Source organism: Mya arenaria, chromosome 16 (assembly GCF_026914265.1).
Source record: "Mya arenaria isolate MELC-2E11 chromosome 16, ASM2691426v1".
NCBI lineage: Eukaryota > Metazoa > Mollusca > Bivalvia > Myida > Myidae > Mya > Mya arenaria.
The window spans coordinates 11,132,538-11,274,782 of NC_069137.1; the positions used below are offsets into that span (position 1 = coordinate 11,132,538).

Genomic DNA, 142,245 nt, shown 5'->3' on the forward strand with positions numbered 1-142,245 from the left:
GCGTTCATTAAATTGAAAAAATCAATGCGTTCATCTAAGTATAATGGTAGGGCTTTATCTGTACATTGTAAAATATACAAATATTGAAAATATAGTTATTTTTTTCAATATTGGGATAAGTACCTACACAATGATATTTATTTGAGTTATGTCATAAATGGTTAAACCGTCAATAAAAATAATTCTTAAAAAGTCATCACTTTGAGCAACATTTTTCTATAAAACTTATTTAATGCTTAAAACTTATAATGCCAACCATTCATTAATCAATACTTATGTGAAAAACTACAGAAACAAGCTCAGTAGCCAAAAGTTTAAACATTAACCCCGTTTAATGGCACATGGTAATAAGTTTATAATTGTTAATGAAGAAATATTCTGAATGTTTTTCCCAAGCTTAAACCTTGCATCTGCAAAAAGGCTCTAATCGGGAAGCCAGGCTTTTGTTGACACTGATTTCATCCTATTTGGGATATATTTTTTCAAGAATTTGGGAAAAGTATGCATATTTTGCATAGGGCATAAGTCATAAATTTTGACCCGTGAGATTGAGAGAAAAGGGTCAGATGATGCTTAAATGCCTAAATGACAAGAATGCAATTTGAAAACCTTTCCAGCAAGACCTCACTGTCTATCAGGCTTTTGATTTGTTTGACGTTTGCATTTGTGTTAAATGTTTAAACGGCATTTAACAAAATTACGATTTATGCTTCAATTGATTCGACAAATCAATTGCTTGTGTTTTCATTATCCACTTTGCATTTATTTATTTACTGAGAAGATAGAAAATAAAAATGCCACACTTATAACACGATATAATCTAAACACTATAGATACCACACATATTTAACATATAATCTGAACACTATAGATACCACACATATTTAACCTATAATCTGAACACTATAGATACCACACATATTCAACATATAATCTGAACACTATAGATACCACATATATTCAACAATTAATCTGAACACTATAGATACCACACATATTTAACATATAATCTGAACACTATAGATACCACACAAATCTAACATATAATCTGAACACTATCAATACCACACATATTTAACATCTAATCTGAACACTATAGATACCACACATATTTAACATGTAATCTGAACACTATACATAACACACATAGTTAACATATAATCTGAACACTATACATATCACACATATTTAACACATAATCTGAACACTATAGATACCACAAATATTTAACATATAATTTGAACACTATAAATACCACACATATTCAACATATAATATGAACACTATATATACCACACATATTTAACATATAGTCTGAACACTATAGATACCACACATATTTAACCTATAATCTGAACACTAAAGATACCACACATATTCAACCTATAATCTGAATACTATAGATACCACACTTATTATAATATAATCTGAACACTATAGATGCCACATATATTCAACATATAATCTAAACACTTTGAATGCCATACCTATTAAAACTTTTATCTGAAGACTATTAATGCCACATATATTATACGATATAATATAAACATTATAAACACTATGTTCTGAACACTTGTTCAAACCTGAAGAATCAACATTTGCATTAGGACAGTTTCGTTGATGTCCTAATGTTGTTACTCTTAATATCAATTCGAATGTACCCAGTGTACATAAATATGTGTAAATGAAAGCACTTTCAATGTAATATTAAGTTTTTATCAAATGTTGAAAACATGTTTAAAAATCAAAATTGTTTCGGAAGAAATAAACAAAATATCAATTTTTTTTTTCCATAAGAATCGCCAATTGATATAAATACCATATATCATCAATTCAAGACTTTGCTTTTATCTAACATTTGTGTAAATGGTGCCGTGGCTAGAGTACAAGATCTAAATGTTAATGACATTAACGTGAATAATGTTAAATTACTTTTTAATAGTTCCATATCACAAGATACTTCACTAGGAAAAATATATTTTGAAACATTGGGTCCTTCATTAGTATCAAAGTTCTATCTTCTTCGAAGAAAAATGATTAAAAACTATAATAATTAACAGATTTGTGAATTTTGATACAACTTCTACTAATCAAGATTCTGTTATACAACTTATAAGAATTGAAAATTATGACAAGTATATAATGACATTATTATGTAATTGTATCATCATTTATATATGATAAAATTCTAGGAAGAAGGCCTGATCGTCAGCTGAATGCTCCTACAAGTGATAAATCGTCTGCACGCAGCATGTTGGTACTATCCGGCCCGATTTCCCGCCATCGTATGCCGAGAGCTTCACAACAACTGCAAAAGACTGTGAAAGGTGATGATCTGTACAACTAATGGGAAATATCGAATCATATGAAAAATCTGTGAGATTTTCAAAATGCTATGGGATTTGAAAACTCAAATACGTCCAATTAAGAACAAAAAGCAAACAGAAAAAGTACATCCAAATGCTATTACATTCGTTATTTAATGTGTTAGAAGTGTTGTTATAATACTCTTTATTTCGGTTGAAGTTCACAAATTTGATTCAAAATCGGCAACCGGAAAATAAGGATACCGGTTTTGTCCTAATCTTAAATATCGTTTGCGGTCACCTAATATAAAAGTATAGTATTTCCTAAAATGAACAGTGAATTGGATGGTGGCGGGTACAATGTTTATAGGGTTTAAATAAACATCAACTATGTTACTGGTATCATCTTTACCTATTAATTACGATCATTTCATTTGAATTTAAGGGACTTTTACAACTGATTCTGATTATCTTAAAAGTAACTTAGAATACTGACAACAATTATACTGTCATGAAGCTTGCATTTAAGAGATTTTATTTCGACAGTGACGCATTTTCTATAAAAGGCATGTTTTGAATATATCATTGCATTGGTTATAATTTATATGTTGTATTTTTGATTACATGAGCAAATATGACAAATTGCCCGGCTTTCCAGTCACTGGCCGTAGAATGCTAAGTCACAGTAACCTTGGATACGAAAAGATAGTCTGGATGAAAACTTGACAGTGCCTGCACATACGATCCTCAAATGTGACATGAAGGTTGTGGATTAGACCAGTAGATGACACCTATTGATATTGAAGTCATCAGGTCAAAAGTCAAGGTCAAAGTGCCCTTAAATGCGATAAGCTTAAAAGAGTGATAACCAGACAAATAATAGAAATACATTGCCCTCAAAGTTGACCTACATGTTGAATGTAACCAGTAGATGACCCCTACTAATTTTGTATTCATTTGGTTGAGAGGTCAATGTTTCAATGACCTTGAACGTGATGATATAGTCCGCTATTTTAACTCGACAAGGCCAACACCGACGGTCCTCCTACTAGATTTAGAGATTGGTAATGATCAGTAGATGGTCCCTCATCAGGTCAAATCAGCTGGTTTTGGATCCTTTTATTTTTAATTCAATTGATCAAAATTCCTGTCATCATGGCGTTAAGGGGAGCATACTGTTTGACTCTTGTTGGTAATTTGTATGTTATTAAATAGGTCCAAAGATGTATTTGCACTTGGCTTTAATTAGAGTCGTTAAGGCTCATAGACACTTGAAAGGGCTGCCTAAATCTGCAAGTTATTAAAATGTCGCTACCTATATCAAATATCAATTGATTTTTAGCAAAAACTCATAAGACTCTAATAAGAAATCAGTTATATTTTTAAAAAAACTTTCTTACACTACACTGACGTTTCAAGCTATTACAGTTATAATACCTATTTTAATCTCAACATGGAGCAGACATTATACTTTTGAATTTGCTTTGATACTACCTTTAGTACGGGTTTCGTCCCCTGGTGATATTTTATTCTGCTTTATTCTTCATATGTATTAACACAATTTGAGCATTTTATTTGAGAACTGTTTTTAAAGATAAGTCAAATCAAGGATCATAGAGACTGAATGGTCAAATTAGCTACAAATTGATACCTCAATAAGAGGCGCTGCTGAATGTGGGGAGCTTAGAAAATTGCATCATAATTCCAAACCAACATTATTTTTGGACCCAAGGCTATTGCTGTGCCCAAACACCACGTCGCTTACATTCACCAGGGAACTTGCATTTGTAACAGCCTCCCGTTGTCATTATTGTGCCCTAGCACCAGGGCACTTGCATTTATAATAGTTTTCCCTTTGCCATTGCTGTGCCCCAGCACCAAGGCATTTGCATTTATAATATCATCCCCTTAGCCATTGTTGTCCCCAGCACCATGGCACTTGCATCTATAAAAGCCTTCCCTTTGCCATTGTTGTCCCCAGCACCATGGCACTTGCATCTATAAAAGCCTTCCCTTGGCCATTGTTGTCCCCAGCACCATGGCACTTGCATCTATAATATCCTCCCCTTTGCTATTGTTGTCCCCAGCACCAGGGCACTTGCATCTATAAAAGCCTCCCCTTAGCCATTGTTGTCCCCAGCACCAGGGCACTTGCATCTATAATATCATCCCATTAGCCATTGTTGTCCCCAGCACCAAGGCACTTGCATCTATAATATCCTCCCCTTAGCCATTGTTGTCCCCAGCACAAGGGCACTTGCATCTATAATATCCTCCCCTTAGCCATTGTTGTCCCCAGCACCAGGGCACTTGCATCTATAATATCCTCCCCTTAGCCATTGTTGTCCCCAGCGCCAGGGTACTTGCATCTATAAAAGCCTTCCCTTTGCCATTGTTGTCCCAAGTACGATGGCACGTGCTTCTATAAAAACCTCCCCCTTGCCATTGTTGTCCCCGGCACCAGGGCACTTGCATCTATAATATCCTCCCCTTAGCCATTGTTGTCCCCAGCACCAGGGCACTTGCATCTATAATATCCTCCCCTTAGCCATTGTTGTCCCCAGCACCAGGGCACTTGCATCTATAATATCCTCCCCTTAGCCATTGTTGTCCCCAACACCAAGGCACTTGCATCTATAATATCCTCCCCTTAGCCATTGTTGTCCCCAGCACCAGGGCACTTGCATCTATTATATCCTCCCCTTAGCCATTGTTGTCCCCAGCACCAGGGCACTTGCATCTATAATATCCTCCCCTTAGCCATTGTTGTCCCCAGCACCAAGGCACTTGCATCTATAATATCCTCCCCTTAGCCATTGTTGTCCCCAGCACCAGGGCACTTGCATCTATAATATCCTCCCCTTTGCCATTGTTGTCCCAAGCAACAGGGCACTTGCATCTATAAAAGCCTCCCCTTGGCCATTGTTGTCCCCAGCACCAGGGCACTTGCATCTATAAAAGCCTTCCCTTTGCCATTGTTGTCCCCAGCACCAGGGCACTTGCATCTATAAAAGCCTTCCCTTGGCCATTGTTGTCCCCAGCACCAGGGCACTTGCATCTCTAATATCCTCCCCTTAGCCATTGTTGTCCACAGCGCCAGGGCAATTGCATCTATAATATCCTCCCCTTAGCCCTTGTTGTCCCCAGCACCAGGGCACTTGCATCTATAATATCCTCCCCTTAGCCACTGTTGTCCCCAGAACCAAGGCACTTGCATCTATAAAAGCCTTCCCTTAGCCATTGTTGTCCCCAGCGCCAGGGCACTTGCATCTATAATATCCTCCCCTTTGCCATTGTTGTCCCCAGCACCAAGTCACTTGCATCTATAATATCCTCCCCTTAGCCATTGTTGTCCCCAGCACCAAGGCACTTGCATCTATAAAAGCCTCTCCTTTGCCATTGTTGTCCCCAGCACCAAGGCACTTGCATCTATAAAAGCCTTCCCTTTGCCATTGTTGTCCCCAGCACCAAGTCACTTGCATCTATAATATCCTCCCCTTTGCCATTGTTGTCCCCAGCACCAGGGCACCTGCATCTATAATATCCTCCCCTTTGCCATTGTTGTCCCCAGCACCAAGGCACTTGCATCTATAAATGCCTTCCCTTTGCCATTGTTGTCCCCAGCACCAAGGCACTTGCATCTATAATATCCTCCCCTTAGCCATTGTTGTCCCCAGCACCATGGCACTTGCATCTATAACATCCTCCACTTTGCCATTGTTGTCCCCAGCAGCAGGGCAATTGCATCTATAAAAGTCTTCCCTTGGCCATTGTTGTCCCCAGCACCATGGCACTTGCATCTATAAAAGCCTTCCCTTTGCCATTGTTGTCCCCAGCACAAGGGCACTTGAATCTACAAAAGCCTTCCCTTGGCCATTGTTGTCCACAGCGCCAGGGCACTTGCATCTATAATATCCTCCCCTTAGCCATTGTTGTCCCCAGCACCAGGGCACTTGCATCTATAATATTCTCCCCTTTGCCATTGTTGTCCTTAGCACCAAGGCACTTGCATCTATAAATGCCTTCCCTTTGCCATTGTTGTCCCCAGCACCATGGCACCTGCATCTATAATATCCTCCCCTTTGCCATTGTTGTCCCCAGCACCAGGGCACTTGCATCTATAATGTCCTCCCCTTAGCCATTGTTGTCCCCAGCACCAGGGCACTTGCATCTATAAAAGCCTTCCCTTTGCCATTGTTGTCCCCAGCACCAAAGCACCTGCATCTATAATATCCTCCCCTTTGCCATTGTTGTCCCCAGCCCAGGGCACCTGCATCTATAATATCCTCCAATTTACCATTGTTGTCCCCAGCACCAAGGCACTTGCATCTATAAAAGCGTTCCCTTTGCCATTGTTGTCCCCAGCACCAAAGTACCTGCATCTATAATATCCTCCCCTTTGCCATTGTTGTCCCCAGCACCAGGGCACTTGCATCTATAATATCCTCCCCTTAGCCACTGTTGTCCCCAGCACCAAGGCACTTGCATCTATAATATCCTCCCCTTAGCCAGTGTTGTCCCCAGCACCAAGGCACTTGCATCTATAAAAGCCTCCCCTTAGCCATTGTTGTCCCCAGCACCATGGCACTTGCATCTATAATATCCTCCCCTTAGCCATTGTTGTCCCCAGCACCAGGGCACTTGCATCTATAAAAGCCTCTCCTTTGCCATTGTTGTCCCCAGCACCAGGGCACTTGCATCTACAAAAGCCTCCCCTTAGCCATTGTTGTCCCCAGCACCATGGCACTTGCATCTATAAAAACCTTCCCTTTGCCATTGTTGTCCCGAGCACCAAGGCCATTGCATCTATAATGACCACTGTTGAGCCCTAGCACCATGGCACTTGCATTTATAATGGCCACCCCAGGCTATTGTTGTTCCCAAATACCATGGCACTTGCATTTACAATAGCCTCCCCTTAACCATTGTTGTCCCCAGCACCATGGCACTTTCATCTATAAAAACCTTCCCCTTGCCATTGTTGTCCCCAGCACCAGGGCACTTGCATCTATAATATCCTCCCCTTAGCCATTGTTGTCCACAGCGCCAGGGCAATTGCATCTATAATATCCTCCCCTTATCCCTTGTTGTCCCCAGCACCAGGGCACTTGTATCTATAATATCCTCCCCTTAGCCACTGTTGTCCCCAGAACCAAGGCACTTGCATCTATAAAAGCCTTCCCTTTGCCATTGTTGTCCCTAGCACCAAGGCACTTGCATCTCTAATATCCTCCCCTTAGCCATTGTTGTCCCCAGCGCCAGGGCAATTGCATCTATAATATCCTCCCCTTATCCCTTGTTGTCCCCAGCACAAGGGCACTTGCATCTATAGTATCCTCCCCTTAGCCACTATTGTCCCAGAACCAAGGCACTTGCATCTATAAAAGCCTTCCCTTAGCCATTGTTGTCCCCAGCGCCAGGGCACTTGCATCTATAATATCCTCCCCTTTGCCATTGTTGTCCCCAGTACCAAGTCACTTGCATCTATAATATCCTCCCCTTAGCCATTGTTGTCCCCAGCACCAAGGCACTTGCATCTATAAAAGCCTTCCCTTTGCCATTGTTGTCCCCAGCACCAAGGCACCTGCATCTATAATATCCTCCCCTTTGCCATTGTTGTCCCCAGCACCAGGGCACTTGCATCTATAAAAGCCTCTCCTTTGCCATTGTTGTCCCCAGCACCAGGGCACTTGCATCTACAAAAGCCTTCCCTTAGCCATTGTTGTCCCCAGCACCATGGCACTTGCATCTATAAAAACCTTCCCTTTGCCATTGTTGTCCCGAGCACCAAGGCCATTGCATCTATAATGACCACTGTTGAGCCCTAGCACCATGGCACTTGCATTTATAATGGCCACCCCAGGCTATTGTTGTTCCCAAATACCATGGCACTTGCATTTACAATAGCCTCCCCTTAACCATTGTTGTCCCCAGCACCATGGCACTTGCATTTATGATAGCCCTCCATATGCCATTACTGTGCCCCAGCACCAAGGCACTTGCATCTATAAAACCTCCCCTTTGCCATTGTTGTACCCAGCACCATGGCACTTGCATCTATAAAAGCCTTCCCTATGCCATTGTTGTCCCCAGCACCATGGCACTTGCATCTATAAAAGCCTTCCCTTTGCCATTGTTGTCCCCAGCACCATGGCACTTGCATCTATAAAAGCCTTCCCTTTGCCATTGTTGTCCCCAGCACCAGGGCACTTGCATCTATAAAAGCCTCCCCTTTGCCATTGTTGCCCCCAGCACCAGGGCACTTGCATCTATAAAACCCTTCCCTTTGCCATTGTTGTCCCCAGCACCATGCCACTTGCATCTATAAAAGCCTCCCCTTTGCCATTGTTGTCCCCAGCACAAGGGCACTTTTATTCTGAAATCAGGGCCACCAATGTAACTGGGCGGTTTTATATATGTGTTTATGAAGTACATCTGATATAATAAACATGGTATTAAGTGTACTGCTGATGATTAAGAATAGATTAATGATAAATGATACCTCATAACGTAGGTTATTGTTTAACTAATTCTTGTAAATAAAAATTTCAGGACACGTGATGTGCTCGGTTGAAGTTAATAATAGCCCCGTAGAAATTTTAGTATCGTCCAACGCAAAGAGGGACATCTTGAATGTTTACTTTGGTGATATTTATGTGGGCAACTGCGATACAGTATTCAAGAAAACAGAGATCGAAGCTACAAAATATAAACAACAGTTTAATTTATCCATTACGAGAAACGGACAATGCGTCTTCACAATCTTTAAAATTGATGTAAAGCAGGCTATTGTCAGAATCTACTCCGAGGCTAAGGCTTTGACAACAGTGTTGGTTAACGGAAAAGTCCACCCAGGATGCAAGGATCCTTCGAAGCAGACAGGTTAGTTCAAGTATTCGAAAGGTTACTTTCATTTACAAGCGTACACTAGATTTTTTTTTTTTCAAAACATTGCTTATTATGAAAGTCTAATTTTAGAACAAAACAGAACTTGAAAACTGTCTGACCTAAAGCCATGAAACTCCACTTGTAACATTTATTGATTTCTTGTAATGTGTTATAGGGTATAACTTCTATAGTCAATTAATGCTTTTCAATTGAATTTTATGGTATTTTGTTTTGTTTCTCATATTCCCAATTATTACTCCACCCCCCCCCCCCCCCGTAAATTATCAGGTTTGGTAATTTATGCTTCACGCGTAGGTAGCGTAGTTTCTTATATATAGAATTAAAGTATTTGTTTACCTCAATCTGATACGTCAGTGTTGCATATTAACCAATCAACTTATATCGACTTTTACTAACAAGTCAACAAATTGCCCCGAACTACGCCATTTTCTAGTGTGCTATCATTCAATTCATGGAGATACTTGAATATATTACTGTAAATAATATAGAAATTATCAATACAGTAAACATCGTAAGCGATTAGAATAAATCTACGTATCTGTACTCGTTTGAGATCAGAGGTGGCCCGGCAAAAGCTGAAGTTTTATTACCAATATATATCGATAATGATTTAATGTACGATTAAAAGTCGTGGGTTGCATTTACTAGTAAATGACCCAAAAATTTCTTTGGCAAAATTGGACAAAAGAACATCAGTTAATTGTATATGTACTTCACATTCAGTACTTTATTGTTAGATGACCTAGATTCCTTTAAGTAAACTACGTTTCCCCCTATTTTTTAAAAATAATAAATCAGGAGTTCATATTTATTTCTTGATATAAGTTATAGAATAAACAATATTCTTATATTATTTAAGAGAAAGTTTTTGTTTAGTACATAAGGGCAGAGGATTCTGAGATTGAAGGAGAGTTTAGTTCTATAAAAGATTCACCAGTACTAGAAGATTTATGTGAGGATTAAAGCAACCTTTTGTGGAAGTCCAATGGAAGGAATGTTCGTAACGCGAGCCTTCTAAAACAGTGCCACACTTATTTGTTAAACCTCAGAAACCAGATTTGTGCACCATATTTGTTTGTATTTTTCTTACACAATTTCCTTAAATAAAATCATGAAAGGTTGTAGCGCAACCATCAAATCAATATTGATTGTTTAAAAGCTTCGTTTTTTTTTATTGTAAAGCTTTATCTTTTCCTATTATTAGGGTAATCTCAAGTTTGGAAAAGACGCATTTGATGAAAAAGACAATATGTGTTTATAAGAAATACATTTCAAAATAAAAAAGAACTTTTGTTCAAAACAAGCAGCTTTAGCAAAGTTCTTTAACGATAAGTAAACCGTTACAAAAAAAGAAAGCGTTTTCTCCCACCTCAGATACGTAGATCCATTAATTTAACCATGCTAGAAATTCTTATCTTGCCCTCGGGCGAAGATAAAATGCCCGTATGGAACTTCTTTTAATGGTCACAACATTGTAATTACCTCCCGTGTTGAAGACTGTCGTCTGTAGCGCATCATGGAAACCTTGTCTGGTGGCAATATTTAGAACGCGAGTTAATTATTTCTCGCTTCAAATGTCACCAGAAAACAGTTTTCACGCTCCTTTCAAGAAATAATGATTCACTCTTCTTAGAACTATTTAAAGACCGATCAGACCATTTACATACCCTGAATCACTGCGCGAATATCCATGACAACCACGAATTATCGCATATCCGTACGCAATTATTTTCACTAAGCACAAAAGAGTTCCGGCAAAAAAATACATTTTAATTAATTTTGTTTAACTGAGGTGGGAGAAAAAGCATCTACCATAGCCGCTCGTGTTAGTTAGGTTCATCCCGACCCTCAAGCAGGGTGTTTTGCGGAAACTCGGTAAACCTCGTTTCCGCAAAACACCCTACGCTCGGGTCGGAATGAACCTATCTTACACTCTCGGCCATGGAAGATACTTATAATCTGATTCTGACAAAGGGTAAAAAAACAGCTTCTGCATAGATTTCAGATATGTCGCAGGTTAAAAAGCATCCTAAAAGCTATTTTTTCAGAAAACTGTGTTTTAATATGTTGGCTATTTTGCTTGGCACTAAGCTTGCTATAATATATTGACCAGCTTATCACTCAAGTTCCACCTTTGTTATTCCCCTTTTACAGTAAAATGCATTTTTCTTCAAGTTTTTGCTCCTTTTATATTAAATTCGGCATTTCTTTGCTTTTATTTATAATGAATCGCGCCCAAAACAGAATACAATCTAATAGAATTTTTTCGACATGTTTCTAACAAAGAAACGCTCAGCGTTCAATATATTTGACAAATATGTTTTGTATTTTCAAGACACTGGAGTTTCAGCGGGTGTTATTGCTGGTATAGTGGTTGGTGCAGTCCTTATTTTTGTTGCTGCTGTTGTTGTAGTATTAAAGATCGTCAAAAACAGAGGTATCTAAAATACTATGGAGATGAACTGTGTACAGTGTGTATAAAAGTTCAATAAGAAAATAATGAAAAGGCAACTACTTACTGTTTATTTAACATTTATATTTTGTTAATCAATGCTTTTACAACATATTAAGACATCAATTTACTTCAAAGGTGTTGGTATTGCTTAGAAGAAGATCACTGTTTTAAATATTTTTATTATAAATATCGAGTTTCTATGTACATTTGATTATTCTTAATATTAAAAAAAATGTTACACCATCCATGACCGATATTGCCTCCTATGATTGTTGTTTACTGCAAAAGACTATTCGATCGAACGTTTGGTATTCGAATGTCAAAATCGGTATTCGAATATTCAATGTTTTTGTTGAATTAATAAATTAATAAACTTTTTGCCTACATATGTCGTCTTCGTCTGTTTTGTTTTTACAACGATTGGCCCCTAATGCCAGGTGTGAACTTGATGACACTATACACGCGTCATATCGGATATATCCTCGGGAACTATAAACAGTCCCCGTAATTTTGCATTTACTGGCTGTTAGACAAGTGACATTAAATACATTCCAATTATTTTGGGTACATTTAAATGACCATGCCAATTAAGGGTTTAAGAGATCGGCCTTTATACCAATGTGTTCTCTTCACTGCTAATAAAGCTTGGCGATATTGCTCAAATCGCTATAATCGCCTTGATGATACGAAGGACATGTTGTGTTATGTGCTTTAAACTGTTTTCCATGTTTCGATATTTGACGCTCTTGCGTTGAAAAGTAACTGTATGGTTTAACGTTTAAGGATATATGTCCTGAATTGTTGTATATTACATCAGTCAAAATCGACGTTTGGCCATGGTGTCGTTTTCCATAATATGAATATATTTCGTTAAACGAATGACCAACAAAGATAAGGGGGAAAGAGAGCTTTATTCAGACAAACTAACTAACAGCTCCACTACAAATATATATAAAGCGCGCATAATTAAAAGTAACATTAAACAAGTATTCAAAACATGTAAAAAGCGCGCACATACAAAACATGACATATTTAACACATAATGCAAAACGTGCAAATGACATTAGGATGAATATAAAAGGCATGCGCAATGTATAGCTAGCTGTACTATACTAATTATCTTAAGTCCACAAACAGGTACTTGAATAGCATATGAAAAGAAAGCATCTCAGACCCTAGATAGATAGATAGATAGATAGATTTATTTCGGCATAGGAAGCATATACATAGTTAACAACATAACATAGGATAAAATAATGAGCATTATTAAATACTATATCACATACGAGAAAACTATGACATACACACCAACACCAAGGATAACACAAAAAAGGGCAAGCCCTTATTTCCATTGTGGTCCTATTACCCTCTTACCGCTCTGAGGACAATAAGCCAATTAGACCTCCGCAGGGACGGGAGGGAGGGAAATTCAAGTTGCTCAGCTGCTTGGCGCGCGAAGAATGCCCACGCCGGACAAGAGCGCTGATAAGCCCGCCAGAATCGCGTGATCCCCAGCAAGGGGTACCAAGCAGGGAGCGCTATTGGCCATTCGTTTAAATACAATTAACTCTTAATTACACTTAAACGAATGACCAACAAAGATAAGGGGGAAAGAGAGCTTTATTCAGACTAACTAACTAACAGCTCCACTACAAATATATAAAGCGCGCATAATTAAAAGTAACATTAAACAAGTATTCAAAACATGTAAAATGCGCGCACATACAAAACATGACATATTTAACACATAATGCAAAACGTGCAAATGACATTAGGATGAATATAAAAGGCATGCGCAATGTATAGCTAGCTGTACTATACTAATTATCTTAAGTCTCAAATCCATAAGTAGGGGTAGGTAGAGTACCAGAATTAGTTGCCAAGAAGCAGTACCGAGTGACCTATGTTTGATGCTCGGCATTTTGGATTGCACGTTGCATACTTTGAATAATGGTATATCGCGTTGTGACATCATTAGAGATGTAGTTTTGATAACAATGGGATCGCCAGTCGCCTAGCAATTTAATAGCATCTGGAGAAAGTCCTATTTTAAAACAGAAAGTAGCACCACCACGTCTAAATGAGTGACTAGCAATATCTGAGGTATCAATCCCTGCGAGTCGTAAGCATTCTTTAACACGGTCAATAAATTGTTCGCTTGTGAGGGGTCTAATTTGTCCATTATGCCTGTATACAAAGGCGGGTCCATTGATGTCAGATGTGATGACGTGCTGTGCCGCATTGAAGAGGGCCTGTACGGGGCATAACGGGTGACCTTTCAGGCGCGGTAGAGGTATATCAAAAGTTCGTGACCCAAATTGTATCGTCTTACTCCAGCGAATGTGTAGCAGGGCACCGCATCGATGGTATATTATATCACAGCATCTAAGATGTTTATTGGGGTCGAACGCCACCCCCCTGGTAGTGAGCACATTGCTTTTACGTAATAATCCATAAAACATGCAGAGCACGGCGGCCCATACTGTCGAATCACGTGATTTTGATAAGTCGAGATGCGCTAGGATGTGATGTAACATGGCTGGAGTGATGGGCTTTTTACGGATCGTTGCATCGCCAAGATGTCTTCGGATACCTTGCAAGGTTCAATTAAGTATAAAATTGTTTGACAATGGATTGGGTAAATTCCATTCAGCGTGTAATATACGAACAATGTTCAGATATTGTTTTATAGAATTAAACTTCAACGATTTTGAGAGAAACGCAGCATAACGGCACAATGTTTGTGTGGATGCAGGTATAGCAGGGTATCCAAACTGGGTGCAAAAGTTTATGTAAGAGTTTTTGTGTGACGTATACGTTCTTTTCGTATTATCCGGATACGCGTTGCTGTAGAAGAACTGCGCAGCTTTATCAAGCTCACCTTCCGTGATAACGTTAGTAGTACCTGTAATGATAAAATCCGACTTTGGCCATGTTGTGATATAAACGTTGAACACCATTATGTTCATGCAAACGAGAAACATTGTCAGCCAAAATATTAAATCTCCCCGGATAGAACACAGCTTTTATTCGAAAGTTATAGTAAGCGCTCAACCAAAACACGCGCCGTAGAGAATCCATAACAGTGGGATGTTTAGAAGAGCCTTTATTAATTATTGCACATGCTGCCACGTTATCACAATGATTGTACACTAATCTGTTTTTCCATATATGAGACCATCTTCTGACCGCTATTTCTAAGGATAAAACTTCCAGGTAATTTATAGCTAACAAGGCAGTCTTTGGTGCCCATGGCATGTAAATAAAATCTCCCTGATAAAAGGATCCACTTGCTGTCTTACAAGCATCGATACTAATTGACAAGGCCGATCTATCAATAATCTTCATTGTTCCGTTGAACGCTTTCATAAACTCCAACCACCACAACATGTCTGATTTCATGTCCTGCGTAACTCGTCTTCGGTGCGAAGGATACTGAAGTTTATTTGCACTGTCTATAAGTCTCCGCATGTGAAATCTGCCACCATAAATACAAGATGATAACCAATTAAGTTTGCCGACCACTTGTTGAATACTGCGTTTAGTAACTTTCTTTGAACTTAACATAGTTTGTAACAACAGTTGTGTTTCATGAATTTTGGTTTCGGGTATGCGTATTGTCATGTTAACAGAGTCCAGCACAAGGCCAAGGAATGTGAGGTCCTGTGAAGGGACTTCGATCTTGTTGTAATTAATTTGAAAACCTAATTCGCGCACTAAACGCATTAGTGCATGAAGGGCTTGCTGACATTCTTTGAAGGTATTTCCGACGATGAGAAAATCATCTAGGTAGACAATTAATGTTTGATATCCCCTTTGTTGCATGATCACACGCACTGTCTGAGTTATTCTATGAAATGTCATAGGAGATTTCGATGCACCGAAAGGTAATCTTGTGTCTACCATGTATGTAAAGTTCTTATCAGTACTAAACTTCCATTTTAGTCCAGTTGCTTTATAATTAGTTGGGTGAATTTTTACACTTCTATAAGCATTTTGCAAATCAAGTTTGGCCATATAGCAGTTTGGCGTTATTAATTTAATTGCGTCTTTGATAGATTGATGTTTGAAATGTTCTGGGTGCGCGAAATCGTTAACGGCAAATCCTGGTGGCCGACTGCAATCATGAATTAATCTCACCTTTGATTGTTTCTTAGGAATTGTCCCTAATGCTGAAATGATGAACGGCTTTTCGTCGACAATTTTATAGTGCCCGTTTTCAAGTTCCGTCTTGATTTGGGTTTCCGTTTGCGCGCGCATTTTTATATTAGTGGCCGACGAATAATTTTCCATTTCAACACTATGCGACAATTCCTCCGTATTCACAATGTGAAATCCATGATTGATGCCCGACAGCAGAAATTCACGGTCAGGATAATCGGATGGCAGATTTCGTTTCCATGCGTCAAAAATTAATGACGTAGATCGGGTTGGTAGTTTTTTGTGCCGAAAAGTCCTTTCGCTCAACTTCCGGTGCGGTTGATTTGGTGTGTCTGTACCGGCATTTGGTGCCGAATGGACAAGTCCCTTTGACTTTATAGATCCTGCAGTCCTCTTTTTGGTTCGGAGGAGCGGTAGGGGTTGTCTTTGGGCGCCTTGGGATAAGGAGCTGCATTTCCATATGAGGGGAAAACGTACCCCATTTGAATTGGTGTTCCGCTTGCAGTTCGCGGTAGTGAAAGTCATAATTAAGAACACTGTTCCACTCGTAGTTTGCAGAGAATTCGAATATCCGTGTTGTTTATGCGAGGTAAAACTCAATGTCCCCTCGTTCGATTTCCTTGGTGACTAGCAAATGATTTAGTTGGCGCATGTTGGCTGCACCCCACTCTTCAATCAAGATCCTAAGGTAAGGATGTTCATCCTCGGTTTTCAACTCCAAGGTCTCCTCCGCATCGGACCGTAAAACGTACTCCTTGCGTCTGTTTTGGCGGCGTCGTTTTGATTTTTCTGATAGAAACTGTGTTATGTGAGCAGCTTTTCGCGACTGAGCCTTCAATGTTAGGATTGATCGCGGATCCATGAAAAGGATTTCCGCGTTCGTTTGGGGAGGGGCAGTCTCCAGTTGTGGAATGCCGGTAGCTAGTAAATTATCAAGTAACCTACCAGCGCTGTCTAGTGTGATCGCGTTGGACGTGCCTGCTGCTACCGTAGCTTCTGTCTGAAGTTCGGGTTGACTGTTTTCACTTCTCCACAACTTTACCTCCTGAAGAAGGACTTTGATTGAGCCAAGTGGTAATCCTATGGTTTTTAAATCCGATTCACTAACAAGTGTCAATGCTTCTTTAGTTACCAACTCCTCTTGGCGTAAGATTTGCATCACTTTTCTCGATAGTATAATGTCTGTGGCCCACGTATCAAAGTTAAACCCGCTTTGAGGAACGTTTTCTTCCTCCATTGTACACTTTATCTTCACTAACAATCACTTAAAATAGTCCAAAATAACCATAATCCATTACATACAAATTCAAGTTGCTCAGCTGCTTGGCGCGCGAAGAATGCCCACGCCGGACAAGAGCGCTGATAAGCCCGCCAGAATCGCGTGATCCCCAGCAAGGGGTACCAAGCAGGGAGCGCTATTGGCCATTCGTTTAAATACAATTAACTCTTAATTACACTAAACATCAATCCAAGAACGAGGCTGTAAGTCCCACGCTGGCATATATACGGTCATTTAACCGGGAAAATACGAAATTCCCCGATCTGATTTTGCATTGTTTACAAAAATGAACGCAGAGGAATTGATAGAGTTCGGTTTTTTTTTGGGTTTTTTTTTTAATATATCGCTTTTTTGGGGATATATTCTGAAAATGGGGAAATTCAGAGGCTAATTTGTGGAACAATAAGTGTCCGTCACGTGTACCGAATACGAAAAAGAAGGGTAACAGGGCCCCGGCTATTACGTTAATGAATAATAGTTTACTACAATTCTTAAAGGTTCATTTTGATATTCGAATATTTGATCGAAAGAATTACCGAATATGCGAATATCAATTTTGCTATTCGTTTGCATCCCAAGTTTATATATTACAATTATTGATTTAAGCAAAATATACATTTTAAATGTGGACAGATTATATTGAATTGATTCTTCCTCATTTTCACGGTGTTGCCGTTAGCCTGTGTACTTGAAAATTTATTGTTGTTCATACAATCCAAACAATTCGTATATGAATGTGTAAGTGGTGCTATTGAATTTTGTTGATATTGTTTTAATTGTTTCAGGAATAAGGAAAGGAATTATGACCTAGGAACAAATTGTCCGTCCAGCGTTTAACATCCAAAGCTATGCGAATCAACTATCTGAACTCAAAGGACATTCCCAAGTTATTCAAAATATAACAACATAATTTTTATTAATTGTTTTTTTTTTCATGGAAATAATCAAATTTGTAAAACCATATAGTTTTTCAACTTTTTATTAAACAATCTTTATATATTTACACAAACTTTAAGATCAATGTATGTGTTCTTTACTATTTGCATTTAGAATATTAAAATTACACAGTGTTCACAGATTTTATGTTGGCACATTTTTTGTTCAAATTTAGTAATTGTACATTCTTTTTTATGAAAATCTGAATTGAACTTATTATTTAAATTTTCGGCAAAATAGAGTTTTATCTGTCACCATTTTTAATAATTATTAACACTAGAGCCAATGAGAACTTTTTTTAGAATTATGTTTTATCAGTGTTCACATATCACATTAAATACCTGAAACCATTATTGTCTGACCCTATTAAACGTGAACAAGTTATGAATTTTGATTTCTATCAGAAGTAGTCCATCGCCATGTATCATGGAAATAATATGTAAAAATATATTGTGTATTTTCCTCCAACCATGTTTTGCATTTCAATTTGCTGACAAAATGTTCTCCAAGCACTTCTGTTGTGTGTTTTTCAAATGTGTGTTTATCCTTTATTCCTTTATTCAGCTAGAGGATGGATTCCATTCATCAACTGTAGTTAATACACCATGCAGGTCTTCAAATTGTTTAAAAGCAATTATTTATCAGAATATAATATCAAAGGGTTAAGACTGCAGATGATAACATTGCAACGAAAAAAGCAAATTGTCAGAATCTCACATAAAACTTGCATGGTTGTGTAGAGTGCATTGAATCTTACTCACTGACGTATAATATGTTCCATTTCATATTTCACTCGGTTTGTCTACAGTAACTTTAAGAAAAGCGTTCATATATTTATCTGTACAAATCATCTGCATGTTCGTGCTAAATATGCACATTATAAACCGAGGAACAATTACGTGTTATTTTCAAAAGAATAAACTCAGCTGTGGCAGTGATGAAAACTTTTTATCACGTAAAATGATGTAATATCAGTTTCGTACAAGTTGGTTTCGATTCGGCTAGGCTTGTGTTTGGGTTATACTGAATTTCTTGTTTTTGGACCATCAGGGGCTGTATTCAATATACATCTTATATCTGCCCTTACAATTTGATAAAATCCTTATTTCTTAATCTTACGGAAGGTTAGAGTCGATCTTATTTATTAGTTATATTCAAAACTAATCTTGTTCTAAATCTTCCGAAAGGTTAACCTCAAATCTAAGAAATCGTTGTCAAGCATAAGCAAGTGCGCGCCGGAATTTCTTTCTAATAATAGCTCCGGATGTGACGGAAGGTTTCCCCGGTATGTTTAAAATAGCACGCGCGAACCTTATCGAAGACTGCAGACGATCGAAATGGCCGCTCCGATCGCTCTTTCGGAGAAGAAGGATCGTAATCCTAATTTTTCGCCGGCCGATTGCATTCTGCTGTGCGAGGTTAGGGGTGCACGGTCAAGTGTTGATAAGAAACTAACCAACTACGCCGTGTATAAGGCTAAATATGTTCCTTGTAAGTATTTCTTTAGGTTTGAAACATTTTTTTACATTCTGTTTGACTTAAAACGGTACTCCACATTTTACATTTTTAACATTAGACATGTTGTGTTGTACTAAGGGATGTTTTATTGTGTATATTTGGTCAGTAAACATGGTTTGTTTGCATCCCCACATTGGGAATTTGGGGAGGAGGCACTCATCTGTTTTCGTATACAGTAGATGTATATTTTTATAAGTTATTATATTGAGAATGCTATTTTCTTGACAGTCCACAAGGGCACACGTGAAACTTTATGTGTATAAGTGATGAACAATTTATCAATAAATATAAACTATCCTAAAGCATACCTTTCTCTACCCACATGTCCTTTTATATTGTTTTGTAATATCAGGCGATTTGTATTTATTTAATGTCAATCATGTAACTATTTAAATGCATCATTAAAATTTGCAGGGATAACATCAACAGTGAAAAAAGAGCTTTGGAAAAACATAAAAGATGATTTTAATGCACAGTCGCATTACCCACGGTCAACTGCAGACAAGTCGAAAAAGTGGGATAACTTGGCCCAAACACACCGTGTCAAGTATAGTGACTACATAAGAGATGCCACCAAGACAGGTTATTACATAATGATAATATCATTGCGTACCATAAAATGAGTTTCATAAACATTTTCAAATTATGTCTTCGTTTCTGTCTTAAAATCTCAAAAACCAGCTTTCTTTCCTGTGTGTTCCATACCACTATTAAAGGTTTTGATCAATCTGAGCGTAGACATTAAATCATAATATTAAGTCAAAAATATATATCTCACAATATTATTTAATCAAGACAATGTGATATTGATGATTGTATTCATTAAGAACATAGTGTGGCGTTTTTGAACCTTTTACAAATAAAATGTCTTAAAAGGAGCAGCAGGTGGACGAAAGAACCCACTGAACCCTGTGACCGAGACCGTAATGGATGTTGTTGGTCGTCAGACCGTTAACATTCATGGCATATTGCCAGCTGCGACAGGGTTCGATACTACATGGATGCAGTGTACAAGGTTGTTATCATGTTATATATTATTAGTACATGCAATGATGTTTTATTAGTATAACAAAAACAAATTAGCTATTCTCTGTATTCCATGCTGTGTATGTAAAATTAAAGTTATTATAGTGATTTTATCAATGCTTATTTTCCATATTATATATCTGAATGAAAAAAATGGTATTAACTTAACAACATATATGTTAATGTGATATGCTTATAAATCAAAAAGTGCTGACTGAAAAAATGTACTAAAACACAATGTGTGGCACTGCAATTTACCAAACATTGTCAGAAAATTGAAACATTCTGCCAAGAAAGATTGAATAGTTAAAAGAAGTAATATCTTTATTATATGTGATTATATTTCAGTGTTGGGTCATCACCATCCAGTGTAAGCGTACTAACAAGTCAACCAACATCTGCTTTCCATAGAAATCCGTAAGAATTACAACAGAAAACATTTCATTTTTGTTATACGATTACTACCGAGAAGCTCAGCCCAAAAATCGTTATATAATCAATCCGTTCTCGACAGTTTCACCATTTCACAGAAATGACAGGAAACAACACACATTAAGTTTCATTTTTACCAAAACATGTGGTAAAAGAAGATCAAAATCATCTATAAAAAAACTTGAAACATTGTAATGAGTGGTGATATGTAAACAACGTTTTGAAACACTTGCATGCAATTTAATGAAGTACAAGTTTCAGGTAAAAATGCATATACATGCTACATTTCAGACTGCCTCAAATAACAGATGTGAGCGAATATGCAGTTATTTTTCATAGTTCTGAAGCACAGACGTTTCCAGAATTCCAGCCAGTCTTAAATATGGACACTATCTTTTCCTCAAATGACATTTCATGCTCCAATAAATGTTCACAATGTAAACTATGCTTGGAAGTGATTAACCTGAAAAAAATGAGTTAGAGGTGGCACTGATGGAAAAACAATAAAGACAAATTAAACTTTCTAGATATTGACATGCATTATTTGCGTACCAGTATTTTTTTGTTCAACTGTTTAAGCACAATATTTTACTGATATCTGCAGAAGTATTACCTTGTTAATGTGACATTTTCCAGTTGATAATTACCAGGCATATTTTGAAGTGTATTGTTTTACCATCATATTTGTTGTATTCAATTTCATTTTACATCTTTTATGTATATGAGTCATAACTATACTTACAAATTTTAAATGACATTCTACAGTAATCAAAACTGTCCAAATCAAACTCTTGCATGATACCCAATGTTTAAATTAATTATGGATAAGAAAGTCTTTCAAATGTAACTGTCTGTAGTGATGAAATGACTCATTCAGAGATTTTGGTTGCAAATAGTTGTTGTATTGTCATTGGTAAAACTTATTCATTTAACATCACTTTCATGAACAAATAACAAAATGAAGTTTGTGAAACATTTGAAGGTACTAGCACAGAAACAAAAGCCGTCGTAAGACAGCGCGCTCGACTACGCCGCTTTGACTTAGAAGTGAATACAATAACGGTGTAATATTACCAAGTTTGGTCTCTTTATATCAAACCTAACTAAAATTATTCGATACATAAGGTGACTTTGATGCTGCCCTTCAACTGCCCGCCCGAACAATGATGCAAGTCATTTAAATAACTTGATTTCACATAATGAAAATGTGGTTAAGAATATACAAATATGCCTTTCAAAAGAAATAAAAAAAAAAAATAAAAAATTCAAGGGCCATAATTTGTATTTAGTTAAAATGGAGTCATGTTTCTTGTTGTAAGATGGTCGTAAATAATTTGGAATTTTATAAAGTGCATTGAATGAACGGTATAGAAGTTTTTTTGTATTAAAATCTCAACTTGCCCTTAACTTTTACTTGCCTAAAACTTTAACCTAAGTCAATCAGGGGCCATTACTTGTATTAAGGATATGGAGTTATATAACCTCATTGGGTAACGGTCCTGAACAAATGTGTGAAGTATTAAGTCAATTGAATGAAGGGTATAGAAAAAATTAATAAATATCCCAACCTGCCCTAAAATTTTAACCTATTAGTTCCATAGTCAATCAGGGGCCATAATTTGCATAAAAAATAATATGGAGTTATCTAACCTCATCATGTGATGGCCCTGAACAACTGTGTGAAGTATTAATTCAATAGAATGAATGGTATTGGAGTTTTAAGTGAAAATCCCAACTTGCCCTAAAACTTTAACCTGCCCTAAAACTTTAACCTAAGTCAATCAGGGGTCATAACTTGTATTAAGTATAATATGGGGTTATGTAACCTCATTGTGTGATGGTCCTGAACAACTGTGTGAAGTTTTAAGTCAATTGAACAAAGGGTATAGAAGTTATTAATAAATATTCCAACATGCCCTAAAACTTTAACCTAAGTTCCATAGTCAATTATGGTCCCTAATTTGTGTAAAGAGTAATATGGAGTTATCTAACCTCATAATGTGATGGCCCTGAACAACTGTGTGAATTATTAAGTCAATTGAATGAAGGGTATTGGACTTATAAGTGAAAATCCCAACATGCCCTAAAACTTCACCGGACGCCGACGCCGGGGCGAGTTGTATAGCCCACCTATTCTTCGAATAGTCGAGCTAAAAATGTAAAAATCTCAATGTTATATTTGCTTCCGCTTTTTGGTGCCATTGAATATGTATAACTGTTTCAAATGCCTAATGGCAAACATAGACTTGAACACATGACAGTATTGGTTTAACAAAATATGCCCGAGTCCTTTTAACAACTTGAATGGGGTTTAACAACATACGGAAATATGTAGCAGCAAAATAATCCCTGTATCGCAAACCGGGCATTTGTGGCTTCTGCAAGGCATTTAAAAGTTTAATGGAACTTTGTTATGCTAATAAGGAATGTCAGTATTGAGTTATGAATAAATTATAGAAATTGTTAATATTAACTATCTACAAATCAATTTGATGACAAAACATGTTTTATCAATGTCTGAAATTCCCTTTCAAGATGAAAACAGTTTAATCATTTTATACCTTTCTACATTGACATTTTAAGCTTTCATTCTGTGATGATATGGGACTTATATTATAGTATAGTGATATTTAGAACCAGTGATTGTTACTAATTTTGAATATCACTTCATAGAACTGTGATTGTTTATATGTTGGTATTTAATTATACTGTGATCATATTATACAACTGTTTGCCATACTTATCTTTTAGCAAAATTAAAAAGTAAATGTTCATAGGTAAAATAAATACAATTAAGCAATTACTGCATACCTGTTGTAAGCTACTTGTGCTAAACCTTGGGGGTTCAGATATGGTGTAAGCAGCCATCGCTTACTAGGATAGCCGCTATCACCCAGTAGATGGAACTGTTCATGGCCTCCAAACCCATTATCCAAGAGCTGGGATAGGCCACTTTCTCGCAAATTTCTGGCATTATGAACAGATCCCGGCCAGCGGGCTACAATGTCGATGATTTTGTCATCGCCATCCACAACCTGCACGTTTATACTATGAAACTGTTTCCTGTTTACATACATAAAATTATATTCGTCTTCTGACGGTGCCCTAATTCTTATGTGGGTGCCATTTATGAGGCCCATCACTTTTGGGAAGTTGGCAATTCCCTCAAAAATTGTAGCGTTCCTCCTCAGATCTGCTACATCTGTGGGGAAGGAAATGAACTGTCGTACCAGCCTTGTATCTGACAAGACATTCAGCATTTCTACCAATACTCTTGAAACAGTCGGTTGACTGACACCATGAAAGTCGCAGTCATTCAGTTGGATTGGACCAGACGCGAGATACCTTAAGGTTAGAAGTAGTTTGTGCCTTGCAGAGATGGCATGGTTTCGATACGCTTTTGGCGTTATTTGTCTTGATAATATGTTTTCCACATAATCGATCCCGTCACGATCAAGACGGTATCGATCAACGATTTCACGGTTTGTCAAATCATCCAGATTAGGTCTTCTCTCCATCTGTCAATTCAAGGGAAGAAAGTGATAAATGATTTTAGAACATGACTCATTGTATTATAGTATTACAGTATTACCAAACTGTATCTCTTAGGATTATTAGTATAATATTTTAAATTTAGTAATACTACATTCAGTATGTCCATTCCAGTACATAATTTTATGAAAGTTCATGACGTATAGGTTACAGAAAGAATCATGTATGTGGTATAAAATGAAGATCAAATGAACTTGTAAATTTAAATGTCAAGAGAAGACCTGTAGACTTACTGGTATCGGCTAAACAATCACAATGACACGAGTCATTGCCTCCACAGACCATTTACCACTCACACCACATCTGTTTCCCACATATACACAAAAAAGACTTAACAGTCTATAAGAAGCTGCCTGTATGTCTCAATATATTTACATTTACATGAATCCTGTTCACAACAAACATTTTTCTTAGTTAACAGATATTTAACATTCATAAAATACAAGACACAGATGTCACAGACTGTCATTCTCACATCTCAGTTGAAAACAGTATCCACTTTGCCTTTCAACAAAATATACCAACTTATTGCTTAACAATGGGCAATAACTCTCTGAATGACAAGAACAGAGTTATGGGCCCTGCAAACTGTATTCCATCTCAATAACATTTTCTGCACTTCTCATCACTATTTGTATAATAACAATGAAGTCAATTTCCTGTTATGCTCCAGACAAGAATTGAGAACATTAATAAACAAACGGCTACAACTCCTAAAATAATGCAGCCAGAGTAGTGGATGTTTGCGGTCAATATTTCGAAGCCTTTTAGGTTATTCTAAAGACCTAAATTCGGTCAAAAATAAAAAGGGCAATTACTCCAATAAATACTACAGCCACATTTATGTTTTTTTGTCCATGGCACTTATGCCAATTGACATCTTTAAAGTTTGAAGTTAATAAACATATTTTTCCCTTTTGTCAGCGAAATCAAGGATATATGAACAATGATCCTTTCTAGTCTATCCCATATGGCATACTGATTTGGGTTTTGAACAAAATACATTGTCCTTTTAAAATAAACATTTATTTGTTTGCAAAGTTTGACCAATTGTCCATTGACTTGTACGTGAAATGCTGCCTTATTTTAGTTATATCTATATAGAATAGAAAAAAAACCTTGCTTCTTTGCAAATTATATTATGTTCTTTATTTCAGCAATTTTCAACAGTTAATAAGAATTAATAATATTATGTTCCGAAAAAAAATATGATGAAACATTAGTACAAGGAATAATAAGCAAGTCAACAGATATGAAAATATATGACTCAATGTTTCATCAAGGTCGTGTATTTTCTGTCATTGTTCAAAGTTAATTATAAGTAGTATTCCATTGACGAGCACAATTCAGCAGGTTAAACAGGACTGGCTGAGAGGTAGAGTTCTCTGCCTCATCTAGGCAGAACTGAGAAGGTATATGCTGGCACTTGGTAAAATCTATAAGGACGTTCCAGTGCAAGTCTTATACAATGACCATGTCCTTCTCTTTGCTTTTTTTAACTAATCAGTAGTGGTTCTAGCATAGAGTTGTATCTGAAATAACACACATAAATTTAAATACTGAAAGAAAAATAGTTGTGACCTTCATGCAATTGTTTCAATTAAAACTATGACATTCTTTGCACAATAAAAAGTAACAAAAAGGTTTAAAGCTGCACTCTCACAGATTGAATTTTTTGGCAATTTTTTTTTGTCTTGGAACAAACCAATTTTTGAGAAAATCCATGGAAATCTGTTAAAGACTGCTGACAAAATATTAGATCGCAGATTTATATATTTAAGTTAATCAAAATGATGTTTAATATGCATTTTTCTTAAATTGTTAGTAACAGTATCATTGATTTGCAGGTATTTACGCAAAAATTGCTCTTTCCAAGACAAGAAATAAAAATGGTAAATATGTGAGAGTACAGCTTTAATATATCCATACATGTATACATTACACTTTAGATATTTTCCATGTGCTATGTATATGGTGTGATTTTTTAAACTTATAATTGGATATGGTCGAAATTTGATGATATTAATCATTAAAGAATGTGGTTAACACTAAATTCCAAGAAATACATGTATATGCGAGTCATCTTACAATGGAAGTATTTCATTTTAGTTAGAATAAGTTCCAACTTTATATCTTAATGATATCAAAGAAAATAATAGAATACCTCTTGAAAGATCCAATGTATGTACATGTCAGATGAGACAATATTTAAATTTGTTATGTATTTTAAAGCTGCACTTTCACAGATTGAATGATTTGACAACTTTTTTGAAAATCCATAGAAACCAGTGATACAAAACTGCTTACAAAAAAATAGATCGCAGACTTTTATATTTAAGTTAAAAAATTGATGTTATATGCATTTTTCTTAAACCGTTAGTAACAGTTTCAGCCATAAAATATTAATTTCCGAACAGAAATATGAAAATCTACGATCTGATTTTTTGTTAACAACCTCGTTATCGTTAGTTTGCAGATATTTACGCAAAAAAATTGCCCTTTCCATGACAAAAAAAAATTAAAAAAAGTTATAAAAATGGTATATCTGTGAGAGTGCAGCTTTAAAGTGTGTTTTTTTAATTCATAAACAAATATCTGGTTTTGCCAATGATCAAATGCTGGATAATAATGAAATTCTCGATGTGATTCCTGCTTGTCTAAACAAATTGCTTTATGTAACTAGAGTCACTCATATAGTGTTTTTCCAAGTCTCGCAAACACCTTGAAACTGTCCACAGGGTAAGTGCCTGCAACCTGTAATTTAAACCAGCATCATTTAAGATATTCAATTTGATATCAATTAGTATCAACATGAATATGCACATGAAAACCTATACCTTAAATTAAGGAATATTAACATTCAAGTACAACTTTAATGACATCTTTATCATTTGATAATAAATGTGGAAATTTATGTGACAAGCACAAAATGGTGTACGTGAAAGGCAGCAGCTTCCAGGAAAGGGTACCACCTTGCTATCTATGCAAACACCAATATTATAACTCATAACGCACCAGTCAATTCCAACAACGCTCCCCCACCCAAAGTTCAGAGGGTATACCGGGCATGGTCAGAGAAATGGGCCATGTTTTTACATGAATGTGATGGTTTTGTCTTTGCGCCAAAGTAGCAAAATGGGCCTCATCTAGGGTTCCTGGGGTGTGGTGGCATTTGGCTGAGACTTTACCAGCAGTTGGCTTAACTGACAGTCAAAGTATCAACAATCCCCCTGCTGGTGGGGGGGGGGGTAAAACTGACTGTTGCATAAGTGACAAGAGTACTTAGAAGATGGTCACTTTTTAATCTTGTTAACTAACAATAACACAATAATTATATAAATCTGCCTGTCTGATTACTTGTCCAAATAGTAACTGCCTTCTCAGAGTTGCTTGACTATTTTTGTTTGTGCTGGAACAATGTAAAACTGTTCAAAAAGTTGTCTTTACACGCACTATTGACTTTTTATTGAGAGTAGTTCAAGACTTTGAAATATCAAATAATCATGTAATTGGTATTGAAAATCACCATTTTAAAAATTGTCATTTACTTAAGTTACAGTCAGTGATTTATGTTGTTGAATTCGTGGCAAATACTTTATCTACAAACTATTCTTCCATGTAGGTCGTATATGTCAAAATATTAAGCTTCATCTACTTCACGAACTGTCAAATTGCACACATCAACTCGATTTCACTGGTTTGTATGTTGATTTGGATATAAACAATGAGATAGTTCTTCAGATAACACGTTGTTCCATCATATCTTTAACACAGCAAACATATCATAGTCCCTGTTAAAATGCCATTTCAATAAAGGTTACAAAAGTCCTCGCGTGTTCCTTTCTAGACGCCATTTTGTTTTGGTAGTGCAAATCACCGAATGTGAAAAATTAATAAACGAGAGCGGTAAACGGAAAAACTGAATTAAGAAGAAATTCAATGAAATTCGGATACTTACTTCATAAAGACTTCAAAACAAGAGTATTCAGCGTCACTTTTCGTATGTGTTTTATCTGTTTTCATCGCAATCTAAATTTTAAGACTTAGAGTAAGCCTACCAAGGTGCTTCCTTATATTTTAAGAGTGATCTTAAAAGAAATCTTACTATAATATCAATATTGAACACTATTCTACGATCTAAGAACAATCTAATTAGAAAAATCAAGTTTTTTAAGGAAAAAAAATAGATTTAAGTTTGATTTTAATTTTAAGATGTATATTGAATACGGCCCCTGGACTCATGAAGAGGGGGGTATTGTTAAACCAGAAGCAATGACCTTTCAGCAGTGTTTACTGTTTATCAAAATATAAATGATCATTGCAATAAATTTAGTATTGTCTGCTATAAATTGAACGACATTTAAATCACACTTATTTTTGAAAATAATTTTTACTTTTCTGCGGGGAAAAGGCAACGGAAAGAGTGATTCAGCAATATATTATGCCAAGTGTGGAAACAAGTTCCAAATTATCCCTTTTGCTTATTACGAAAATGTCAAAGTCCCACTTTAACGCCTGGTTTCAAAACATTTCGCCTGGTTTGAATTTTGATGTGTACGTATCAAGATATTTTACGCCTGGTTCTGGGTTCAATTTACGTGAACATACACAAAATCAGCTGGTTTCCGACTGGTTCCCATGTCCCATCCAGCTAGTTTATACCTGAATGTTTTGTATGGGTAAGGCCAAATCTTGTAAAGAGGGATTAAACCTATTTAGTAGCACTTATGAGGTCAAATGCATACATCTGATCACGCACCAAATGAGTGACAGAATTAATTTACCAGGTATATTTTCAACAAATGCATTCGATGTCATTGTTCAGTAAACTGGAGCTCCAATCTTTCAGTCTGTATTGTTTGTAAATGTGTTGCTCATATTAATAAAATATTATATTATTAAAATATTAAAACAGTTAGATTCTCTGTTTTATAAAATTTAATTTTTATCCCAATACTTTAAGGGTGGAAATAGAGATCATCAAGCAATGGTTTTTATTATTTCTTTCCATATATAGTGGACTTAGAATATTTCCTCTCTTTCCTGTCAAGAGTTCAAGCTGGGAATTTTACTGATTACCTTAAATACAAATTGTGGGCGTTTATTGACTTTTGAATATTTACGAACTTCAAGGGAAGGGAAGATAAGTAACCATGAAAACATGTTATATTCTGTACACACAGGTCAAATTACTAATGGCTATTCGTACAACATTGCCATTAAGGGGACATTTGTAACGTTTCTATGTTTCTTCATGTTTCTATGATCTCTTATTTCTTTAAGTCATAGCATCTGTTTGCCAATATTTGTTTGTCTAAATTTAAATTATTGAAGATTACCTTTCAATTTGATTACTTCATTTATTTCACAGGATTTTTGTTACAACGCAGAATGTTTGGTTATTTGTGGAACTAATTTGTCTTAGTTTGTATTTATTTTGAGGCATGATATTCTAGCAATACCTTTAACTATCATTTGGGTTAGGGTGAGTATTTATTCCTTAATTCAGTTAGTTGTCACATTCTTTTGGAGATAAAAGTTTTCATTATAAAATAGTTTATTATTAATTTGAGCTGAAATTAGTATTTGGCTGTTTCATAGTCATTCTCTAGTATAACGAAAGAAAAATGGCATGGAATGGTTCTGTTCAGATTGATACTTTATGTGTAATTGATCTTTATAGTGATTTCCCATATTCTATGATAAAAATAATAATTTGGTCTTATTAAATAATTTCATTCATTGTTTTTAAGCTGCCATTTGATTCGTTTAAGACTGTCAAAAGATTATCTGTGACATCATAATCACCTGCCACAAGCTGCATTATCATTTGGCATGTCTGTATCCATAATATATATAGTACAAGTTTGATTGTGAAATAAATCATTCAATATCTGAGTTAAATCCATTTTACAGCTATATACAGCTGGATTACATGTACATATTGTAAAAGCTTATGATAATCAGACAAAGTTCACATAGTCTTTCAAATGATGCTCGTTTTACACTGAAATTGGTATTACAATTGGTTTGACTTTCAATATATAATGATTATCACTCCAAAACGGTGACTTATTCAATTCTGTGAAATGTTTACTTATCCATATGTTTCTGACATAGAAGCGCATATGTGGCATACTATTTTACAAACGTCTTTTGTATTTTAAAGAAAAAGAATTGACAGCGGGCTTTGAACGGGCGCTTTCGTTGGCATTGGGATTTGTGCACTGATTGTTGTTGCTACTCTAGTTGTTGCATGGAGAAAGAGAGGTAGCTAAAATACTATGGAAATTAGTACATTTTTCAAGAAGATAAGTATTTCAATCTTGGCCGGAGAATAAGTTGAAAATACTTTGAGGCATTCATTATAAACTCAATATACTTGAGAAGGGGAGTGTCCAGAAACCATAAAACTGCCTGCAGTATGTTTTTCATGAATTGTTTTTTTTTTTGTATTTACATCAGATATCTTTTTTTCCGATGCATTCCATGAACTACTTTGGTTTATTGACTTTAAATTCCGTATACAAATAAACCTGATAGAGGAAAAGTGCAGTGCGCAGAAAGCATTACACGGGCTGCAGTATGTTTAAGTTATTGCCATTTGTTTATTTTCATACATTTTTACGAAGCATCCCTGAGAAATATTTGAAGCCTTAACTTATCTTATTTTACGATACATAATTTTTATCCGAAACATAACTTGAAAAGTCTTCGATGTATTAAACTTCACAGACAGATATATCTCATTGAGAAAAAGTGCAGTGCACGGGATCTCTGACTCTGACTGCAGTATTTTATGTTAATGTCCTTTGTAATGTTCATGCTACTCTGGAAATAATTATGTCCATGAAACCCTGTCATTGCTTCCTCATCAGAAACTAAAGTCTACTTGAAAATCAGTATTTAAAATAGTTTTGGAAAGATAAATTAATCAGTTGCCATTGTGGATTTGCTTAAAACAGATTTAACAATAACTCACTGTTAAATTCATACTACATTTTATTGCAGGTGCCATCAGAAGAATGGTCTTTGGTGACGCAAAAAAGAGCATAAAAACTGACTTATTTTCCTAGTTCCTATCATTTTCACTTGTTTTTTAATATAGTTTTAATTTTGTGTACTTTTCATGAATAAATCATAATAACACATTGCATTCAATTTCTAAAAGAGATATTTGTAAAACAGTCAGTTACAACCGTTTTGCACAAAAAATTGAGGAATTTTCTAAATTTATTTTTGCGCGAAAGGGTTGTAACAGTCAGTTACAACTGTTTTCCCTGAAAAATTGAAGATAGTTCTAAATACATTTTGCGCAAAAGGGTTGTAACTGAATCTTTTTTATTAAAATTTCTTTGATAGCTTTAAGATATTTGACTTTAAAGCACCATTTATTACTTGCAATGTAAATTATACTTAAATACATTAACTGAGGATAATAGCTACGATATTTTCCACTTTTATTTGAAAATTTAGTTGTGTACAGAACATCTTATATTCTATGAATATTTTTGTTAATATACTTAGCACAAATAGGGGTTTGGGTAAAATTTTAGTTTAATATCACATTTATTATATATGAAAAACAATTAATTTATTATATATGAAAGACAATTAAATAATTTATTTATTTAAATAACAACAATATATACTGCAGTTATCTTCAACATCATATTTTAAGTTAATTATCAGCTTAATTCAAACAGTTAATGATGGTTAATACAATTTTGAATAGAATAGCAATTTCATTAACTAATTAAGATATGCATGTATATTTCCTATTTCTAGTTTTTAAGTTAAAATGATATCAAGAAACATTTTTACAAGTCATCATAGCATACTAATGACATATCAGCTCTAATAATGACCATCAATGTGTACAAAATATAAAGAACTTGAAATTTAAAATAAGCATTTAGCAAAATCATAGATAATAAATGAAAGCTATTTTAAAATTGACAATGACCAAATCCGGTACCAAAACATCATATCCCGATGAAATCATTTAAGGGGTAAGATATTTCCAAAGCTCATAAATATCAGACTTCCATCTTCGAGTACTGCTTTACTCAGCACAAATTCCATCTCCTTCCCCCATGAATATCAGAAACTTTCCATCTACTCTTAACAAATCCTAAGCTAATTTTCCCCTGAAATTTGAATGATCATTGGTTTGAATTCTAATATTTATTGTACCAAACAGGTGTCACATTAGATTCCTTGGAAATGTAGCTTACGTTCATTACAATGGAGAGATTAGGGAGCATAATATTTGACAAACATGTTTTGTATTTTCCAGCAAAAGGATCGGAAGTGCAAAATAACGGATTGCCAGTGTGGGTTAATGCTGTCATAGGGATTGGTGCTATTGGGATTGGTGCAATCCTGATTTTCATTGTGTGCAAGTTTGCCAAAAAAGGTATCTTAAATGCTAGGGAAATAAGTAAACTTTACATTGTTATTCAAGATGAGAATGATGTTAACACAATTACTGCTTTGTTTAAATAAGTCGAGAGACCTTTTTAGCTCAACTAATCGCCACAGCCACAGCGGCGTCGGCATCGGCATCTGTGTCTTGTTAAAGCTTTAGGGCAGTTTGGCATTTTTACTTATAACTCCAGTACTGAATTTATGTATAATACTTAACACAGTTGTTCAGGACAATCACACAATAAAGTCACATAACGCATTAGTATACTTAATATAAACTATTGCCCCTGATTGACTAAGTAACTAAGGTTAATGTTTTAGGGCAGGTTAAAGTTATAGTGCTAGTGCGCACATTTATTGACGACTATCTTGCAATTAGGTTACATAACTCAATTTTAACCCTCTTTCAATAGAAATTATTGCCCTTGATTGACTTTTTTTATTTCCTTTTTTTAATTCGTTTGAAAGCGACATTTTTATAAGTAGTGAATAACTTAAGGTATAAGTGATACATTGCGATCGAACTTGGTATATATAAAGAGTTTATAAAGACCTTTCATGGGATTGTGTTTTGGGTCCCCAGTCATGATCAGGGTCAAGGTCATTGTTGTTAAAATACGAAAAATGGTTAGTACTGATAAACGTATGTTCGGGTTGACATATTGTGACCAAACTTGGAATATAGAAAGAGTTCAATGATATCTTTCCATGGACTGTGTTATGGGCCACTACTACTTATGATACTTAACAGTTTGTTACTGAATAACTGAAGTCAGGGTTGACATTATGTGACCAAACACATGTAGGAAGAGTTTATTGAGGACTTCCAAGAAATTGTGTTTTAGCCTCCTAGTGGCAAGGTAAATGTCACTGTTACCAAAAATAAAAACAAACAGTTGAAACTGAATCTCAAAAGAAAGGCTTATGTTATGTCAATTACAACCCGGTTACATGGCGGTGTATTTATACTTTTATTTATACTTTTTAATGCTTTAGACGAGCACATATTACATCAATATTCTTTTACATTCTAAGACCAAGAGTCGAAGTCAGGAGCGCTGTCTCTTGATTTATTTATAACCGCTTGTTTTCCGCGGTTGAAATGTAAACACAGATATATACTTATTTTGATTCAGTACTCGTTCATTGTGTTCATTGGCATATTCTGCTTTTTATATTGCGTTTTGTAACTCGTTGATGTTAAAATAATTCCGTAGTTACGCATGAACACAGGTTATTTTGCATTATAATAATTTATTTACCGCATAATATATTATAAATACTCGTTACAGCGCTACTTTTAGGAAGCTACTTAATATGCAGAATGCAGCTGTGTAGAACAGATATTAGAACAGGTATGTAAATCAAATTAGGTCGTTGACCACCGCAGTTCTAAATGCGCTGGGGTTGATACGCTCGTGCGCTTTACCTCGTCAACTGATAGAAATGTTGATATGCCCATAATAGATTCCGAGTTACGGTTATAATAGAAAAAATATATAAAATAGCAACATATTTGTACTGGTAATTTTAGAGCCAGTATATATTGTGCTGCCTACTTATGGTTTGGCAAGTCACACATTTGTATCAGATCAATGACTTTTGAATGACTTGTCATCAACTTGGTATACATATTGACCATGATCAGTAGATGAACCCTTTTCATTTTGTAGTGAGTAAGTCAAGGGTAAAAATTCGATTTGCGGAATTCAAGTTAAAATGGGTTTTGTTATAGTGGCAATTCTATGTTATGATATATTTCACTCGCTTGTGCAGACAGCCACGTTATTTCTAAAATGTTAGATTTATTCATTTAACTGAATCTCATCAACAAACACCTAGCAGTAAATGGCAGCTCTATACTCGTTTGAGGACATTTTGTAAATCAAATCCTAAAATAATGAAACTTCCAATAGTGTTTTGACAACATAGAGCATTTTCTGTAACTTTTAAATCATTATCAACTATTGTTAGTGTGAGGTATTTCCAGATTCCGATCAAAATGGTGCAATGAAAGGGAATCAAGAAGCTGGCGTCAAGAGACTGGCAAACAACAAAAAATAAATTATGCTGTAATGAATCATTAAAACGTTATTGACAAGTGTGATATTGTTCCAGCTTATCGTCGTGCACAAAGCGTTGATCCAGAAGCAAGCGTTCCTCTGACTACTTTAAATGTGACAGGTACAGAAACCAACGGTAAATTAAAATAATCATTTCCACATTGAAAAATTACTTTGAAAGCTTCAGAAACTTGTGCCAAAGTAACCTTAAAATTAGCAAATCTGGTGATGAAAAAGACTACAAATATGGAAAAATCATTTTTAAAAAAATAATAAAAACTAACAATAACTAGCAATGCTGATTTAGCATACAATTATTAACATGTTCAGTTGAATCCAATGGTAACGCTCACAATGCAGGTGTTTTTGTATCCAATTGTAACGATCACAACGCAGGTGCTTTTGTATCCAATGGTAACGCTTACAACGCAGGTGCTTTTGTATCCAATGGTAACGCTTCAAACGATGGTGCTTATGTATCCAATGGTAACGCTCAAAACGCAGATGCTTTTGTATCCAATGGTAACGCTCACAACGCAGATGCTTTTGTATCGAATGGTAACGCTCCCAACGCAGATGCTTATGTATCCAATGGTAACGCTCACAACGCAGATGCTTTTGTATCGAATGGTTACGCTCTCAACGCAAGTTCTTTTGTATCCAATGGTAATGCTCACAACGCAGTTGAAGTTGTATCCAATGGTAACACCCACAACGCAGATGAAGATTTTCCAAATGGTGACGCAAACAACGCAAGTAAAGTTATATCACATAATGATAATGTCCTTCACATCACGCTGTTGGACATTGGTTTAACTACTTCATAATGATTTATCAATTCTATACTAACAGAATGAAGATATACTATATTTTACAGATACCAAACAAAGATGTCGATGGAAAAATACGTTTTCCGCAAAATACTTGACACCTACATTTTTCAAAACTTAAAGCAAAACTCTCTTTACCATGCAAAGATTTTTACCTGAATCGGTATTTTCATTATAAATCCGTCATTGGTTTTCCATATGTTTGCATGAAACGAAATACGATCCCCTACCCCATTGTTTCCTGCTTCAGTTCCTGATGAATACACATTGAATCATATTTATTGATACATACTTAACTTCAATAAAATCAGAAAATGGTGACAGAGTAAGTTAAAGCAAATTGTTTCAATTAAACAGAATGCAAAAATAGGGGGTAAGTATTTTTACAAACTTGTATACTTGATGAGTGTTGAAATGTGCATGTTGCGCTTTCCATTTTTTCTTTCATTTTGTAGAAAATCAGAGGGTACCTGTGAAACATCTTGAAAATCAAATTGAGGAAAAATAATTCATGAAGAAGGCCCGGAGGGTGGATCCAGCGTGAAGCATTCCAGCTGTACCAATCATTTGGTGTCAAAACCAATTTATCGAAAAAAAGAAGAAACGTACATGTAACAAGCGTAGTTTATGAAGTTTGTAAAACAAAAAGATTATTTATGTTGGCAACTAGTTTTAAGCTCAACTCTTCTCTGTACCCTAGCGTCAGCATTTCACTTTGATTTTGCATGTTAGAACGTTAAAGTCTTTTTATTAACAAATACATTATGTAAGGAATTATTCATTTAGACATGTCTTCTCAACTATATACTTAATAAATCAAGCCAGATACCTCTTTTGCAAATAATGTAAATAGTGGCCATTTATATGTTGTGTTCTTGTTTTCACTTGTCTAATAACAATGAAATAATTTGCAACTAATGGCCGCTAACTTAATTTGTTTGGCATACGAACAATTATTTTTACCGTAAGAATTATGAAAGCGCTAGTTATTCTTGACACCTGGCCTCAATGTTTTGAAAATTCGTAAGTCCTTTATAACAGGATTAAGATAAGCTCACTTTTTTGTTTTTCTAAAGTATGCGTTCTATTTTCTTTTTGATGAGCTTTTAGATTTCATATAGGAATTATCTGTATGATAATCACACTAAACCATTTTTCATTTATCTAAATTGATTTTAAGTATTATTTTGGCTTATTGAAAAAAGCTACTTAAACCTGTTAGGCTTAAGAAGTTTTGAGAAATTAGGACCAGGTTTCGATACTTTTAACTTGCAAAGACTCATTTTTGGAGTTTTATTTCAGTAATATATTTCCAATGAAGTTTCTTTAACGGAAACGCTGCTGAATAGGTAGTTTGTCATAATTGCCTTGTTTTAAAGTATCTGTGTGTTGTACGTTAATTGACATCAGTAAATTTATGATAATAATTTAATTCAAATGTACATGTAACTATGGTATCTAAACACACATCTTTCCAAAATTACTTGTCATTTTTAAAATGTATTTTTCGTATTGGTGTTTTTTTATAGCTTTAGAGAAGTAGTTTTGGTCAAGATCTTTCTATGCAACATTCAAGTACTTGCAAATAATGTAGATGTACACATTATTTGTTTAGCAAATGCATAATATATACCTATATATGTAAGTATACACATTCAATATCAGCAACATGTAAGATCTTAATGAGTAGCCATTAAATTTAATGAAATGTACATAAATTTACTGTACATATTGTTTTGATTGTCCATGTTATGCACTTATTGCCGAAATAACTATATTTATCTATCTAAATACAAACAGTTATAAAATGAATTATGATCAAGTTATAAAAGCGAGCATTTGGTTTTATATATAGAATGGGCAACTAATTGTACATTATAAAAAACAGTAGTCTAAATGTTTTACTTATGAAATAAAATTTGATGCATATTCAATGCTCTATCAAAAGCATTTTGCATGAATGCATGCGTGTTTACATCAATAAATGTGTAGTTTACTTTTCAATGTTCATTGTTTACTTTTGACTCTTTGCTGTGCCATTGTAGTCTGTGTTAGTAAATATTTAGTTTTATCCTAATATGCATGTGTATTACTGCAATTCCTAGGTTTGTTCAAAGTTAGCTTTCATATTTGTTTAATGGCAATATTTATCCTAAAATGGCTATAAACTAATCCAAATTATTAAGATGTGCAAACTAGCGAAAATATAACATGGAGATTGCTTATAAGTGTTGAGTAAAATTGGTTACTGATGTATACTGTGGTATTCCTTTATTTACAGAATGTAAACATATCTATAGTATTTGCATTATTATACATCATTTGTAATTATGACAAAGCTTAAACGTTTACTTCTTATCAATGTCCATTGTGTCTTTGGAATTCGAAAGATTAAAAAGCATTTTTGTTCCATTAATGTTCAGTTATAAGTAAGTCATGCATAATGTAGCATAAATTGAGATACTGTATATATGTTTGTAATGGTCGGTGGTCATTGAGGTATTTAGAACAGGGTATTAAACTATACGTAACGTCATTTGAGCTGAACGAATTTTCATTTTAGAGCATGAAGCAAATATTCACTGTTTTATTTAAGGAATTGTATGCGAATAAAATGCCTGTCATTAGTTTAGTAGTTTTCTTTCTCCTGTTAATTGTAGAGCATGGAACAAATCTTCACACATTTATCAAAGGTATTATGGGTGAATGAATGCGTTTGTACATAAAAAAGGCTGACAATATTTAAGCAGTTTCCTTTTTCATGTTCATTATTTTCTTGTTGTCTTTTTGCTGTGTCATTTACTATATGTTGGTAAAGGTTTAGTTTTATCCTGTACATGCTTATGTAAACCTGCAATCAATGTTTAACATTGGTTAATTCCTAGGTTTGTTCAAAGTTAGCTGCGATGTATGTGCAATGGGCAATATTTATCCCAAATTGGATATTAGCCAATCAATATTGTTTGGACATGCAAACTAGCGAAAAGATAACATGTGAATGGCCTATCAGTGTATCATACAATTGGTTGCCGATGTATACTGTGGCATAAGTTTATTTACAGAATGTTAAGATATCTTTATAGCATTATCAAACAACCTTTGTAGTTATAACACAGCTTTAACATGTTCGTCTGTTTAATGTCCATTGTTGTTGTTTTTGTGGAATTGGAAGTTTAAAAGGCATTCTTTTTCCTTTAAAATTCAGTTATAAATGTTTTATGTATAATGTGGCGTCCCCAAATTACTCAAACTGAATAGATATATATATTAATGGCATTGTCATAAAATGTTCACTTGACAACGTTTTAACCTTGACATATTTTTTTTATAACTGAAATGTATAGAAATTGTGCGTGTAATACTTAATTCAGTAAGAATTGCTATGAATGTTATAATCTGGAAACCATGTGTCTAAATGAGAATGCACATTGTCATTACTTGTCCAAATCATCTTTGAATATCTGAAATAAACTTATTTTGCCAGCGATGCTGGCCTTGCTGTTATTATTTCAATAGGTATAAGATATAAACGAAAATCTGCAAGTTTAGCAATCCCATGAAACGTTTCCAAAAACTCTTCATATGTACCAAGTTTTTGACACTTTATGTCAAACCTAGCTAAATCATTCGATATCATATTTAAGTTAAGAAAAAAGGGTCAATCAAGGGCCATAATTTGTATTTAAGGTTAAGATTGAGTTATGTAACCTAAGTGTAAGATGGTTGTCAATATGTGTGAGAATAACTGAGTCAATTGAATGAAAGGTATAGAAGTTATTAATACAAATCCCTACTTGCCCTAAAACTTTAACCTAAGTCACTAAGTCAATCAGGGGCAATGATTTGTATTAAGGATAATATAAAGTTATGTGAATTTATTGTGGGATGTTCTTGAACAACTGTCTGAAGTATTAACTGAATTGAATGATTGGTATTGGAGTTATAGGTGAAAATGTCAACCTTCCCAAAATACCTTAACTAGACGCTGACACTGACGCTGAGGCGAGTAGTAAGTCGTCCTTATTCTTTGAATAGTCGAGCTTAAAACCACTCAAAAACGCACACAGAACTAGAGGCTATTTGGAACTCGTCATGTACGTGTACCTATCCGTGTACCTGTATACGGATTTCCGTTTACACAAGGACTTTTAGACACATCGATACTCGAATGACGTTATTTCCTTGTATTTTCGTACATGTTATCCTAACTTGTACATTGTACACACTCATGGATGACGTAGTGCACATGTAACTTTAAAAAGTCATATTGCACAAACTCTAGCGATGAAAGGGTTTATGCGCAAAAAGCGTGATTTTACTTTTTTATAATTCTGTTCACGGGCAAAAACATCCCAACTCCAAAACATCATTTGAGTGTGCTAAAACTGATTAGTGCCTGTAATTTCCTAAGAATAGGTGGTTTAAATTGAGGATTTTTTATAGAAATAGATAGTTTCAAAGCACTTACGGATGGACCAACACGTTCTAGAATATATTAGCATTACTTTCACCTCGAAAGTTTATTGCTAGAGTAAAGTTAATTCAAATGAAACCCGATTATTTGTATTAGGTAACATTAGGCAGAGTCATTTAGCCAACATATTACAATTAACTGCGTTATTATATTTAATTATCTGTTCCCCTCGACTTTTCACAAGATTTATTGACGATTCTTCGACTTGATTTCTGTTTTGCATTAACATTGCATCATATACATGTGTTTAAATACAGTAGTGTTTTTCACCAGTTAAAACCCCAAAGCACCATACGTCCAACTTTGAGTAACCCAGGCGGATTATCTTTTCAACATGTCAGGTCAAAAAGTAGATGTGAGGATCCCTGATTCTATTTCCGTAAAGTAAGTCCTTAATCCTGTGTTTTACAGCCTCACAATGTATCCCTCACAATGAATGGCCTACGGTCTTCATTGACAGTCCAATTATATCTTTTGTTGAGTTAAAGGTACAAGCGCAGGTCGATTATTCATACAAGAGCAGTCTAATTTTGTATTAAATGTTTGAACGGGCGTTGAATCACATTTTCGGGAACACCTGGTGATTTCTCATACAGAGGTAGAGAACTGGTGATCATTAAACTCATTGACACTAATAGGAGAACACTCGCTGCTAAAGTACCGCTATTCCAACTCGACTTGAAGTTAAGAAAGTATGGCCATAAAATATGTAATCTACAGCTCTTCTTCATGAAGACAACTTGACCTTTTTCCAGCCTGGAAGAAGATAGTTAACTCGCAAATAACTACCTTCTACAAAAAACAATTTTATTATCGCATAACTGGTGATTCCGAAATTTTGCGCATTAAACACATCCATCCGTCTATCACCATCTACCTTCAGTGCGTTCAGTAAAGATGTATGCGGTGAACGTTTGCTGTTTGGTTCCCCGCTTGCAGTTTATGCGTTGCGTTGCAACAGGGATACAAAACAAAAAGTTTGCAAGCGTTTTAGAAACGCTCGCCTAACTGAACGCACTGCTTATATGAGCATCAGCTATTACCATGACATATATTCGGTGTGCTGCAACAGTGATCGTTTACATCACAGATACCCGTTCGATTAACGACGCCACGTGCAAATTCAATTGCATTTCTTCAAAATCATAGTTTGTTTTATACTGGCAAACGTCATTCTAACTTTGGTATTCAAAGTTCAGATATTACTTTTGACCGATATAAGACTATCTTTAACAATGCCACAAGAAAGCTTAACATGCATTTCTTGCAACAAAATGAAGTCCAATGCCAACACACCCCTAGGCCCAGAACTTGCTGGTCGTTCTGCCATCAAACAACGAGACGATGGGATGTGTTGTGGACCTATCGAAAGCATTATTCAGATATTGTTACAAACGGTAACGCATGAAATGTTTTGTTCAGTTAAGCAGATCACATAATTCTTCAAAATCATAGTTTTTTTTTATACTGGCAAACATCATTCTAACTTTGGTATTCAAAGTTCAGATATTACTCTTGACCGATATAAGACTATCTTTTACAATGCCACAAGAAAGCTTCACATGCATTTCTTGCAACAAAATGAAGTCCAATGCCAACACAAACCTAGGCCCAGAACTTGCTGGTCGTTCTGCCATCAAACAACGAGACGATGGGATGTGTTGTAGACCTATCGAAAGCATTATTCAGATATTGTTACAAACGGTAACGCATGAAATGTTTTGTTCAGTAAAGCAAATCACATAATTCCGACCAATGCACTTGGCATTATCAGACGTTTGTATGCTTCAAAACATTAAAATAATAAGTCAAAACTGAATAAAAAGGATGGTTTTAAAAACAACAAATTTGATGTTGACTATAATGTAGATTTTATTGCAAAAATCAATGGTAATCTGAACAGATCTTGCGATGTTTCGTTAGAACTGTAGAAAAATCATATGAACATTGAACCTGCTAAAATGATTCTTAAGGCTTTAATTCAACTAAGCCTTTACCTATTTATAGTTGGTTACATAATGTGTCAATATTAAAATGTATTCAACTAAGAAAATAGCAGGGATTTTATTAAGGATGAATAGTACTTTATTTGACTTGTCTTAAATCTCAAACTCAGACACATATACCATTCTGTTGATATGTATCTTGTCTGGCATGTTTTAAGACACACTTTATATTAATTTTAAGGAAATGGCAGCTCAGTATCACTACAACAATTCAGGTCAAAGTATAAGTTACGTTTTTCTGTCAAGGAATGCAAATGCGGAGTCATAACTAGTAAGTGCATCTCTAATAAAGTACATAATAAGGGAACATTTCTCATTTCCACATTTTAATAAAACCGGTCTCATTGTCATAGCAGAAGTGTATGCTACCTGTGAAAGAAATCAAACAGCAAGCAGCCCATTGCTAAAGCAGTTAGAATTGTTGAGTTTAAACCAAGCTACAATGTATATTGTAAGAACAGTTAATAATATTTATCACATATTTTGTTATGTCAATCTATTAATAAAGCTTTTTTTCTGATTCAAGGTCACTACAAGGTCACTACAAGGTTATGTGGAATCAAATCCGTCGAACCAATTTTGCGTTCGAAGGTGAACTATTTGTCCGGCAGCCTGGCTACTTCATCGTTTCATCGCAGCTAAATATACCCCCAACAGCCGGGCTTCTACATCTTTTCTTCGCAACTGAACATACGGCCTCGAAAGGAGACACGCAGGCCGATAAATTAAACCAGACCAACGACTTGCATTCATCATTTTGATCTCCGAGAGTCATGGAAAGACCAGTGTCCTGATTCAAACCAAGAAATTTATTGAGAAAAATGGTGGTTATTTTACAAGTTTTTTGTCAACGGTTTTCGGGCTGAACAAATATGACAGGCTCTCTGTGCCTTTTCCAATTCAGAAATGTGCGAAATTGACATTTACTATACTTCGGATTTTTGGATCATTACACATATCATCTGCCACACTGGTATACGATTCAATTACGTTTTTTATAAGCCGTTCAGAATTTTATTCAAACGGCATAATCGTCATCAGTAACACGAAGAACAATTCATCATCTTATCTACTTTACTTCTTTAACACGACAGTTTATACTAGGCTTGTAGAAAAAACAGTGTTGTCGGTTGTAGAGAATCAATTTAGGACCATCAAATCCTTACAAAAATGAATTGATTCTTTAAGGTAGACATTGAAAGGTTGTGGGAATCGATCGCTAACAGGGTAAAGAGAGTAAACGAGAGGTTTGTTTGTCTCAAGGACAAGATAGACGGGCCGATATACACGCGGCGGTCCTTGCGGAGCGAATGCAGGAGCTGGATAGGAAAAGGTGAACCCTGCGTGACAACGTATCGTACCTACAGGCACAATTGATGCGTAACATATTGGTTTTAAAGATCTTCCGTGAGTAAGCTTATATTATTTGGTACAAGAGGATACATTGGTCACCAGGTGCGTCAGTGGCGGCCAAGACAAGGAACATTATAGCAAACATTACTTGCTTCAAGCACCGAGAAATGGTTCGTAAATCATTGAAGCAACTTGATAAGAATCAGTTTCTCATTTTTGAAAAGTTTCCACAGGATTCCATTCAGAGGGAACAGAAGATGGTTCTCTAGAAGAAAGAGGCCAGGCGACTGCGTAAGGTTAAGTCGATTGTAAAATGAACAGCTCTGATTTTACTTATTTGATCAGTTCAGTTAATATTTTTTTATGTGAATCGTGGACATATTATTCAAGTGATATTAATTTAAACGGTATTAAATCGTATATTTTACACAAAATTTCAACACATACACGCCCTTAGAATGGTGGTGACTTTAAAGTCAATCTTGTTAACGACATTAAAAATGTAAAAGATAATGACATTATTTGGTTAAAGTCATACTATAATGTCTTAAGCTCTGGGGAAGATGTGTATATTTGTTAATCTTATTTTGGGGGAGAGGAGTATCAAGTCTATAATACAATTAATGTAGGCCATTGTTTAGAACATGATATCATGATTTCCTGAATTTGGTGAATATTAACATCTTGTGATTTATATAGCCGGGTTGGCAACGAGTGATATTATTTACCCATGATAGTGTAAATACTGTTGATGATTTAGGCTATATAACTGTTCGAAATATACATACTATCCATGAAATTAAATTGTTCGATCTTGGTAAATCTAGATGTAAACGCATAATAAATTGTAAAGTAGCAGATAGTTGTAAACGTACTTTGGTATTCTTATAATAGATATTCTTTAATTGATTACATATTGACCCGTTCATGTAACTTTTCAATAAAATCTAACTTTTTGTAGGCGATTTAAAAGAAGGAGCGATCATCCTCCAATGTTTTTTTCATGGATTGTATATCATTTTCACTAAGTTATGAGACAAACACTGATATGAAATATAATCGGGATATTATTCTACGTAAACAATTTAATTCTGGGATTATCACAAAATTACCTGATTTTAATGATATTTTTAAAATTTAATATGTTAAAATGTATGTTCAATTAATGATATTTTAAATAGAGTAACAGCTGCTATCCGCAGTGTTTAAGAACCGATATTTTTAAAACATTGTAATTACAGTAACAAACCAGTGTATTAAATAAGCTTAAAATGTATTCATGCGCACTTCACGAAGGCTGATATAAACACGCGGCTTGAAGTTTTGATGCAAGAACACGAACTAATTAGTATTATTCAAGGTGAGTTAAACTGAGAGGTATGCATTGCATTTATAATTATTTCTGTTTCAACACTAGTGTACAAAATTCATTTTTTTACGATTTCCAAACAAGTGATCCACATAATCTATGACCTTCCTCACCATCAATACAGGTCTTAATTTATGACTCGTTAATGGTAATGTCATAATGAAAATCATTTGCATATCGCATATAGTAAATGAATTATCTTTTAAGGGATTGAATGAATTTACATATATATCAGGCTCTTTTTTTACTGATAATGATTGTGCATTCGTTAAACTTAATATTGACTGCCAGGTAAACATAAAAAAACAATCTAAAGGCATTAGTCAAGACTCAAGACGGATGCAGATAATGACTACCATCCCTATAAAATATTAGACAGGTGACATCAGAGAAGATTAAAAATGCTACGCTGTGGCGCATAAATTGTTATATAGTCTGGTGGTTGGAAGTGCTGTCAACTATAAGGCAAATCATTTTTATTGCGAAAAATAATTTTGCGTCCAGTGTTGTGCATAAGATAACAATTAAAAGATATGACATTACACCTGTAGAATGTTATGTGCAACTCAAGTAGATATGCTGAAGCACTTCCCGGATATACGAGTTTTTGTCCGCAAAACAGAAACGTCTGACCATGCGATGGAAGTAATCACGCTGCAGTGACTAGTTTAAAATTTAAATCGGGACTAGAATCTTTAAAAGGTTTTATGATTAAAGTAGGATTGTAATATTACCACGTCGACGTTTATACTCCGCATCGCTTTTGTGTAATTTGTTATCCTTTTTTAGTCGATAGTTTGAAATGAAAATTACATACTGTAGCTTTGGAAAATAGATTAAATTTTTAAAATACAAAATACAAAATATGTTGGCAGCCCATTTATGTCCACTGTGTCTCTCTTTGAGAGTGAGATTAATTGTTATGCCTTCATAGTTTGGTTATTAGACTCATGTGAGATTTGAATCGTTTTAATTTGTATGATAGAGGTCTTGTACAAATTATCCGATTTTAGCTGAAAAAGGAAGATTTCTTAAACTGACTTTTTAAATTTCTTCGGTACCAACTAGTATTTCTTGATAAATGGTATTCCATATAGTTCTATAAACAAACAAATCATGAGTGCTATAGTGTTATTGAGTATTTTTATCGCAAGTTTCATTTCGTTTATGATTAATTTGATCATGATTCATGTTAAAATGTATGATGTCATAGTCCGATAACATGTTTAAGTAAGTTTATTCACTAAGCTCTAATTATTGGTGTTAATTAGAATTTAGGTTTATATGCATTACAACCATGTTTGATGATTTGACTTGTTTTTCTCCATATACTTATATATTGTGATAAACCTTTCATAAATAACTTCACCCATGATTGGAAATATGATTTATCTGAATATATTGTAGTTAAGTACCAACACTTGTTCAATATGTTCACTTTGACATAATAGAATACAATTGTTCATGCAATATTTTTTATTGACTGGGTATACAGAAGCTCAAATACAGGTTTATCAGTCGGTCAGTCCAAGTCTTTTCTGGATTATTGCAAAAACATGGTTCTCGACGAAGAAATTGAACTGGTAGGGTTTTCCTGACCATTATAATATCACAATTCGTTTTTTGTCTTGTTTTAGGGAGAGGGGACAGTAGGTCATCGGTCATGAGATGGCAAATACTGTTTACCTCGACTATTAGAGAAACAGGAGGGTTATACTATTACTGCAAGCAACGGCGTCGCTATTAGCGTCGGCGCCCGGTTAAGGTTTTAGGGAAAGTTGCCTTGTTCACTTAGATTTCAAATGACAATCATAAAATTCACTTTATAGTTCACACATAAGGTAACAAAACTCCATATTGGCCTACAATCAAATGGTAACTCCTAATTGGCTGAATAATTTAGGTTCAAGTGTTAAGAACAGAACAGAACAGATAATGTATTGTCTTTAACCAGGATACATAGTTTTTTGTCATTATAAACATATTATACAAAATATAAACACATATGAATATATGATATAAACACATTTGAACACTTGAAAACCTTTCAACTCAGGAGTGGAAAATTAAATGCAATGAAGTTAAATAAAGTAATGAGGATGAAATGACATTATTATTTTTTTCTGGGAAATACTTTTATGGGACATACATAACAAAAACCTTTGGCGATGACTAATGCACGTAGGATGTGTTGTACACATATCGAAAAGATGGGAAATATAAACAAACACAAAACACAAACTAAGTATACAAAACATTAATTATATGAGTATATCATCTTAAAGCATATATCAATGAAGGAACCGCATCAATTTTGACAGAATGTCCCATCATTGCTTTGATTATATGGAATAACTATACTTATGGTATTAAAACATATCTAAGATGCTTTAGCAATTTGCAAAAAAACTTAAAACAACGAATCAATAAACATCAGGTTAACTGAAGTGATTTTTTTATGACAGTAATTCAACATCTCTTTTAAACGAGATTTTAACCATTTTACATAAAGCATGGCGTAGAGGAAGAAAAACATTATTCAAAAAATAAAAATATCTCGGTTCAGTTTTACAAAATAAGATAAGAAAACATATAGTACTACGAACGATCATCCACTCGAGTCTGACTTCATTGTACACTAAATAAATAAACACAACCCTGGTAACTCGTTCTTTGACAATGTGATAAAGTATTACGGAAACTTGGTTAATCATGTTGACCACGAAGTTCCCAAGGAAAACCTATCAGACAAACAAATGTGTAAATTTCTAGTGTAATTACTGTGCTCAATGTGACTGATTACGGGCGTGTGCTTTTATCGTATTACCCAAGGTGACACTGACAGCGTCTATTGATACGCTGGCTCAAACGCATGCCTTTTTGTTCTCACACCGGTGGTTGACTAAAATCAAATATATCGATACAAGTCAACGATGTTCTTAGTCCCGAATCCGATATATATTGCAATTTCTGTTATGAAGATGATTACATTGTTGGCCAATGTTTGGCCAGAAGCTTCTGGTAGTTATTCTAGGGCGCATATGTTAAATAAAAAGCCTCGTTTAGTTAACGACACGTGTTTTTGCTGATAAAACACTTTTTTCTTCCATGAACGCATGATTTCTGCTTGTTTACACATCGAACCTTTTACGCAAATGATTGCGTCAACTTGGAACTCGAAGGCGAAATATTTGCCCTGCAGCCTGGTTACTTCATCAATACTTCGCAGCTAAATATACGGCCTCGAAAGGAAATACACCCGCCAATGAATGAAACCAGACCAACGTCTTTCATTTATCATGTTGATCTCCTTTTCCAGTATTATGGCCCGGCTAGTGTCATGATGCAAACCATTAAATCAATTGAAGGGAATGGTGTTTATTTTTACAAGTTATCTGTCATCGGTGTTCATGCTGAACAATTACGACAGGCTCTCTGTTTCCAATCTTGAAATGTTCGACGCTGACTACTACAATGATAATTTCCTTGTTTATTGCATAATCTGCACTTCTGAAATATGTTTCAATTACGTTTAACCTAAACCAATGTTTCATAATTTTGTTTCAGCCGCAACCTAACGCTGCCATACTAATAAAACAAACATTAAGAATAAGCAAGCATTCATCATTATCGAACAAACAAAAAAACACACAACTGAATCGTTTTATGTTTAGCTAAAGCAATCGATTGGTCTGTAATCAGGTGTTTTACATTAGGCTAAAATAGGTATTTAATGAACTAATTAAGTATTTAATGAATATCCTGAATATAGAGTGCTATACAGTTCCAGATTATCCGGGACAAATTGTTTGATTAGTTAGTAGGTATGTATTTTAATGTGTGTATATGTTGAACTGATATGTTTATATTTCTGTCGCGCTTCCTTAGATAACCGTGTAGTATTCTAATTGCAATTATATTCCGATACACATACTATCTTTGAGATACAACCTATAGTTCACTCTATGGGATTTGCAGGAAGTGACTTCATTGTTTCCACAATGACTAAATCATCGTTATCCCCGCCTTTTTAATGGCTTATAAAGACCACGCGATCGGAATCATCATTAGACCCGCCAACAATTTCATACCATACAAGATTAGTCCTCTGAAAATGTATTTCAAATAGTAATTAATGTTACACACATTAATTACTGATAGTAACTGATAACACATGCTTTCATTTTTGAAAACACAATCATTTTAGACGCCAACTGTTTAATTTATATGTAGCTCAAAATATAATTTCAAATATTCAAATAATTTTCAAGTGAAGGAGAGTCGATTGATTTGCAATTCTTCAATAAGCATACACATATTTTACATATTTAACAAGAAAACAATATTGGCATATCTTTCTTTCATTTTGTTTGTTTTCCCATGTATTTGCCTACGTTTTAAGACAACAGCTTGTGTGCGTACTTGATTCATTTGTTCATAAATGTTAAAATCATAACAAAGAAATGTAATATTTCCTCTTTATTTCATGGATGTTTTTTTAAACTTTCGCTACCGTCACTTTTTAAACAAAAAATGACGTCATGAACATATTACAAGCTTTTGAATTCATGTACCGGATGTAACGTCACCACTTAAAATAAAGCAAATATCTTTGTTTTAATGTATGCAGAAGGGTGAAATCCTAAACTAAACATGTAACCTTATCCGACACTGTCTGCATTGGCACAACACAAAATGTACTTTTAATATTAAGGTTTTATTAATTAATTAATTTGTTTTATTATTATTCCGATTTGAAGTATTGCGTTCTTACAAATAGCTAAATGTGGAGCGGCATCCGAGGCTGGGTTACATAATGTCGAAGGTATGTTCCGGTGTATAATTTGGAACATGTACTAGCATATATTAATTTGGTTGAATGCAGTGTCACACATGCACCCAAGGCAGTTAAAACAGATTTTGGTTTCTGTTATCGTAATATAATTTAACAGTGGCGAGATTCATTATTGATACAAAATGTCGCTTTTAATGACTGTGATGTTTATGTTGTTTTATGTTTACCTCTTTGCCAAAGGTAGGAGCATTCATATACTTTGTCATCGACTTATTTTCTCTAGTATGATTATTTTATTATAATGCGTTCGAATAAAATGAAAGCTTTGCCTGTAAATCGTTTGCTTTTTAATAAACTGATAGGAATTGCTTCAACTGGTTTAACAGTTTTATATGATAATACAGTTCTTAAATAAACGTTCACCTATTAATTAGTCTTAAAAGTGCCGGAATGCGGGTGAGGTTCGTGGTTAGCAAATGAGACAAGTGGGTTTTCCGTTTTTCCCAACACTGCGAGACAACACGCTCGACCAAAATCTAGCAAACGAGACTGATTTACAAAATATTAAAAACCTTATTTCAAATCGATGTAAAATAAATCAGTTTAAACTGAAGTGGGCCAGCATTAGATTAATTGAAATATTTAACAGTTGAAAGTTGCAGGTACCTATGTACAGATACGAGCATAAATATGGCTGATATCAAAATTTATTCAGTACCACTTTGTGTCGAATTGATGTCATGTCCGTAAGAGATAGAGCTCGGTTATCTTTTATTCTGACTGTCTGTAGCTACCATCATTAATACATACTGTTTATACCGACTAAACATGGGAGCTGTCTATATTTACATTAATTTGAAATGTCCCTATCGGAAGTGAACATTATTTCTTATTAAAAATGATTTGAAAAAAATAAGGAATCAAGCTCAGTAGCCAAAGGTTTAAACATAAGTCCCGTTTTATGGCGAAGTAACCAGCATCGAATAGTATAAAACTTGGTGAAGTTGTCCACAGATTATGTTTTGGTTAGTTTTCACATTTAAATGATTTGGTTGTTTAACAGTCAGTATATTGCATACATATTGACCAATGAATACACTGTTAAGCTAACTTAGAAATAAAAGTAAGAATTAATCAATCGTCTTAAGGCATTGGTGACTTTCTCCATGAAACCTCATCAATTATAGTGATATATGATCATATATTTTAACAATAAAATGCAGTTAAGGCTGCCGTAATTGGATCATGTGTGTACAACGGATTAAAATCCAACGAAATTCATTAATTTAGCAGTTGTTTCAAAGTTCTGATAAAATATACGTAAACATTCAATAGTATAAAAGTTCCTAACTCAAGAGACTGTCCGATGCACTCAATTTGAAGCCCTTGTAGTTCTTTTTTGTCACTGTTAATACGTATTCAAAACATGTAAAAGCCTAATCTGTTTCTTCCAAATGCACCATTTATTTTTTTGAAAAATGGTTCTTCAAAAGAGTGCCGTTCAGATTCATCTGAAATATTTTCACATTGTTTCCAAAACGGAAAGTGGTTTAATCAGCTGCTGTGACGTTTTTACTTAGGTTCGGAAACACAAAGACCGACTCTGACTGCGACTGGGATAAGTAAGGATCAAACCATCACACTGACTTGTAACATTCACGAGGGAACGGCTCGCTCAGTTGGCTGGTACAGGTGCGCATTTATTTTCACTTTTTTATTTTATACCTTTATCAAAGCGCAGAGGTTGATCCAGCAATTGACGATAATAGGAATAAAATCTGACACTTGCGCAACTTCCTCTAAGTACCAAAATCTAGGGTGCAAGCTGGCACATGCGCAACGTCCGATCCGTACCGAAGCCTACACATGTTACAAAGGACATATGTACTATGCCTGCTAAATATTTCACCTCAAAACTGAATAAAATATAAATTTTAAAACAAATTTTGTTTTGGTCTTTCAAATGTTTTCTGCACTGTGGAAGGTCCTTAACGGTGATCTGAGTATGCATTAATGTGCGTTTGAGACATTGAGTACATGACAAAATCCATCCCTGCAATTGTATTTGACGAATACATTAAATGAACATTTATGAACATTAAATGAAAACAGGTACACCACGGTAAAACATGCTTAAGAACTATGGTATAACATGCTTAAGAAACTATGGCATTGTATGCTTAAAAATATGGAACTACATGGTTTAGAAACAATAGTACTGCATGCTTATTTTATCCGTAGGAACCAAGGTCGAAAGGTCATCTCTATTGGTTATGTCAACGACAGCTGTGAAACAAGTCCTCCTGAGCTGCCGTTTTCAGCGAAGTGTCTGTGTTTGAATATAACCGTGTATACTTGTACGCTGACCGGTATGTTAAATATACAATATATATTTTGACAAAGGGGATTTATTTAAACAAAAAGACTTGTTTAACATGAAAATAAATTGGGATACTAGTATATTTCAAAATCCTTTTTTCTGAAACCACTACGCCGAGACTCTTGTTATGTTGTATGTAGCACCATAGAGTAGTTGTTTAACAAATAAATTTAAATCGTGGCCATGGGGTTAATGCTGGCCCCTTACAGGGGATCACATGATTTCAACATAATTGTACAAGAGCAATATTCTTGTCTCAAACCACAAGTTTCCGACCGTAATGGTTGATATTTGGTATGAAGGATCGTTCGATGGTCCCATACCACGTTTGTTCAAATTATGCCCCTTGGGTAAAAGCTTGCCAAACCTTGGGGTTCATAAGTTTATAGTCGACTTTATATGGGTTTCTTTGAAAATAGTCTTATCTGACACCACTAAGCCAAGACCCTTAACATATTGTAGGAAGCATCATATATTGTTCTCTACCATGTTCGTTCACATTACGTCCGTGTGTTCAGCAAATGCCCCACCCCGTAACTCGTTATTGCCATACATACTTATAACAAAAAAACTTTGAAAATATTCTTGTTTCAAACCGCATAGCGCAGGCCTATGATAGTTCTGATGTAAAGGTACATGATGATCCTCTATCAAGGTGTGCCCCTTGATTTAAAGCTAGCCCAAACGCTTTTTGACCTACCTTCTAATTTTCGAAGCTACAACAGTGAAATTTAAACCATGTGCACAGTTTTGAAAACAAATATCAAAGTTGTGCTTTAGTGACCATGACATTGAATCTTTGACCTACTTTTTTTTTGTTTTTGAAGCTACAGCAATGCAAAGTGGACCATAATTACAGTTCTGAAAACAAATATCAATTTGGGGCTTGGGTGATCTTGATTGCGACCGTTTGACTTTCTGTCATTTTTCTGAAGCTACAGCAATGAAAGTTGTATAATACATACTGTTTTAAAAACAAATATCAATGTTTGGCTATTGCAATGAAATTTGAGCCATGTGTACACTTTAGCAAACAAAAATCAATATTGATCTTTTGACCTGTTTTCTTATTTTCCAAAATTCGGTCCATGCGTACAGCTTTGAAAACACACATCAAGGTAAGATAATTGTTGAGAAGCACCAAGATTTTAAATTATTCTGGTTCGAAACCCCGCCCCGAGCATGATATGTGTTAGATATAGATATAGAACTAAAACTACGATTATTCTTGTATGCAACAGAAATGCCTACATCTGAGATATTTGGTGTAAACAATTATCTGGAGTTAGCAATAAATCATTCACCGAGGGAGCGATTTAGTGCCATCAACACCATTTTGTTTATTTCAACGGATCACGATGTTTTGTATACTATGTTGAAATGATTAAAGGTAAGGCATCTTGAGGTTTAGTTCATACACTACTAGATCCCCAGACCCTTGAGTCCGGTTCGGTTGACCGCTCCAATAAGATAACGTTAACTTTTATTATTTAAATTGTTTGTCTTTTTATTCATGTGTTGTGTGTAATTTGTCTGTCTGTCTGTCATGTTTTGTCTTTCATGTAATTTATGTCATGTGCTGTCTGCCATTTTTTCTGTCATGTGTTGTTTTTTACCGTTTTGCGTCACTCGTTTAGTGCATGTTACGCATGTTATGCCTCTGAACAGGTTATTTATTATAGTATATTACTACAAGGCTTATTATTAAATGATCTATAAATAAACAGTCAATAATTGGATAAAGAGTAATTGTCAAAGAAAGAATTCAATGCAATATAGACCTGTATATTTATAGACCGTATATTATTTGATGGCATAATACGCGGCAAAACTCACTTAATAAAACGTCATATTGACATCTCCATTTATATACCAGAAACAGTTTATCAAATGACAAAATAATAGATCATACAGAATCATATAACAAAGCAAGTTTCTCTTTATAAGCCGTGAACTATGCAGTTTATATTGAATGCAAATTCAATATTAATTGAATTTGCTATGATACAGCTCAAGTAAAGGTGTAATACGGACGGACAAAGAACTTAACTGAAAATCTTACCATATTTGTTCGTACGTTGATTGATATGATGATGCAATTACGCTTGTCTTCCCATAGTGGATCCATCAATGCATGACGGGGACGAATGGGAATGCTCGTTTGCAGATAATGGGTTATCTATCAAAAGCAACGGGTTAAGGATAGGAGGATCCAACGTTAGCCGGACTGAAACAGGTACGAACAAGTTGAAATGTAATTATATACCCTCTGGTCATTCGGGACTTTAATTCGTTTGCTAATGGTCACAGGGCTGCTCGTTTACAGTTTCTGTTTTAGCACAAAAGCGGGCACAAATGTTTAATTTAAACGCTCAAAATTTGTCTTGAAATGACAAATGGCCATGTGGATTTAAGCCGACGCAATGTATTAAATGAGTCTTATTAATAGATTGCCACTGAAGTTGATTCAATATTTAAAGATTGTGAGTAAGAACTTACAGAATAACTGATCTACTCAGACGCATTAAAATCCACTTTGTGTAAGAAACTACGAAAAAAACTTCAAGATTTTAATGGGCTACATTATAATGTGTAAACTAACCACTTATTAGGCCTGCCACAGCCTATATCTATCACTTCACCTGACTGAAATCACTTACAGCTTGCTTCTGATTTTTCTGAAATAAATTAATTTGAAAATTAGAGAAGAACTGCCTTTTCATTTAACAAAACCAATGTTGATCATAAAAGAGCGTTAATGGTGAAAAATACTAGAAGTAAAAATTGCCTAACCAAAAAAAAAAAAGAATTTTGCCTTCCAGTGATTTCTTTACTGCCTGTGACTCTTCACAATACGATAAGTTCAAAAGTTTCATACATTGTTAATTTAAGATTAATATGAATACTGAGAAATGCGTTTTTTGAATAAAAAACACTCACGAGCACACGTTTAAAATGGTTGCTGACTGTGTATCCGTGTATTTGAAGATTTAGTCTCAATTAAGAACTAAACATTTGAATAAAAACCAATGAGATACCTAAAACACACACAACTTATTATTACCTTCTACACTGTGGAACTGCTGTTCTCTACTGAATACTATAAACCATTTACTATGGCACTAATTGTCATGGTAAACGTTTCACATTTTGAACACCTGAAAGTTAACTGAAAATTAAGGAGAAAAACTACGGAGCGTCCTGCAAAATGGTCCCGACAAAAAAGACTGTAAACAAATATCTGTTTTTTTGCTGCTACCAAGACCGGATTTTTTGAGCGGGCATGGTTTTAATGCATTTTGCAATTGTTTTTCTTATCAATCCGGTGGTTAAAAATTTCAAAAAGGTGAACAGAAGCCATTTGGATACGTACCAAACCATAAGTTAACATCACTAGAACAAAAAGGGACTTCATGGACTGAATATGATATATTAAATTGTGACTCATAAGTGTGGTTAAATGTAAGTCTGGTTTTCATGATGTTGCCGCTTTGTGTGTTGTTCACGGGAACCCGGAGATAATCTGATTGTTTGAAGCTATTTGACCACAAACCAAACTCCCATGTGCCCAGGAAGGATATAACGGATATCGAGCATTGGTGAAAAGCCTTTTTGTCAAGTTTTGGATCAATTAACTGCACAAATTGAGATTTATTTGAGTCACGTAATAAAATGTAAAATGTAATAAAATAATAAAATATCGTGAATAAAAATCATTAACAGAATCATCACTTTTGGCAACATTTCCTTGTGAAACTAGTGTTTTCAACAATAAATGCCACCCAAAAGTCCGGATCAATACATTATTAATTGTAAATGAACAAATGTTTTAAATGATTTTTTCTCAAGCTGAAACTTCGCACCTCAAAAAGGGGTTAATCGAGAAGCTGGGCTTTTTCTGACACAGATTCCATCTTATTTGCGATTTTTTACTTAAAATTGGGACAAAGTATGCATATTTGGCATGGGGAATGGGGAATGGGTCAAAATATCAACAATAAATTGTTCCTTAGATTTGATTGTTTTTTTCTAATTTTATTTTTTCTAAAACAAAGTTAATATTTTTTTTATAATTATCATATTTTTTACAATCATTTGATAAATCAACTTTAAACTTATTCACACTAACAATGTGCTCGTTTGTGACAAGTTTTGTGACATGGCATGTAAACCTGACCTTAATAGTGTAAGCGCTATATGGCCCTTTGTAACTTTAAACACACACACACATTTGTTTCATGTCTTAAAGTGACAATGTTATTCAAATCAAACATACACATGTTTAACAAATATATATTTTGAGTAATGAACCTTTAACTACTTACTAAATAATACATTTATAGAAAATATGAATTACTGAAAACAAGATTGTAACCGTGTATTTAATAGCTAAAAAGGCATTTTTTAAATAATTGATGATTGCTTAAAGATTTACTGTGATCTATTATCATCTCATTAGGTAGAAATACCGTGTTTTCTGCGCCTTTCTTTCAAATTAAACTCGGTAACCTTCATAAAAACCATTGATTTCGGCATGTTTTCATCCTGTTTAGCATATTAAAACAATTGTAGAAAATCTTATTTGGAGTAAGAGCGTTTGATCTGGTGGCGTCCATTATGTCTTCCAATCAATAATTGTCCAACCATGTGAGCACTATAGGGCCGTATTGGCCCTTTTGTTCTCGTCCGTGAAATAATTTAAAAGCTACTGGATGGAATCTTCAAAAACGTTATACAATGATGAAGCACATTTCGAGAAGTGCAGTGTTCTTGCGCCATATCTCAATTTTACCTAATTACAGACTTACAGCCCTTTGCTAATTTTTTCTTGTCAGGGGCATATCTTGAAAAATACCGGTTGTAATCCAATTATTCTTGATACAATGACGAAGCACAATGGGAGGACGTGCAGTGTATAAGAAAAATAACTGTATTTTAGCACATCACAAAAATAGGAAGTTCAGTAAGCAAGAATCATATCTCTTTATGGCCAACTACATAGTAATTGCTCATTGTTTCCTTTCTCGTGTCTGGATACTTACTTAAACAATACTTGATGTACCTAAATGAAATGTCATGCAATGGTAAAGCACTTTTAAAATAGGTGTTGTGTACATAAACAATTACTCCATCCATATCGTTGTCAAAGTCAGGTAGGATTTCTAAATTGTTCAATGTTATTTCCTATCCTGGCGGCATTTCGGGATATTAATCACATTCAGTCATAGTTCTAGTTTTTTCTTCAGAGGAAAACCGATGCTTTGTTGAAACTGACAAAGATTCTGTGGCGGCAAAATCCTTGATTATGGACAAGAATGATACCATCAACGTACAAGTAAACGGCACATTTGTCGCGAGCTGCAATCATCGGAATAGAACAGCAGAATTGAGTGAACCAGAATTCAAGGAACTCTTCGGCATATCTATCACACCAAGAGGATGGTGCATATTTACCGTCTTCAACTTAACTGGAACCCAGCATCGGATTAATATATCCTCTACTTCAGCATTGAAAGAAGTCTTCATTGAACACAAAGCCTATCCAGAATGTATGGGGCCTTCCAATCTGGATTTTACCCTGAAAGGTTTGTTACAATCTACAATGTTAATTGCTTAGAGGTTTTTTACAGCTTCTCATGTTTAGGAAAGAGTTATTGGCCAATCAATTATCAACATCTTTATTTTAAGTATGGTTCTTGTCTTTGGTGGTAGTGAAAGATTTATTAAATTATTTAATTAAATTGGAATGAAGGTCGGGTAAGTTGAGTCACCTTTGTCTAATTTATATACTACATTTGTTTGCAAATATAAGGGACCTTATGAATATCTATGGATTATTTCGTTTTGGTTGGTATGGCAATTTGGGACATCCTTGTTCTATGGACATAATTCTAGTTTTTCACCCATACAATAAATAAACTGGCTATTACTTTTTCCTCCCCATATGAAAAACGTGTGTTTGTCGCATTGTGGCGCTTCTTGTAAATGAATTAAATTAAGTTAGGTTTCAACTGATAAATATGAAGGGTGCATTTGCTGATACCTCAATGGAGGACAGGGTGCAGCACACTTCCATCACTTTGTTTTGAGTCAAACAAAACTTCATGCTATTTAATTTTAGTTTTTAGCTTCTCTGTATTTTTAAAGAAACACACTTGATGTAAGAATTGATGACCTTTGTTTTATTGGCAGCTGCGTGCATTTTTAACCTTGGGTCAGGGTCAATGGCCCCTTGTTCAACAAAAGAATGAAATGCACTCCCTATTGTCAGTCATGGTTTAAATGTGAAAAGATAAAGTTGTTAAATGTACGCGTTAAAATGTCATTTTGTGATAAAGAATGATTAAATGCGCCCATTATTCAGAACTTTGAATACGATATTGATATTGTAAAAGGCATTGAAGAAAAACCTAAATGTTGGAGAAACATAGTGTTTTATAGGTCTATCTCTCACCAAACTCTTTAAGCAGAGTTAGTGGGTTCGAAATCCACTAGGATGATAGATACATTTGCCCTTCACCAAAGAGGTTTTGTGTTGAATAACTACAAGGGCAAAGGCGATAAGTTCGGGAAGACGTCCGCCTCTCAAACAAACGGTTGTTAGTTTGATTTCCCAATACAGTGAGAGAGGTCTTTAGATGAAGATGTCCACCTCTCAACCAAGAGGATGTTGGTTTGATCCCCAGGATGAAAATGGTCTTGTGATATAGATGTCTGACTCTCTACCAAGAGGTTGTTGGTTTGATCCCCAGTAGGGTGAGAGTGGTCTTGTGATATAGATGTCCACCTTTCTACCAAGAGGTTGTTAGTTTGATTCCCAGTAGGGTGAGAGTGGTCTTGTGATATAGATGTCCACCTCTCTACCAAGAGGTTGTTAGTTTGATCCTCAGTAGGGTGAGAGTGGTCTTGTGATATAGATGTCCACCTCTCTACCAAGAGGTTGTTAGTTTGATCCCCCAGTAGAGTGAGAGTGGTCTTGTGATATAGATGTCCTACTATCTACCAAGAGGTTGTTGGTTTGATCCCCCAGTAGGGTGAGAGTGGTCTTGTGATATAGTTGTCCTTCTATCTACCAAGAGGTTGTTAGTTTGATCCCCCAGTAGGGTGAGAGTGGTCTTGTGATATAGATGTTCACCTCTCTACCAAGAAGTAGTTAGTTTAATCCCCAGTAGGGTGAGAGTGGTCTTGTGATATAGGCGTCTACCTCTCAAGCAAGAGGTTGTTAGTTCGACCCACAAGTAGGGTGAGAGTGGTCTTGTGATATAGATGTCCACCTCTCAACCAAGAGGTTGTTGGTTTGATCCCCAGTAGGGTGAGAGTGGTCTTGTGATATAGATGTCCTACTATCTACCAAGAGGTTGTTAGTTTGACCCCCAGTAGGGTGAGAGTGGTCTTGTGATATAGGTGTCCGACTCTCCACCAAGAGGTTGTTAGTTTGATCCCCCAGTAGGGTGAGAGTGGTCTTTTGATATAGGGATCTGCCTCTCAACCAAGAGGTTGTTGGTTTGATCCCCAGTAGGGTGAGAGTGGTCTTGTGATATAGATGTCCACCCCTCTACCAAGAAGTAGTTAGTTTAATCCCCAGTAGGGTGAGAGTGGTCTTGTGATATAGGTGTCCGCCTCTCAACCAAGAGGTTGTTAGTTCGACCCACAAGTAGGGTGAGAGTGGTCTTGTGATATAGACGTCCACCTCTCAACCAAGAGGTTGTTGGTTTGATCCCCAGTAGGGTGAGAGTGGTCTTGTGGTATAGACGTCCGCCTCTCAACCAAGAGGTTGTTAGTTTGATCCTCAGTAGGGTGAGAGTGGTCTTGTGATATAGATGTCCACCTCTCTACCAAGAGGTTGTTAGTTTGATCCCCAGTAGGGTGAGAGTGGTCTTGTGATATAGATGTCCACCTCTCAACCAAGAGGTTGTTAGTTTGATCCCCAGTAGGGTGAGAGTGGTCTTGTGATATAAATGTCCACCTCTCTACCAAGAGGTTGTTAGTTTGATGCCCAGTAGAGTGAGAGTGGTCTTGTGATATAGATGTCCACCTCTCTACCAAGAGGTTGTTAGTTTAATCTCAAGTAGGGTGAGAGTGGTCTTGTGATATAGATGTCCGCCTCTCAACCAAGAGGTTGTTAGTTTGATCCCCAGTAGGGTGAGAGTGGTCTTGTGATATAGACGTCCGCCTCTCAACCAAGAGGTTGTTAGTTTTATCCCCAATAGGGTGAGAGTGGTCTTGTGATATAGACGTCCACCTCTCTACCAAGAGGTTGTTAGTTTGATTCCCAGTAGGGTGAGAGTGGTCTTGTGATATAGATGTCCACCTCTCTACCAAGAGGTTGTTAGTTTGACCCCCAGTAGGCTGAGAGTGGTCTTGTGATATAGACGTCCGCCTCTCAACCAAGAGGTTGTTGGTTTGATCCCCAGTAGGGTGAGAGTGGTCTTGTGATATAGATGTCCACCTCTCTACCAAGAGGTTGTTAGTTTGATTCCCAGTAGGGTGAGAATGGTCTTGTGATATAGACGTCCACCTTTCTACCAAGAGGTTGTTAGTTTGATCCCCAGTAGGGTGATAGTGGTCTTGTGATATAGATGTCCACCTCTCTACCAAGAGGTTGTTAGTTTGATCCCCAGTAGGGTGAGAGTGGTCTTGTGATATAGACGTCCGCCTCTCAACCAAGAGGTTGTTGGTTTGATCCTCAGTAGGATGAGTGTGGTCTTGTGATATAGACGTCTGCCTCTCAACCAAGAGGTTGTTAGTTTGATCCCCAGTAGGATGAGTGTGGTCTTGTGATATAGATGTCTGCCTTTCAACCAAGAGGTTGTTAGTTTGATCCCCAGTAGGGTGAGAGTGGTCTTGTGATATAGACGTCCACCTCTCAACCAAGAGGTTGTTGGTTTGATCCCCAGTAGGGTGAGAGTGGTCTTGTGATATAGATGTCCACCTCTCTACCAAGAGGTTGTTAGTTTGATTCCCAGTAGGGTGAGAGTGGTCTTGTGATATAGATGTCTGCCTTTCAACCAAGAGGTTGTTCGTTTGATCCTCAGTATAGTGAGAGTGGTCTTGTGATATAGATGTCTGCCTCTCAACCAAGAGGTTGTTAGTTTGATTCCCAGTAGGGTGAGAGTGGTCTTGTGATATAGACGTCCACCTTTCTACCAAGAGGTTGTTAGTTTGATCCCCAATAGGGTGAGAGTGGTCTTGTGATATAGATGTCCACCTCTCAACCAAGAGGTTGTTAGTTTGATCCTCAGTAGAGTGAGAGTGGTCTTGTGATATAGACGTCCACCTCTCTACCAAGAGGTTGTTTGTTTGATCCTCAGTAGGGTGAGAGTGGTACCAAGAGGTTGTTAGTTTGATCCCCCAGTAGAGTGAGAGTGGTCTTGTGATATAGATGTCCTACTATCTACCAAGAGGTTGTTAGTTTGATCCCCCAGTAGCGTGAGAGTGGTCTTGTGATATAGATGTCCTACTATCTACCAAGAGATTGTTAGTTTGATCCCCCAGTAGGGTGAGAGTGGTCTTGTGATATAGATGTCCTACTATCTACCAAGAGGTTGTTAGTTTGATCCCCCAGTAGGGTGAGAGTGGTCTTGTGATATAGATGTCCACCTCTCTACCAAGAAGTAGTTAGTTTAATCCCCAGTAGGGTGAGAGTGGTCTTGTGATATAGGCGTCTGCCTCTCAAGCAAGAGGTTGTTAGTTCGACCCACAAGTAGGGTGAGAGTGGTCTTGGGATATAGATGTCTGCCTCTCTACCAAGAGGTTGTTAGTTTAATCCCCAGTAGGCTTAGAGTGGTCTTGTGATATAGACGTCTGCCTCTCAACCAAGAGGTTGTTAGTTTGATCCTCAGTAGGGTGAGAGTGGTCTTGTGATATAGACGTCCACCTCTCTACCAAGAGGTTGTTAGTTTGATTCCCAGTAGGGTGAGAGTGGTCTTGTGATATAGATGTCCACCTCTCTACCAAGAGGTTGTTAGTTTGACCCCCAGTAGGCTGAGAGTGGTCTTGTGATATAGACGTCCGCCTCTCAACGAAGAGGTTGTTGGTTTGATCCCCAGTAGGGTGAGAGTGGTCTTGTGATATAGATGTCCACCTCTCTACCAAGAGGTTGTTAGTTTGATTCCAAGTAGGGTGAGAATGGTCTTGTGATATAGACGTCCACCTTTCTACCAAGAGGTTGTTAGTTTGATCCCCAGTAGGGTGATAGTGGTCTTGTGATATAGATGTCCACCTCTCTACCAAGAGGTTGTTAGTTTGATCCCCAGTAGGGTGAGAGTGGTCTTGTGATATAGATGTCTGCCTCTCAACCAAGAGGTTGTTAGTTTGATCCCCAGTAGGATGAGTGTGGTCTTGTGATATAGATGTCTGCCTCTCAACCAAGAGGTTGTTAGTTTGATCCCCAGTAGGGTGAGAGTGGTCTTGTGATATAGACGTCCGCCTCTCAACCAAGAGGTTGTTGGTTTGATCCCCAGTAGGGTGAGAGTGGTCTTGTGATATAGACGTCCGCCTCTCTACCAAGAGGTTGTTAGTTTGATTCCCAGTAGGGTGAGAGTGGTCTTGTGATATAGATGTCCACCTTTCAACCAAGAGGTTGTTCGTTTGATCCTCAGTAGAGTGAGAGTGGTCTTGTGATATAGATGTCTGCCTCTCAACCAAGAGGTTGTTAGTTTGATTCCCAGTAGGGTGAGAGTGGTCTTGTGATATAGACGTCCACCTTTCTACCAAGAGGTTGTTAGTTTGATCCCCAATAGGGTGAGAGTGGTCTTGTGATATAGGTGTCCACCTCTCTACCAAGAGGTTGTTAGTTTGATCCTCAGAAGAGTGAGAGTGGTCTTGTGATATAGACGTCCACCTCTCTACCAAGAGGTTGTTTGTTTGATCCTCAGTAGGGTGAGAGTGGTCTTGTGATATGGACGTCCACCTATCTAGCAAGAGGTTGTTAGTTTGATCCTCAGTAGGGTGAGAGTGGTCTTGTGATATAGACGTGCACCTCTCTACCAAGAGGTTGTTAGTTTGATCCTCAGTAGGGTGAGAGTGGTCTTGTGATATAGATGTCCGCCTCTCAACCAAGAGGTTGTTGGTTTGATCCCCAGTAGGGTGAGAGTGGTCTTGTGATATAGATGTCCACCTCTCTACCAAGAGGTTGTTAGTTTGATCCCCCAGTAGGGTGAGAGTGGTCTTGTGAAATAGATGTCCACCTCTCTACCAAGAGGTTGTTAGTTTGATCCCCCAGTAGGGTGAGAGTGGTCTTGTGAAATAGATGTCCACCTCTCTACCAAGAGGTTGTTAGTTTGATCCCCCAGTAGGGTGAGAGTGGTCTTGTGAAATAGATGTCCACCTCTCTACCAAGAGGTTGTTGGTTTGATCCCCAGTAGAGTGAGAGTGGTCTTGTGATATAGATGTCCACCTCTCTACCAAGAGGTTGTTAGTTTGATCCCCAGTAGAGTGAGAGTGGTCTTGTGATATAGATGTCCACCTCTCTACCAAGAGGTTGTTAGTTTGATCCCCAGTAGGGTGAGAGTGGTCTTGTGATATAGACGTCCGCCTCTCTACCAAGAGGTTGTTAGTTTAATCCCCAGTAGGGTGAGAGTGGTCTTTGGATATAGACGTCTGCCTCTTAAACAAGAGGTTGTTAGTTTGATCCCCATTAGGCTGAGAGTGGTCTTGTGATATAGACGTCTGCCTCTTAACCAAGAGGTTGTTAGTTTGATCCCCCTGTAGGATTAGAGTGGTCTTATAATAGAGACGTCCACCTCTCTACCAAGAGGTTGATAGTTTGATCCCCAGTAGGGTTGGAGTGGCCTTTCTACCAAGCGTTGCAGGGTTTGGGCCCTTCTGTAAATTGGTTGTGGTTTTGATTACTCATGGACTATCAAATAGGACACCACACTGCCTTCTTTCAAAGAAACATACGTGAGCTTGATTCCATTGCACATGAGGTTTTGTCACAATTAAGCTTAACTTAAAACAGTTAATACCAGGTATATGTAAATAGTTTGATGTATTTGTTGTAGGGAAGGAAGGCCATACACAAGAAAAAGAAGGCCATGAACTAGAAAAAGAAAAAAATTGCAGCATTTTGAGTTGGTTGGTAGGGTTCTTTGTTCTGCTGCCGCTTGGAAGCGGGATTGGAATTGCGATCACTTGCCTATTTTTTAAGAAAGATGTCTGCAATGTACAAAGACGTATATGTAAGTAACACTGTTAATTTCTTTACGGGTTCTCAATAAATTTCAGTTGAACCGTCTCAAAGAGTAAAGTAACCGACCAGCTTCTACTTTTTCTATTTAAAATTCATTTAGTTTTCCAAATTTGAACTGGCCCAATTGCCATTTAAAACGTTCATTTTGGCCGGCAGCCGGTTCTTATTGAGAACACTTAAAATTTAAATGAAGAGGTCAATGTGGTCAGATGTCCATAGTAAAAATACGATAAATTTGATGCAGTAGATCTCCAGTGCTGAAAGAGAGTGCTGAATGAGGGGTTCTATGATAAGAATTAGTTGTGTTTGTTGAAAAGTAAGAGACACCCATTAAAGGTTAATTTGCTCATTCTGTTTCTGAATCCCTCATGAAGCTATCTACGCAAAGAAATCTTTATTTTGATCATTTCAACCAAACCTGATAACTATTTCTATTGGCATAATAAATCAAACAAGTTTGATAACCAGTCTTTAGTGACTATTGACCCTTTTATTGTCAACATGTAATGTAATTGACTTTCATTTCTAATCCCTCTCTTGACAATTATAATGCCTTCTTCCAAAAAGCAATGGTATATATATCAGTTGGACAGTCTGTCTTTTAATCGGTCATTCGGTAGTCCAAGTACTTTTCAAAACAATGAAATATGCACAGTTTGACGTAATACAATAAAACTACTTGATCTTGGTATATGACCATATTGTATATGAATCAGTAGTTCATTGGTCTGAGTCATATATATATATATATATATATATATATATATATATATATATATATATATATATATATATATATATATATATATATATATATATTTCCAACCTTTACCGTGCATATCTTCAGCTATTTGTATGGCCATAATATTTCAAAATATAGTGGTACCAAGCCTAATCGCTTCTGGGATTCTGGAGTCATCAAAATATTTTGAGTTAAGGGTGGCAAGGCAAGATGGTTGGGCAGGTGGCTCCGACAGGCACACCACAGACAAACCTCACAGCTTTGGTTTAAACATATATTTTTTTAACATAGCTTTAGTACAGTTATGCATACAATTTATTCCAGTGAAGGGCACACAGACACCTCATGCTGGCGAATCTGAAGGACAAGAAACTCCAGATGAAGAAAGAGAATTAACGGAACAAAATCCAGAGTCCAATGGTAATAATCAAGAACACTATACATGCCCTGTTACATGGGTGTCATATTTTTGTATTAAATGGTTTAGAAAATATTTCTCCTTTTGGATGTGAGAATAGTATTTTTAAATTCGCAACTTTCACCCATGTATCATATACTGGTTGAGGGCCCAAATCTGAATAGTACACAAATTCCTAGCACCTGTTTAAATACTTGTTTACTTACCGTGATCGATTATTCGATTATCTGGATCAATAAACATGCTTGATTAAGCAATGCGCAACAGAATCATGTCACAGGGTCGCTTGAGCATCTTTGTGAGCACTATGTTGATCTACATTTAAAATATTTATTAATAGGAATCCCGCTTTACATTTGCGAATTGAGTGTTTTCAAAGACAAGGTGAACTTTTGAAAAACAAGTGTAATTCGGCAGCTAAGTTAATGAAGAAGTATAATTATTAATCATAAATAATCATAATTTTGTTATTTCACAGGGTTGAAATGCAAATTAAAGTAGTCGAAATTAATCAAGATATTTTAGAATGGCGTATAAGTTTGGAAAAAAATAAAGTGTTCAGGATTGTTCAGAATATCTCCATGTTGTAAATTGAATGGTGATAATCTGTCCATAAAATATGTGATTTTCATAATAAAATTGAAAGGACATTTTCAGATCAGGGTCACTTTGAACCACTGAATTCAATAAGGTTCATCATCTGCATAAATTTACTTCTGTATAACAGCCTTAATACATTTTGGTGTGTGGATAATTTAACTTCTGTATAACAGCCTTAATACATTTTGGTGGATAATTTAACTTCTGTATAACAGCCTTAATACATTTTGGTGGATAATTTAACTTCTGTATAACAGCCTTAATACATTTTGGTGTGTGGATAATTTAACTTCTGTATAACAGCCTTAATACATTTTGGTGGATAATTTAACTTCTGTATAACAGCCTTAATACATTTTGGTGGATAATTTAACTTCTGTATAACAGCCTTAAAACATTTTGGTGGATAATCTAACTTCTGTATAACAGCCTTAATACATTTTGGTGTGTGGATAATCTAACTTCTGTATAACAGCCTTAATACATTTTGGTGTGTGGATAATCTAACTTCTTTATAACAGCCTTAATACATTTTGGTGTGTGGATAATCTAACTTCTGTATAACAGCCTTAATACATTTAGGTGTGTGGATAATCTAACTTCTTTATAACAGCCTTAATACATTTTGGTGTGTGGATAATCTAACTTCTGTATAACAGCCTTAATACATTTTGGTGTGTGGATAATCTAACTTCTGTATAACAGCCTTAATACATTTTGGTGGATAATCTAACTTCTGTATAACAGCCTTAATACATTTTGGTGTGTGGATAATCTAACTTCTGTATAACAGCCTTAATACATTTTGGTGTGTGGATAATCTAACTTCTGTATAACAGCCTTAATACATTTTGGTGTGTGGATAATTTAACTTCTGTATAACAGCCTTAATACATTTTGGTGTGTGGATAATCTAACTTCTGTATAACAGCCTTAATACATTTTGGTGGATACTTTAACTTCTGTATAACAGCCTTAATACATTTTGGTGGATACTTTAACTTCTGTATAACAGCCTTAATACATTTTGGTGGATAATTTAACTTCTGTATAACAGCCTTAATACATTTTGGTGTGTGGATAATTTAACTTCTGTATAACAGCCTTAATACATTTTGGTGTGTGGATAATTTAACTTCTGTATAACAGCCTTAATACATTTTGGTGGATAATTTAACTTCTGTATAACAGCCTTAATACATTTTGGTGGATAATTTAACTTCTGTATAACAGCCTTAATACATTTTGGTGTGTGGATAATTTAACTTCTGTATAACAGCCTTAATACATTTTGGTGTGTGGATAATCTAACTTCTGTATAACAGCCTTAATACATTTTGGTGGATAATCTAACTTCTGTATAACAGCCTTAATACATTTTGGTGGATACTTTAACTTCTGTATAACAGCCTTAATACATTTTGGTGGATACTTTAACTTCTGTATAACAGCCTTAATACATTTTGGTGGATACTTTAACTTCTGTATAACAGCCTTAATACATTTTGGTGGATACTTTAACTTCTGTATAACAGCCTTAATACATTTTGGTGGATAATTTAACTTCTGTATAACAGCCTTAATACATTTTGGTGTGTGGATAATTTAACTTCTGTATAACAGCCTTAATACATTTTGGTGGATAATTTAACTTCTGTATAACAGCCTTAATACATTTTGGTGTGTGGATAATTTAATTTCTGTATAACAGCCTTAATACATTTTGGTGGATAATTTAACTTCTGTATAACAGCCTGAATACATTTTGGTGGATAATTTAACTTCTGTATAACAGCCTTAATACATTTTGGTGTGTGGATAATTTAACTTCTGTATTATTGCCTTGATTTGTTACATGAAATAACCATATTATGGTAAATTAAAAACGCTTTGGGAGACTCATTGTACATATATCGTACCATTTTGGTCAAAAGCCGCTTATAACCGACTGTAAAGCAGAAATACAGGTGCTTCTCAATTTAGTTTGGGTGGCACTTCTATATTAAGAGCTTCAGGTGTAATTATATAGAGGTACAAGTCTAAATACAAAGGTGTACACTGTAAGTCTTAATATAGAGGTGCACGGCAAAATATTGTAATATTATAATAACAATGTTTTGGCAAATTTTTGACGCCGTTTCAAAAGCCATTGAATTATGTTTTATATTTTCATTCCAGGTGAAATACATGTAGGACAGAATGGTGGGGCCCAGGCAAGCCACAGAGGAGATACAGGTAAAATATCATTTAACATCTGTATAATTAATGCCTTAATTTATTTTGTTACGTGTAATATGCATACACTTATGGAAAATAAGAATAATGCTAATGAAAGCTTTATAGAGATAATAGTCTTAATGTAAATGTAGTAGTCTAAATATAGAAATGCACCTTTATTTATTTATGAATCAGAGGTGTAACTCTATATGTAGAATTGCATCTAAAAATAAAAACATATAATACAATTTTATACAGAGCAACATTTATTGTTACCTTGAACATCACCTTAGTGCAAGAACTCAATATCTGCTTCTATTTCTATATGCAGTTATTGAGTTATTGCACTAAGGTGACGAATATTGATTATCGCTGTACATAACAAGTTGAATGCGACTTTTTACCAAGATGGTACGTCAAACTCGACCTGATCAGTGATTGTTAGAGGTCGGAGCTGGCATTTGAAATGTTGCAGTGGGCTGAGTCCCAACACACGACATATCACACACAAAACCTGTAGATCTTATTTTCTATCCTCTGCGACATGTGTTCCAACCAACACGCTGTGTGCCAGTATTTAAGCCTCATAAGGTAGAAGATAAAGGGTGTCAGCAAATCAACAACATAGCACAAGCCGATCTGAAGAGGATTAGTGTTGTTGCTTTTTATACGCCCGAAGGGTCGTATTATGTTATGGCCTCCATCGTCTGTCCGTCTGTCTGTCCGTCTGTCCGTCCGTTAGCAATTCCGTGTCCGGGCCATAACTTGGTAACTAATGAAGCGATTTTCAAATAACTTTATACAAATCATCACTACATTAAAAGGATGTGTCGCGCGCAATTTCCAGGTCCATACCTCAAAGACTAGAATCACCATGGGGGTGCGTTAGCAAATCCGTGTCCGGGCCACAACTTGGTCACTAATAAAGTCATTTTCAAATAACTTTATACAAAGCATCATTACATTAAAAGGATGTGTCGCGCGCAATTTCCAGGTCCATACCTCAAACACTAGAATCAACATGGGGGGGGACGTTAGCAATCCCATGTCCAGGCCATAACTGGGTTACTACTAAAGCAATTTTCAAATAACTTTATACAAATCATCTCTACATTAAAAGGATTTGTCAAGCATGCTTTCCAGGTCTGTACCTCAAAGACTAATTTCACTTTGGGGCGTTAGCAATTCCGTTAGCAATTCCGTGTCCAGGCCACAACTTTGTGTTACTACTAATAAAGGAATTTTTAGAAAACGTGTCCTAGCCACAACTTTGTAACCAATAAAGCAATTTTTAGATAACTTTATACAAATTATTGCTACATTAAAAGGATGTGTTGTGAGCACTTTCCAAGTCCTGCTACTTTTAAACTTGTATTCTCAGATTTTCTAAGGAAGTTTCAGATATTCTATTTTTTTTATAAAAATATTTCATTTCATAAAATCTGATTCCATATTAGTACATCCGTCATTGCACTACTTACCAGTATGTATGTTGTTTTACAATTATTCTATGTTGTAAAAAAATACTGTTGAACAAAGGTTTTTATTAGCACTGCTAACTTAAATATCATCAAAGTTTCAATATTTGAAGTTTAAGCCTTTGTTGTAAACACGTCACACCTAGTAAGCAGTATAGTAGCATAACCTAAATGTTTATTAAAGACCTCAAGCCGAATCTTCTCCGGGCGTATAATGCTCCGTTTCGCGGTGCTCTTGTTTAATTTGACATAATCATCGTAAAGGGCTAAGGGAAGAAACTGCTGTATTAGATGTGTGCAAATGTAATGAATAATATTTAAAAGAAAATCAATTGACAGGTTTAATTAAGTTCTGATTTTTATGCGTCTTAAAGAACGAAATACAAGTCGTAAAGTCATAAATAATGACTCTAGCATCATTAAGGCACAAGGAACGAGCAAATTTTTGCGGAAATCTATGGAAACCAGTTATATAAGACTGCTGAAAAAAATTAGATCGCAGATTTTTATAGTTAAGTTAAAAATTGATGTTTTATGCATATTTAAGCCATAAAACATTAATTTTCGAACGGAAATATGAAATCTGTGATCCGATCTTTTGTCAGCAATCTTACATAACTGATTTTCATACATTTTCGCAAAAAAATGCTCGTTCCAAAGCAAACAAAATAAAAAAAGGTGTCAAAACGTTGAATCTGCGAGAGTGCAGCTTTAAACAATCAATGCTGGCCATAACATCTTAATTAGATTATTACAAAAATTGTAGACAGTCACGTTCACAACAACAATAGCCAACATGCCCATTTGCCCTTGCTTTATAACATGTTCCGGTTTGTAAAGTGTTACATGGTGCACGAATGTGGTAATGTGAATAAGGGCTTATGATTCCTGGTAATTAACATTTGTTTTATTTGTTTCAGGACCTTGGGCAAGATTTGTGGAATATTTGCGGACCTGTTTCCATCGTAACCAGTGAGCCGCGAAACAAATTATCACTGCGTTTAGTATCCGCAGCTTTTACGAGCTTTGTCAACTTCACAAGGAAGATGAGGACAATATGGAGGATGTGAAAGCCACTCACCTTATCGCTTCATCAACTCAGCACATTCCTTATTTTTCATGTTTTGATAGGTCATGTAGTTAGCTTGTCTTAATGATTTGTATTGTCATTGTAAATTTGTGCCCCTTAACAGGGTTTGTTTTTGGGTTTTTGACTAATTGGCTTGTACCTGTATTTTTCCTTGTATTAATACAATGAAAAATACAGGTACAAGCCAATTAGTGTGTTGTCATTGTATTTAATGTTTTTTAAATGTAGTGAATTGATTCCAGGTAAATTGAAATTAATAAAGAAAATTTGTCCATATTAGGAAAACTTACATATTTTAATCACATTAGTAAAATAATGTAACCAAGAAATTTCTCATTTTCATTAAAAAAGCAGATGAATATTTGTTTTGACAAAAATATTGATTAAATTGTCCAGTTTTAAATAAAGAATATGAATTAAGAATGTTGCTTACATTTGAAAAAAAAAAAAATATAATGAAAATTGATTTAAAATAAAAAAGTACATACTTGTTTTTGACTATTTAATCAAAATGTAGCTTTTAAAAGGGATTTATTATACGTAAAATTAAATTTTCTGCTTGAATTGAGAGAAAATGAAAGTACAATTAAACATTAAAAGATAAAAAAAAATTACAGTGAACAAAAAACGATTTAGATTTTTTTCGTATATACCATTGTTTGAAAGTCACTCATTTAGTACAGCACATCTTGTTAAGATCTTTGTGTCGAACTATGCAAAAACATGAAACTAATTTGTATTGTATATTGTTAATAAAGTGCTTATACAAATGTTTCTTTGAACAAATCCATATCATGAAGATTTTGATATATTAAAGTTTTTGGGCTGTATAGAGGCGAAGACTTGACCCTGAAGTAAGATTGATCTGAGGCCATTGGGTCACAGTTCAGGGTATTGGTGACCTCGAGCTGAAAATCTGCTTTCAATAAATTACTGAAGAACGCTCGGTACAAGGGTTCTCAATCCTGCTTGTCAGGTTTGTCATGAGGTGGGACAATTTCAAGGTCATGGTGACCTGAAGTTGAATATCTTTTAATGGATCGATAATGGAATATTATTTGGGCCCGATGATTTCTTACGTGGTAGGCATGTTGGCCATGACCAGTAGATAAAACTTTTCGAAGTCAGTGGGAAGTATTCGCTTTTGATTTTGAGGTCGGTAGGTCAAGGACTTGGTAACCTTGAGCTAAAAATCTGTTTCAGATCAATAATACCATTCGGAAAATGATTTATATTATTTAAATCGTCCAATTAGCGAACAATTAACTTTTTAATAATACGTGTGTAGGGTTACCTTGCTTGGACTTGGTTTGGGTATGTGACATTTATGATGCATGTGACTTTTACATACAGTCGAACCCCGTTCACTCAAACTCCAAGGGACCGGCGAAAATACCTCGAGCCTCGGAAAATTTGAGCGAAGCGGGAAGGTTTACCTTCAGTTTAAAGAAATCGGTCCTGAACATCTAATTTGAGCAAACGAGGATTTCGAGCCAAGTTAGGGACGCATGTGTCAAATTGCGCCCTAAGATTTTGGTTTCGATGGGAATGGACATATGCCTGGGAAAGGAAGCATGTCACAGGTTTCGACCTAAATTTTCGGTCCCGAGAGAAATTGAGGCATGTGCCTGATTCCGCCGAAGGTTTTCATTTCCGAGGGAAATTGACTGATGTGTTAGGTTGCGCCTTGGGTTTTTCAGTTCCAAGTCGAAGAATGCATGTGCCATCTTGGGCCCTAAGTTCATGGTTCCGAGGGCAAGGGGCGCATATGCAAGGTTGCGCCCTAGGGTTTCGGCCCCAATGGGGAATGGCGGATGGGCTAGGTTGTGCCATATATTTTCAGGACGGAGGGGAAGTGGCGGTGTGCTAGGTTGCGCCCTAGATTTTCACGGCGGATGGAAAGTGGTGGTGTGACAGGTTGCGCCCTAGAGTTTCGACTCCAAGGGGGTATGGCGGATGTGCCTGGCTGCGCCCTATATTTTCAGGATGGAGGGGAAGTAGCGGTGTGCCAGGTTGTGCCATAGATTTTCAGGATGGAGGGGAAGTGGCGGTGTGCCAGGTTGAGCCTTAGGGTTTCGACGCCAAGAGGGAGTGGTGGATGGGTCGGGTCGTGCCCTAGATGTTCAGGATGGAGGGGAAGTGGCGGTGTGCCAGCTTGCAACCTTGAATTACGGTACGGAGGGGAAGGGGCGCATGTGCTAGGTTGAATTATACTTTCTTCAAATGTTGGATCCTCTGCGCTATAAGAGCGAATTGAAAGGTTGTTAAAGACGTACCTATACCAGCCAACTGAGCGAGCCGCACCTACGTAAATGTTACAAGTCAGAGTGATGGTCTTATACTCAGCTATCCCTGTCGTAATTAAGGTCAGGTTTTGTGTTTTCAAACCTGAAAAAAAAACATTTAACACCGACCCGCCACCACAGCAGACTTAACCACAACCCGTGTTGGACACAATATGAACAAAATCTTTGGCAAATCTAAACGGCACTCCATTGGCTTTCAAAGAGATTATTGGCGCATTTGGACGAAACATAATAAGCTTGTCCTGATAACACATTAAAATGACAAGGAGTAAAACAATGTCTTCAAATTGAGTTACTAGGACGCTCTCTTTCGAACATCTATGCCATTGAATGATTACGTATATCCAATCATAACTTTACAATAACTGCCAATTTTATGAATTTCATTGAATTTTGATCCGTTGTACACATACATGTATGTCTCGTTTACGGCAGCTTTTACTGCATTTTATTGTGAAGGTATGTGAACATGTAGCACTATGATTGATGAGGTTTCAGGGGTTCTGTTCACATCCAATATGGACATTTCAAATAAATGTAAAAAAAGACAGTTCCAATGTTGCCCGGTATAAATAGTATGCATTCATTACGGGAGCAACAGGCAGTCAGGATAGAAGTTACTATAATTTACCAAATACTATCTCTTTAGGGGATGACGTTAAAAGCGACACAACGTGGTAAGTGATAAAAGATGTATCAGACATGTTAAGGTCTTGTCGGTACATAGGAACCCGAATCATTCTATTTTAATGGCTCATTTAAACAAATGCTGGCCCTCTTTATTTTAGACTGATTTACTTTACAACAATTCGGAAACAAATGTCTACGAATTATACTTCTCAGCCTCGTTTGTAAGATGGTTTGGGAGAAAACCGGAGAACCCGGAGTAAACGCTATAGTCAGGCTTGCTAACAACAAACCACACTCGGATTCTGGCACCTTTTAGCATTATTTTAATCAATTTATAAACGTTTATTTAAAATTGTATTGTCAGGTTAAAGGTTTGCACTAGTTCAAGCCATTATTATAATAGTTTATTAAAAGCAAACGATTTACAAGCAATACTTTTATAATATTATATGCGGAACGCACAATAATACAACACTCTTACAAGAGAAAGTGAGTCGGTATCAAAGTTTATAAATAATCCTACCTTTTACAAAGTGGAACGTATGAAAAAGATCAATGCATACAACATTCTTTAAATGCGAGCAAGGTGCCATATTTCATCAACAATGATACTTATCACTATATGAAAACGTCCAGATACATTCTGTTACTATTCTTGAATTTGAAACTAGCTTTTTTGAACAATCGTCTATTATTTCCGCTTCAACTGTACACAGAATTCAAACTGAGTCAGTTATTCAGAATTTCACAGGACAATTAATTAATTATGACACCATTTCCGCAATTCAACCGTGAACAAACTCGAAATCAATAAACGCAAAACCAAACCCAGATCTAAGGTTGGTGTTTACAAACTGCTATTCTGATAACATTGTTTCGCTCATCTTAAGACATATTCAAGGTTTGGGTCAATAAATGTGTTAACATTCAACAGACTTGAAAAAATAAACCCCAATATTTACATTCGCATCTGATTGCCAGTACGATAAAATAGGCGTTTATATTGCATGAACCGGTCGATCTTCCGTGACCTGTGTAGGTGGAGTTTCACATTCACACACCTGGGTGGATGGATGGATGGATGGATGGATGGATGGATGGATGGATGGATGGTGGGTTTGGGTTTTTTTGGACAGGGAGGTTGTGGGGAAGTGTTCTGTCATGAAATATTTAAATTTTTCTAGTCTGAAATGTTGCGTTTTAAGCGTATTGTTTTACTTTTTCTCGATATCGACATAAAAGTAAACTTGGACGTGTTTTACGTTTTTAGGAGCAGGTCGGTGGGGTGGGGGTGTTGGGAGACTTAACCCACACACTATAAAATAAATGGCATTTCCATTAAGTTTCTTTAAGGCCCTTGATTACACCATTTTTTATTTCAATAAAATATTTCGAGAATAAAAATACTTACACACGCATAAGTGGTAGAAGTTTGACCATCATTCTGTATTTTGTCAACCATATCGTTTTGGGTTTTTAAGCATTTTCTTGGTCTGCCATGATGGACTATTCTCTAAAGACCCGTATTATTTCAAATGCAAATTATGTTGGTTAACGATTGACTATAGATATACTATATAGGGAAATTGTTCAGTAGTATGTAACCTGTTTTCCAAGGAATATGGCTGAGACAGTTAACAATCAGTGTTTTACCGAAGTAAGTTTCTGGTCCAAAAGTTTCTGAATTCGAATCGATCTATTCCAAGTGCATTATGAGACCCTTCTAACGCCCTACCTCTTTCTCGTCGAAATATACCGTTATTAAAAGCTCTTCTAAAAAATCCCAATATTATTTCAAATTGGCCTTAAATTTTGTTTTAAAAACCTGGAAATTAAATCAACCATGCTAAAATTCCATATCAACCTGTCACTTTAAAGACCATGGTGCAATAAGCATCTTGTCAAATGACTTCACACTTCGGCCGAGATCGTTGCAAAGTAACCGGTACGGTGCAAAAGACCACTAATCAGCATTCTTTGTTAATTGGCATCCTACTAATCAGCATTTTTGTAATTGTCAAAGACATTATAAAACTGTCAAAACATCAAAGAAAACAACATTACCAATGTGTTATTAATTATCTACAGTGTATAAAATTTTACGACATTTTGGCGGGAAATTTGACATATACAGTTCTGCAGTCGTCTGCACAGGTTACACTCCGACCTGTTTTGGCAGTCTCATTTGATTTTTTAGCAGCTCTTCTGAATATAAACTTATTTTTAAGTCAGAGGTAATATTTCTTCTGTTTCTCAATAAAAAAATGACACAAACTACCGCTTTTGAGACCTAATTCTACCTCTCTGTCATGGCCAAAGAATGGCAATGCCAATTCTGGCACAGGCGTCGATGGTGAGTCACGACTTGTGAGAGCTGCCTTAAAGTTCTCCACTGTAATTGTTTGTATTGTAATGTTCATGAAATCATGTTGTCCGGAGCCCGGAAAATAATCATTAATTTTCTGTTTTAGTGAATTTCATAGAGTATTTGATTTTCGCTTGATTGATATGACTTCTTTATGATGATTTCGTGTATTTAATACTTATGTTATGGTTTTGGTATTAAATGTCTAAATTTAGCTATTAAATGATTAATTAATACGAATAAGTTGTATTCTCAATAGTTTTTTTTTTACTTTTTCGTAAGTTTCATCAACTTGACACCCCTACGCTGTAACGTTAGCCATATATAATGGTTTCGCCCATAAACTTTCTTAAGGCCGCCTCACGCCGAAAGACGTTAAAAGGTGGTACAAGTAGCTCCCTTGTCTGGCGCTTAGCATTTAAAGGGTAGTGCTTGGAAAGGTGGTGTACTCAGTACTGGTTCAACCCAGGAAAGTTGTATCCCGTGTATCGGTGCTTTACACCGAGCTCGTTTAAGAACCAAGAGGTCTCTTCGCAAAGAGCTAGGGTATCGCACCCGGATCACTTGTATCTCACTCTGTTTTTTTTTTAAGTCTTCAAATGTCTAGATTTGACTGCAAATTGCTGTCACTTCTATCTCATGTCACTTATGGCATATAACACACAATTTAAGTCGTGATGGCGTCACGGCGGGGTCACGTCATAATGCAGCCAATGGGCGCGAGCATACCTTGATAAACTCAAGTAAACAAAACAAGTTTGTTAAAAATGGACCATTCCATTCTGGTCACGTGATGTTAGTTTAATCGTATTTTATTGTATATAATATACTCACGTCATATAAGTCATTTCAACAAATAATATAATTATACAATTGGGTTGGGCCACAAGTTATAACAACGTTAGAAAATGGCCCTCCCCGCAGTGTGTCAGACTAACGTTTAGATTGAAAAGTTATGACGAGATCAATTTACATGTGCATAAATAAATAACATATCCTAATAATAATCAATTTTAGGTTTTGAATTTGTAAGAGATTGACTTAAGATAAGTTAACGGAAGAGGGAGAGAGAGAAAGAGAGGAGAAAGATAGAATGAGAAAAGATGCATGTAAACGAATCTGTCGTCGCCAAGTCCCCGTGACTAGTACTACAAATATAATGAAAGGCAGGCTACTGAACTCCATTTATTTTAAATCTTTTAGTATCAACAATATATGTTTGCACTTTTTGGAAAATGTATGTATTTTGTTCGTCTTTCAGATTACTGTAGCCGTGTAGTAATTTATTGGTACTCAGTGGGTGATATTGCCTAGTTTGAAGGAATAATTGCCGCCGTTGTGCAGTAAACCGACTACATTTGAAAAGAAAGTGTTCAGCATCTTCAATTTCTGTACCACAGACACAGTTAGGGGAAATTGTGATATGATTATTGTAAAGATCGGAATTTAAGTTGCTGCAATTATTACGCATTCGGGCATGATGGACTGAGGCGAATTTGTTACCTTCTAAATAACATGAGGAAACTTTGGGAACAGAATATACAGATTTAATTTTACCTTTAAACGCGGGCAATGATACTGCTTCTTTAACGGAGGTGCCAAGATCGTTCCACATTCTCAGTGCGGATGGAATTATAGACTGTGCATAAATTTGAGTTCTTCTAGGTAACGTTTGAAAATTTTCTGAGTTCCGTAAATTACGCGTTGTTACTAAATGTTTGCACGCTTAGAGGAAATAATTGTTCGAGGTAAGATGGTAATATGTTGTGTTTGTGTTTATATACTACTGTCAGCTTTTGGATTGTTCTTCTATTCGTTAGTGACACCCAGCCAATTTCTTTGAGAAGATTGTTTATTGATACGGATCGTGTGAGACCGGTAACTATTCGAGCAGCTTCATATTGAATTGTGTCTAGCGTTTCTCTTTCATATTAAGCACAATTATCCCATAGTAATGATCCGTATTCTAGATGCGGTCGAAGATATGACAATTATATGTGGTTAAGTGTTTTTATGTGTAGCTTTAATTTCATCAATTTCATAGTACCAAGAATTCTTGAAGCTGTTGCGATGATATTAGTTATATGTTGGTGCCAAGACCCATCCTTACTGAGTGTCAAACCAAGGTGCTTGTGGTGATCAACAAGTTAAACAAAGGTGTTATCAAAAAGAAGTGTTGGACTATTTCTTGAACAGTAGGTCAGACACATTCCCTTTGTTTTAGCAGGATTAAAGTTGACTAGCCATTGCCATTTGTCAAACAACAAGACTGCTGATGGCATTTATATTCAGCCATAGGGCATTGGCAACGCGTAGACTGCACTGCACCATTGTTTTCTTGCTCTAGGAATATCTGGGGGAAAACACAGAAGAGCCTTCTATAAATGTTATACATACTATATTGGGTGGTTTTAGCATTACTTAATGAAAACAGTGAAAACCAAAAAATAAAGTCTAAGTGAGCTTTTCAACCATAACATCAAGTATTATATAAATCATTAGGATACATGTACAACATTATATATGTTTTGTCCACAGGGGGCAGAAGCAACCTTTTTTAATTTTTCCTAGCCTATATAAATATTTTAAGAGAGAGAGAGAGAGAGAGAGAGAGAGAGAGAGAGAGAGAGAGAGAGAGAGAGAGAGAGAGAGAGAGAGGGAGAGAGAGAGAGAGTGAGAGGGAGAGAGAGTATATATATATATATATATATATATACTCTCTATACATACATATTTGATAGGAAAGCTTACAAATAGTTTGATTCTACCCCCTGTGGTTTTGTCTGTCAACTGACAAATATGTTTCATCTATATTTAAATATGTTGATAAACAATAAAAAAGGGGTCGGTGGAATTACCGAAATCCCGAAATCCTGGTAAATACCGAAATCCCCTTTCATCTTCATAGGTATATATCGTTTTCTTTAATACGCCCGGATTTAATACAAAAGAAGAGTATGCGAGGAGGTTTGTACAACGGGGCTTCAAAACAGCATTGTGTTTTAGTGGGTTGTATGCTGTATTTCTTGGTGGTTGGAGAGGGGTGGGGGAGTCGGAGTAGTTGGGGGTGGAGCAGGTAGTGATTAAAACCCGGGAACCCCATTCCTATTTCTAAGTACATACGAAAGAGTATACAGTATGGTTTAAAACCGTACTGTATTAATTGTGTTTAAGTGGGTTGTATGTCCTTGCTGAGGTTGGTTGGAGAGTGGTGGTGGAGTCAGAGGAGGGGTTGGTGGCTACGAAGAAGTCTCAAATACTACTTTCCGATACTTCATTTCAAAGTGTGGATGTAATGGATGTAGGGATCATACTTTACAGACAATAGAGTCTGCGAGGTGGTTTGTGTGCCGTAGTTGTTGGTGGTTTGAGATGCGTGGGGAACTCGGAGGAATTGGGGGTGGCTATGAAGAAGTCTCAAATACTACTTTCGCATACCTCATTTCAAAGTGTAGAGGTAAAGGAGCATAGGTCTCGTACCTTACATACAAACGAGTATGCTAGGGTGTGTACTTCATGTTGGTTGTGACCTGTATGCCAAAGTTGTTGGTGGGTAGAGAGGGGTGTGGACGTCGGACGAGGGGGAAGGCTAAATCCCGGGAAGTCCTTTCAATTTCATATATGTTAATGTTTTAACGGCTTGTTCAATATCACATTTTATATTTGTTTGATTGCTTTTCGTATTTTTAGTATGTCGTATATTGATTGTTTTAAAGATGTCTTATTTTTTATTGATATTGCCTGTAATAAGTTATCCGTTTATTTCCTTGTAAAGCGCTTTGAACTTGTGTATCGAAAGGGTGCTATATAAAGTTAACCAATAAAAATAATAAATGTGTATTGTGAACAAGTTGTGTGTCGAGAAAGGTGAATAATTGGTATCAAGCGGGAGTTGATTATACAATTGTCCTTATGTGTATCATAACGATGTGTATGTGTCTCAACTGCTATGTGGAATCGCTTGGTATGTTTCATTGCAGAATCTTGTGAAGAAAGAAATGCAAATAATACAATTACACTTAAATACCATCACTGCACCTAAATACGAATCATCAACATCATTTTAACATTAGTCATGATAGGAAAGTGTACTTAGTATAAGATTTAATATCATAAAGTCATTGTGAGATATTGGTCCATGTCTGTTACCTATCAGTAATGACACCCCGCTGTGACAGATTCTTATCGTGCGGTCAGTATTTGGACCCATGCTGTCACTGATGACTATAATTCGATGTGTATTGAACCCCAATGGCGTTCTGGTTCAAAACGGGATGCTCCTTTGAGCCACATCGTATTATAGTCATCAGTGACAGCATGGTTCCAAGTACTGACCGCACGATAACAATCTGTCACAGCGGGGTGTCATTACTGATAGATAACATACATGGACCAAAATCTCAAAATGACATGTCCATATCGATATTGAGACGAGTATTGCATGTATGTATTTAAATGGTATACTTTTTTGTATAAAATCTTATATTATGCCTTTATTCATTAAGTACACTTTCCTATCATGACCAATGTTAAAATGATGTTGATGATTCGTATTTAGGTGCAGTGATGGTATTTATACACACGTTCAAAGGCACTTTTTCAACGATATAAACTGATAACTAATTATACAAGCAATATCAATAAAAAAATAAGACAGCTATTAAACAATCAAATGTACGACATACTAAAAATAAGAAAATCAATAAAAAAAAATATAATGTGATATTGAACTACTAGTTTGAAATGAAAACATTAAATATCAATATCTACGATAACAAAATAACTCCCGCCCGTGTTAAGTACGCAACTTCTGTGTATTGCTCTTTATCTGTATTACCGTCTGCTGTCTTATCAGATCTCACATTTGAGTGTCATGCTGTGCAGTACCGTGCGGTGCCGTCCAATACAGTACAATTTTCATAAAAGAAAATGAATGAACAAAGCAGGTTATCATACTTCGTTGAATTTGATTACGTTTAAGTCACCCCAACCCCCCTCCACCGACTCCCCTTCCCCTCTCAAACTACAACCAACTACGGCATACAAGCGATGACACAATGAAGTAATTAATCCCGGAGTACTACCACCTCGCATACTCTATTGTATTTACTTATGAACATAAAAAGGGTGCCGGGTATTACTACTCCCCCCCCCCACATACGACTACGTGTGGCATACAGTCGATGAACACAATGAATTAGATCATCCCGGCATACAAACCCAGTCGTACACTCTATTGTAGGTACTTTTGAGCAGTGGTTTGAGATGCGTGGGGAAGTCGGAGAAATTGGGGGTGGCTATGAAGAAGTCTCAAATACTACTTTCACATACCTCATTTCAAAGTGTAGAGGTAATCAGCTCCCGCTTGATCATTCTGAACTCCTCGGCCATTTTATCGAAAACAACCTCGGATGTATTTAGACGGTTTACATACTAAAACAGTGGCACGTGTAAGTCCGCTGCAAGTAGATCGCGTAGTAATTTTATTAAACAGTTAAACTTAATGACTTTACTCGTGGGAATCTTAATTTTGTTTACAATAATTCACTTCACTGGCAATCAATTTAAACTTAGATCAATACATACAACTCTTAAACAATACATTTAATTAATGATACAATTCAAAAAAATACGAACTACTTCAACTGATGTACCGGCATACATCCGAGGTTGTTTTCGATAAAATGGCCGAGGAGTTCCGAATGCCGCTTGATACCAATTATTCACCTTTCTCGACACACAACTTGTTCACAATACACAATTATTATTTTTATTGATTAACTTATATAGCACATTTTTATATACACGTTCAAAGGCGCTTTCAACGATATAAACTGATAACTAATTGCAAGCAATATCAATAAAAAAATAAGATAGCTATTAAACAATCAATAAACGACATACTAAAAATAAGAAAATCAATAAAAAAAAAATATAAAGTGATATTGAACTACTAGTTTGAAGTTAAAACATTATCAATATCTACGATAACAAAATAACTCCCGCCCGTGTAAAGTACACAACGTCTGTTTATTGCTCTTTTTTATTACCGTCTGCTGTCTTATCAGATCTCACATTTGAGTGTCTTGCTGTGCAGTACCGTGTGGTGCCGTCCAATACAGTACAATTTTCATAAAAGAAATTGAATGAACAAAGCATGTTATCATATTTCGTTGATTTTGATTACGTTTAAGTCACCCCAACCCCCCTCCACCGACTCCCCTTCCCCTCTCAAACTACAACCAACTACGGCATACAAGCGATGACACAATGAAGTAATTAATCCCGGCGTACAAACCACCTCGCAAACTCTATTGTATTTACTTATGAACATAAAAAGGGTGCCGGGTTTTACTACCCCCCCCCCCACACACACACATACGACCACGTGTGGCATACAAGCGATGAACACAATGAATGAGATCATTCCGGCATACAAACCAAGTCGCATACTCTATTGTAGGTACTTTTGAAAATGAAAGGGGGTTCCGGGTTTTCGCCCCCACCACCTCATTTGACTCCCACTGTCCTCTTCAACCATGAACAACTATACGGCATACAAGCCATAAACACAATGCAGTTTTGAAGCAACGGTGTTAAGGACCTCCTCGCTTACTCTTATTTTGTATGAACTTATGCAAATGAAAGGGGGTCTCGGGTTTTAGTCACCACGACCCCCAACCCCACCCCTCCTCCGACTTCTCCAACCTCCAACAATCACCTCCTCGTATACTCTTTTTTTTTGTATGAACTTATGTAAATGAAAGGGGGTCCCGGGTTTTAGTCACCACGACCCCCCACCCCCACCCCTCCTCCGACTTCTCCACCCCTCTCCAATTCGAAACAACATTCGAACACAATAAAGTATTAAATCCGGGCGTTTAAAAGAAAACGATATATACTTGTGAAAATGAAAGGGGATTTCGGTATTTACCAGGATTTCGGGATCGGTAATTCCACCGACCGCGAAATTGATAGCGCCATCTTGTATTTTTAGACTGTCGGCTGCAAGCCGACAGTCTTTAGAGAGCGGTATTTCAGAAACGCGACTAGTGGCCTGACACGACATATTGAACATGAATATATTAATACACACCACCTGCGTAGCAACAGAACTACTTACGTGAATGCGGGGCGTCAAGTACTTGCTTATGTGTATTTAACGCGTTATTGCTTTTTTTATGACAAACATTGCGTGTTACTTTTAGTATAGTTGTACTTGCAATTTGGTGGGTATTATTGAACAAAGTAATGAAAAATAATGAAATTATAGCATTTACATACGAAGTCATTTTACCCTACAACCAATAGTAAGCTACACCACATGTTTGCACCCCGTGTTACGGCACACATATCCCGGCATTCAAGACTGACCCGGCAAACCCCGGCAAAGAACATATTTGTATGAATGAAAGCTATTAAGAAATAAATCATATGCGGTTAAAGAGTTCATATCATGTAATATTTTGTTAAATAGCTTTTATGTTTCAAATGATTTATTTTCAGCAGCAATCGAACTATTGTATTTGTTTGAGTAAGTTATTCGGATTATCACAGTGTGTCAACGTTATGCCTATTGTTATTTTGCACTATAGGGTGTAGTTTTTAAAGTCATACACAATATGGCGGCGATTATGCGGAAATAAAATTGAATGTTACTTCGAACACGTTCCTCTACAAAATAACCGACCTGTATTTAGTGTTATTGCTTCAACATCAATCGAAAAAAATGGCATCAATGTATGCGTCTAAAAATGTTAAATTTAGATGGAGCCAATCCAGAAATGAGCTGCCAGGAAGTGATCGATTTCGGACACGAAGGTACATCATATAGCATAAACAAGCAATTTTCATTTTTTTTCCAAAATTGCAAATGTTATATATCATTTTAAAGGGAATTTCAAGACAAAAACAAAAATGTAATCCATTTTAATATGACACAATCACAGAAAATGTTATAAGTTTTCAAAGACGATCACCTTCGGAGTTCAATATATCGTTTCCTTAGACCACATGTAATATTCAAAGGAAAATTGATTTATATCATTTTAATTATGTCAGCTTGCAGGTTACAGCTCCCAGCTATTATACAATGATCTCCAGTGTCCCTTCCTTGTAGTCATTCAGCAGTTTATAGGTGTACACAGTAGAGCGATCCTCGTCATACACTATGTTGAAATACTCGGGATAACCAGGCACCTGCAAAAATAAATAAATAATATATACAATGTAAACCACTATATATTGCTTAAATCAAACTTATATTTAAGGCATTCACAATTTAAATAAGTTTCCATGTATAGAATTAATAAATAAGTAACATTGTGAAGATTAAATAATTTACTTTTTTTATTTTATATCAGAAATGTTTTGTTTTATTTTATATCAGAAACGTTTATCAGAAACAATACTAGAGTGTTAAATTAGAAGCAAAGAGGTTTTAATTCAAGAGCATCCAGTTTGACTTAAAGAATACATGTTAGTATGTTAGTAACAGAAATAAGTGTCAGACCACAATGGTACAATGGTTACAAGTTTGATAGTACAATGGAAACTACAAGGTACACATGCACACTATAAAATGGCCTATGCAAAAACCAAAGGCTAATTGAACATTGCACAAGGGATTCAGTGACACCAGAGCCAATGGCAATCTTTTATCTCTTTCATATATAGTCTTAAATCAATCAAACATTGATCTAATAAAAAAATATATTTATTATTATGTATAACAGTATTCATACTTGTGAAATGACTTTTCCATTATACCAGGTTTGCACCCCATCTACCAAAAAACTTGTGACGGACCCTTTTCTTGTTGAGCAGCTGAGTCTCTGCAGTTTTCTCTACTTTATCTTCTAGCAGATAAGAGTGTTGAACAAGAGTTTTCAGATTACTGGTTAGTTCTTCAACCTTAAAACTTACTTTGTCTTTAGAGAAGTTAAACACAGAGCTGTCTTCATATTTTTGTTTCAAAATGTTTTTTCTAAACCTCAGTTGGCATTTTAATGCCTCAATTTTTCTAGGTATGGTGTTGTAGCTTGCTAAGTGTTCATCAATTTGGGACTCAGACTGCCAGAGTCCATGGTACACTATATCATTCGTATACTTTTCTTGCTCTTTAAGTTTTCTTGCAGCTGTTAATTCATTGGCTCTTCTTTGCTCATTTATCTTTTCCATTTGTTTCTTTCTAATACTTTCACTCCTTCTTTTGAATTTCTTTCTAATTTCTTTAACCCTACCACGAGCTTCTTCCACAATTTGTCGAGTTTGATCTTTTGATTTGCCCTCAAGCCACTGGGCAGTTTTGTTCAGCGTGAACATCACATATGATTCTGTTGCAAGAGTACTTATATTTGGCTTAAATCGGAGCAGTTGATCATAGTATGCAAATACCCGTTCACAGTGTTTGTTGTGCTTTTCAACACTTGCTGTTTTTTGCTTAAGCTCAGGTGAGGTTTCAGCATATTTTCCGCCTGGTAAGAAATCTTCAAATTTCCTTTGTATATATCTACATACTGCAGGCAAGATTACATTTAACATAGCCATACAATTTTCATCAAATTCACTTGCTTCTACAAGTACCTCAAACACTTCATTTTCCTTCACCTGAGTTGGAAAGGGTCTAATTTTGCCAGCCATGAACTGATCTACATTTTCAATGGCATCTTTAAGTGCAGTGATGAAGTTAAGGTAGTGTACATTCATGTCCATCATGCTAATAGACTTATCTTCTAGAATGTTCCAGAAAGGTGTACACACTAGTACACACATCAGTCCAAGTGCCTTGCACCCTGCAATATATACTGGCTGCTTTAGATCATGAAGAACCGACTTTGTTAAACGATTCAGAGAATATCCTTCAAGGAAAGTTGTCATATGTCTGTGTAACATATACACTTGGGCTGCATTGTGGAAAAGTATGTTAAACCTATTGCCACGGTAGGGTACAAGTTTTAATGCTCTTTGTTTCTTTTCTTTCAAAAAATCTTGAACATATGTGACAAATTGTATGTGACACCCAGATTTTTCATCTGCACCTCGTGCAAATGCCTTACATGCGGTTCTAATGAGGCGTGATGTTCCTGCTTCTGAAGGCTTTATCATACTCTTATCCTCAATTGGTGATTCACCCTCAAACAACTCGTTTTCAACTTTAAGCATTGAAACATTACTTGTTTCAGCAAAATGTATCAATGAATGTAACCCACAGAAAAAGTTAAAAAGTTTGTTAAGAGATGCTCTACCTGCATCATCTAAATTGTCATAGTTTTCTATTGTAAATGGAAGAATAGTACTTCTGAAATCTTCTAACAATTCATTAAAATTGACTTCAGTGCTAGCACTATCGGACATTGTCGATGTTATGTTGGTCAAAATTTCTTTAGAAGTTTGATTGTCTATGTCGTTGGCCACTTCATCAATGTCAGTAAGAATTTCCTTTAACACTTGTAGTGTATCCTTTCCTGATTTAGTTGTTAACTCCCGCATCCCAAGAGTATAGAAGCTTCCATCTGAATCTCTGATATGATATCCACCCACTTTTGTCCCAAATTTTGAAGTTTCATCTGTGTAGAGTGAAGTGTGTTTTTTTTCTCTTCCTACTTCTGCTAACTGTTTTTGTGCTATTGCAAGTCTTTGGATGTTCATATTCAGTACTGTGGAAGCAGATGGCAGTCTATCAGCTTGCTTACCAGCTAAGCTAAAAACACTTTGAATGACATCACTCATCTGAGCTGCACTCACATGATGCTCAAGCAACTGATAAACACACTTTTGTAACCTTGGGGTGTAAGTCCCTTTGTCTTTGTCAAATAAAGAAATTTCTCCAGTTTCATTTGTTTGAATACAATCTCTTAACCAGTCATTTTCCTGTCTTTCAGCTTCAAAACTTTTCTTTAGCCCATTATTCTCTTCCAAAAGTGTTTCATACTCAACTCTTCTTTCCTCCATTTGTTGTTTTAGACTATCCATTGCTTCAATTTTCTTATTAACACATTTTTCAGAATACACAAGCCTACTCCGTAACCTCATCAATTCACTATTTTTACTCTTAAGTCTTTGCCGAAGAACATTGCTACTTTTATTAATGACTTTTTTCTCAGACATTAAACGCTTTATTCTCAGCTTTAACACATTTTTGGATTCACTTCTAATTGCTTTTGCTTTCAATTTTAACTCATTTTCATGGACTCTTCCTTTTAATGTTTCATTTTCAGAAGACAATTCTTTACAATGTTCTGACAGAGCTCGACCTTTCATTTTAATATCATCAATATTGCTTGCCCCAAATACAGTGTCATGCTTACGTTTATTTTCTAATGGTTTCGGGAATATAACACAACTGTCCATAAACTTGTCATATTTCAAACGCCCCTTTTCTTTGTTAGCAGACTTTTTTAGACTTTTATAATCACTGTAATTTTTTTCACATAGACTAATGTATGAGTTTTCATGTGCCATTTGAACTTGAAATTCTTTCACCTTTTCTATCAACCAAACAGAACAAGCCTTTTTTCCATCACTTAAATACTTATCAACAACTTCAGATTTCTTTAATTCAGACATTTCGATTAAGTCAGTTAATAAAATACTTAATGCACATTAAATAATGTTTGAGTGCTAACACCATCTGACTCAAAAAAAGCGAGTTCATTTTCTGTAAAAAGTTCTGCATTTGATGTATCAAAAATTTCAGTTTGGGTTTCTTTTTCTACTAAATTTGTGCCACATAGCTCATCTGTCAAGATATGCTTGTCAACATGTATGCTATACATATTTTCTTTCTTCAAATACATGTACACATTGTGTGTTTCACAGACGTTAGTGTCTTTCCTTTTGATAAATGTGTAATCTAATTGTGTTTGACTACTGTTCTCAATCCTTGTGTTTGCCTGAAAATTCAAGACTAGCCTATCATGTACTGTATTAATGACTATAAGGCTATACTAAAATAGGTTCATTTCATGTTGCCTGTGAAAATGTTGAGTCAGTTGCTAGAGTTTTGTTGGCCGAACATTTTTTTTTTTGATTTCTTAACCAAAATAAAATGCAGGGGTTTCATGTTCAACTAACTGACCACATTTCATTATTTGAATGGCTCAAAACAAACCTATTTTTGTTTTACATAAGCATGCAATTGTAAGATGGTTACATGATGCACTAGCAGGATTTATGCATTAGACAAAAATGTGTTAGATTAGAAAAGTTTGGAAGCAGAAGAACCTACACAAAAAGCCAAGCACATTTATACAGGATTCTATTTTCTACGCAGCTACAGTTTGTCAAGTTAATCAAGTCATCCATTGGAAACAAATATCATGATATTATTATTGTACTATTTAAAGAAATTCCGGAATGTGCCGAGATCAGAGATTTTTTACTGAGATGAAGTGACATCCATTATGGGTTGGCTACCTTAAATGCAATGTTTTGTCGGTGGATCCAGGGGAGGGGGTTCTTTTTTACAGTTATAATCAGAGAAAAAATAATAGAAGACACAAAAATGCACCATTTCAGTCAACATATGGAATAATTAAAATGGTATAACACTAATAAAAGACACTAGAATAACTTGACTAAACAGCAGCAATGGGTTAAGATTAGTATATATGTTAATTAAGCATGCAGTGATACATATGTAATGGTATACATTGTTGTTTCTTACTTGTACAGTAAACTTCATTTCACCCAACTGAACAGAATCATTGCTGTATATACACCGTCGAACAACTTCTGCTTGGTGGACCTAGGTAAAATTAATCAGGCATAAAAATATTTGACAGATTTAGATTTACTTATGGCAGATCTGTAATTTTGTCGTAAATCCGGGGATCACAGGTTCGTTTCCCTGCCTCACCAATAACAAAACATAAATCCACATCCCAGATAGATGTTTAAAAGGGGTCTGTGTGACATTGCTTTAAACTATTGCATGTCTAAGAACTAGTATAGCTCTAAAAATTTCTTTTTCTTATCTGTGTACTTTGCCCAACATGAATTTTATAACTTGTAAGTGATCATAAATTATTTTTTACTGATGAGCCCTTTTTATATGCAAGATTTCTTACACAATCAAAATCCTCTGGAGGTGGTGTTGATGCACAGCTACTAGTAGGGCTTTCACATAGAAAATCCTCTGGAGGTTGTGTTGATGCACAGCTACTAGTAGGGCTTTCACATAGAAAATCCTCTGGAGGTGGTGTTGATGCACAGCTACTAGTAGGGCTTTCACATAGAAAATCCTCTGGAGGTTGTGTTGATGCACAGCTACTAGTAGGGCTTTCACATAGAAAATCCTCTGGAGGTTGTGTTGATGCACAGCTACTAGTAGGGCTTTCACATAGAAAATCCTCTGGAGGTGGTGTTGATGCACAGCTACTAGTAGGGCTTTCACATAGAAAATCCTCTGGAGGTGGTGTTGATGCACAGCTACTAGTAGGGCTTTCACATAGAAAATCCTCTGGAGGTGGTGTTGATGCACAGCTACTAGTAGGGCTTTCACATAGAAAATCCTCTGGAGGTGGTGTTGATGCACAGCTACTAGTAGGGCTTTCACATAGAAAATCCTCTGGAGGTTGTGTTGATGCACAGCTACTAGTAGGGCTTTCACATAGAAAATCCTCTGGAGGTTGTGTTGATGCACAGCTACTAGTAGGGCTTTCACATAGAAAATCCTCTGGAGGTGGTGTTGATGCACAGCTACTAGTAGGGCTTTCACATAGAAAATCCTCTGGAGGTTGTGTTGATGCACAGCTACTAGTAGGGCTTTCACATAGAAAATCCTCTGGAGGTTGTGTTGATGCACAGCTACTAGTAGGGCTTTCACATAGAAAATCCTCTGGAGGTTGTGTTGATGCACAGCTACTAGTAGGGCTTTCACATAGAAAATCCTCTGGAGGTGGTGTTGATGCACAGCTACTAGTAGGGCTTTCACATAGAAAATCCTCTGGAGGTGGTGTTGATGCACAGCTACTAGTAGGGCTTTCACATAGAAAATCCTCTGGAGGTTGTGTTGATGCACAGCTACTAGTAGGGCTTTCACATAGAAAATCCTCTGGAGGTTGTGTTGATGCACAGCTACTAGTAGGGCTTTCACATAGAAAATCCTCTGGAGGTTGTGTTGATGCACAGCTACTAGTAGGGCTTTCACATAGAAAATCCTCTGGAGGTTGTGTTGATGCACAGCTACTAGTAGGGCTTTCACATAGAAAATCCTCTGGAGGTTGTGTTGATGCACAGCTACTAGTAGGGCTTTCACATAGAAAATCCTCTGGAGGTGGTGTTGATGCACAGCTACTAGTAGGGCTTTCACATAGAAAATCCTCTGGAGGTGGTGTTGATGCACAGCTACTAGTAGGGCTTTCACATAGAAAATCCTCTGGAGGTGGTGTTGATGCACAGCTACTAGTAGGGCTTTCACATAGAAAATCCTCTGGAGGTTGTGTTGATGCACAGCTACTAGTAGGGCTTTCACATAGAAAATCCTCTGGAGGTGGTGTTGATGCACAGCTACTAGTAGGGCTTTCACATAGAAAATCCTCTGGAGGTTGTGTTGATGCACAGCTACTAGTAGGGCTTTCACATAGAAAATCCTCTGGAGGTTGTGTTGATGCACAGCTACTAGTAGGGCTTTCACATAGAAAATCCTCTGGAGGTGGTGTTGATGCACAGCTACTAGTAGGGCTTTCACATAGAAAATCCTCTGGAGGTGGTGTTGATGCACAGCTACTAGTAGGGCTTTCACATAGAAAATCCTCTGGAGGTGGTGTTGATGCACAGCTACTAGTAGGGCTTTCACATAGAAAATCCTCTGGAGGTTGTGTTGATGCACAGCTACTAGTAGGGCTTTCACATAGAAAATCCTCTGGAGGTTGTGTTGATGCACAGCTACTAGTAGGGCTTTCACATAGAAAATCCTCTGGATGTGGTGTTGATGCACAGCTACTAGTAGGGCTTTCACATAGAAAATCCTCTGGAGGTGGTGTTGATGCACAGCTACTAGTAGGGCTTTCACATAGAAAATCCTCTGGAGGTTGTGTTGATGCACAGCTACTAGTAGGGCTTTCACATAGAAAATCCTCTGGAGGTTGTGTTGATGCACAGCTACTAGTAGGGCTTTCACATAGAAAATCCTCTGGATGTGGTGTTGATGCACAGCTACTAGTAGGGCTTTCACATAGAAAATCCTCTGGAGGTGGTGTTGATGCACAGCTACTAGTAGGGCTTTCACATAGAAAATCCTCTGGAGGTGGTGTTGATGCACAGCTACTAGTAGGGCTTTCACATAGAAAATCCTCTGGAGGTTGTGTTGATGCACAGCTACTAGTAGGGCTTTCACATAGAAAATCCTCTGGAGGTGGTGTTGATGCACAGCTACTAGTAGGGCTTTCACATAGAAAATCCTCTGGAGGTGGTGTTGATGCACAGCTACTAGTAGGGCTTTCACATAGAAAATCCTCTGGAGGTTGTGTTGATGCACAGCTACTAGTAGGGCTTTCACATAGAAAATCCTCTGGAGGTTGTGTTGATGCACAGCTACTAGTAGGGCTTTCACATAGAAAATCCTCTGGAGGTGGTGTTGATGCACAGCTACTAGTAGGGCTTTCACATAGAAAATCCTCTGGAGGTTGTGTTGATGCACAGCTACTAGTAGGGCTTTCACATAGAAAATCCTCTGGAGGTTGTGTTGATGCACAGCTACTAGTAGGGCTTTCACATAGAAAATCCTCTGGAGGTTGTGTTGATGCACAGCTACTAGTGGGGCTAGGAGGTTGTGTGGAATCACAGCTACCGGTATCTGTTGTCTCACTGCTACTCCACAGGCTTTGAGACTGTGGTTTGAAAAATATTTTATTCTATTAATAATTTACTATTAGAAACTAATTTTAAAGGATTTGGTTGTTTGCTTTTTCTAACGCTTGTTACATATTTATCATTATTTACATATACTTATAACTATTCATTTCAATTAAAGTACAAAATCAAATTTATTTATTTTTGAAAAATCAACCATCTATTTCATCATTTTTTCCAGTTAGCGCAGTGGTTAGTGCACTCACTTTTCACCAAATCCACCGAGGTTAGACTCCAAGCCTTAGAAGTGGGTATTCTCTGGGTACTACAGTTTCACAAAACAAGACCACTCTAGAGCAAAATCTTGCCAAAGACAGTGACTGAGTATAAATTCTATAACTTTCTTCACAGTAATTCCAAAACAATTATGGTAAAACTTAACATTATTGCTAAAATACTAACATTTTCTAAGTAATGAAATGGGGACCCAGTGTTAGGAGTTGGAGTCGGTGGACTACTAGGAGCCTCTGGTGTCAGAAATATGTCATCATCAGACATCACTCATTCAACCTGTAACAGTTTTTATATATTAATTTTCCATTTGTCAAAGAACCCTACAATTGTAGGTGAGTTTCTGTTTGGTTGAAAATGTACATGTACAAATGATTTGTTCACCTATTCTGAATGGCTATCGATGCTAATATATCTCACACAGCTGATGCTAATAAAGTTATATTTATATAATTTTTAAAAGTTTTTACGGTATACAGTCGTAAGAATAATGCTTTATGTATAATAAATCGAATAGTGTTCAATATCTGAAGGCATGAACAATTTCGGACAAATTTCGGACGACTTCAAACACTGTTGACAACAGCTTTCTCTGTGCTCATGTGTCTAAAATTATGTTATCAAATAATATATCAAGTATCAAAACATTGAGATTAAACAATAATACTTACATAGAAATGATATAAACTAAGTATCGAAGGGAAATATATATCTTCAAACAACGAACGAAAAAATCCGGCGTCTTCACAGCGAAGAGCTACAAAGGGAAGTAACCCAAACAACCCAGGCGATTGAAGATTTTCATAGGGGTCCCCAAAGAGGTTGGCGCTCGAAAGCGCCCCTATTTAACCCATGCGCTGTTATTTTTATAATATTTATTGACAATCCTTTCAATTGGCCTCTTTTCTGGGATACCCCTCTATTTTAAGATTCATTTTCGCAATAAAAATAACTTTTATGACGTCTTTTCCACACCATGTGATCCAGCTAAAGAGACAAACAAAATGGCCGACGCGCTCGACTGTTGTTGAGTTTGCTCCATTTTCGGCAGCGATTTTACCTATTACACGTTTTTTTCATGTAAAGTTAAGGGTTCTGAATTAAATATCTAACTTCTTTAGATTATTTGAGTACAAAATGGTGTAAAGTCTCATTCAAACAATGTATTTATTTTGTCTGTAAACATGATAAGGTTAACATTATCATAGATATGAGCTAGCTAACGATTGGCTGAGTTGTGTATGCTACATCATACATGTACATTAGTCTGAAATAATAGACGTGTTATACGGGATTCTTCCAATCCCTAACGTCTAAACGGGTTTGTGCAAAAAGCGGGAGTGTTTGAAAAATATTGAAATTGTATTAAATGAAGTATTTTATGGTTGAAATAGATAATAAAGGTTTATATTCATATTTTACCATGGAAGTGCAAAGCTATGCAAAAAACAACAACATTTAATGCATTAAAACACAGTTTTTACTTTTCCATTGAAAGTAATGTTGACTGACACAGACAACAATTATGCCAAGCGGAACAACTTGACCCAATCGTAATAACTCGGCCACCTTCGACAAGCTTCGAGATAATACAATCGTAACAACTCGGCCATGGCCGAACAATGGGAACACCTAGGCCAGTATCCAACAGGAATTGACTATCTCGAAGCTTACAGAAGATGGCGAGTTGTTACAATTGACGGTCGAAATGTTCCGATTGTTGTAAAATTGTGAACTGCAGCCTTGCAGGTGCCCTTCATGTATATATTGTTATGTTTTGAGAGAATGAAATGAAGAAAAAAACATCAAACTCATAATTATTTGCTGGATATTACTTTTTGGTTACGGAATTTATATACATATATATACATTATATAAATACGGCAAATCCTTCACTACAACATCTTCATGTTACTTTCAATTCAGAGTTGATTATTCACTAAAATTATTTCGCATTTTTAATTGTTGTTTAACCTGAAACGTCTCAACCATCAAAAAAGAACATATGTGCTTCAATAGTTTTAAAAAATAGACGTGTTATATGGGATTCTTACAATCCCTTACGTCTAATCGGGTTTGTGCAAAACAGATGGGGGGGGGGGTGAAAGATATTGAAATCGCAGTTAGATAAGTATTATATGTTTGATATAGATATTAAAGGTTTATATTCGTATTTTAGTTATAACCATTTAAAGTGCAAAGCTTTTTTCACAAAACAAGCATTTAATGCATTTAAACACAACAATTTTACCTAGCATAACAACTGGACCATCTCAGGTTAACTTCGAGATAGACCAGTCACCTTTTGTATATATAATTTTAACAACTTGGCCATGGCCAAAAGGCTCCGATTGTTGTAAATCTATGCACCGCAGCCTTGCAGGTGCTCTTCATGTATAACAGTTTATATCATTATGTTTTGACAGTATGAAATGAAGGAAAACACTCATCAAACTCATAATAATTCGTCGCATTTTATTTTTTGTGTACATAACCAGGGTTCGACACTAACGGTAGTCCGGTAGTCCGAGACTTCCAGTTTTGTGCTCGGACTACAAGAAATTTTAAGTCAATAGTCCGTCGGACTACTAGAAAAAGTAAATATGACATCAGGTAATTGAGCATAAAATATTTATTACGTTTAAACTTGCGAAAAGCGTGTTGTTAAAATTTTGATGGCCGAGCAGTTCCGGACAACCTGGACTGTTAAGCGAGTTTCGCGCGCAATTCGTATAGCATTTCGATCAATATTTAAACCAGTCTGTAGAATGTCTTTATTTAGAATGGGAAAAAAACATTTTGCACTGTATGGTGTGTTTTAATCGTCAGACACGTGAAAGTCTGCCAGTGTCAGCGAGGTAGATTTGGGTTTAAAATGAGGTAGAATTTCTAGATCCCTTGCATTTTCAGTCAGAAACAATGATAGATACGATGTTAGCAAAAACTTGATGGTTGTTACTATTTTTAGATTTTCTGAAAATATGTCATGGTTGTTTATTTATCTTTTAGAGTATTGTCAAATGTCGGTGTTTTGATAAAGCAGACAGAAGAAACATTATGTATGGCTTGTGAAATATTTTAACTGGCTTTTAAAAGAGCAGCTTAAAAAATGATCATACTGCTCATAAATGTCTAATTCAGTGTAAGTGCAGACGACGGCAGAAATTGTGTCCGTTAATTTTCGCGCCAAAATATCGTAACATTTTAAACATTGAAGTTAGGGCCAATAACAATTCTTATCAACTCCCAATTAATTAATAACATTCTGGAAATTAATTTCATTATATTTTTAAAGCATTATTGTATGTCGTTTTAATAGATTAACAAAGACTACTGAATAGTAGGATGCCAATATCAATTATCAAATAGTGCTGACCAGTAGGATGTCTGTCATTTGTGCCATAACTTAGCAACGATCTCGGTCGAGGTGTCAATTGATTTATTGCACCATTTTCCTGAAAGTGACAGATTATGGGGTATTTTAGATTTTTATTCTGGGGTATTTTAGCATGGTTTTTAGACTTTTTAAGGTTTTAAAATTGAAGGGCAAACATTATTTTGAATAATGTGGAAATTTTAAGATTGAGACAGATAAGAAACATGATCAATCAAGGGGTTATACTGACAATGTTTTTAGGGAAAAGTCTAACAAAACACTGAAGGAATCCGTTGCAGGCTTGCAATTTTTTTTGGACTATCAGAATTTTTGCTGGACTACCTGGATTTAAGATCCAGTAGTCCGAGGGACTACCTTGTGAAAAATGTTAGTGTCTAACCCTGCATAACTCATATTTTAGATAATTATCTGACCAGAATCCCAATCGGAATAGCTACCCACTTTTGGTACAAAAAAAATGTATGTGAAGGATATGCCATTTCAAAATTTGTAAAAAGATTAGTCAAGTTACTATTATTTGGACTAGTGCTTCAAGTGTTTGATTTATTTTCTTTATAATGTATAATGCACCTGTCAATTGTAGAGCCAAGCTGGGAACTGCCTAAAAATTAGTTACCCGGTTAGCTCAGTTTGACAGATCTCCATGCAAGTGTTCACATGGTCGTGGGTTCAAGCACCATACCAGTAGCATCTTTTCTCACAGGTTTACTTTAGAACCCATCATCCAGGGGTTGACGATTATGATTTTTTTATTAAATATTACAGGCCATGTTCTTTTGTAAACTTTCAGATTGAGAAGTGCTGGATACAAGGCTAGTATTGTTAACATCATCTGATACAATCAACTGGAACGAAGCTGAAATGGCTGCCTGACCTGACTTAAAAATCGGATGGCAATACATCAGACAAGAAGATTTTTAGTATTGAGATGGACAAAATGAAACCTGAGCCTACCAAAGCTGACAGATTGCACAAGAAATACATAAATGCAGGTATTTGCTGAGATATTGTAATTATTTTTTAAACTTCTCATTCATTAAGGAATCAGTTGAAACAGAGTTGGCAAAAAAAATGAACTAAGGTATATACATTTTGAATCCTAATTTTTAAATGAGAACTTTACTGGCCAGCACAGATTGGTAAAATGCTAGTCTACCAATATAAATGTGCCTGGCTCGAATCAGTAAAGCTGATGAATGTAATTGGTTGTGTAGCCAGGATGTGAATAGGTCTGCACTTGGCTGATACTGCATATCACATTAAATGTTTAAGCTGCACTCTCACAGATTGTCTGTTTTACTAACTCTATTTTTATTTCTTGATCTTGTAATGAATTATTTTATGCGAATTTCTGATCACTGGTCAAAACAGACAACTGGAAAAAGTAGATCGCTGCTTTCTTATATTAATTCAGTCAAAAAAGACAACTGAAAATATTGGAACGCTGATTTCTTATTTTAATACGGTCAAAAGATGATGTTCTATGCCAAAAATTTCATCATTAGTAAAGCGTTAGTAATGCTTTTAACCATAAAACAATAAGTTACAAATGTAAATATAAAAAACATGATCATATCTTTTGTCAGCAGTCTTATATCATCAGTTTTCATAATTTATTTTTTAACATTTGAACTTAAATATAAACATTTTCTGACTAATTTATTGTCAGCAATCTTATATGAACGGTTTACATGCATTATCACATAAATTGGCCCATTCCAAGACAAAAAATAAATAAAGTAATCAAAACGTTCAATCTGTGAGAGTGCTGTACTCTCAGTGACAGATTGAATGTTTTGACAACTTCTTTTACTTTTTGGCTTGAAATAAGCTAATGAAAAGCAGTACATAATATGCATTTTTCTTAAATCGTTAGTAACGCTTTAAGCCATAAAACCTTAGTTTACGACCTGAAATATGGAAGTCTGCAATCTAATATTTTGTCAGTAGTCTAATATCACTGGTTTGCAGATATTTACGGGAAAAAAATAGGTCATTCTACAAAAAATACAAAGGTTGTAAAAACAGTAAATCTGTGAGAGTGCAGCTTTAAATGACTAAATGTTTTGATTTGGCTCAATTCTCACCTAAAATCTTATAGTTTTGTTGCACCTAAATGGTTTGTTTTTAACAACATTACACTTGCATATGTATAAATTTGTTCTTAAATTTGTAATTGAGATTGGAAGATTCATTCTCTGGAAAGTAGAAAAGGGAATGTTACATACTGTTATCATTGCCATGACAGAAACCATATTGAGGAGCTGGTCCACCTGTAGGAAGAATTGCGCTATTGGTTGGAGCAGCACTATTCCCCAGCCATACACCAGCACTTAGTTTGTCATAGGGAGCATTTCTGAGCAGTTATGGAGACCACTAACTATGCAGGTATGTCATAATCAAAATCTTGGTTTATATATTTTTTTATAATTTAGCATATGTTGAGAAGAAATTTATTTCTAGATTGAAGGCACACACTATAATTTGATGCCCAAAAATATATTTCTTATTTTAATGCGTTATCATGTCTAACTCATTTGACTTAAATGATCAAAGCAAAAGAAATGCAAATGATTAATCTGCAGATTTGTAAATGTAAGCTTTTTAACTGGGGAAATTGTTGCCACTTGCCTATTTATTAAAGAACATATTTATAATTATTAATGTTTAATCTGTACACAAATCATATGCCTTCTTTGTTTTAACCATCAATGTCAAAGAATCCAGCATGATAATGGATTAAATTGAAAAAAATGCATTAATTTATATGAACCCTTTAAAACAAAGACATTTCCTAAATCCAATAAAATATAATTGAATATTGATGCAGAGTTCAGTGAGAATATAATATAACTTTTTTTGCAGTTGTTGCAGTGAAACTTGCACCAGTGTGTTTTCTGTGGAAATAAAGAGACAGTGTCCGGCAATGAAGACCCAACTCAAGATCTGACCTTGTAAGGCCAATATGAAATAACTGTGTGGAAAAATGGGAAAAACCTGCAGTCAGGAATGCACGGAAATCATCAAAAGAACAGTGTTAAATTAATCTTGAATAACTTGACATTTATTTTGTTTGACATATTTATTCATGGTGCAGTGAAAACAAGTTTTTTTTTCCTCATGGTTATTTAAATTTAGAATTGATAGGAGGGAACATCACTATGTAGTTTCATGTTCATAGTCAGATCAAAACCCATGTACATGTATAAATGAGCATTCGAAAATATCAAAATGGAACTTGTTGTATGTAGTGTAAGTTAATTAACATAATAAACAAAAATATTTAATAAATTTCAATTTATTATGTCCCCTTCAAAGAAGAAGAGTATATTGCTTTGCACATGTTGGCTGCTACGTCCGTCTGTCTGACAGTAGACCAAAGCTTTTCCGGGTGATAACTCTACAATTCCTAGACCTATTGTCAAACTTGAAATGAAAGTTTGGTTTGACCAGTAGATGACGCCTTTTGATTTTAGGGGTAATATGGTCAATGGTCACAGTGACCTTGAACAGGAAGGTGTCAAAGAATGTCTGACTGATAAGTTGACAATGCCTGCACCTATGGCCCTGAAACTCAACATGGAGGCTAAGCCTGACTATTAGATGATCCTATTGATTTAAGGGATCATTGGGTCAAAAGACAAGGTCACAGTGACCTTGAATGCTTAAAGGTTGTACTAATAATGACTGGACAAAGCCTGCACCCATAGCCCTTCAACAACTTGACTTTGGGTTTGGCCTGACCAGTAGGTGAGCCCTATTTATTTGTCACAGAGACATTGAACGCAAAAAGCTTGCCTGTGTGACAACTAGACAAAGTCTGCACCCATGGCCTTCAAATTTGAAATTTAGGTTTGGGGTGACCAGCAGATGACCCTTTTGGATTTGGAGGTCAAGGTCACAACTCCAATATTGGTCATTAAAACTATGTCATTTACTTATTCCCTGCTGCTAAGAGGATACATGTTTATCAGCAAATATCAGCCATCATCTGAATATGATTGAAAACTTTACCAACTACCCTCATATTTTGAATAGCATAATCTTAAAACTGCCTCTAAGGCATATTTTGTCAATGAAAAACCAGCTGTCATTTCGGTCCATGCATATTTCATTCAATTGTCCAGACATTCTTGACAACATGGCGCTAATTAATGCTGCAGGTTTGAAATTTAAGACATTAGTTTTTTTTCTTCAGCACCATGCAGATTTATTAACACTTTTATAATAAAAACAAACTAGAAACAATTTTTAAAGATATTGTATTTTTCATGGTATGATGCCACAGCACCATGCAGATTTGTTTTCACTTTTATATCAAAGAAAGTAACTCGAGCACAAATTTTGTAGATATGTGGACTCTGTTGATAGAAGTTCTGGGAGGCATTTTTAGGCTTGAAAGAGCATCATTTTAAAGTTATATTTTTATTTTGTCCCTTGAATCTTGGGTATAGTTTGTATTGTATTTGCATTTTAGAGACATTGGCTTCAACAGACCCTAATTAAATGAAGGAATGTAATTGCTTACTGAAACTGTTAAAAGCGACGTCATAAATTGAAGCAATTTTAACATAATGAATATGCATTTAACTAATTTAAAGCGGTTAAGACTTAGGAAACTTGAATTAAGAACCTTGTAGGCCATTGGATATATGATTAAGTAAGGCCAATATGTTTGTGCTTATTATAATCACATTTATCCTTCTTCATCTACCTTAAAAGAGTGTTCATCATTTGTATGAAATCATTTGATCACGTTTCATTTGAAAGAACTTTGCGGTAGTGTTTGCTTGCGTCAGTTACATCACCGACAGTCTTGCAGCGCTTTCAGCGCTTTGATTTTAGTACCCGGTAACTTTCATGCGTCTTTCGGTAATTTTATCCGTCTTTCGGTAAATAATCGTAATTCGGTAAGTCTAGGGACCGACCCGGAAGTGCAAACTCTCGTTAATGATACTTCCTCTAGATTTACGAGATTTACTTCACCATCTTATTGCTGCCGAAATTAAGGTAAATACACGTCTATTCTCCCTTCCTAACATTGCTTCCACCATTTCATTTATTTTTTCAGACAACGCATCGATTCATATACGTTAGTTATCAGTTGAATCAGTTACGGAGTATTCTCGGATATACATATTTCGGATACTGGAAGCGAATATTCCGAAATACGCTTAATTACAGAAATACGAAAATAAGCAAAACAGTCACCGAAGTACGCCTTCAATATAAATCAATTTATTGAACTTACATAAAAATTATATAAATAACCCACAAACCTTAATTTATACAGAAAAATAATGATATTGTTCACACGTGAACATTTTATTTTTGAGATCGAACACATTGTTCTGAATCATCAACCAAAAGCCGGGGCAAGATCCCTGTTCTGCGGAGACGAACTGCAGGGTAAATCCCTGTCAAATTCCCCCACACCCCAGGGGCCCAAAGTTAAGGCCCATTCCCCTGCTATTTTTTGTGTGAAGACAAAACCACCGCATTCACCCGGCACTGCGGGTAACTTGATAGCTGACATTGGTCACAAGAGCGCAGTAACAGCTAAAACTCTAAAACTAAGAGACATGTTTTTATCCAATGATTGTCTGCAATTATTTTGCAAACATGTCCAGCCTTTCATATCTTTAGCTTTTATTCAATTAATGGCGGCGTAGTATTTGGCATTGTATGAGGGTCAGTCTTGGACACTGCTTATGATATCGACTTTACTTTAAAACCAAACTAATAACAGTATGGTAGACAAATGTAAGTGGCGTTATAAGTGGCGTTGCAAATTTTACAGGAAACAAACAACATACGATAAAATAGCATGACCCTATTTATTATAACCAAGAACAACACTGAGCACTTTGTACAGTATACGTCACATTCAATGTTACACCTTTCAAAATATTCCCGCACGCACAGACACATTTCCAGAGTCTCTCCACCCACTTATCAAACACATCTCTGAACCACACCGGGTCCTATCCCCTGATATGCGTCTGAGCAGCAATCGCCAGTTCCTGTAACAATTCTAATTTCCCGCCTCAAAGCTCACCTTTTAACTTAAGGAACAATGTGAAATCCATAGGAGCCAGGTCTGGACTATATGGAGGATGCTGCAGACGCTCATATCCAAAGAAGTCAATTGCCATTAGCGTATCCTCGGCCCGATGACTTGGCGCATTGTCCCGTTGTCATTGGTCAAGTCCTGGCCAATTATCTCCAATAATTTAATTAAAAATCCATATGATTTAACATTTTTGTCTTTTTCACTTAATCACATTTTATAAATTATGATGATAGCACATAAATATTACATCTTATATGCTGATAACACATTATAAAGAAGTAAGTTTTGTCAAAATATCATTTTAGTATTAAGAAATAACAATTTACCTTAGTGTAGTACGCCCTGTTGACTGTCTGGCCAGATGGGACTGCATGCTGAAGTAGGACTCTGCGGTAGTCCATGAAGAAAATAAACATTGTCTTGTTCAATGACTTGACCATGTGGAGGAGGGGATTGTGGAGTTTTCAATACTTTTATGCCGGTCGGGACGAGTGCGACTGTCGAGAGTTGTCAAAATAGGAGGTCGCGGGAGTTGTCGATTCGTTGAGGAGATTGTTCCCGAAAATGGGAGCTTCACTGACTGAGCTGAATAATGAAGATGAAGTTTATTTGAAAATCAAGTCCTTTATCTATTTTGAAAGCAAACACACACACATATATATATATATATCAATAAACACAAAGTACAAATAGATGTTACAAATACTTAAACTAATTTGGGGAAATTAGCATACAACTCGCTTTTAAAAATGCATGTGAAAGGTTAACTGGTTGACAACATTTCATATTACAATTAGTTTAATTTAATAATTGTTTGTTTAATAACTTTAATAAAATGAACTTTATAAATACTTGCAAACAGAAATAACATCTGTACATTTCTCAGTGAGTTCATATTTTAAGACAAATAATTGAATAACATAATTTCCACATAATTCAAACTTGTTATTATATGAATATAACTTCTAAATGTTTTAACAATAAATTCACAAAATATTAAAACTATTATATTTAAAAGTACTTTGATAAAATAAATTGAGTTAAACACAAAAAAGTAATATATAAAAATAATGACAACATACCTGAATAATGAAGATGAAGTTTATTTGAAAATCAAGTCCTTTATGATTTTCAGGACACAGGCTTCATCTTAAATACTAAGTTTTTAACAATATGATACAGATCTCAGATTTGATAAGCATCATTAAATCATTAAACTTGTCAGTACAAAAATTCTAAAATTGAAGCTGAGTAGCCTGAGGGATTGTGCTACCGTTTTGAAGAAAAATATATGATAGGTTGACATCAATTAAGGTAATTAAAGGAAACCACTTAGCCTAAGGTGGCCAAATTATTAAACTTAAAAACAAGTTAAGAATCTAAAAATATATTTATAAACTGCCAAAAATATTATACAGGCTGCAGGCATTAATATGTTTACATGATGTATAGACATGCAAAGTTCGAAAAGGAGTTTTAGTCGTAATAGTTATTCTTAAACTATATCTAAATAAGTAATTCTGAGTTATTTAACAACATACACATATCATCCACATAAAAATAAATATTTGTAATTCCAATTATCATTTTTTACATAAATTTATATTTAATTTATGTAGCAAAAATGTGGGGCATAATATTGGGCATAATAATACCATTGAGGCGCTTTTACTCTCGGCTCATAATAGTGTAGCTACATATCATCTGTTGTCACAATACGATCAAGATAATTTAGTCTGGTCGGAACATCCCCAACGCCTTAGTAACTTCCTTGGAGATGCCAAATGTCACAGCTCAAAACATCTTTGTGGCTGAATGTTGGCTGACCAGCTCTTGGCTTGTCTTTTAGTTCATTTCTGCCGTCTGTGAAGCGCCAATTCCATTCAAAGACTAGTGTTCTGCTGATCTTCTTGTTAGGGTCCTTTTTTAAAAATTTAAACATTCCTGTAGGAGCCATTCCTGCACTTAATCACTGCACGTTGCCAGGGCTCTCACTAGGATGAAAATTTTGGGAGAAGTGACTTCTCCCTCCAGCCAAATTAGGGAGAAGTGAGGAGACTTTTAGGAGAAGTGATACTTCACCTTCACCATTGTTAGCAACTTGCTCCGTACAAAATGACGTCAATGTTTTTCCATTGCAACAGTTACAGGGTAGCGATACTTATCTTGCGATTTTTCAATTGTTATGGCAGATATGACTTCGAAACTTTCCGGAAGTATTCATTAGATATGTGTCTGATGTCATGTCATGTCATGTCTAAATTTATGACATTAACGCGCCAAATTTGAAAGATTTGAGAGAAAATACATTTATGTTTCTAATTATGTAAGATTTCAAACTGCTCCATAACACCTAAACAACATAAATAAATTTAATTAAATACAAAAATATGTTTATATCCATCCAAAATGTGTAGGTTTTTGTTTACCTGACTATAACGTGTCATATTTAATATCGCTGAGTATTTAAACAATTGAATTAGAAATGCAAATTTTTTTTTGGACAGTCAGGGAATTTTAAGACTGACCCTCGTTTTCATGCCCTGTTTATCTTAAAAGTGTTTTGTCCATTAACTATTATTACTTGGAACATTGATGCATTAATAAGAGTTAATTTATTAATGTTTGCACTAAGAAACAAGTGAATAATAAACTGTAAACCTGAAATCGAAAGAAGAGAGGCGCCCGACGGGTAGTGGCGTAGAAAATACTCTATTCATAAAAGAGGTACATATAGAAAAATGAATTAATATACTAATAAAACTCTGAAAATAAGCATAAAAGAAACAGAAAATTTGTTGATATCAGTTTATTAAGATAGTGGTGATCATAGAATGGTTATATTTTGACTTTCATTTTATTTTTAAATATGACACTCCTGAAATAAAATATGGTCATGATAGATCTTACACTGAACTCAACAAATATCCTCTATTTTTATTTTTATAAAGTGAGATTGTCATTATTCATGGAACAATATTTTTGATTCGATTGATTTGATATATTAATATGGGAGATCCTTAAAACATGCAGAGATCTGCTTCGTTTCACATTTAAATTTCAACTCGCTGACAATATAAAATGGTCAGTTTATATATAATGTAGGGGTCAAATTGATTGAGAATTGCTCTGAAGTGACATTTAAGATAAAAAGATAACAGATAAACAATCAGAGACATATAGGCTATATATGATAGGTATGAAACATTGTGATGGTAAGATGGGGAAATATTACTGAGCCTAAAGCATTTTTACTCATTATTACCAATCAATTAGATAATATTTAAAAATAAAACTATAATAGAAATGTCATACAAGAGAAATGAAATCAGTATGATAATTATTTGATAAAACAATATTGGAAACAATAATTAATTCAAAATCATAGCTGCAGCCACTTGTCACACGGTGACATATGTTATAACCATACTGTATCTTTAATTTAAAGATGAATTAAAAGAGTTAGATTTAGCTGCTCCATGGTTAGACAAACCGGAGGAGGACCAATAATATGATTTTTTGGGGGGAGGAAAGGGAGGAAAAAATGATGGCTAAAGGATAGCAAATATTTCAGTTATGTGTCGCATGACTAGGTGACATATAGGGGTTACTTTTGTCAGTGGAGGTGGTGGCGTTTGCGTCCCATTTTCACTTTTCCGGGGCATATCTCCTAAACTATTAGTGGTATCACAGTCTTCCCGTAATTGTTAAAATCCTGCCTGTACACCAGAATTTTTCTGCCTGTTTGAAAAAATATGTGTCTGTCCGAACAAATATGTTGTTACGTAGTATACAAGAAGGGTAAAAAAAATGAATATCAACTGGTTTTAATGTTTTCCTGATTTAATTCACAGATAAACAACCATATAAACACTACAAGGAAATGTTGTTTAGTAAAAATAAACGCACGTTAGTCTCGCAAAAAATATTTAAACACCGCTGCCATTTAGGTGCTTTTTGGTTTTTTCGGTCTTCCAGTAATTCCATCAACCGCCGCCATTTCCACTGTAGGCAAAGAATATCATGTGCAGACGATTTTGATTGTACCTTGTTGCAAACCAAGCCCCAAACAAAACAATTGTAATAAAATGCTGTTACTGATGAATAGTATTTACTTGTTTATCCCCGGCAATCAACCCCATGATTGCATATCAGAAGTGGTCAACTGTTGGCGATGTTATTTGTGGGATCGACGAACTACCGCTAAAGCAAATAATCAGCGAACAGTTTTTAGAGACATTTCGCTTTCAGGTACCTTTTCGCTATATAGTCGTCTCAAAATATGTCGGTCATCCGGACCGTCATTTTCGGAAGACCTGCCGGACCCGTACAAATTTTGTGAGATATGTCCGGCGGACCGGCACATTTTGGGGAGACTGGTATCAACTTGAAATTTCATAAGGAGATAGATCTCATTGAGGGCAAGTGCAGTACACAAGAACTGTTACTCGTGTCTCAATATTTTCAGAGTTATTGCCCATTGTTAATTTTCATGCTAAAGTTTTGTCCGGGGCATATCTTGTAGAATATAAGAGTTACTTGAAACTTCATATGTAAATAGGTCTCAAGGAGGGCAAGTGCAGTGCATAATAACAGTAACTCTTGCTTTCTTAGTTTTACAGTAATTCCCCTTTGTTGATTTTCATGTTTAAAGTTTTGTCTGGTGCATATCTTGAAAAATATAAGAGGTATCAACTTGAAACTTCATAGCTAGAATATATCTCATTGAGGGCAAGTGCTGTGCACAAGAACCATAATGCTTGCTTCCATATTTTTAAAGTTATTGCCCTTTGTTAATTTTTGTCCGTCTTAACGTTATACCTTCAATTCAAATGCCACCTACACTTGAAAGTTTAATGGCAACATCATTGTCTATAAATGAATAAAATACCAATCTAACAGGTATAATGTTGACAGTAAAACTTGTCCGAGTGATTAATCAACAATGACAAGACCTATGGTTATCACATTTGACATGGAGGCTGGGCCTAACCAGTAGATGACCACCAGGCCAAGGGTCAAGGTCACATTGACATTGAATGATAAAAACTTGTCCGAGTGAAAACTTGACAATGCCTTCACCCATGGCCCTCAAACTTGACTTGGAGGTTTGGCCTGACCAGTAGATGACCCCTTTTCATTTTGGGGGTCATTGGGCCAAAGGTCAATGTCACATTGACCTTGAATGATAAAAGGTTGTCCTAGTGATAACTCTACAGTGCCTGCACCCATGGTCCTCAAACTTGACTTGGAGGTTGGGCCAGACCAGTTGATGACCCCTATTTGTTTTGGGGGTCATCAGGTCAGAGGTCAATGTCACAGTGACCTTGAAGGCAAACTCAACAATTCCTGGACCTATGGTCATCAATCTTGACATAAAGGTTGCGCCTGACTAGTAGATGACTCCTGATTTTGGGTCTCGTCAGGTCAAAGGTCGAGGTCACAGTGGCCTTTAACACGAAAAAGTTAAAGCTTCTCCCAGTGATATCTCAACAAAGCCTGGACCTATGATCATCAAACTTGACTAGGGCGTTGGGCCTGACCTGTATATGACCCTTTTAATTTAAGGGGTCATTGGGTCAAAGGTCAAGGTCACAATGACCTGGAACGCAAAAAGCTTGACTGTGTGATAACTTGACACTGCCTGCACCCATGGCCCTTAAACTTGGAGGTCTGTGCATATTTCATTCAATTGACCGAATAATCCTGACAACATGGCGCTCAGGGGGGTGTGGGGCATGCTGTTTGACAAACATCACTTGTTTATGTGATGGTGTGCTGTCTGTCGTTCCTGTGTCTTACATTATTGCTTGTGAAAATCAAATTATGCTTTTGGGGTCAAAACATGCTATGCCATGAGGTTTCCTGTGGACCTATGGAAAATCTTGTCATCTGACACCATCTTTATGCAACTTCTGGTTAAGGTTTTGCATGTAAGTGTGCATAGGGTCAATATCCCAGCAACTACTTGGATGTAAATTGTATTCAACCTTGATACAAAAGCTCCAAACCATCAAACCTACATCTAATCAAGTCAGAGAATTAAACTTTGCATATAATGCAAATTATGGCCCTTTATTATTCAACTTAGAAATTCTGGTAAGAAGCGGTGAAACTGTCTCTGCGATATCAAATTGCATGTTTTTTTGTCCAGTGTTTGCAACTTGGAGTAAGTGACAATTACATTAAAGCTAATATTTTGCTCTCTGTTTCAGTATGGAAGGCGACTACAGACGACTGGACAAGATGCTGATTCATGATTTAGACACTAGAAAATCTGACACTGGAGATGAACTGGATTTAATGAAAATGGGTGTGGAAAGTCCTCCTGAAATGCATTTTGGAGTGTTGCAAGATGCCCAAGTCGTGAAACCAGTTCTAGATCACAAATCACAACCAGTCATTGTGGAAACTGTAGAATCACAAAATCAAAAGGTAAGTCAGTTGCTACTATTAGATAAGTAGATTAGGTACCGTAAATGACGTAATGGGTATAAGATGGTAGGGGGTATTAGACGCAGGGAAAACAATCTGTGAAAAGTCCAAGAAAAAAACTTTTAATTTTTAATTTATTTTTTGGATAAAAGATGCATAGAAAAGATGTCAAATTGTCTGGCATTTTCGGCCACCATGTTTGTTGACAGTGACCAAATTTTTTTTTTTTCGTGAAAATGGCGACGGTTATCTTTAAAACCATACAATGATAAACTGTCGAGAATGAAAAGTTAAGTTATGCAAAAACCTTATATTGTACGGGTTTGTTCTCAAAATGTCAACACCTACAGAAAAGAATAAAGAATGTGACAAAGTGCGAAAAAAACAAGACCAATATCGCAACAGTTTGTAGTATTGGTATGTTAAACACAGGTTAAAGGCAGTCGAGTTTTTTACACCTTCTCGCACAACTGACAAAAAATATTTTGACAGTGCCCAACTTTGCTTTTTTATATGCAAGTTTAATTATTGTTCAATTCAATTTGTTATTCAAAATAATATTGAATAACTTGAATCGAAAAATATTTTTGTTTAAATTATAAACGTCTTACGATATACCGTATCCCGATCTTCAACTGCCGTTTTAACTCGTATATACTCGATCAATATAACGCGAGTAACATCCCTTTCTACATGAATCTAAACAAACTCTCGGCTTGAAATCGACCTCAGAAAAAGAGTTAAAAAAATTGTTACTGGGTATTATACGCAGGCATTTTTTTGCATCAAAATCTGAGGGAAAAAAGGGCGTCTAATACCCAGTCATTTACAGAAGTTCATTGTTTAAGTGATAAACTGTAGGCAATACACAGGTCCCCATATTCCATAAATAGCAGTACTGTGATGTGTTTTCATGCTCTTGAGCTGGTTCTCCTGGTGAAGGTCTATTAGCTGATGCTATACATTTCTGATATTCTATACAACATATCCTGGTGATAAGGTCACATGAAATTAGAAAATGTACAAATTTATGTATAATATGTACATATATATCAGGGCTTTTTCACCAAAAATTGTGCAACCAACAACATCAAGAACAGTCCAAGGTTTTGTCAATACGTCAACTGTTTTTCTTAAACACACACACACACACACACGTTTGACTCATCATTATCATGATCATGATAATCATCATCACATTGCTGTTGTTGTCATCATCATCATCACCATCATCATCACCATCATCATCAACAACATGTTGTTGATGTTATTGTTGTCACCACCACCACAATCATCATGATCACCAACACCACAATCAACCACCACCACCACAATCACAACCACCACCACAATCACCACCACCACAATCATCATAATCACCACCACCACCACCAACATCATAATCACCACCACCACAATCATCATTATCACCAAAATCGCCACACTCACCACCACAACCACCATAATCACCACCACCACAATCATCATAATCACCACCACCATCATCATAATCACCACCACCACCATCATAATCACCACCAACACCAACACCATCATAATCACCACCACCACCACCATCATCATAATCACCACCACCACAATCATCATAATCACCACCACCACCACCATCATCATAATCACCACCACCACCACCATCATAATCACCACCACCACCATCATCATAATCACCACCACCACCATCATCATAATCACCACCACCACCATCATCATAATCACCACCACCACCATCATCATAATCACCACCACCATCACCATCATAATTACCACCACCACCATCATCATAATCACCACCACCACCATCATCATAATCACTGTGGCGCCACCATCACCATCATAATCACCACCACCACCACCATCATAATCACCACCACCACCACCATCATAATCACCACCACCACCACCACCACCATCATAATCACCGCCACCACCACCATCATAATCACCACCACTACCACCCACCATCATACTCACCACCACCACCACCATCATCATAATCACCACCACCACCACCATCATAATCACCACCACCACCACCATCATAATCACCACCACCACCACCATCATAATCACCACCACCACCACCATCATAATCACCACCACCACCACCATCATAATCACCGCCACTACCACCCACCATCATAATCACCACCACCACCATCATCATAATCACCACCACCACCATCATCATTATCACCTCCACCATCACCATCATAATCACCACCACCACCACCATCATAATCACCACCACCACCACCATCATAATCACCACCACCACCACCATCATAATCACCGCCACTACCATCACCATCATAATCACCGCCAATACCACCCACCATCATAATCACCACCACCACCACCATCATAATCACCACCACCATCACCATCATAATCACCACCACCACCACCATCATAATCACTACCACCACCATCATCATAATCACCACCACCACCATCATAATCACCGCCACCACCACCATCATAATCACCACCACCACCATCATCATAATCACCACCACCACCACAATCATAATCACCGCCACCATCATAATCACGGCCACCATCATAATCACCGCCACCACCACAATCATCATAATCACCACCACCATCATCCTAATCACCACCACCACCACCATCATAATTACCACCATCATCATAATCACCACCACCACCATCATCATAATCACCACCAACATCATCATAATCACCACCACCACCACCATCATAATTACCACCATCATCATTATCACCGCCACTACCACCCACCATCATAATCACCACCACCATCATCATAATCACCACCACCACCATCATCAAAATCACCACCACCACCATCATCATAATCACCACCACCATCATAATCACCACCACCACCATCATCATAATCACCACCACCACCATCATCATAATCACCATCACCACCATCATCAAAATCACCACCACCACCACCATCATAAACACCACCAACACCATCATCATCATAATCACCACCACCACCATCATCATCATAATCACCACCACCACCACCATCATCATAATCACCACCACCACCATCATCAAAATCACCACCACCATCATAATCACCACCACCATCAAAATCACCACCACCACCATCATCATAATCACCACTACCACCATCATCAAAATCACCACCACCACCACCACCATCATAGTCACCACCATCACCATCATCATCATAATCACCACCACCACCATCATCATCATAATCACCACCACCACCATCATCATAATCACCACCACCACAATCATCATCATAATCACCACCACCACCACCATCATCATAATCACCACCACCACCACTACCATCATCATAATCACGGCCACCACCACCATCATCATAATTACCACCACCACCATCATCATAATCACCACCACCATCATCATCATAATCACCACCACCACCATCATCATAATCACCACCATCATCATAATCACCACCATCACCATCATCATAATCACCACCACCACCATCATCATAATCACCACCACCACCACAATCATCATAATCACCACCACCACCATCATCATAATCACCACCACCACCATCATCATCATAATCACCGCCACCACCACCATCATCATAATCACCACCATCACCACCACCACAATCATCATGATCACCACCACAACCATCACCACCACCACCACCATTATCATAATCATCATCAATAGAACCAGCAACATCATTATCATCATAAATAGAACCACCAACATCATAATCATCATCAATAGAACCAGCAACATCATAATCATCATCAATAGAACCACCAACAGCATAATCATCATCAATAGAACCAGCAACATGGTGAAGAGTAGTGGGACTTTAGTTATAGTAGTAGTGGGAGAAATCCCCAAAAGTAGTATTACCAGTTAGTTTTAAATAGTAGTATATGTAATGATGCTAAAACAGCAGCATTGGCAGCAACTGAATGCTATTCTTATTTCATGATGATAATTAATGGACAGTGAATTCTGCTGAGTTCCATCTTACAGAACTCTTGAGATTTTCTAAGTCTTTTTCACCAAATGCCACCCAAAAAATTAACTAAGTTCAGTTTTTCACCAACTGCCATATGAAGAATTAAAGAATTAACTACGTCCAATATTTTCACCAAGTGCCACATGAAAAAAAAACTGAGTTCAATTTTACACCAAATGCCACCTCCAGTTGGGTGGAAATTTCATGGCAGTTGGTGAAATTCTTGATATTTATGTGTACATGAAAAATATTGACTCAAAGCCAAACTTTGGTGGAAGTTGGTGGCAAATTTAGGGAAGGGATTCAAGCAACTCACACTGCATTTTATACCAATATCTACGTTTACTTTTTGTACTTCCTTGTCAAATAATTTACGTTTACTACAGTACAAAATTTTCATGGTCGTCTTACTATATCTATCAGTGGCTTTGAGCCAATATTTTTCATGTACACATACATCATTCTATGACTCAGTTAAAAATTCACTCCACCAAGGTTTGTAAATTCACTCCACCAAGGTTTGTATAATTTTCTTTTCCTATTATTAACATAGCTCAGAGACCCTGTTTTCCTATGAGTCACTCTATCAAACAATTTACCCTTTATCAGTGAGCACAGTGATGTACATAGGATTGATCAATATTTTCTTGAGTTTGAAGGCTCTGTTCTATTTAAGAGTTCACAGTTTTAAAAAGCATCTCACATACATCACCAAAAAATAAATCATTTGGAATTCTATTTGCCCGAAAAATGACATTATCTGCATCAGGCTGACCTGAAATTGGCACACCAGATTCCCTAACATAGGTATTATCAAAATTATATTCCCAAGTTAGAAATGAGTGATCTGGATTTCTGCCTTTTGTACCTGTTCCCTGGCCCACATTACTGTTACAAAAGAGGTGTAGCGTTTCATGGCTCACAGCAAACAGTAATCCACTGCAGAACATCCCTGAGGCCGAATACATGAAAAATCATCTTTTAGGCATTTTATGACAAGCTACTTACAAGTGTGTATGAATACCAGAATAAAGGCGAGATATGTATTTTTGGAGATTTCAATGGTCGTTGTGGTGAATTACCTGATTTTATTGAGGGAGTACTTCCCACAAAGAGATATAATAGATTATACTTGCAACAGCTATGGTGAAATGCTTTTAGAATTCTTAATTGATGTAAACTTTGCCATGTTAAATGGAAGGGATTGCTCTGCGGGGCCGCTATGACCCTGGTCGGTGGGAATGCACGCTCGCATTCGGTCGTCCGTGGTTACAAGCTCATAAGAAGTTCAAAGTTTTTCCAGTTTTATTCTTGTGACGGAATATTCATTATAATAACAATAACAGTAACAGCAAAGTATAACCTCAAGATTAGGTTCTTATTCAGTTCTAATTGTCCATGTAAAATCAATGGTTTTCTTGTGACACAATAATATAGCTAACACCAAAGAATTCATCATTTCTCTTAGTAAAAGTAGTTGGAGATGTCGTTCCTTTAAACCTTAAACTTGGAAGACCTTATCCTAAGTTCTCTAAATTCTACAAGTTCTCTGTTTGTCCTAAAGTTTAAACAGAAAAATCTGTATAACAGGGTGAACTTCTTAATTAACCAATAAAAAGTCATTCTTTTAACTAATTTGCATATTTAACAATTTGAGCGACATAATGGAGTTTCTACTCTTTTTGGCACTAATCAAGAATGTCTGGCAGGAAATTCTTCAAGCCATATGTATGTTGGTTTCTTGTAGTGAAACAATCAGAGTAAGAAATTAAATAATCAAACAGCTAATGATCAATAGTGAAAAAAATATTTGTAACATATTTATCATAAGGTGCGAATAATAAAACAAAGAAACATCTGCATTCAAGAAATTAATATAACAACAAAGATATAATTTGCAGTTGAAATAGAAATATTTATTTAATTCTTTATAAAAAAATGTAAAGCCTAAAATAACATTTAAGAAATCAAATATTATTGTTTAAGATAAATTACAATATTATGTTACACATATCTGTATCATCTTGCTGAGAGATCAAGTCGAGGGTGTCTGTTTAACTTTATTACCCCCTCATAAAATTGTTTACAAAAAGAAGGCTGATAAATGTTTTTCCAGTATGAAAGAAAAAGATCGAGATTGATGGAAAATGGATAAAATAATGGCCCTTGCTTTTGTGACAAAGTGGCATGTCTTATTGACATTTCTACAATGTAGTTATCCGATAATTTTAACTCGTAGAATGAATACTGAGATGATATCCAGTAAAAATCATGACATTAACACTTTATACCTTGTGTTATACATTGCGACATCATCCCCAGAGAGACATTAAACTGTAATAATACTCATGTGTTATACAGAGTGATTTTTATAATATATTAAACCTGAAACAAGGTATACATGTGTAAAGCATAATTTATGATAATATGGACTATTATATTCATGACATTAGTGCATATAATTTTTATGCCCCCCTTCGAAGAAGAGGGGTATATTGCTTTGCACAGGCATGTCGGTATGTTGGTCGGTTGGTCGGTCGGTCCGTCGGTAGACCAAAGCTTGTCCGAGTGATAACTCAACATTTCCTGGACGTATGGTCATCAAACTTGACATGAAGGTTGGGCCTGACCAGTAGATGACCCCTATTGTTTTGGGGGTCATCGGGCTAAAGGTCAAGGTCACAGTGACCTTGAATGGTAAAAGGTTGTCTGAGTGATAACTCAACAATGCCTGCACCCATGGCCCTCATAATTGAATTGGAGGTTGGGCCTGACCAGTAGATGACCAAATTGTATTTGGGGGTCATCGGGCCAAAGGTCAAGGTCACAGTGACCTTGAGTGGTAAAAAGTTGTCCATGTGATAACTCGACAATGCCTGCACCCATGGCCCTCAAACTTGACATGAAGGTTGGGCCTGACGAGTAGCTGATCCCTATTGTTTTTTTGGGCTCATCGGGTCAAAGGTCAAGGTCACAGTGACCTTGAATGGTAAAAGGTTGTTCGAGTGATAACTCCACAATGCCTGCACCCATGGCCCTCAAACTTGATTTGGAGGTTAGGCCTGACCAGTAGATGACCCCTATTGATTTTGGGGGTCAAAGGTCAAGGTCACAGTGACCTTGAATGGTAAAAGGTTGTCCATGTGATAACCCGACAATGCCTGAACCCATGTCCCTCAAACTTGACTTGGAGGTTGGGCCTGACCAGTAGATGACCCCTATTGATTTTGGGGGTCAAAGGTCAAGGTCACATGTACCTTAAATGGTAAAAGGTTGTCCGAGTGATAACTCGACAATGCCTGCACCCATGGCCATCAAACTTGACTAGGAGGTTGGGCCTGACCAGTAGATGGCCCCTATTTATTTAAGGGGTCATTGGGCCAAAGGTCAAGGTCACAGTGACTTTGAACGATAAAAGGTTGTCCGAATGATAACTCAACAATGCCTGCACCCATGGCCCTCAAACTTAACTCGGAGGTTGGGCCTGACCAGTAGATGACCCCTATTGATTTTAGGGGTCAAGGTCACATTGACCTTGAAAGCAAACTTGAGAATTCCAGGACCTATTGTCATCAAACTTGACATGAAGGTAGGGCCTGACCAGTAGATGACAATTCTTCTCCCAGTGATATCTCAACAATGCCTGAACCTATGATCATCAAACTTGACATGGAAGTTGGGCCTGACCAGGAGATGACACTTATTGATTTTAGAAGTCATTGGGTCAAAGGTCAAGTTCACAGTGACCTTGAAAGCGAAAATGTTTCAAGTGATAATTCGACAATGCCTGCACCCATGGCCCTCAAACTTGACTTGGTCTTGTGTCTGACCTGTAGATGACCCCTTATGATTGTAGGTGTCATCGGGTCAAAGGTCAATATTACAGTGACCTTGAACGAAAAAAGCTTGTCTGTGTGATAACTTGTCAATGCCTGCACCCATGGCCCCCAAACTTGACATTTAGATTTTTGGTGACCAGCTGATGACTCCTATGGATTTTGAGGTCATAGAGTCAAAGGTCATGGTCATAACACACTATATCCTCAAACTTTGAATGGTCTTAATCTTAAAACTGCCTCAACGGCATCCAATGTCAGTGAAAAATCAGCTGTCATTTCGGTCCATGCATATTTCATTCAATTGTCCATATAATCCTGACAACATGGCGCTCAGGGGGGGCATAATGTTTGACAAACATCTCTTGGTATATAGAAGTGAGCTTGTCGGTCGGTCGGTCCGTCGGTCCGTCGGTCGGTGGGTCGGTTTTCATGGTTTCCGGATGATAACTCATGAAAGGCTTGACAGATTTAAACAATATTTTGTACACAGGTGTAACATCAGAAGATACAGGTCAAGTTCGATATTGGGGATGGTAAGGCCAAGGTCAAGGTCACTGTTACTAAAAATAGAAAAACAGTTTCTGGACGATAACTCATGAAAGGCTTGACAGATTTGAACAATTTTTGGTACACAGGTGTAACATCAGAAGATACAGGTCAATTTCGATATTTGGGCTGGTGGGCCAAGGTCAAGGTCACTGTTACTAAAAATAGAAAAAACGGTTTCCGGACGATAACTCATGAAAGGCTAGACAGATTTGAACAATTTTTGGTACACAGGTGTAACATCAGAAGATACAGTTTGGTACACAGGTGTAACATCAGAAGATATAGGTCACGTTCGATATTGGGGCTGGTGGGGCCAAGGTCAAGGTCACTGTTACTAAAAATAGAAAAACGGTTTCCGGACGATAACTCATGAAAGGCTTGACAGATTTGAACAATTTTTGGTACACAGGTGTAACATCAGAAGATACAGATCAAGTTCGATGTTGGGGCTGGTGGGGCCAAAGTCAAGGTCACTGTTACTAAAAATAGAAAAACGGTTTCCGGACGATAAATCATGAAAGGCTTGACAGATTTGAACAATTTTTGGTACACAGGTGTAACATCAGAAGATACAGGTCAAGTTCGATATTGGGGCTGGTGGGGTCAAGGTCATTGTTACTAAAAATAGAAAAACAGTTTTCGGATGATAACTCATGAAAGGCTTGACAGATTTGAACAATTTTTGGTACACAGGTGTAACATCAGAAGATACAGGTCAAGTTCGATATTTGGGCTGGTGGGGCCAAGGTCAAGGTCACTGTTACTAAAAATAGAAAAACGGTTTCTGCTTCATAACTTGAATTGGGCATGAGATATTGTGGTGAAACTTGCTGTATAGGCAGCCTCTGTGGAGATAATGCTTGTGATTGAAAATGGGGCCAGTGGAGTAAAGGTTTTTGTGCACTGTTACGAAAATAGAAAAACGGTTTCCGGACAAACAATACATGCATGATAAGGCCTAAAAAAAAATACATTTGGTTCGGGTTACCCGACCCTACCTACGGAATAGGCGCCGACCCTACCGTTTTTATAGTCAGCTTGAAAAAAAAAATGAAAAATTAAAAAAAAAAAAAAAAAAAAAAAAAAAAAAAAATATCTCGTTTTTTTTTTAAATTGCTTTTTAATATTAATTTTAAACAGAAGATAGCTTTAACACCATTCTCCAATGATGAAAATTATTTTCTTATATAAAACCTAATAAAAAAAAAAAATAAAAAAAAATATAAAGCCTACCTACCCTACCTATTTTTTTTAAGGATGTAACCCTAACCAAACAATTTTTTTTTTAGGCCTAAAAGAAGATGCAGTGTGCAGTAACCTTGGAGTTATGGCCTCTTTTCAAAGGAATGGTTTGCCATTCCTGTGTCCAGGCGGCATTTGGGGGTATTCGTCACTCCTGTGACAGCTCTAGTTTTTTTTCAAGGTTCAAATATTACATTGATAAACGAAAATACATTCATACATAAAATTATTCTCAAATTGTAATATTAAACCTATAAAGGTGAGGTTAGTGCATATTTGCACCCTCAAAATTATTTAAGGGTCATGTTCATTTCAAGACTCCCTTAAATTGTTCAATCCAAGATGGCTGATAAAATACAAATGTATTGATGGCAGACATGCTAATAAATGAATAGCAGCAGAAAATTTTGTCATATATCATATATCTTAAGTATTATTCAAATTTTAAAATGGCTGAGAAGTTGAAATGTCACGCGAAAATCAGTACACTCAAGACATTTTGGCAACTTTTTTCTTCAGCATTTTTGAACAAGTGAAGCTATCAAAATAAAACTTTCCAGCAGCAATACTTTCCATAAAACACACTTGATGAGCTTAAAGTTGAGCTCATGGACCTCTGTTATAAAAGTTTATGAACAAAAAACCCGTATGAAGCTGATGATATCTATCAATAATTTCTGGATATGCTTAAAACATGTGGAATAAAAACTTATCAAGGTTTGTTCACTTTTGTTTTACAGTATTTGATAGTGGTGGTAGTGGTAATGTTTACAACAAAGAGTTCATAACCCCCAGAACACCAATTAGCCACTCCCCCCCCCGGCAAATTCAAATTTTCAATCTGATAGTTGGATTTTTTTCTCAAAGTCATGTTTCTAGTAAGGTCTTTTTTATTTAATTATATGTTTTACGAACGGCCAGAGTTGTAAAGTGTCGGAGGAAATAAAAATAAAATTACATTTCTGGAATTTTATTTTTTGGTCGGGAAAAAACACACACAGAAAAGCAGAAGCTATGATGTATCCTCTATGATTTTCTATTTCAATGTCAAGTCAATATGTAAGTGTGTGCACATTTGTTTTTGTTTTATCTGACAAGTTCACTTCATATTTTCATTAATCACTCTTTATGATTGTAAATGCATGTTATAATAGACAAGTGAAATAAAAAAATCAACTATTTTCGGTAAATTTATTTGCCATTTAGAATTTAAGGAAACGGCCATCACTCCACTGTTTTGTCTTGGCTGCAAATTGTCCGATACCAATTCACCAACCATGTTATTGTTACAGTTAGCATAAGAGCTTTTTTGTTTCCTTCTATACAGCGAATATTTATCTGCCAGGAACTTGTAAATCAACAGATTATAGCTGTCTGCTAATACAGAAGCTGTCTATCCAACAGTGATTCAAATAATACTAATTTTCCATCACACATTCTGTCCAACAAGCTTCAAACAACACTGGTAGTCCAACCAACACTTCCGGTCCAACCACTTATAGTTGTTCAACAAACATGTATGGTTCATCCAATATAGGGGTCCAGTAAGCAATAGATGCCCAACAAACAATAGAGTTTCAACAGGCATTAGCTTACATCATGTTGCTACCAATCTAGCAGCCCAACTGATTGTAGTGATGTTCTTCATTGAAAGTAATGATCTCAGTAGATAACATCAGCATATTCGAATCTTATCTGCAAAGAAAGGAATGGAACATTAAAAGTATATTTTTTTATAAAAAAAATAAGTTACTCTCAGACTTTTTCTATGGACCCCGATTTAATTCCAGGCCTGGGTGTATGTGACTAGTCCAGTGGCCATCATAATGTTTAAACGTAACTATAACTAGTAACAAATCATTCAGAAGCTGAGAACACTACAAAGGTGACAGCATAACATTATAACTCTAAGTTAAACTTTTATTACATATTTATAAAACACAGAGAGCAGTATAAATATCATAATTTATATTTATGATGATTTATATATGTTCATTCATGAAACTAAAACATAGTTATACTGTACCTGGTAATGCACATACAGATTCCTCATTATAGATTATGACAGTCAGATAGTAAAACAGACTAATTTATTTGTGTTTATTTTCAAAACAAATGTTTGAGAATACATGAGAATTATTTGCTGTTAATAATACTCCAATAAGAAAAGTAACCGTACTCTTTTCTGAACCATCTACCCCAACCCACCAGAACTAAACTATCAAGCGATTTAAAGCTCATGACATTCAAATTATTTCACAATAATGTTTTATAAATTCATTAAAATGACAAATCTAATAAAAATGGATAAATACTAACAAACCTGGAATGATTTAGTCCATATTATCGCTGTTATTATACTTCGTTATAACCCGGAAATAAACCGGAAGTCACCCTGCCGCCGGGTTTTTAGCACCAGCCTGCAAATCCGATGAATGTTTTTCATTGGCTTAAACTTTTTCAGAGATGTTTACACCAATATTTTTACAACTATTGCGATGTCCTCTGCTTTTAGTGATTTGCCGCGATAAAGTTTCATCGGCGGAAAAAAAAAAAAACGAAATCAAAATTTTATTTTTATTTCAAATTTCTTTTTGAGAGGCGGTGTTCGTAAAACATAGAATCAAATAAAAAAGGCCTAATGTTTCAAAAACAAATTAAATATTTTTTATTTGTGTAATCTTCATTCTACATGCCTGCAAAGTCTGCATGTCTTAACTTTTTGTAGGCATTGCCTAAATTTGGAAAAAGTGTCCCTGATGTGAAACATGCATAAAATTATACAAAATCTTGCCCCAGCGCCACCTGGAGGTTTATATAGTCCTGTTGCCCCTTTAAGGCAGTTTATTGGTTTTATTGGATGGTGCACTGTTTGTTGTTTGTGTATCTATACTAAAAGTTCTTTCAGTGTGCAAGCAATTTAACATACTTTTGTCGGTGTGCAGGCAATTGAATGAAGTCCTGTGTGTGTGCAGGCAATTGAACAAAGTCCTGTCAGTGTGGAGGCAACTGAAAAAAGTCCTGTCAGTGTGCAGGCAACTGTGACAAGTCCTGTCGGTGCTTATCCAGAAAACCTGTTTGATCCGTACTGTATTATACTATACATAGGACGCTAGCATAGATAGGACGCAGGCAAAAAAAATAAAAATGGTGAGAAAACGGGTAAAAACCCTTAATACAAAAGATAGGACGCAGCGGAAAAATGTCAAAATCGGAGCCGAAAAATTTAAGTTGGTGAGGCATTAATTTTATAACACATATTTGATCAAAAACAATAAATTTGTTTGAATATAAGGCGTATTTCAATATCTTTCTTGTGTACTTCGGTAATAATCTTCGTTTTTCGGTGATTTAACGTATTTCGGTAAGTCCAGTATCCGCCATATTTGTTTTGACGATTTATTTTTGGGGATCGTGAAAATGGCAAAGGTTAATATAAACCAAGCGATATTAAATTTTATAGCAAAATAATAATATTATGTGCTTCTTTGTTTATTTTATGTAAATTTATACATTAGACACATTGCGCACGAAAAGTAACAGTAGCACAGGTAGTAAACAACAGTTTTATTCTGTCATCCTGATGACACGTTTTGCTCTAATTCGCCTTCGTCGTCGTGATGGTGTATCATAAACAACAATGAAAGAAGTCTTATAGTATGCGTGAATGTTCTTAAAATGTCAACACTAACTAAGTATTAAAACACATGGTAAAGTGAGAACAAAAAACCATACTATCGCAATAGTTTGTTCTATTGATGTTTTTCTAATGACAGACTGCGGGTGTTTTCCACACCTTCGCACATTTGAAAAGATTTGATAGTGACAATAATGCTACTTTGCGGTATGCTCATTCCTTTATTATTATTATACCCCCGACAAAGGTTGGTCGGTCGGTCGGTTTTCGGTTTGAGGGTCGGTCCGTTGCAATTTACCTTGTCAGGAGCATAACTTAAAAACTACTGGATGGAATTGGATTAAACTTCATACAATGGTAGAGCATAATGAGAGGAAGTGCGGTGTACAATAACCATAACTCTATTATTGCTTATTCAAAGTTATTGCCCTTTGATACTTTTTTCTGTCCGGAGTATAACTTGAAAAGTACTGGATAAAATTCATTGGACCTTCATACAATGGTAAAGCACAATGAGAGGAAGTGCAGTGTTCAAGAACCATAACTCTACTTGAGCTAATTACTGAGTAATTGCCCTTTTTTGTTTTTTTTTGCTGTCAATTTTTTTTCCAGACATTTACTTGCAAACTACTAGATGGAATTTATTGAAACTTCATATAATGGTAAAGCACAATGAGAGGAAGTGCAGTGCACAAGAACCATAACTCTATTTTAGCTAATTACAGCGTTATGGGCTTTAATCCTTTTTTCTTGTCCGGAGCATAACTTGAAAACTATTGGATGGAATTTAATAAAGCTTCATACAGTGATAGATCATAATGAGAGGAAGTGCAGTGTATAGGAACCGCAATTCTATTTCAGCTAATTACAGAGTTACTGCCCTTTGTTACTTTTTCTTGTCTGGAGCATAACTTGACAACTATTGGATGGAATTTAATAAAACTCATACTCAGGCGAGTGATTTAGGGCCATTATGGCCCTCTTGTTTATTTTTTGTCTTGGAAAGAGCAAATTTTTGCATAAATATTTGCAAACCAATAATAAAATATTGCAGACAAAAGATCAGATCGCAGATTAACATATTTCCGTTCTAACATTAATGTTTTATGGCTTAAACCGTTACTAACAGTTTAAGAAAAATGCATATAACATCAATTTTTGAACTTAAATATAGAAATCTGCGATCTATTTTTTTTCAGCAATCTTATATAACTGTTTTCCATGGATTTTTCGCAAAAGATTGCTCGTTCCAAGACAAAAAATAAAAAAAAGATGTCAAAACTATCAATCTGTGAGAGTGCAGCTTTAAGCGCAATATTGACTTGTATAAACTTCAATTAATATTTTGATTTTTAAAGCTTTACCTGAAATGCTACTGAATACAAATGCTTTCGTTGACATATTTTTCAAAACAATGTACTTTTATCAAGGTAATACAGTACTTTTAAAAAGATTTATTGGAATTTCGGAAAAAGGTGTGTGCTTTTTCATTTTCAGGGACTCTAGATGGCTTTAGCCCCACAGGTCAACCTACAACCACTCAAAGTTAGTTGGTACACCACCTTCATTTTTAGCTCTACTGGCCAAAGGCCAGAAGAGCTTATGCGATGGTAATGTGTATGTAGTATGTGCGTTCGTGCATCCGTGCATCTGTAAACAATTGCTTGTGAACAAGATACAGTCTTCAGTTTTGATGGTATCTCAATCAAACTTTTACAGTATCTAGATATCCAATAGAGCTCGGTTCCTTTCAAAAACCAGCCAGATCCGCCCATGCATGCCTAGATTATGGGCCTTGATAGTATTAAAAAATGCTATCGTGTAAACAATTGGTTGTGAACACAATACAGTCTTCATTTTTGATTTATCTCAATGAAACGTGTACAGTATTTAGATATCCTTTTTAACTCGGTTCCGTTTGAAAACCAGCCATATCTCCCCATGCATACCTGGATTATGGGTCTTTAAAGTATAAAAAAATGCTATTTTTAGCCAAGTCTATTTTTAGCCAAGTCTACATGAGCGAAGTCTATTTTTAGCCAAGTTTACATGTAAAGTCAAGTCTAGGATGAAAGGGAGACAACTTTTTTAGCTTGACTATTCGAAGAAGAGGTGGGCTATACTACTCGCCCGGTGTCGGCGTCGGCGTCCGGTTAAAGTTTTAGGGCAAGTTGGGATTTTCACTTATAAGTCCAATACCCTACATTCAATTGACCTTATACTTCACACAGTTGTTCAGGGCCATCACATGATGAGGTTAGATAACTCCATATTATTCTTTACACAGATTATGGCCCCTGATTGACTATGGAACTTGGGTTAAAGTTTTAGGGCAATTTGGAATATTTATTAATAACTTCTATATCCTTTGTTCAAGTAACTTAATACTTCACACAGTTGTTCAGGACCATCCCACAATGAGGTTATATAACTCCATATTATCCTAAATACAAGTTATGGCCCCTGATTGACTTAGGTTAAAGTTTTAGGGCAAGTTGGGATTTTCACTTAAAACTTCAATACCATTCATTCAATTGACTTAATACTTCACACAGATGTTCAGAGCCATCACATAATGAGGCTAGATAACTCCATATTATCTTTTATACAAATTATGGCCCCTGATTGACTATGGAACTTAGGTTAAAGTTTTAGGGCAGGTTGAGATGTTGTTTAATAACTTCTATGCCCTTCATTCAATTGACTTAATACTTCACAAAATTGTTCAGGACCATCACCCAATGAGGTTACATAACTCCATACCCTTAATACAAGTTATGGCCCCTGATTGACTTAGGTTAAATTTTTAGGCAAGTAAAAGTTAAGGGCAAGTTGGGATTTTAATAAAAAAAACTTCTATACCGTTCATCAAATGCACTTAATAAAATTCAAAATTATTTACGACCATCTTACAACAAGAAACATAACTCCGTTTTAAGCCTAAATACAAGTTATGGCCCTTGAATTTTTTATTTTTTTTTATTTTTTTTTATTTCCTTTGAAAGGCATATTTGTATATTCTTAACCACATTTTCATAATGGGAAATCAAGTTATTTGAATGACTTGCGTCATTGTCATTGTTTGGGCGGGCTGGTGGGAGGGCAGCATCAAAGTCACCTTATGTATCAAATAATTTTAGTTAGGTTTGACATAAAGAGACCAAACTTGGTATTAATACATCGTTATTGTATTCTAAGTCAAAGCGGCGTAGTCGAGCGCGCTGTCTTACGACGGCTCTTGTTGGTTCTGCAGTTGATTTTGTGAATTGCTTTGCCTTGTTCTTGTTGAAAGGCCAAAGGCCATTTTTTTAGCTCTATTGGCCAAAGTGTCTGTAGTTGTGAATGTTTGTTCAAATTATGCCCCCCGGGTCATTACTGGCCACGCCCCAGGGTTCACAGGTTTGGTATACTTCAATTGGGAAATGTTTAAAACTCTTTTTGTGTGTTCGTGCATCCATCTAAGAACAATTGCTTGTGAATGTTTGTTCAAATTATGCCCCTGGGGTCATTACTATCCCCCGGGGTTCACAGATTTGGTATACTTAAATTGGGAATGTTTGAAAATATTTTTGTCTGAACCAGCTATGCAGACACTTGCTATTTTGAATAAGGCATAATTTAGTGGTTTGCTACCATGGTTGTTCAGATTATGCCCCTGGGGTCAAAACTGGCACTGCCCTGGGGGTCACAAGTTTCCTAGAGACTTATTTAAGAAATATTTTCAAAATATTCTTGTTTTCAAACCACAAGGCTTTGATATTTGTTGTGGAGCATCATATGATGACTGTCTGGCAAAACAGTTGAAATTATGCCCCTGGGGCCAAAGCTGGCCCCACCCCTTTTGACCTTTTTATACCCCGCCTTGAAAAGGCGAAGGGATATAGTAATGGTAGGCGCGATTCCGTGCGTGCGTATGTGCGTCCGTCTGTCCGTCCCACATTCATTTATTTCCATTTCCTCTTACATTTCTCATGTGATTTCTACCACACTTTTACAGATTGATGATCATAAAGTGAAGCAGCGCATATTGTCGGGCTTTTGCGATTCGACCATTTTTGAAAGAGTTTTAGCCCTTTGTTTATTTTACATTTAAAATTCGTTTCTTTGCATCTCCTCTTACATTTCTCATGTGATTTTTACCAAACTTTCATTGATGATCATAAAGTGAAGCAGCGCATATTGTCGGGCTTTCCCGATTTGACCATTTTTGAAAGCGTTATTGCCCTTTGCTTAATTAACATTTAAAATTGGTTTCTTCGCAGCTCCTCTTACGATTCTGATGCCATTTCTACCAAACTTTCACAGATTGATGATCATAAAGTAAAGCAGGGCATATTGTCGGGCTTTCCCGATTCGACCATTTTTTAAAGAGTTATTGCCCTTTGCTTATTTTACATTTAAAATTGGTTTCTTCACAACTACTCTTACGTTTTTCATGCGATTTCTACATTACTTCCAGAGATTGATGATCATAAAGTGAAGCAGCGCATATTGTCTGGCTTTTGCGATTTGACCATTTTTTAAAAAGTCATTGCCCTTTCTTTATTTTACATTTAAAATTGGTTTCTTCACAACTCCTCTTACGTTTATAACTACCGTATATCCTCGACTATAAGGCGATCCGCTTATAAGACGACCCCCTAACTTAGCCCATGAAATCTGGTGTTTTTGTCTCGACTCGTTTATAAGACGGGGTCGATTTTTAAAGCAAATCCAGCACTTGAATTTCTCCAAGTCTGTGATAATGTTCAGGCTGAACAGTCAATTATCAACTAAATTTGTTCATTTGCTTAGGATTATTGATTTTTATTTTCCGATCCTTTGGTATGTTTGAACCAGCCTAGACGCAATTTTGGGAGTTAAGTGGGTTCATACGGTATTTGATTGACCTATTTAAATACAAACCATTGCAGTGCATCTTTGATCTTTACACAGCTCGTGCTGTGACGTCACGAATTGTACTGTTTGATCTGCAGCCGACAAACAAGACACATTCCATTACATGTGTTAATAAGTTAAATTTTCGCAGGTGTTTGCTTGGATGAAGTTGATGGGACTTAAATTTTGAGAAATAAATAACCATTGATGATTGCTGATAAATAAATGTTACGATTAATAAAATGTGTAATTGAATTCTGCCAATTACATGTATGTGCATGATATATTCAAAGCCTTATAGTAAGGAATAAGTAAGTTTTATTTACAACAGAGAAAAAATAACAATTCATTTTTTTCAAATATTTTTGTTCAAAATATTTTAACTTTAAAGGTAGCAAGATATGTCTCCTGTGAAAAACAACATGTTTGGACCGATAACAAGCGTTATATCGAGTGTTCATTGCAGCAAAACAAAGCAGATGGTCGTCTTAATCCAATGGGTGTGATCGTGTCACTTTTATTGGGGTGTCATCAACAGACAATAAATCAATCAGTCGAATACATTATGTTGAATATTCCTGATTCTGACTCTATTCTTTATGAATTTCTTATAGACTCGCCTATAAGACGGGCCCCCTACTTTAAGGTTAAAAATCGGGACCAAATTTCCCCGTCTGATAGTCAAGGAAATACGTTATATAGTGACGCAGCGCATATTGTCAGGCTTTTGCAATTTGACCTTTTTTGAAAGAGTTATTTAATTTTACGCATTTCTTATGTTCCTAAGAAACTACCCTTACCATTGATTGGCTTTCATTACAAAAAATGTCCCCATGAGGCGGGGCATATGGCTGTCTGTGACCGCTCTTGTTTATTTTTAAAGCTACGAAAATGAAATTTTGACCATCATAAGTACAGTTTTGAAAGCATTTTTTTGTCAGATGACCTTTACTTGGCACATATTAAAATGCAACTAATCTGCTTACAACACTTTCTGTCCTCAGATGTTAAACGTGCAACGTTTTCAGCTAACCCAAACACAAAACGTGAACTATATGTTTGTTGCCTTTTATCCATACATACATGCTCTGGATTGAAAATGACCACAAATGTCATGCCATTAGAGCATATGCCATTATGGGCCACTTGTTTTTATTATGTCTCCACTTCGACTAAAAAACAGACATACATTGTACTGTATTTGTCATTCTTCTTCTCCTCCTCCTTGTGTTTTTTCAACCAAATATTGTCCAGAGTTGATCTCAAAATCTACTTGAAGGAATTTATTGAACCTTGGAACAAAGGTAGATACCCGTGTGAAGCTGTGCACCTTGCAAGATTTAGAACTCACATAATTGCAAAGTTATCTCCCCGTGTTAATTATTATATGCCCGTTTTAAAAAAAAGAACATAATTTATGTAGTTTTACCTGCGACGTATGGGCGGATGGGCTGTCAGGTGATTCGGCTCCAGTATGTTGTCCGCTAAATAACTTAAGAAGCCTTTGTCACCAAATTTGGTCAGAATGTGTAGTGGCATAATATCTTGGACAAGTTCCCAAGCCAGCCATATCGCTGTAGTCACTCGAGAGTTATCGCCCTTTAAATTTAGAAATTATGTAAAATTGGTCTTGTCCGCTGACAATTTCTTTAAAATCCTTTGTCCAATCACCAACAAATTTGGTCAGAATATGTAATGGCATGATATCTCAGACAAGGTTGATAACCAGCCATATATATCGCTCTAGTCACTTGAGAGTTATCTGATCACCTTTTAATTATAGACATAAGCTCCAATCGGTCTTGTCAGATCAATAACTTTAGAAGCCTTTGTCCAATCATCACCAAATATTTTCAGAATGTGTATTGGCATAATATCTTGGACTAGTTCCCTAGCCAGCCATATCCCTCTTGTCACTCAAAAGTTATCACCCTTTAATTATAGAAATTACCTAAAATCGGTCTTGTCCAATAAACTATTTAAGAATCCTTTCTGCAGTCATCATAAAACATGGTCAGCATGTGTATGGGCATAATATCTCAGAAAAGTGTGATAACCAGCCCAGTGATTTTTTTGGTGCAATTTACTGCTTTTTAAAGGCTGTTTCCCCTTGTCCATTTACCCCAAAACTTATATTTTTTTCCCAATTTGATAAATGCAGATTACATTTATCTGTATAAAAAGCAATGAATTTCTTGAAAAATAAATAAACTCTTCACAAGACTAGCTCTATCATAGCATAATTTATTCATAAAAAGGTGAAAACATGTATATTTGCCATTATAATTGCTATTTTGATCTGATTTTGTATTTTCCCCAATTTCATTTCTTTCCAAATTTGCAAGGCACAGGCGGTAAAGATATTTGCCCAAAAATCACTATGATAGAAAGTGACCATGTCGATGATACAGAATAGTCAAAAGGTAAATGAAATAGCTTTAATCTGAACTGTTGTATGTTAATTTGTGTTTTTCAGGGTTCTATGATTGCCCCGTTGAAGTGGACAATGGCCCCATTGTGTTTAAAGTCTCCTCAAAAAACGACAATGACATCATTAATTTCAATGTTGATTTCGATTATGTTGCCGACTGCGTTATAAAGTCTGGGCATGCAGCAACCGATGAAAAATACAAAAATCAGTATAACACCACTTTCCAAGATGGAAAATGCATCTTTGCCATATATTTTAATTGAACACCGGTTAATGTCACCATCTCCTCAGAAACGCACGATCTGGCGGAAGTGTTGATTAATGAAGAAACCCACCAAGGATGCAATGATACTTCCCATAGGAGATTTATCATTAAAGGTAAGTTTTAAATACAATCATTCACTAGACCTTTTCACGTAAACATCTCTTATCCTTTGTCGATAACGGTATAACCATTGCAGTTTTTCATTGAAAATACATAAATCTCTATATACAATGGTAAAGCATGATGAGAGGAAGTGCAGTATACAGAAACACTATTTTATTGCTTCTTAGATCAGAGTTATGCCCTTTCTTACATGTCATTAGAACATCTTGTCTGCAACTGAAAGGCATAAAACATTATCTAGTGGTCCTCTAACATCCGAGTTTGTTAAAAGTATGCCCCTTGGGTCAACATTTGCCCCGCCTCGTGGGTCACCTTCAACAGAGAAAATATAGGGATACATTGCTTTTCTTTTTTTCTGAAATAAAATGGCTATCAGTTGAAATGTTTGGCGTATAAGATAGTTTATTGGTCCTCTGACTTGAATGCTCAAATTATGATTCTTCGCTCAAAATTGACCAATCCCAGGAGTCGTTTGTTTTTCAAAAAAATATAGCAACTTCTTTGAGATCTTCTCGTCCATAACATATTGGCCGAGACTTTTGATATTTTGTACTTTGCACTTTATGGTGGCCCACTATCAAGATTGTAAATTATATATTTCCTTATTTTTCCATTCCACGGGGTAAAATGTAATATTTAGAGCTATAAAGATAAAAGCTTTGAAATTATCCTTGTCTGAAACCGAAGGACCAATATATTTTAGGCATGTGCTGTAATTAAATTCGTTCATAAAATGCCCTAAGGTCTAACTTTTAGATATTTGGTGTCTACTGGTCCTGTACAACATTGTTTAAATACATTTTTAGCTTGACTATTCGAAAAATAAGGAGATCTATACTATTCACCCTATTGATGGTGTCGGCATCGGCATCACACATTGGTTTAGGTTTAGCATGTAAGCACGTTTAAGTCATTAGCTCAGTAAATACATCATTTATTGCATTGAAACTTTAGATATGTATGCCAAACTATCTAACCTACTAAATTAATGAAGTTAGATAAGACTTATTGTAATATAATGCAAATAATAGGCTTTTATTATTTGTCTTAGAAATTATTATTAAGATTTCGCATGTAAGCACACATAGGTTAATATCTCAGCAATTGTTTGATTTTTTGTACTGAGACTTTATTTGATGGTACTTAACTATGTTGGGAAAGTTTTTTGTCATACATTGTCATCAATTGTCAGTATTAATACTACGAAGATCCCGGTATCGCGTCAAATACGTAATTGTTGACTGATAAGGTAAAATACAGCTGGCTAACTATTGGTTAGCTATAATGTTTTATATGTTATACAAAGTTTTGCTACTTTTACTCTGAAATTCGCATGACCATTGGTTTGACTTATAAAGAGTATTGACCTCTAAACAAGGTTCAAATACCATTCCTTGGAAATGTAGTTATTGGACCTGTTAAAGAAGAGCTAAGGGGCATGATATTTGACAAACAGGTTTCGTATTTTCCAGCAAAAGGGTTGGAATTGCAGGACAACAGATTGCCAGTGTGGGCTATTGCTGTCATAGGCATCGTGATTGGTGCAATCCTAATTCCAGTGATTGTTTATGCTGTGTGCAAGTTTTTCAAAAAGAAAGGTATATAAAATGCTATGGATAAATTTTAACTTTACTGTTTATTTAATATTGCAAGAAGATGATAATTTAAAGACAATTACATGCATTATTATGTTTGATTAAATGGAGGGACATTGTTTTTAACTCGACTATTCGCCTCAGCGTCTGCATCAATATCGGCATCTTGTTAAAGATGCACTCTTACTTCCAAATAAGATTTACAACGATTAATAGAATACCAAAAAGGATGAATAAATGATGAAAACAATAGTTTTTATTAAGGATACCTAGTTATATTTGAAGGAAAGATGCAGAAAACACGGTATTTCTACCTTATAAGACCGATAGAGGATGCAGTAAATCTTTTAGCATTCACCAATCGTTTAATATTTTGACGTTTTCAGCTATTAAAAACACGGTTACAATATTATTAATAGTTATTAATAATTTCCATAAATGCACTATTAAGTATTTCAAAGTTTATCACTCAAAAAATATGTTTGTTATACATGTGTATGTATTGCTTTTGAATAAGAGTGTCACTTTAAAGCTTTAGGGAAGGTTGACATTTTTACTAATAACTCCAATACCGTTCATTCAAATTACATAATACTCACTTACTTACAATACATTCTTACAACACAGTTGTTCTGGACTATCACACAATGAAGTAACATAACTCCATATCATCCTTTATTTTAATTATGGCCTCTGATTGACTTAGGAACAAATGTTAAAGTTTAAGGGCAGGTTAAAGGGATTTTATTGATAACTTCTTAGCCTTTCATTCAAATGACCAAATACTGCGCACACTTATTAACAAACATCTTGCAATAAGGTTACATTAATCCATTTTAACCCTTATTAAAATACAAATTATAGTTAACAATTTTGCGTTAAAGTTATCATTTTATGTAATAAAACCAAGAGTTTTATCCAATGGTAATCAAACTTCAAACAATGGTAGAGCATAATGAGAGGAAGTGCAGTGTACAATAACCATAACTCTATTCTTGCTTATTACTGAGTTATTGCCCATTGTTACTTTATTTTGTCCAGAGTATAACTTGAAAAGTACTGGATGGGATTCACTGGAACTTAATACAATGGTAAAACACAGTGAGAGGAAGTGAAGTTTACAATAACCATAACTCTATTCTTGCTTATTACTGAGTTATTGCCCCTTGTTACTTTTTATGTTCGGAGTATAACTTGAAAAGTACAGGATGGAATTCATTGGAACTTCATACAATGGTGAAGCACAGTGAGAGGAAGTGCAGTGTTCAAGAACCATAACTCTACCTAAACTTATTACTGAGTTATTGCCCGTTATTTGCTTTTTTTGCTGTCAATTTTTTTCCAGACATGAACTTGCAAACTACTAGATTGAATTTATTAAAACTTCATACAATGGTAAAGCACAATGAGATGAAGTGAAGTGCACAAGAACCGCAATTCTATATGAGCTAATTACAGAGTTACTGCCCTTTGTTACTTTTTTCTTGTCTGTGGCATAACTTAAAAACTATTGGATGGGATTTAATAAAACTTCATACAGTGATAGATCATAATGAGAGGGAGTGCAGTGTACAGGAACCGCAATTCTATTTCAGCTAATTACAGAGGCTGAAGATCTGTCAATTATTGAAAACCCGGTTTTGTCAAATTGTGGCTTATTTGTTTATTTATTTACTTTGTATTGGTTTTGAAAGGCACATATCCCATCACTTTTGTTTAACATTCTAAAACAAAGAGGTGTAGTCCATCGCGCTGTCCTACGATAGCTCTGGTTCTACTAATAGCCCCTTGTTCTCTGGCCGCGGCTGAAATGGTAACACAAATAAACACTTGTATATATTTTGATTCAGGACGCGTTTATTTTATTAACTCGTTAATGTTTAAATAATTGAGTAATTGCGCAAAAACGCAGGTAACTCGCACTAAAACAACCGCATAATATATTATAAATACATATTACAGCGCTACTTCTAGCATACTACATAATATGCAGATTACAGCTCAGTAGAGCGGATACTAGAACAGATAGAGAATACAAATATGGCCGTTTTGACACCGTTTGGGTTGATACGCCCGTGCTTGCATAATTCGTCAACTGTTTCAAATGTAATGTTGTTCTACCCAGGTTAGATTCCCAATTTACGGTTATAAAAGTATGCAGGCTTAGCGGCCTAAGGTCTAAAATCTTTTATGGGGTATTTCAAGTAGGAAATAAATTTAGCAGACACAGAGAAATAACAATAATAGTGTAAGAAATACAAAGCAATATATTAGTACTGGTAATTTCAAACCACGTATTTTTGTGTTGCTAAAGTGCGAATGATATGTTATGATATATGACACTCGCTGCTGTAGGCTGACAATCATGTTATTTCAGAAATGTGTATTTTTATTTATTTTACTAAATCTTACCAACAACCACCTATCAGTAACTCGCAGATCTGTACTCTTTTGAAATCCAATCCTAAAACAATGCATCTTTCTATAGTGTTTTGCAACATATAAAATTTTCTAAAACATTTAAATCAACTCCTGTTAGTAACCAATGAATATGCTGTAATGAATCATATCATTTTTTCCAGCTTCTCCTCCTGCGCCATTGAATGATGAACAAGCTAGGGTTCCTCTGACCACACCAAGTAAAACATTTTCAGAAACAAACGGTAAAATAAAATGAGTATATCAGCGTTTAATCTTTTTAGGAAAATTCACTTTGAAAGCTTTAAGAACTTGTGTCAAAGTAACTTTTAGCAAATTTGTTGAAGAAGAAGACTGCAAATGTGGAATTAGTATTTTTACAATATGGAAAAAACTGGCTGTAATTGGCAATTGATTTTGCATACAATTATTCACAGGTTCAGTTGTATCCAATGGCAACACTCACAGCGTAGTTGACGTTATATCAGATGGTAACGCTCACGGCGAAGTTGAAGTTGTATCCAATGGTACCGCTCACAGCGCATTTGTGGAAGAACGAAGTGCTGACTCTGACAACGCAGGTAAGTTATATTCAATGGTAACGCTCACAGATCAGGTGAAGATGTATCCAATGATAACGTTAGTTGTACCCAACCCAATGGTACACTAGGAAAGTTTGTAGACTTGTCACAATTTGCGCAATCCATATCATATTTCGATATCAAAAGTAGTCTCCATCTACAGTTCGTTTACTCAGCTTTATTATGTTAAATAATTTATCCTTCAACACTTAATGAACCGCAAAAGTATTCAAAGACAACTATTGTTGGAATATGTCTAACTTGCAAGTTTGATGCCCCAAATGGGTGAGGAAAGTATCACTGTTCATAAATTATTGTTATTCAAATGATATGCTGTTATTCACTTTTCTTATACGATGTTTCCAACTTCAGATCCTGATGATTGAATAAATTTGTATTTATAAAAACATAACTTCGATAAAACCAGAATATTGTGCTCTTCATTTCTTGAGTTGTTTTTCGATTGTTTCAGAATTTCAGAGGGTACCTGTGAAAGATCGTATTTATCAATTTGAGAAACAAATTCGTTCAGGCCGGGTGGGTGAATCCAGTGTGAAGCATCCAAGCTTTACCAACGATCGGGTCTAAGAACCAATTTATCGAAAGAAATAAGAAACGTACATGTTACAAGTGTAGTTTATGTAGTTTGTATAAAAAGGAGAAACTTTATGTTGGCAACATGTGTTTAGCTCAATTGTTCGAAGAAAATAAAAAGCTACACTGACTATGCATCCTAGCATCAGCATTTCACATTGGTTTTGCATGTTAGAATGTTAAAATATATTTGTCAATAAATACATCATGTTAGTTAAGAAGACAGACATGTTCATCTACTTAATTTACCATGTAAGATACCTCTTTTGCATAAAAAGTAAATAGTGGCCCGTTATATTTTGTGCGTTATGTTTTCACTAGTCTGAAAACAATAAAATAATTTGCAACTAATAGCTGCCAACCTAATCTGTTTGGCATACGAATAATTAAAATACTAGTTAATCTTGAAACCTGGCCTCAATTTCTCGAAACTTCTAAGGCCACTCCTTTTTTGGTTTACAAGAATTTCTGGAAAAATTGTCCACCGGGTGGTTGGAATAAAAAAGGAAAAAAAGTCACAAACCCTACTCTTAAAGGTTGAAAATCAGAGAACAACATATCATTTACTTGACATTTTAAATTCTTAAACTGCTATTAATGCATGTTTTAGTGCACTCAAAGTTTCAAAGTTCTAATTAAACACACAGTTTAAATCTTACATACTGTGCATATAAAACATCAATGAAATTGACTATAAAACATGTTTATGTGTATAAACTACACTTTTTACCAAAGATACATTGAATATCACTCAGCAAGACATTTGTTTAGCTTTAAGAGTATGCTAAAGCAAAAGTGAATGCAGAACACTTAAAAACTGACCAATATTAAAAAAGAAACACAAAGAGAAGGTGCATTTTACGAATTAAAATACACAAAAATAATGCACTGTATTAAAACAATACATGACATTTTCTAAACATTGTCTCAGTTATTTCAATATTGGAAAATGTTGATAAAGTGAAATGATTTGACATTTGAGCTTTAATATTGTGAAAACAATTCCTGAAAAACTATTAAAAAACAAACTAGACCTAGATTTGAGTTAACCCTTACCATGCGGGGTCCGAATATATTCGGACCTAGTTGTGTGTAACCCGATCCATGCTAAATCCATTTCAAATTCAAAGCTTGCAGCAAATTACCACATCAGTACATAAAAATCACATAGCAAAATAATAAATCTAGCATGTGACTTAATTGTATGTACAAATATTAGTAAACTGACAGAGAAATCCATAATTATGTATCGGATATTTTCATTTTCTTTCTTCACAGGCCATCTATTCTTCATGTTTGTTTATTTTTCATTTGAAAGAGTATTCCTTGGTTACAACAACAAATCTCATTTTTAGTGAAATATCAAGTTTATTACAAAATGCAATGGACTAATTCAAAATAGTTTTCCATGTTGTTGTATCTAAATGTTTTGTACAGTTACAACTTCTGGCATCAGTAAATGTCATTGACACATGTTTTCAACTCTTCCATTGTTTTTACTCTGCTACCCAAACATGAACAAACATGGAGACTAGAATAAACACAAGCATTTCATTGACTCAATGGCAGGTATTTTTAATCCACTGTGATTTAAAATCCATTAACACCACCGACCGTTGAGATTAAACTGTGGAACTAGGTCACCGTTGACAACTTAGAAATTTTACTTTTGATTCACACTTAGTGCACTGTGATTTGATATTTAACCATGAACTGTTATAAAATGTTTTTCTTACACATAATTGACAGATATTTGTGTCTACTAATTCTATGGCAGCCGCTGACACTTTTATTTTTTATCTATTGACAATAATATTTTCATGACTTAAATTGGTAAAGCAACAATCACATGACAGTAATTGTTTGTGTCGGCTGTTACATTTGTCAATGTTTATTACTATTGTTATTTTAACAACACCTGCATATTTAAATTAATTATTTCATACAAAAAATTATATGACTGCTATTGTCAATTCTGCCATTGCCAACGGCGCTGCCATAACAGTTGACTGCCTCACATGCTATCACTTTAAATTGGCGAATACGGCTACGGAACAACAAACCAGTCGAGATCTACTGCATTCGTGTTTTTTTCATTTAGCACAAAAACAATACGGTCGGGAAAATAATTTTGAAAAAAAAAGTGAAATTCCATTTTATTTTTGTTTTACTTTTCTGAAAATTAGATCCGCCAGTTTTGTAAACCAATTTATATAAAAGTAGTGGCCTTAAGACCCTTACAACAGGATAAAGCTAAGCTGACAATATTTGTTCTGTAGTATGCGTTCTATTTATTGTTTTGAGAAGTTTTTAGGTCTAATATAGAAATTATTTTTATGCCCCCCTTCGAAGAAGAGGGGTATATTGCTTTGCACAGGCATGTCGGTCGGTCGGTCCGTCGGTAGACCAAAGCTTGTCTGAGTGATAACTCAACAATTCCTGGACATATGGTCATCAAACTTGACATGAAGGTTGGGCCTGACCAGTAGACGACCCCTATTGATTTTAGGGCTCATCGGGTCAAAGGTCAAGGTCACAGTGACCTTTAATGGTAAAATAATTTTAAAGCTTGTCCAAGTGATAACTCAACAATGCCTAGACATATGGTCATCAAACTTAATATGGAAGTTGGGCCTGACCATTAGATGACCCCTATTGTTTTGGGGGGTCATCGGGCCAAAGGTCAAGGTCACAGTGACCTTGAATGGTAGAAGGATGTCCGAGTGATAACTCGACAATGCCTGCACGCTTGGCCCTCATTCTGGACTTGGAGGTTGGGCCTGACCAGTAGCTGACCCCTATTGTTTTTGGGGCTCGTTGGGTCAAAGATCAAGGTCACAGTGACCTTGAATGGTAAAAGGTTGTCCATGTGATAACTCGACAATGCCTACACCCATGGCCCTCAAACTTGACTTGGAGTTTGGGCCTGACCAGTAGATGACCCCTATTGTTTTTGGGGCTCATCGGGCCAAAGGTCAAGGTCACAGTGACCTTGAATGGTAAAAGGTTGTCCGTGTCATTACTCGACAATGCCTGCACCTAAGGCCCTCAAACTCGACTTGGAGGTTGGGCCTGACCAGTAGATAACCCCTATTGTTTTTGGGGCTCATCGGGCCAAAGGTCAAGGTCACAATGACCTTGATTGGTAAAAGGTTGTCTGAGTGATAACTCGACAATGCCTGCACCCACGGCCATCAAACTTGAATTGGAGGTTGGGCCTGACCAGTAGATGACCCCTCTTGACTTTGGGGGTCATCAGGCCAAGGTCAAGGTCACAGTAACCTTTAACGCAAAAAAGTTAACAAATCTTCTCCCAGTGATATCTCAACAATGCCTGAATCTATGATCATCAAACTTGACATGTAAGTTGGGCCTGACCAGGAGATGACCCTTATTGATTTTAGGAGTCATTGGGTCAAAGGTCAGGTTCACAGTGACCTTGAATGCGAAAGTGTTTCAAGTGATAATTGGACAATGCCTGCCTCCATGGCCCTCAAACTTGACTTGGAGTTGTGTCTGTCCTGTAGATGACCCCTTATGATTTAAGGGGTCATTGGATCAAAGGTCAAGGTTACAGTGACCTTGAACGAAAAATGCTTGTCTGTGTGATAACTTGTCAATGCCTGCACCCATGGCCCACAAACTTAACATTTAGATTTTTGGTGACCAGCTGATTACTACTATTGATTTTGGGGTCATAGAGTCAAAGGTCATGGTCATAACACACTCTATCCTCAAACTTTGAATGGTCATAATCTTAAAACTGTCTCAACGGCATACAATGTTAGCGACAAATCAGCTGTCATTTCGGTATATTTCATTCAATTGTCCATATAATCCTGACAACATGGCGCTCAGGGGGGGGCATAATGTTTGAGAAACATCTCTTGTTATGATTATCTCAATACACCATTTTTCATTCAAATATCAAAAGCATTATGCGTGAATGTATGCGTGAATGTATGCGTGTTAACATTAGAAAGCCTGGCATCAATTGAGTATTTTACTTTCCCATGTGTATTGTAGAGCAGGAACTATTATGCACTGGTATTTTTTGTTGAAGAATCCGTGTTTACATATTAATTATACAGTTTTCTTCCTAATATTCATTATTGTTTACTTTTTGTCTTTTTGCTGTGCATTTCAGTCTTCGTTAGTAAAGGGTTAGTTATGGGTGTGTAAGCTTATTTATACCCGCGCGCGGGCCTTGCCCATTCTGCGAGTGCAAGGGGTTAGTTATATCTTGTACAAGTTTATTTATTACTGAACCCACTGTTTATCACAGGTTAATTCTAAGGTTTGGTCAAAGTAAGCTTGAGAGTGTGTGTGTGTTTAATGTGTGTTTGTTCATTTATCCCAAAAATGGTTATTAACCAATCAAAAGCATTATATGTGCAAACAAGCAGATATATAACACTAATGTATTCTGTGGCAAGCTCATATTTACATAATGTTAACATTTCAGTAGTGCTGGCATTATTAAACAACATTTGTAATTATGGTAAAGCTGAAACGTTTACTTCTTATCAATGTCCATTGTTTCTTAGGAACTGGAAAGTTTAAAAAGCATTTTTGTTCCATCAATGTTCAGTTATAAATATATTTATGTATAGTGTAGCATTCCTAAAGTGACATACTGACTGTATATATATATATATATGTCTAATGGCCGGTGGTCATTGAGGTATTTTGAACAGTATGTTCAACTATTTGTAACGTCTTTGGCGCTAAATGAATGTTCGTTTTAGAGCATGAAGCAAATATTCACTGCTTTATTTAAGGTATTGTGTTCGAATGAATGCATGTTTACATTAAAATGCCTGTCATTAGTTTTCTTTCTCCTGTTCCTTCTTGAGCATGGAATAAATACTCACTGTTTTATTACAAGTATAATGCTTGAATGAATGGTGTGAAAATGCTGCCATTAATTAAGCAGCTCATTGTTTACTTGTTGTCTTTTTGCTGTGTCATAAAGTATTCGTAAGTAAAGATTTATTTTTATATTGTTCATGCTAATTTTTACCTGCAGTCAATGTTTAACATTGGTTAATTCCTAGGTTTGTTCAAAGTTAGCTGCAATATTTGTTCAACGGGCAATATTTATCCCAAAATGGCTATTTGCTTATAAAAAATATTTACTTGTGCCAACCATCGAAAAGATAACAGGTGCATGGCTTATCAGTGTATCATACAATAGGCTGCCGATGTATACTGTGGCATTTGATTATTTACAGACTGTGAATATATCAATAGAAATTGCATTATTATACAACCTTTATAACTATGGCACAGCTTTAGGGTGTTTACATTTTAATGTCCATTGTTGTGGAATTGGGAAGTTAAAAAGGCAGTCTTTTTCCATTAATATTCGGTTATAAATATATTTATAATGTGGCATTCCTAAAGAGTGCAGACTGTATAGATATTTATAGTAATGGCATTTTGTTATTACTTACTTGAAAACGTTTAAACTTTCGCATATTCCTATCATAACTTGTTTACATATAGCGAAATGGAATAATATTGTTTGTTCGATACTTATTTCAGTATGAATTGTTATGCATGTTATAAACTGTAAACGTTGTGTCTAAATATGAATGCACATTCTCAATACTTATGCAAATTGAAGTTATCTCTGAATACATTGTGTATCTGCCATGTTGGTATTGCTGTTTATTATTTAACCGGTTAAATAGGTTTAAGATCTGAAGGAAAATCACCATGTTTAGCATTGAGAGTGTTCCGGATGCATTGTTGCATGAGAATAACAAGAGCTCTCGTAAGACAGCGCGCTCGACTACGTCTCTTGTATTTCACATAAGTTTTGTCTTAGAAATGAATACAACAATGATGTAATATGTCCCTGTCAAAAGCCATAAAATGTTCAAATTAAAAAGAAACAAGAAACGCCACGATGTGACCAACCATGTTTTCAATGTATTCAGACTTTGTTGTGAGATTCAGCTACAACTTCTTCTTTTTTATTTTGGATAACAGACCTTGACCCCGACCCTGGGGGCCCCAAACACAATCACATGGAAGTCATCCTTAAATCTTCCTACATATCAAGTTTGGTCACAATATTTCAACCCCCATTTAAAGGTATTTAAGTACCAAACAGTTATCAATTTTAGTAACAGTGACCTTGACCCAAAGGGTCACAAACACAATCTCATTAAAAGGCTTAATAAATTCATCCTATATACCAAGTTTGGTCACAATATGTAAACCGTTACTAAAATAACTCTGTACAAACCATTAGTTTTTTTTATAGCAGTGACCTTGATTTGACTATATTCCGAGGTGTGTCGTTATCAGTAGACCCTTACTTCAATTATTCAATACAAACCTTTTTAGCCGGATTTTTCATCGAAAAATTACGGGTTATATATTGGCGAAAACCGGGTGCCTGGGCTGTTGGGCGGGCGGTCGGGCGTCAAAAATTTTGCGTTAAAGTTTTCATTTTATGTAATAAAATCAAGAGTTTTTATCCAAAGGTAATCAAACTTCATACAATGGTAGAGCATAATGAGAAGAAGTGCAGTGTACAATAACATTAACTCTATTATTGCTTATTACTGAGTTATTGTCCCTTGTTACTTTTTTGTCCAGAGTAAAACTTGAAAAGTACTGGATGGAATTCATTGGAACTTCACACAATGGTAAAGCACAGTGAGAGGAAGTATAGTGTACAATAACCATAACTCTATTCTTGCTTATTACTGAGTTATTGCCCTTGTTATTTTTTTTGTCCGGAGTAAAACTTGAAAAGCATTGGATGGAATTCATTGGAACTTCATACAATGGAAAAGCACAGTGAGAGGAAGTGCAGTGTTCAAGAACCATAACTCTACCTAAACTTATTACTGAGTAATTGCCCTTTATTTTTTTTAGCTGTCAAATTGTTTTCAAGACATTAACTTGCAAACTACTAGATGGAATTTATTAAAACTTCATACAATGGTTAAACACAATGAAAGGAAGTGAAGTACCATAGGCAAAGAACCATAACTCTATTTCAGCTTATTACAGAGTTAATGCCCTTTGTTACTTTTTTCTTGTCCGGAGCATAACTTAAAAACTATTGGATGGGATTTAATAAAACTTCATACAGTGATTGATCATAATGCGAGAAAGTGAAGTGCACAAGAACCATAACTCTATATCATCTTATTACAGAGTTACTGCCCTTTGTTACTTTTTTCTTGTCCGGAGCACAACTTAAAAACTATTGGATGGGATTTAATAAAACTTCATACAGTGATGGATTATAATGAGAGGGAGTGCAGTGAACAGGAACCGCAATTCTATTTCAGCTTATTACAGAGTTAGTGCCGTTTGTTACTTTTTCTTCTCCGGAGCATAACTTGAAAACTATAAGATGGAATTTAATAAAAATTCAAACAGTGATAGATCATAATGTGAGGAGTGCAATGTACATGAACCGCAATTCTATTTCAGGTAATTACAGAGTTACTGCCCTTTGTTTTGTTTTTCTTGTTCGGAGCATAGCTTGAAAACTATTGGATGCAATTTAATAAACGATATCTCCGATAAGTATAAATATGGGTCTTTTTGGTTAAAATGCTAGGTCACTAGCTCAAATCCTCGGTTTGCAATTTTTCATCGTCAAAAAAGTCCGGCTTTAATGCGGCGTTGCCGTATTGGCGTCTTGTTTCTATTTTGGCAACAGTGTCCTTGACCTTTACCATGATTCTCTTGGCCCGAAACATTATCCCATGAAACTCTCTATAATCTCTTCAAATATACG

General features: G+C 35.9%; 3 protein-coding genes and 2 long non-coding RNA genes across 9 annotated transcripts in view; 4 read left to right on the plus strand and 1 right to left on the minus strand.

The window, feature by feature from the left end:
• The window catches only part of LOC128222562 (uncharacterized), a 29,496-nt gene extending 17,458 nt beyond the window's left edge, over window positions 1–12,038 (plus strand). For all 3 annotated transcript variants that reach the window (XM_052931637.1, XM_052931636.1, XM_052931638.1), the window contains 3 exons: window positions 2,193–2,327; window positions 8,859–9,188; window positions 11,551–12,038. In XM_052931637.1, coding sequence (XP_052787597.1) covers window positions 2,193–2,327; window positions 8,859–9,188; window positions 11,551–11,660 — 575 coding nt within the window. In that variant the 3' untranslated portion in view covers window positions 11,661–12,038. The remainder of the gene's footprint in view (window positions 1–2,192; window positions 2,328–8,858; window positions 9,189–11,550) is intronic.
• Window positions 12,039–23,814: 11,776 nt separating this feature from the next.
• Window positions 23,815–24,540, minus strand: LOC128221394 (putative nuclease HARBI1). Its single transcript, XM_052930007.1, has one exon. The coding sequence runs from the start codon at window positions 24,538–24,540 to the stop codon at window positions 23,815–23,817; it is 726 nt and encodes a 241-aa protein (XP_052785967.1).
• Window positions 24,541–49,993: 25,453 nt separating this feature from the next.
• Window positions 49,994–54,370, plus strand: LOC128222476 (uncharacterized). Its single transcript, XR_008259150.1, has 3 exons — window positions 49,994–50,134; window positions 51,475–51,586; window positions 52,136–54,370. It is a non-coding gene; the product is annotated as an uncharacterized LOC128222476 (long non-coding RNA).
• A 25-nt stretch (window positions 54,371–54,395) lies between these two features.
• Window positions 54,396–71,764, plus strand: LOC128222477 (uncharacterized). Of its 2 annotated transcripts, XR_008259151.1 has the most exons (7): window positions 54,396–54,510; window positions 57,521–57,859; window positions 64,280–64,456; window positions 65,534–65,629; window positions 68,406–68,462; window positions 70,843–71,128; window positions 71,190–71,764. XR_008259151.1 is itself a non-coding variant. In XM_052931494.1 (6 exons), the coding sequence occupies exons 1-6, from the start codon at window positions 54,405–54,407 to the stop codon at window positions 70,896–70,898; spliced, it is 831 nt and encodes a 276-aa protein (XP_052787454.1). In that variant the 5' UTR covers window positions 54,396–54,404; the 3' UTR covers window positions 70,899–71,764. The 2 variants fall into 2 exon arrangements, 1 of the variants encoding a protein (XP_052787454.1); XM_052931494.1 differs by having other exon boundaries at window positions 70,843–71,764.
• A 12,327-nt stretch (window positions 71,765–84,091) lies between these two features.
• Window positions 84,092–99,035, plus strand: LOC128221117 (uncharacterized). 2 transcript variants are annotated; one of them, XR_008258893.1, is made up of 3 exons: window positions 84,092–84,134; window positions 98,045–98,184; window positions 98,662–99,035. It is a non-coding gene; the product is annotated as an uncharacterized LOC128221117 (long non-coding RNA). The 2 variants fall into 2 exon arrangements; XR_008258894.1 differs by lacking the exon at window positions 84,092–84,134 and adding an exon at window positions 93,678–93,720.
• Window positions 99,036–142,245: the final 43,210 nt, after the last annotated feature.

Excerpts from the sequence above, each read along its gene's own strand:
- LOC128221394 (XM_052930007.1), bottom strand. The coding sequence starts at position 24,540 with ATGGAGAGAAGACCTAATCTGGATGATTTGACAAACCGTGAAATCGTT.
- LOC128222477 (XM_052931494.1), top strand. The coding sequence starts at position 54,405 with ATGCATGACGGGGACGAATGGGAATGCTCGTTTGCAGATAATGGGTTA. Across the intron at positions 54,511-57,520 it reads CGTTAGCCGGACTGAAACAG|AGGAAAACCGATGCTTTGTT; the intron begins GTACGAACAAGT and ends TTTTTTCTTCAG. Across the intron at positions 68,463-70,842 it reads AAGCCACAGAGGAGATACAG|GACCTTGGGCAAGATTTGTG; the intron begins GTAAAATATCAT and ends TATTTGTTTCAG.